The 144,179-nt window shown below is 40.3% G+C and overlaps 1 protein-coding gene across 3 annotated transcripts; it reads right to left on the bottom strand.

Moving 5' to 3' along the window:
- Nucleotides 1-42,285: 42,285 nt before the first annotated feature.
- VRK1 (VRK serine/threonine kinase 1) lies at nt 42,286-120,439 on the bottom strand. Of its 3 annotated transcripts, none has more exons than XM_036839720.1 (14): nt 120,320-120,425; nt 95,025-95,112; nt 88,163-88,327; nt 83,332-83,387; nt 75,355-75,424; nt 74,319-74,406; nt 68,386-68,494; nt 68,174-68,266; nt 66,148-66,280; nt 65,236-65,356; nt 64,882-64,940; nt 60,602-60,780; nt 47,868-47,955; nt 42,286-42,959 (listed from the first exon to the last, which is right to left on the bottom strand). In XM_036839720.1, coding segments are annotated over exons 2-14 (1,194 nt in total). In that variant the 5' UTR covers nt 95,026-95,112; nt 120,320-120,425; the 3' UTR covers nt 42,286-42,927. The 3 variants fall into 3 exon arrangements, with proteins under 3 accessions (XP_036695615.1, XP_036695606.1, XP_036695597.1); XM_036839702.1 differs by having other exon boundaries at nt 42,786-42,959; nt 47,868-47,958; XM_036839711.1 differs by lacking the exon at nt 95,025-95,112 and having other exon boundaries at nt 42,764-42,959; nt 47,868-47,958; nt 120,320-120,439.
- Nucleotides 120,440-144,179: the final 23,740 nt, after the last annotated feature.

The raw sequence follows: 144,179 nt of genomic DNA, 5'->3' as shown, positions 1-144,179 counted from the left end.
TGTTGATCTAGCTCCTTCTCACATCTAACCAACTAGAGGGTGCGGACCCTTCCAGAGCTCAGTCCACCATTTACCATGGCGGGTGGGACCGGAGTAAAGAGGAATCAAGGGTGGTATTTGTCGGATCATCATGATAAGCAGTCAAGTGCACGGCCACACTGCCTGGGTTTGAATTCCAAGCTTCGTCCTTAAATAGCTCGGCGAACACAGGCAACTTTCCTAAACTCTGTGAGCCTCGGTTCCTTCTTCTGCCACGTGAGAATTAGAGCTGTGGTCTCCGTCCTATAGGGTGACTATGAGAATCTAGAGGACGCTCTAAGCGCTCAGTGCAGCGCCAGCACATGGGGCCCCCGGATGAACCGGAACTGTTATTACTGTTTGTGTCCCCAGTTTCTGGCATACTGGGGGGTTCCATTCGTGTGCGGGGAGTGCAAGAATCAGAGAATATATAAGTGTAAACCAATATGTTGGCATAATTGTTTAAATTAATTTTTATTGGCGTATAGTTGCTTTACAATGTTGTGTTAGTTTCTGCTGTACAGCAAAGTGAATCGAATCAGCTATACGTATACATATATCCCCTCTTGCAGAGACACGGATGGACCTAGAGACTGTCATACAGAGTGAAGTAAGTCAGAAAGAGAAAAACAAATATCGTATAATATTGCTTATATGTGGAATCTAGAAAAATGATACAGATGAACTTATTTCCAAAGCAGAAATAGAGACATTGGCATAATTTTTACAGGCTTAGAAATGACCACTTACCTTGCTGATGGAAATAACAAATGTGCCTGGTGAGCTGGAAAGATCGCCAGTTGCCAGTGTGGGTTTCCACCAGGGGCGTCTTCCGAGGGAGACGCAGCTCCACGTTTCTCCCACTGTAGAGACTGGTAAATGTTTTATACTTATTTACAAGGCAGAGCAATTATGTATAATTATTCCATAATGCAAACACATTATGAATACTTACAGCGCCCCTTTTCCCCCTCCTCCTAAGGAATCTGGCTGAACTATGTGTGAAAGATATTTTGTGTAATTGAAATTTGGAACAGGTGTAGGAAGGAAAAAAAGAGCCTTCCTGATGGAGGTGAAGGGAACTGAAATAAGATCTCTCGTTAAAATCAGAAAGCTATAGTAGGAAGGACTGGGGAGGGGCTCTGTCATGGAGGAATCCCACATATGAGAGCATCAAACACGATGGGCAGAGAAGTCTCGAGAGCTCCAAGGAAGATGTCCTCACAGCCCCGGGCACAGCATGGTCACTCCTGAAAGTATCTTCATTTGCTCCCTTGTCCGTGGCCTACCTGCCCCACTGGAAGGGGAGAATTAGGGGTCTTGTTCACCAGTGTGTCCCTATAGCCACAACACCCCAAAGAGGGCCGGGTACATAGTAGGCACTCAACAAATGCCTGTTAAATAAGCAAGGAAGCAATGAATACGTCACTCGCTGGAGGGAAGCGGAAGGGGGAAGGAATTAGCATTAAATGAGCACTTACTGTGTGGGGCAGTCGCATGATCGGGTTTGTTCCTCACACACAATCTTGGGTTTGGGGTTTGACTCCCAGTGCACAGGGGAGGATCCTGGGGCTGGGAAACACTAAGATCACACAGGTACAAAGCTTTGGAGATGAGAGTCTCCCTCAGGCCTGGGCTCCGTCCGCTGCACCCCGGACCTGTCTCCTACAGCTAATACCAACACCCTGAATAAAGGGGGCGTGATGTCTGGGAGCCCAGAACATCATAAATCCCCCAAAAGAACAGCACCGCCATGATCAAAGGAGCAGTCAGAAACAAAAGCTGTTTTCAAAAAAGAAAAGGGGACCCGAGTAGCCAGGGGAGGCCGTTCATCAGGGGAGCTCATTTTCCCGACAGCTGCATGGAAACTTGAACTTTGGCCTCTCAACCTGAACTTCGACTTGGCCTAATTCTATATCAAGCAACAACAGTTTGCCATCTGTCCTGGGTCTGGCCGGCAGAGGACCTCAAAGGGCAGATTTCATCTCCCCTCGCTTGGCCTTGACATTCAAATCCTGTCTGTTCTTACTTAAGAAACAATAACGGCATTTATGTCCCAGCCCCTCACAGATGGCTGGACAACCACCTGCTCCCTCGTCTGCCCTTCATCTGAGAGAGTCAGGAAGGGACGGGCACTTTCAACTGAGGATGAAGCCAACAAAAGCCCTCGTAGACAGAGAGCGTTTTAATTAGGATGTGACAGATGAAACTCATGCACCTTTGCCCTAAGCGTCAACTGGAGAAGCCCCATGGAGAGAACATGGACTTGGGAATCAGACTATTGTTGGACCCTGGCTCCCTCCGTACTAGCTGTGTGACCCTGGACAAGATAATTTACTTCTCTGTTCAGCTGTCTTAGCTACAAAAATAACCCCTTCCCTGGAGTTACTGAAGATTTAATTTAATAGGATAATGTATGTAAATCATCTCGGATCTGACACAGAAGGAGCTTCTTAAACAGTAGGTATTATTGTTAGTAGATTACTTAGGCTCTCAGCAAATGTGTCTTAAGCCAAGGAAGTCTCCAGGAACGCAGCTGCAAATCATTTTCTTTGTTGAACTAAGCTCTTCCCAGAACTTGTCCAGAAAGTCAGTTCATCACAGGGTTGTGAGAGACCTTAGAAGCCAGTTGATCTGCCCACTTTACAGACAGGGAAACCAAGGACCAGAGAAAAGTGTTGGCCAGGGCCACCCAGTGAGACAATGGCAGAGCCAGGAGTGGAACCCCAGATCCCTGAGTTTTCCATCTTCACTTCCCCAGCTCTTTACATTCTGTATCAGTTACTGTTGCTGCATAACAAATATCCCCCAAATTTAGTGACTTAAAACAACAACAACTGTGTTCTTATCTGTATTCATTTGCTGGGCTGCCAAAGCAAAATGCCACAGACTGGGTGGCTTAAATGACAGAGATTTATTTTCTCATAGTTCTGGAAGATGGAAGTCCGAGATCAAGGTGTCAACAAGTTTGTTTTCTCCTGAGGCCTCTCTCCTTGTCTTGCAGACGGCCACCTTCTCGCTGTGTCCCCTTGTGTTCTTTCCTCTGTGCACACACAGCCCTGGTGTCTCTTCCTCTTCTTATTAGGACACCAGTCATATTGGAATTAGGGCCCCACCCTTATGACCTCATTTAACCTGAATCACCTCTTTAAAGGCCTGATCTCCAAATACAATCGCATTCTAAGGTACTGGGGGTTAGGACTGTAGCATATAATTTGGAGGAGGTGGACACGATTTAGCCCATGGCAGTATCTCTCACTGTTTCTGCGGGTCAGGAGTTTGGGAGGGCCCAGAGGGCAGTTCTGCTAAGGGTTTCTCATGCTATAGCCGTCAGTTGGTGGCTGAGATAGAATGTTGGGGACTGGAGCATGTGGGGACTGGCGGGCATTCCTTTCTCTTCACGTAGTCTCAGGGATTCTCCAGGGGGTCTCTCCAGGGGGACTAGTTTGGGTTTCCCCAGGTGGCAGGATGGTTTACATGGCAGCACAGGGCTCTGACCCAAGTGACCAGCCAACAAGCTGGCAGGTGTGCAGTCAGGCAGGGCATCACTTCTGCCCCCTTCTGTGGGTCACACGTCATGAGCTGTACCGGGCTGGAGAGTGTCGTCTCAAATCCATGTATGCCCAGAGCCTCAGCATGTCACTTTATTTGGACATAGGGTCTTTGCAGATGGTTAAAATGAGGTCCTACTGGAGTAGGGTGGGCTGTCAGTCCAGTATGATGGGTATCTTTATAAGGAGAGGGGAATTCATATCCAGAAACATGGAGGAGACTCAAGGGGAAAAGACCACGTGAAGACAGAGGCAGAGACTGGAAGGATACAGCCCCAAGGAACGCCAAGGATGGCCGGCCGCCACCAGAAACTAGGAAGAGGCAAAGAAGGAGTCTCCCCTAGAGCCTTCAGAGGGAGCGTGGCCCTGCCAACATCTTGAGCATTGATGTTCCTGAATAAACAACAGGAGAATAAATTCTTGTTGTTTTAAGTCACCCAGTTTGGGTAATTTGTTACGGCAGCCCCAGGAAACCAAAGACACAAGCCCACCCAGATTCAAAGGGAAAGGAATCAGACTCCACCTCTGGAGGGAAAGTAGTGAAGTTCTAGAAGATCACAGAACTTGCAGTGATCACCTTTCAACAGTACCATCTGCCCCAGACTCTGAGTCGATTAGATGACTGTGACTTAAGTCACAGGCCTCCAGACCCACCTGAGCCAATCCAAGCTCTCTGGGGTGGACCACCCCCAGCCTAGGGAGCTCCTGAACCATTAACATGGTGGCAAGAATAGAGGCTGGCTCAGGTGGGCAGAGAAGCTGGGGAGGAATGGCCTCTGGACCAGCACGAAACAAGCCAACTCCCCTTGAAGCCTGAAAAGGGACTTTCACCAGGCGACGCCAGGAGTCTGTCTGAGCTTAAGGAAGATCTCATCTGTCCAGGGCTGGCTGGGGCTAAAGAGGAGGGTTCTTCTGATTCTAGAGGTGCTCTGCCCACCTGGAGCTGTTCCAGGCTGCCAGCCCAAGCTGCTGTCCTGCCCTCTTACCACCACGCCCTTCACCGGGTCCAGCAGGACCTGCATTTTGATCTCAAATGTCAACCTGTAGGTTTCGGTCGGGGAGGGAGACCTCCAGCTTCCTAGGGCTATGTGCTGAGACCGGTGCCCAGAGGTCTCAGCAGTAAATCCCAACCATTCAATCAGTTGGGATGCTGAGGGCTGCAATAAACCAAAGCTCTCCCTTGAGCTGCCTGGATCTCAAAGGAAATGTTTCACTTCCTAAAAGTGTAAGACCAGAAGTGGGGCAAACTTCAGGCATACTGTATTCGTTAAGGAAACCCTAGTGCAAGCAAAAGCAAACTCACAAGTGATTAATGGCTCCAGGTACCATAGAGGTTTATTTCTTATTCATGTAAAGCCCAAAGCAGGATTCTGACTGGCAGGTGTCTCTTCTTCAAGGTGTGATTCAGGGATCCAGGGTCCTTCCACCCCCTGGCTTCTGTATCTTCAACATGTGGCCTCCATTATCACCACGCTCGACTGCATCACTCTTGCAGAAAGGGGAAAAGCATAAATGATAAATGATGAGCTCAAGGGTAGGGAGTTGCTTACTTCCTGTCTCCCCAACAAGAATGCAGGCTCCATGAGGGCAGAAAGTTGAGTCTGTTTTATGCTCTAATGTATCACCAGTGCCATGCAGTGCTTGGAACATTGCAGACCATCGATAAGTCTGTGTTGGACAAATGAATAAAAGGGCTACTAGGGCAATCAGGACTGCACGTCTCCTGACTCACACCCAGCAGGACAAGGAGAAGGGATTTAAAAAATAATGTTCCTCCAGCCATGAAATATAGGTTTTCCTTTTCTGGCTCTTGAATCTGGCCAGGCCCGTTTAGAAGGCATGCTAGCCCAAGACTAGGATCCACCACCCTCAGTGAGTTGGCTCTTGTTTTCAAGCTGGTCCCTCATGGTTGCAAGATGGCTGCCATAGCCCCAAGCATTACAACTTCACACTATAGCATCCAAAGAAAGAAATAAAAAGGAGGACTCTAGCAAAAGGAGCTCCCCATATACACCTCTCTTTTCTTGTCAGAGAAGAAAATCTTTCCCAGAAGCTTTCCTGTGCACCTCATAATCTAGAATAGGAAGACATGACCTTCCCTAGCTGCAAGGGAGCTGGGCAAAGGGAATATCAGGATTTTTGAGCCTCCAGCATGGAATGTGGGCAAGGGTGAGGGGTAGACAGCCAGTAGGGTTTGCCACACAGCCTTACGCAAGACCAGCTCAAAGTGGGGCCCTGTAGAAGCTGCATGGAGGAGGTATCCAGGCTATCCTGGGAGAGGTGTCAGGCAAGGTCAGAACCAGCACAAGCCACACAACATTCCTAGTTAATTAACTGGGGCAGAGATGGGTTCTGTGCCCGAGTCTCCACCGCCCAGCCCAGCATCCTCCCCCTAGCTTCAGTAAGCCCCACTCCATGGGAAGCGAGCAGGAAGGTCCTGGGAACAGCCCACGAGCAGGCTCAGAGGTACACCCCTCCCATAAGAAGAAGCACAAGGATGGAGATAAAGCACTTTGCTGCTTTTGATCAAACCCTGCGCACTGTAATGGCTCCAAGGCAGAAACGCCAGACATCACTGTTCACACACCTCACGGAATCCCTATGTCCTCCTGAAGCTGTTTTCCTCCTATTTAATTTCTCCCTCTTGGGGCCCCTATAATATACAGTACAATATATTTTTTCCTGGAAAGGACAGCTATTCTGTCAGCATTACAAAGGCACCTTCAATTCGAATTCAACTTGTAACCACAGCTGAGGACGATCTCACTTTTAGTCACTATTATGTGGAATGTTATTCATTACTTCTTCTTACTTCCAGCAATATATTTTCTATTAATGTATATCTTTTGTGACTCTTTTTCTTTTAATACGATTGAATTCTTCTCTACCACACTATTATGTGAGGAGAACACACGTGCTGAACTCCAGAGTGTCTTTGACTTCTTGGGAAAGAAAAAGCAAAACGGAATTGAATTGAGGCTCTTTTCCCTGGGCCCGTCCTCAGGACTTGCCGAGACCCCGCTTCCTCCACCCCCCGACCTGCCTAATGAGTACGGGGCTCTGAGAGGCCACAGGGCAGGGTCGGTCTTCCTGATCGTCCCGAGCTTTGTGGCTCAGTGGGCCATGCAAGTACAAGTCTAAGACAGAGAGGAGTTTGGTGACCCCGGACACAACCCCATCGGAGGGATAGCCTGCTCTGGCCAAGGGAGCAGTTACAAGTCATGACAAGTGGAAGCTGCCTTGGCATGTGGGAGAGTCAGGCTGGGAGCAGAGCAGGAAAGCCACTGAGCCCAGGGAGCCCCCATGAGCCTCAGTGCTGGTCTCCTCAACGTGGGCTCATCCCCCAGGGCAGTGGCAGGGTCGCAGTCTCCCCTGGTCACCGTGTGTGGTCACCTCTGAAGGGCAGGGCTCTCTACCTGGGAGTCTTGGCTGGTGTTCAGAAGAAGAAGAACCTGCCAACAGGGGACGCTGCTCTCAGGAACTGACAGTTTGGGAAGGAAGAAAGGCAAGAAATGCCTCCTAACCTCAAGGCCTGTCCAATGCCACCTCCTCCAGGAAGGCTTCCTGATCCCTCCACCCCATCTCTGTTGCTCCTCTCACATTATGCACTGGGGGTCTGTGCGTCTCTGCCACACCCAAGCTTTCCTCATTCATCAATGAAAGCCCAGAGCCTAATTTCTACTCAATGCTCAGAAAATACTAGCTGACTTGATTGAGACAGCCAGGGATGCAGACACAGGTAAACATAAAGTTCAACAGCGTTGGCCTTGGCAGCAGCAAGTGGATCTGGTGAGGGCTCCCTCAATACACAGCTCCTTGAAGAACTGATCTAGTGATTTAGAGGAAGGCAAGGCACATCAAGGGACAGGTCATGGCCAAGGGGTCATTTGGAAAGCTGAATCCCATCATTTCCTCATCACGTGGAGAGCCTGTAATTAACCAGCTCCTGGAAGGCACCTTGCCATTTACAAAGGGCTCTGGGGGACAGGAAGGAAAAATACATTTGAAATGCCTATGCTAGCATTGGGTTAGTATCTAGAATGGGCATGAAACTCCTGCAAATCAGTAAGAAAAGGAGAGCAGACCTAATAGAAAAATGGACAAAAGAAAAGAACCTGCAACATACAGAGGAAGAAAACGAAAGAACCAACAAGTAGGTGAAGAGGTGCTCAGGCACGTGAGTTTCAGGGAGATGCTGCTTAAAACAAATCTCGCACGGCACACACAGTAGACTGGAAACAGCCAGAAAGCCGAGTTATGCCAAGTGTTGGTGATGATGTGGGCAATGGCAACAATTATTCAATTTAGATTTCTGAGACTCAAACAATCCCACTTCTGGGTTTACAGCCCCAAGGAATTCTTACCCTGACCCAGAAGGGACCTTGAGGGCATTCACTGCAGCGTTACAATGTTATTACAATGTTTCACTGAAACAAAGGCTCACTGCACTTTGAGAAGCACCAGTGTTTTATGTACATCCAAGAAAGGGAAAAAAATCTGCCAGTTAAACAATGACAAAATGCTTTCTTATCACTTGGAATTTTTATACTCATGAAAAGGGCTCTTTTTAGACTTGTTTAGACATAACTCTTCTTAAAAATTATTTCTCACTCTTAGGCACACATAAAAAGGAAAATATACATGAAACTAATTGAATGAAGTCTTCCTAGCCTCCTTCGTGTCCAGAGCTCACTTATGACTCAGAGTTCTCGGTACCCGTCTTTTTCCAAACTGCGTTGCTTTCAGAGAACTGATTGTGAAGCGTTTCTTAAATGAGTGCTCTGCTATTTTCTCCTGACTCTCTTCAGGCTTCAGTCGCCCTTGCACAAGCTCCAGCTCTGGTCCTGAGGATGTCTGTGAGGGGTGGGCAGTGGCAACTACATCACACCGGCCGATAGCGAGCGCAAGAGACCGCCCGATTTCAGAGACTTTAAACTAACTGAAAACGTGCATCTGAGAATCCCTGAAACTTGGTATCTGTGGACTTGGCGGTCATCTGGGAATGATGGGAGAGATGAGGTGGAGACCAGGCAGTGGCTAGAAGCACCGGGCAGGACGCACACACACGACTGTTTGTGTAAATCAAAACAATAATTCTCACTAAACCTACTGGGATGGTTGTCTACTGGAGGGAAAGATAAAGAAAGAGGGGCGTGGGGAGAAAGTGGAGGAAGTAACTAAGTAATTAACAACAGGAACAACAGTGACAAAAACAAGAGAGGGGTCTTGAAAATATCAAAGGAGGTCACGTGTTCTGTTCATTTAATCCTCACAACTCTGACCACCTCCAGCTGGTGAAACTGAGGTTCTCAGAGAGTGGGATGGAGAACCAGGTCCAGGAAGAGGGAAACTCCCATTTATTGAGCACCTATTGTATGCCAGGTGCTCATTTAGTCTCCTAACCATCTGCCCAGGTAGGCATGAATGTCCACACTCTATAGATGCAGAAACTGAGGTTCAGAGAGGGAAGCTTTCTTGCTTGGGGACATACAGCTCATAAGGACCAGGCTGAGATTTGAGCCTGGAGATGAGACTCCAAAACTTATGTCTCTCCGCAAGTTGCCTATTTCACTGCATGCCCATTAAAGGCTCAGGGCAGGAGAGGGAGGCAGAAGAAATTCCGAGGAATTGGAGCCCAAGGCCACATCTGCAGAGAGTAGAAGAGCTCTGTACATTGGAAGAGGATGGGGATGGGGAGCCCCAGCCAGCGGAGGAGACCAATCCCACGTCACACCGTGAAACTACGAGGTCAGATGGCTTCACTCACAGGGAGTTAACATGCAGACAAATACGTGTGGCCGTAGCCACAGAGCAGGCTTGGTGGACAGACCACCGTGGGCGTCTCTGCCACATCCACACTCTGCCCGGAACTCCAGGCAAGTCTCAGAGTATCTGAGCCCCGTGCATCCTTGCTTCCAGCCACCTTACACACACTTTTGCGCCCAGTCTTGGAGGCAGGTGGGGAGACTGGCGCCGAAGGGATGGTTCCGATACAACGGGGCTAGTATTAAATTATGTGCAAGTTGAAAGTCAGGGGGGTTTCTTGGAAGAAGCGATCTTTGAGCTGGTGGGAAAGAAGAGTGACAGCAGCTCGCCAAGGGATGTTGACGGAGAGTGAACACCAAACCCAAAGGGCTGTGCCAGCAGTGTCCTTGCACAGCCTCCCTGTGCCACAGGGAAGGCATTGCCTGCATTGCACTGATGAGAGATTTGCGTCTCAGAGACACACAAGTACTCACTCTGTGTACCTCTAAACCCTGCCCCCTTCCTGCTGTATCCCAACGCCCTGCAGATATTCGAGGTAAAATAACCACTGGGGCACAGGTGCCCGTCAAAAGGGAAGCAAGCTGGGGGGACCTCAAACAGCTGTCTGTAACTGGAGCTGAAGGCTCCAGTGGAGACACCGGTCATGAGACGGGGGTGGGGGGTGGGCAGGAGGCTTTGTTCAAAGCTCTGACAAGTCCACCCCGACCCCCGCACATAAAATGCAGCCCCCACCCCCATCCTAGCATCCTCATTCCATTTCCAGCCAGGGAGGTAGACAAATCCCAGCTCACACCATGCAATCACATGCCAGTCAGGCAGCTTCACTGGCCCTTGGCCTTTCTTTCCTTCCAACGTACTAGCTATTTTACTTATTTACTTGTACTGTTTCTCTCGCAGGAGAAGGGATTTGGGTCTGCTCTCTTCTTTGCCACATCTCCTGGATCTAGAACAACGTTTGCATATAGGCAGCCTCAGTAAAAGCTTTATTGAATGAATGAAATCATGCCCGTCTTACACACATGCTAAGGTATTACGTAGTAGCTCTTTTCCCGAGGCCCCAGAGTGGCCAGTGGAGGGTCTGAGCAGGGCTGGGACAGGCTCAGATCTGCAGGAGTGGGCAATGGTTAGCAGCCAGGCTGCCAGGGTGTGACTCTTACCCCTGCAACAGGCCAGCCTTGTAATTTTGTGCAGGTCACTGAATCTTAGCTTCCTCGTGTGCAAAACGGGGATGAAAATAATATGTCCTTCAGGGTGTTTTGTGAGCAAGAAATGAGTTAATACACGTGATGTTCACAACAGTGCCTGGCACTTAGTAAATGTTATAGAACTGTTAGCTGTGTATCAGTTAGTGTTTGCTGTGTAACAAACTACCCAAAGTAGTGACTTAAAACGGCAGTCATTTATTTAACGCACGATTCTGTCCTTTGGCAATTTGGATGTTCCTCAACTGCATGGTCCTTCTGCTGGCCTGACTGGGCTCACTGGTGTGTGTGCTGGCAATCAGTGACCTCACTCACATGTTGTTTAAAGGGGGACCTTGGTGTGTGTCTCATCTTCTGGCAGGCTTTTCCACATGGTGTCTCAGGCTTTTTCATGTGGTGGCAGCCATGGTGTTTCCAAGCTCCTGTTTGCATCATTTTGCTAATATCCTATTGGCCAAAATATAGTCACCCCAGCTTCAAGGAGTAGAGGAAGAGACTGTACCTCTTGATGGGAAGGCAGGAATTTGTGGCTATTGTTGAAACCCACCGCTGCCCTTACTTGTTCAGAAAGGCCAAAGGCATCTAAAGGGAACTCAGAAAACCTTTGCCAACGGCCAGATTTGATAGAAGACTGGGGGCCCTCTGGGGTGTGAGAAATGGGAAAGCAGCCTGTCCTACTCCTTAATCTTACTTCCCAGTCCTCCGTCATCAAAACCAGTTATTTTTAGTGGTAAGTGAGCTAATGCCAGAAATTGATTTCTGCTCTGTCTCAAATGCTCCTTAAACTTTGGGGGATGGAGATGGGGATGGGGATGTGGATGGAGTGCAGGCTTAGAGCAGACCCTCTTGCGGGGGGTGGTCCGCCTCTGCCTGAGCCATCCTTCTGAGGGCAGCGCTCTCATCCTCAGTCTACACGATCCAAGCTGTAAAAGCCCAACCTCAGTGCCTTCTCAAACAATAATTTGAAATCAATGAATTCTGCTCTAACGTACTCCCCCATGATTACTGAGCTCTAGACATGGGGAAACAGACATTTCTCCACTGAGCCCTCGGTCCGTGATTACCATTATTGCATAATTGGGGACATCAGAGGCAACAGAGGGCTGCAAGCTGTCAGGCCCAAGCTCCCGCTCAAATGACACCCTGAGTTCAGCTGCTGGGAGACGGGGAAATGTTGGTAATTGAGACTAAAGACTGTTCTGTGTCGCTTTCTAATTTTCTGCAGTTAGTTCTTTTTCATTCTGCAGTGGGATCCTTTCGGTAATTGACTTTCATATACTACTGGTTATGTATCGCACTTAAACGGGAGTGTTTCTGGCAGGGCTGAGCTGCATGATGGATCTAGAAGTGAATTTCATTAGGAGAGCCAGCTCTGCAGATCTGGCCGCCCCCAACAGTGCCCGCCCCACGCCAGTGCTCAAAAAACACGAGCCACCAGATACGTTCGCACAATTATCAGTGGACAGAAATCATGGCATGACCCACGTGTGCGCAAAGCAACGATGCACGTGATCACGGAATCCTCACGTCTTTTCCCTCACTTTACAAGATCTGGTGAGCTTAGAAGGACAAGAGATAAGTGAGGAAACTGAGGCTCAGTTTCAAAGTTGGATCAGTCCTTCCCAATGCACTTTCTTGCACACCTACTGTATGTCAAGCAGGAAATACAGACACGAATAAGGAAAGGTGTTCACAGCATGGGGGTGGGGGTGGGGAGAGAGAACAAGCAAACAAATTGTAGTAACGCATCGGGAAAGTCTACATGACAGAGATTCATAGAAATGCAAGATGGGGCAGAGAGGAGAGTAACTCTCCATGGGCACTGGGGAGGTAAAAGTCAAGTTAAGACTTGAAGGATATCTAGGAATCAAGCTGGTGGAGAGGGGGTTAAGGCACCCCAGTTAGAGCAGCAAACAAATGTGCTGCCTATTTCAGGGAAGGGAAGAAATTCCCCAGGATGCATGTGCCACGAGCATGGCAGAGTGGACTGATCTCAAGCCCCTGGCCTTGCTTGACAACATCCACAGTTTTTGTGGGCGTGTGCTATCCAACTGTTTTGCAAATATGTCGCCCACTTCCGTGTTTACATGGAACCTTTCATGACACCCTCTTGGGAAGCCACCTACTCATTTCATTGGGGCTGTCATCACTCCAACCTCATTTGGAGTCTTATTTTAGAATTGCCACTGGAGTCCATTTGTAAGCCATATAACGATTTTGTTTATAGAGCAATACAATGTTTTTGATCCCAAGTGCTATATTCCTCAGCTCAACTATCCACTTTTTGCTAGATTTGGCTCCAAAGAATTCGGAACTATCTCCAAACATGAAATCCAGCCTCAAAAGTCGTGCGTGGCCTCTGAACTGTGCACGCTCAAAGAAACGGGCAGAGGACCTGGTGCCCAAAGGCTGATGACTCTGAGTGTCCGTAAGTGTCTACATCATTCTGTGGGATTATTAAGCTGGCCCTGTCCCCACTCCCAACTTATTCACCCTTATCTAAACACACCCACTTTCACTTCCGATTCTTGTAGCTCAAGGTCAGCCAGAGGAGCCAAAGACCCCAAGATTTGGATTGGGGGTTAAAGAGCTATAAGAGGCTATGCTTACTTTAGGAGACAACATACCTATTAAGATACAAACAATACAGAATGTTTGTTTCCAAAAGTCTGATGAGTAGTTAAAAGCTACACCTCGTATGCAGACAATGCTGGGGAGGGTAGCAAAGCATTTTCCATTAAAAACGTTAGCAAAATCTTTTTCAAGGGCACACAATCCTGAACCCAGATGCATGAACCCAGAGCCGTTTCTAGACCAACGTGAGAGTCGCAAGATTCCCCTCCTGTTGTCATGCACGGGGGCGCCTCCCCACACCAGGCTGGTGTGTGAGCCCAGAACCACCACCCCAGGAGCATACAGCAGTTCTAGGATGCCCACCTTGGCTCTCGGAATTACATGCTGTGAACTATTGAAAATAAAACCCTGGGACCACACAGAGCATCGGAGAGAAGGACTGGCATTTCCAGGCTGGGAATTCCAGATCGAGGCGCCTGGGTGGGGCCTGTGGTCCCCGCTCCCGAGGGCAACCGGGGCAGCTGGCTGCCCTGCTTTCCACGGGTGCTGACGAGCAGGATGACACCGTCATTCAGCAGGAAAAGTTCACTTCCCAAAATACCACACGCTGCAGGTAAACGGAAGAAAGGTCAGGGTGATGTAGGTGTGCGTGTTATAAACCATCTCGTACACAAAAATTGCCTAATTACTGGGAAGATATGGAAGAGCACATACTACTCTGAGCAGCGAACCCTCGGGGCTGTGCAGGAGGGGAGAGCATCTCGGGATGCTGAGAACTTTAGACTTCCTCCAGCTGCAGAGAAGATGCCAAAATTCTTTAGGCCCCCACCCCACTCCCACATTATTACATAGAAAGCAACCTCTGCACAAATAGCAGGGAAACGTCATATATATATTTGAATCTTTTGTATTCATTTCACACTTAAGTAATGTGACTAATCATTGCTTCTTACTCTTTGCTCTTGGATTTTCATTATGAAGATTCAAAAGGTATACATTTCATATATTAGGTTTGGAAGCATGCATTGCATGATACTTGAATGAATTACATTTTGTTGACTTCTGTCTATTTCAATCAGATTTTGAAATAAAATGGGTGAACATAGTGTTCCCCATCTCCTTTTATTTTGCTGGGTACCCGATCTCTCTGTGACCCAACTCAGCAAATATGGGTTCTTTACCATTCAAAGATCAAATCCCTTCTGAAGCAATACAATTCTTCTTTTAAAAATAACTTCATAATTCATTTATCCCACCAAACAATCATTTATTAAGTGTCTCTTATGTTCTAGACATTGGGCATCGTTCCAGTATTTCTGTGAGCTTTTTGGAAAAAGACAACATATAGATATGTAATTATAAAAATAGTTGTTTATAAATGTAAAGCAGGGAGCAAATAGGAGGGACATCTAAGCCAGGTTGATGGGATCAGGGAAGGCTTCCTGGAGGAAGTGAAGCCAGACTCTTAAAGAATTAATAGGAATCAGTTAATTGCAAAAGAGGAGAAAGGGCTTTGGGGGCAGCAGGAGTGTCCCATGCAATGACATGGAGGTTAATGGCAGAGTAGAAGGACGTGCTCGCACTGCCTCTTGTGAGAACAGCAGAATCACAACTAGCTGCTGGACAATCATCGACAGGAAGACACTGGAACTCACCAAAAAAGATACCCCACATCCAAAGACAAAGGAGAAGCCACAATGAGATGGCAGGAGGGGTGCAATCACAGTAAAATCAAATCCCATAACTGCTGGGTGGGTGACTCACAGACTGGAGAACACTTATACCACAGAAGTCCACCCACTGGAGTGAAGGTTCTCAGTCCCACGTCAGGCTTCCCAACCTGGGGGTCCGTCAATGGGAGGAGGAATTCCTAGAGAATGAGACTTTGAAGGTTAGTGGGATTTGATTGCAGGACTTCGACAGGACTGGGGGAAACAGAGACTCCACTCTTGGAGGGCACACACAAAGTAGTGTGCGCATTGGGACCCAGGGGAAGGAGCAGTGACCCCAGGGGAGACTGAATCAGACCTACCTGCTAGTGTTGGAGTGTCTCCTACAGAGGCAGGGGGTAGCTGTGGCTCACCGTGGGGACAAGGACACTGGCAGCAGAAGTTCTGGGAAGTACTCCTTGGCATGAGCCCTCCCAGAGTCCACCATTAGCCCCATCAAAGAGCCCAGGCAGGCTCCAGTGTTGGGTCGCCTCAGGCCAAACAACCAACAGGGAGGGAACCCAGCCCCACCCATCAGCAGTCAAGCAGATTAAAGTTTTACTGAGCTCTGCCCACCAGAGCAACAGTCAGCTCTACCCACCACCAGTCCCTCCCATCAGGAAACTCCCACAAGCCTCTTAGATAGCCTCATCCACCAGAGGGAAGACAGAAGAAGCAAGAAGAACTACAGTCCTGCAGCCTGTGGAACAAAAACCACATTCACAGAAAGATAGACAAGATGAAAAGGCAGAGGGCTATGTACCAGATGAAGGAACAAGATAAAACCCCAGAAAAACAACTAAATGAAGTGGAGATAGGCAACCTTCCAGAAAAAGAATTCAGAATAATGATAGTGAAGATGATCCAGGAGCTCGGAAAAAGAATGGAGGCAAAGATCGAGAAGATGCAAGAAATGTTTAACAAAGACCTAGAAGAATTAAAGAACAAACAAACAGAGATAAACAATACAATAACTGAAATGAAAACTACACTAGAAGGAATCAATAGCAGAATAACTGAGGCAGAAGAATGGATAAGTGACCTGGAAGACAGAATGGTAGAATTCACCGCTGCGGAACAGAATAAAGAAAAAAGAATGAAAAGAAATGAAGACAGCCTAAGAGACCTCTGGGACAACATTAAACACAACAACATTCACATTATAGGGGTCCCAGAAGGAGAAGAGAGAGAGAAAGGACCCGAGAAAATATTTGAAGAGATTATAGTCGAAAACTTCCCTAACATGGGAAAGGAAATAGCCACCCAAGTCCAGGAAGTGCGGCGAGTCCCATACAGGATAAACCCAAGGAGAAACACACCGAGACACATAGTAATCAAATTGGCAAAAATTAAAGACAAAGAAAAATTATTGAAGGCAGCAAGGGAAAAACGACAAATGACATAAAAGGGAACTCCCATAAGGTTAACAGCTGATTTCTCAGCAGAAACTCTACAAGCCAGAAGGGAGTGGCATGATATACTTAAAATGATGAAAGGGAAGAACATACAACCAAGATGACTCTACCCGGCAAGGATCTCATTCAGATTCGATGGAGAAATCAAAAGCTTTACAGACAAGCAAAAGCTAAGAGAATTCAGCACCACCAAACCAGCTCTATAACAAATGTTAAAGGAACTTCTCTAAGTGGGAAACACAAGAGAAGAAAAGGACCTACAAAAACAAACCCAAAACAATTAAGAAAATGGTCATAGGAACATACATATCCATAATTACCTTAAACGTGAATGGATTAAATGCTCCAACCAAAAGACACAGGCTTGCTGAATGGATACAAAAACAAGACCCATATATATGCTGTCTATAAGAGACCCACTTCAGACCTAGGGACACATACAGACTGAAAGTGAGGGGATGGAAAAAGATATTCCATGCAAATGGAAATCAAAAGAAAGCTGGAGTAGCAATACTCATATCAGATAAAATAGACTTTAAAATAAAGAATGTTACAAGAGACAAAGAAGGACACTACATAATGATCAAGGGATCGATCCAAGAAGAAGATATAACAATTATAAATATATATGCACCCAACATAGGAGCACCTTGATACATAAGGCAACTGCTAACAGCTATAAAAGAGGAAATCGACAGTAACACAATAATAGTGGGGGACTTTAACACCTCACTTACACCAATGGACAGATCATCCAAAATGAAAATAAATAAGGAAACAGAAGCTTTAAATGACACAATAGACCAGATAGATTTAACTGATATGTATAGGACATTCCACCCAAAAACAGCAGATTACATTTTCTTCTCAAGTGCGCATGGAACATTCTCCAGGATAGATCACATCTTGGGTCACAGATCAAGCCTCAGTAAATTCAAGAAAATTGAAATCATATCAAGCATCTTTTCTGACCACAATGCTATGAGATTAGAAATGAATTACTGGGAAAAAAACGTAAAAAACACAAACACATGGAGGCTAAACAATACACTACTTAATAACCAAGAGATCACTGAAGAAATCAAAGAGGAAATCAAAAAATACCTAGAGACAAATGACAATGAAAACACGATGATCCAAAACCTATGGGATGTGGCAAAAGCAGTTCTAAGAGGGAAGTTTATAGCTATACAAGCCTACATCCAGAAACAAGAAAAATCTCAAATAAACAATCTAACCTTACACCTAAAGGAACTAGAGAAAGAAGAACAAACAAAACCCAAAGTTAGCAGAAGGAAAGAAATCATAAAGAGCAAAGCAGAAATAAATGAAATAGAAACAAAGAAAACAATAGCAAAGATCAATAAAACTAAAAGCTGGTTCTTTGAGAAGATAAACAAAATTGATAAACCATTAGCCAGACTCATCAAGAAAAAGAGGGAGAGGACTCAAATCAATAAAATCAGAAATGAAAAAGGAGAAGTTACAACAGACATGGAAGAAATACAAAGCATCCTAAGAGACTACTCCAAGCAACTCTATGCCAATAAAATGGACAACCTGGAAGAAATGGACAAATTCTTAGAAAGGTATAACCTTCCAAGGCTGAACCAGGCAGAAATAGAAAATATGAACAGACCAATCACAAGTAATGAAATTGAAACTGTGATTAAAAATCTTCCAACAAACAAAAGTCCAGGACCAGATGGCTTCACAGGTGAATTCTATCAAACATGTAGAGAAGAGCTAACACCCATCCTTCTCAAACTCTTCCAAAAAATTGCAGAGGAAGGAACACTCCCAAACTCATTCTATGAGGCCACCATCACCCTGATACCAAAACCAGACAAAGATACTACAAAAAAAGAAAATTACAGACCAATATCACTGATGAATATAGATGCAAAATCCTCAACAAAATATTAGTAAACAGAATCCAACAACACATTAAAAGGATCATACACCATGATCAAGTGGGATTTATCCCAGGGATGCAAGGATTCTTCAATATATGCAAATCAATCAATGTGATAGACCATATTAACAAATTGAAGAATAAAAGCCATATGATCATCTCAATAGATGCAGAAAAAGCTTTTGACAAAATTCAACACCCATTTATGATAAAAACTATCCATAATGTGGGCATAGAGGGAACCTACCTCAACATAATAAAGCCCATATATGACAAACCCACAGCAAACATCATTATCAATGATGAAAAACTGAAACCATTTCCTCTAACATCAGGAACAAGACAAGGATGTCCACTCTCAACACTATTATTCAACATAGTTTTGGAAGTCCTAGCCACGGCAATCAGAGAAGAAAAAGAAATAAAAGGAATAAAAATTGGAAAAGAAGAAGTAAAACTGTAACTGTTTGCAGATGACATGATACTATACATAGAGAATCCTAAAAATGCCACCAGAAAACTACTAGAGCTAATCAATGAATTTGGTAAAGTTGCAGGATACAAAATTAATGCACAGAAATCTCTTGTATTCCTATACACTAATGATGAAAAATCTGAGAGAGAAATTAAGGAAACACTCCCATTTACCACTGCAACAAAAAGAATAAAATACCTAGGAATAAACCTACGTAGGGAGACAAAAGACCTGTATTCAGAAAACTATAAGACACTGATGAAAGAAATTAAAGATGATACCAACAGATGGAGAGATATACCATGTTCTTGGATTGGAAGAATCAATATTGTGAAAATGAGTATACTACCCAAAGCAATCTACAGATTCAATGCAATCCCTATCAAATTACCAATGGCATTTTTTACGGAACTAGAACAAAAAATCTTAAAATTTGTATGGAGACACAAAAGACCCGGAATAGCCAAAGCAGTCTTGAGGGGAAAAAAAGGAGCTGGAGGAATCAGACTCCCTGACTTCAGACTATACTACAAAGCTACAGTAATCAAGACAATATGGTACTGGCACAAAAACAGAAACATAGATCAATGGAACAAGATAGAAAGCCCAGAGACAAACCCATGCACCTATGGTCAACTAATCTATGACAAAGGAGGCAAGGATATATACAACAGAGAAAAGACAGTCTCTTCAATAAGTGGTGCTGGGAAAACTGGACAGCTACATGTAAAAGAATGAAATTAGAACACTCCCTAACACCATACACAAAAATAAACTCAAAATGGATTCAAGACCCAAATTTAAGACCGGACACTATAAAACTCTTAGAGGAAAACATAGGAAGAACACTCTTTGACATAAATCACAGCAAGATCTTTTTTGATCCACCTCCTAGAGTAATGGAAATAAAAACAAAAATAAACAAATGGGACCTAATTAAACTTCAAAGCTTTTGCACAGCAAAGGAAACCATAAACAAGACAAAAAGACAACCCTCAGAGTGGGAGAAAATACTTGCAAATGAATCAACAGACAAAGGATTAATCTCCAAAATATATAAACAGCTCATGCAGCTCAGTATTAAAGAAACAAACAACCCAATCCAAAAATGGGCAGAAGACCTAAATAGACATTTCCCCAAAGAAGACATACAGATGGCCAAGAAGCACATGAAAAGCTGCTCAACATCACTAATTATTAGAGAAAGGCAAATCAAAACTACAATGAGGTATCACCTCACACCAGTTAGAATGGGCATCATCAGAAAATCTACAAACAACAAATGCTGGAGAGGGTGTGGAGAAAAGGGAACCCTCTTGCACTGTTGGTGGGAATGTAAATTGATACAGCCACTATGGAGAGCAGTATGGAGGTTCCTTAAAAAACCAAAAATAGAATTACCATATGACCCAGCAATCCCACTACTGGGCATATACCCAGAGAAAACCATAATTCAAAAAGATACATGCACCCCAATGTTCACTGCAACACTATTTACAATAGCCAGGTCATGGAAGCAACCTAAATGTCCATTGACAGACGAATGGATAAAGAAGATGTGGTACATATATACAGTGAAATATTACTCAGCCATAAAAGGGAACAAAACTGGGTCATTTGTAGAGACGTGGATGGACCTAGAGACTGTCATACAGAGGGAAGTAAGTCAGAAAGAGAAAAACAAATATCATATATTAACGCATGTATGTGGAACCTAGAAAAATGGTACAGATGAACCAGTTTGCAGGGCAGAAGTTGAGTCAAAGATGTAGAGAACAAACCTATGGACACCAAGGGGGAAAAGCTGCGGGGGGGGTGGGGTGGGGATGGTGGTGTGATGAATTAGGAGATTGGGATTGACATGTATACACTGATGTGTATAAAACTCATGACTAATAAGAACCTGTTGTATAAAAAAAAATAAAACAAAATTCGAAAAAAAAAAAAAGACACAGAAGTTAGATGGAGCAGCTCATTTGAAGAACTGCCAGCCGTTTAAGATGCATGACATCACAGTGAACTATGAGTGGCAAGCCCTTTCTTTCCGGTTAGTTTTTCCTGTGCAATAAATAAAGCTCCTTCTTGAGTCTTTTTTCTTCTTCCCCTCAGGGTGTGATGATGAATCAGTGTCAAAAGTCTATACCTTTTTTTAGGAAATAGCCACTATTAGAGAGAATACATAAGCTAGGGTAACAGAGATTTCTAGGGAGATGGATGGGAGTTAGAGGACAGAGGGAACAGGGAAGCTCTTGGAAGAAGGGCTGGTGAAACGAGAATCCAGAGGCCACAGGAAGTGACCCCCTGACCATCAGAGGAAAAATGGCAGATGCAAAATCAACCATGAAAAGGGGCTGGGTTCTGCAATCCCATCTCCCCAACATGTGTGAACACACACACACACACATCTAGGGGTCATCTGGGATGGCTCTTGGGTCATTTGTTCAGGTAGAGGGTTGATTAGACCACCAAAAGTGATTGCGTGCTTGGGAAAGGAACTCCAGAAATGAGGGCTACTCCGTCAGAAAGGAACACTTGCAGAGCAGAGACTGAGTTGTATACATGCCAGGACTCACCAGGATCCTAGTCACAGTATCAGGGGTATCCCCAAGATCCTATCTGTCCACTCAGGAATGAAAGTGTCGTGGCTATGGGTGAAGGGGACGACTTGACCTCTTGAGGACTTCCAGAAATGTTGACTCTATGTGATGCCCACCTACAGACCATGTTGTGCAAATATCATCCAAGGCTTTCCATTCACTAGAACTTCTTAACCTGGTGGTGACTTTGAGCTGTTTTCTTTTTTTTTAAATAAATTTATTTATTTTATTTTTATTTATTTTTGGCTGCATTGGGTCTTCGTTGCTGCGCACGGGCTTTCTCTAGTTGCGGCGAGCGGGGGCTACTCTTCGTTGCAGTGTGCAGGCTTCTCATTGCGGTGGCTTCTCTTGTTGCGGAGCACGGGCTCTAGAGCGCAGGCTCAGTAGTTGTGGCGTAGGGGCTTAGTTGCTCCGCGGCATGTGGGATCTTCCCTGACCAGGGCTCGAACCCGTGTCCCCTGCATTGGCAGACGGATTCTTAACCACTGCGCCACCAGGGAAGCCCTGAACTGTTTTCTTAATTTCTAATATTCCCATTTACCCAAAGCAAAGGGAAGTATCGCAACCAGAACTCTTCTGAAAGGTCAATCTAGCCAAGGGAAATTCCTTATCAAATGTTATCAATTATGCCTACACCCCACTCAACCCACCTCTCTCAGTGGTGAGTGCTGGCGACGCTGCCGGCTGTGTGGATCACAGGAGGAACCGAGGGCCTGGGTCTGGTGCAAAGGAACTCATCATCCCACGTGGGGAAATGGGCTTTCACATAGGAAACAGCAACACACAACACAGTGCGGACAAGAGCCTGAGACGTGTGCTGAACTGGAGCTGTGGTCATCAGACCTTTAAAGTTCACTTGATCACTGGTTCATTCAACGCTGCATTATCTGATGTTTGCCAAGCATCTTCCAGGTACCAAGAACCATGGGGGATGCAAGGGTGAGGCGGAGTGAACTGCTTCTTGCTGATGAGGAGCAACAAGTGAGAAGACTTGACCACCCCGCAGGATGGGGGCTTAGGAGGGCTGCACCCCCCATGCTGTGGAAACTTAGAGGAAGGAGAGCACCAGCCCGCCCTCACCCCAGGCAACCCACGTCTAATGACAGGGTGACACGGGGAAGGTCGTACAGGGGAGCACAAAGGTTCGGGCCTCACCCCCTGTTTGGGACTACCCTGCAGGGTAGGCCAGCTTCCCCGGGGTTGCTGGGGCCTTCGTGTGACCGCAGCATGGTCTAACCTTACCCTCTGCCTCGCCTGGTTCCTTCACTCCCCACGGACGCTGATGTGCTGGGGCCGATCCTGAGCACCTCTTCCCAAGTCTGCGTCCAGTCACGTCAGGGCAACAGCTGGAAATCGGCCATGGGGGGAAATTTACACCATGGAAATTAGCAAACTGCAGATCAGGATTCCTCCCCACCAGAAAGTTGTGGTTAAACTTGTACCTGCACATGTGCCCAACTGTCAGTCCCCACTCTGAACTTCCTGCAGCAAGACCCCAGTTCAGCTCAGGATCCCTTCCCCAGAGACCCAGCTTAAGTCACCAGGTGACCTTAGGTGGGGCAGCTGTGCACCCCAAACCTGACTCAACACAGGGACGTCAGGCATTTCACCTAATCACATTGAGCCTTCTTTCTGCTTCTCCAATGAGAGGCTCGGCCTCGATGGGTGCGTTTTAGGCTGTGTTACATGGAGCACAGGATGCCCAGGGTGTCTGCAAGGTGGTGGAAAGGACACCTAATCCCAGCGAGGCCTGCCCCTAAGCCCCAGGGTCCCCATCTAGTAAATGGGGACGAGTCCCTCGGGTTGTTACAACAAATGGAGAAGACCAGCGCCCAGCCCAGGAGCGTCTCTCTGCACAGGAATGAAAGGCTCCCGGACAGTGCTCCCATGAGGATGGAATTCGTTATTCTCCCAGAACCCAGTGGCTCAAAAACTTGCCAAGTGAGTAGATGAAATAGCCGAGGCCCCTTCTCTGCAATGCAGCCCACAGCATAGAGAGAAACGGTAACCAATCAATCCGAACGCAAGATTTTCACTCCCATCTTTTTCTTCTCTGTTGCTGTTGTATGAAGAAGACAGAATTCTAGGAGAGGCTTTTAATGGCCAAAGAGGTCAATAAAACCATCTCTTTAGAACCACTCTGTTTTGCTTCTCACTGTCAGGCTACTGGCTAGTGCAGTGGAAAGGCCTGCCTTGGGCTTTGGCCTCACACTCTTGCTTCAGAGAGGGGATTAGTTTTACCCCCATTTATCCACATCCAGCTACAGTTGAGGGTTCATTGTTACCTTGCAGCGTGTTTGCTGCTGTGGTTCTCTCCTTGTGGAGGGTAATCAAGAGGATTCCTAGTAACCCAAGACGCAGTATCAGGCCTTTCTTGGAAGCAGATGAAAGCCATTTGTCTTTGGCATTCTGTTGTGCACCTGATTCCCAAATGATGTGTTTGGGAAGATGGTCTGAGATGTTGCTTCCGTGCGGCTATTTGGCAGTGTGCCTTCCCAAGCTCTGTCTCACATAATTTGAAAATTAGCAGCAGTTGCATTTCAGGTGGGGTGTAGCAGAAACACAAGACCCCCAGTTTCACTGGAACTTCAGATAAATAATGAATCATGTTTTTAGGAGAAGCACATCCCAGGCAGTATTGGGGAGATATTTACACTAAGAAGTTATGTGTTATCTGAAATTCAAATATAACTGGGCATCTTGTATTTTATCTGGAAACCCTCATGTTAGGGAACTTTCAGAAGTCAAAAAGAGTTAAGAGAGATCTGTGAGGTTCAACTTGACACAGCTGCAGCCAGTTTTCTGACTCCAGGTAATGGAAGATGTGCTTCATGTCCATTGTCTCCCCTGGCCAACACTAACTCCTTGTATGCAGTAGCTAGAGGAGGGCCATCTATGAGAGAAGGTGGAGCATGGCAACATTCTCATGACCTGAAATGAGAACCTCCTAGCTTAGAAACATCATGAACTTTAGAGGTATTGCTGGAGTAGTAGGGAGAAAGCAGAGGAAAGAGTCCTCCAGACTCCACACACGTTGAACATGGCTTTGGCCATCTGGAATGTCTTCTAAGTGATTTTAATTACTGCCCTGTGAGCAATTCCCGCCACTTTGTCCACCATTGCCATGTTCTTCTGGAAACAGAGGGGAGCTATGAGTTAAGAACCTCTGCCCTTTTCTAAGTTGGTTTATTTCTGGATTTGGTGCTTGATTTCCAAACAAGGACAGTGTACCTACCATGTTATACCTGAGAAGTCAGCAGTGGGATAGGGGGTGGGGGGAAGGGGTAGAGGAGAGTGAGAGCCAGAGCTACAGAGATGGAGAGAAAGGGAAAGAGAGACAGAGGGGGGAGTGCAGAGAGAGATCTGAAACTGTGTGTAGCACAGGACTTGCCCTCAGCTATAGACAGAAGATGCTTGATGGATTCCCACCTGTATTCCTGGACCAACTACCAGAAGAGATGGCGGGGGGGCATCCAAAAGCTTCTACACTTCTGTTGACTATAGAAGGAGTGCTATCATGGCTCACTTCTGCCACCAAGCCTTGCACCCAAGGGAGCTAATGACTGAGGCCGTTCTTGCAGCTCATTGGTAATTATAAAATAACAAGATCACTTTCCATAAGCTACAAGGAAATTCAAGTCTCATTACTTAACATTGTTACCATTTAGGTCATGATCTGACACCAGTAATTTATTGTTATTTTCAACTTCTTCCTGCTTAGGTATGAAAGCCATTCATGTTCCTCACCAAGTATTCCCAGTTCTTCTTCCCATTGCAACCTGGATCATGGAACCTGGAAAAGAACAACAACAACAAAACTGTGGTTTTTAAACCACTGAGATTTTAGAATTGTTTAGAATTGTTTGTTACCTGGCCAACACTAACTGATACAATCAGGGTTGAAAATATTTTGGAGGTGTGAGGGCCAGGTTGCAATGGCTGAGCACAGCACCGAGTTACCCTCAGAGACTGTGGCCACAGGGGACAGTGGCAAAAAGGGTGGCTCGGGAGGCAGACAAGTTTGGGCTCATATCACGTTGTATAACTCATTAACTGTGTGACTTTAGGCAAGTCATTTGACCTCCTCTAAGCATCGGATTCCTGGAAAATCAGAGCAGCCTGATTTTCACTATGGTCACTTGTCACAAGGTCACTATGAAGATGAAATGAGATAATACATATAAAAGAGCACCATGCCTGGAACATAGTAAGCACTCAATAAATTAATATTAATAGTAAAATTTTATATTTATTATTACAAGATGGAGGCTCTAGGATAAGAACCCCACAACGATATTAACAATCTTTCCCTCTCTCTCTTTTTTTGGCTGCAACACACGGCTTGTGGGATCTTAGTTCCCTGACGAGGGATCTAACCCAGGCCCCCCGAAGTGAAAGCGCCAAGTCCTAACCACTGGACTGCCAGGGAAGTCCCGTATTTAGCAATCTCTGCTTGAAGCTTCCAGAGGTGAGGCGTTTACTGCCTCATTAGGGCTGCTGGTTCCCTTTGGATTTGAGAGCTATCAGTCACTTCTCTGTGTGGTGCCGTCTCCCTTTAACTTCCACCTCATCAGGCCTGGTTCTGCCTTCTCCAGGGACTGCAGTGACTCTTATTCTTCTTTCACACGACAGATTTTCAAATATTTTAAACACCAACCTTCTCCACCACACTCCCCATGACCACTTCTGTCCTCTTCTCCAAAATAAATCATCCCAGTTTTTTCAGTGTTTCCTGGTGTGACATCATTTCTTAACCATTCTCCATCCTTCCCACCCTCTTTGGAAGCACCTCACTTTGTCCAGGTCCATGCAAATGGGGCACCAAGATGTGGTCTGTCGTGTGCAGAGTGAATCAGCCAAGCAGCCTCGGTGTGAACATCACCTTCCTTTGACCTGGCCCAGAAGATGGTCATCAGCTCAAGCCTCCTTCCTTTCCCCATGACCTCCTGCTGGGCCATGTCTTCTTCATCCTATTCTTGGGTAACTGATTTTTTTTTCCTGAATATTAACACTTGGCAGATTAATTTCATTTCCCAGTTTTCCTCATCTTCCAGCCAGTCATTCATTCATTCAGCAAATATTTATCCCACATCAACCATGTGCCAGATGCTGCGTTTATTACTGAGGCTCAAAGACCAAGACAAGAGGTTCACAGGCTGCTAAGGGAGACTGACTGATCATCAGAAAGACGTCCAGACTCTTCTGACTCTTGATATCATCCAAAGTATAAGCTGCTATTGCTAGTAAATTATTTCATCTGTAGACATGATAAACAGGTTTCTATGTCTTTATATAAAAGACAATGGAAATGTGGACAGAAGGACTGAGCATGACAGCAGGACAGAAGGGACTCCTCTGGGGGACCTCTGCCAGCCAGCTATGACTCCACCTGAGGATACAATGACCACCTTTCTTTTTTTTTTTTAACAGGAACATAAACATTTAATCATATATATACTACAGAGCTTTTTAGAATACCCATATATACAAATATTTACTTCAAATGTACCCTTTTCTTTTGGGAGTATGAATAGGTAACACATTTCTTCTTCTTATATATGGCATGTATATATTTTTATGAATAACTAAACATATTCATAATCTTAGACCTAAATTGTATATATATTTTTTTAATTTTTAAATTTTATTTATTTTTTATACAGCAGGTTCTTCTTAGTCATCCATTTTATACACATCAGTGTATACATGTCAATCCCAATCGCCCAGTTCATCATACCACCATCCCCACCCCCCCGCGGCTTTCCCCTTGGTGTCCATACGTTTGTTCTCTACATCTGTGTCTTAACTTCTGCCCTGCCAACGGTTCATCTGTACCATTTTTCTAGGTTCCACATATATGCATTAATATACGATACTTGTTTTTCTCTTTCTGACTTACTTCACTCTGTATGACAGTCTCTAGATCCAACCATGTCTCAACAAATGACCCAATTTTGTGCCTTTTTATGGCTGAGTAATATTCCATTGTATATATGTACCACATCTTCTTTATCCATTCGTCTGTCGATGGACATTTAGGTTGCTTCCATGACCTGGCTATTGTAAATAGTGCTACAATGAACATTGGGGTGCATGTGTCTTTTTGAATTATGGTTTTCTCTGGGTATATGCCCAGTAGTGGGATTGCTGGATCATATGGTAATTCTATTTTTAGTTTTTTAAGGAACCTCCATACTGTTCTCCATAGTGGCTGTATCAATTTACATTCCCACCAACAGTGCAAGAGGGTTCCCTTTTCTCCACACCCTCTCCAGCATTTGTTGTTTGTAGATTTTCTGATGATGCCCATTCTAACTGGTGTGAGGTGATACCTCATTGTAGTTTTGATTTGCCTTTCTCTAATAATTAGTGATGTTGAGCAGCTTTTCATGTGCTTCTTGAATGCCCACATTTCTGCACCTTCTCCAGGACCCTTTGCCTTGCTAAAATAAAGTTTCACTCTTTTTATTCCTCCTAACTATTGTCAAAGTAAATATACCAGGGAGGGAGGGAGGGAGGGGAAAAGAAGAAAGGAAGGAAGGAAGGGGGGGGGAGGGAGGGAAGGGAGGAGGAAGGAGGAAGGAAGGAAAACTCAAAAATTAAAAGAAAAAAAGATTTAGGTTAGCATCATTTGTTTAAATAACTAAATCCAGAACATGGTGTGACAATGACATTTGAAGATTTGCCCATTCCCGGTCACTGGCATTTTTTACTTTTTCCATGATTACTCAAAAATCACCATGTTTCCACCACCACACGCCAGCACATTCTGGCTGTCCCCTAGGGTGCAGGAGGTCAGTGCTTGGACAGCTGGATTCATATGCCGTGTACAACTATTCCTCCCAACTCCACACTTCTCTTGAGATTTGAGCATCCCTTAGAGAAGTATTTTTCCTTTAATAGTTCTGCTTGTCCTTTCATCTGCCAACATTTACACAGTGCCTGGCAGACAGTGGGTACCCACTGACCAAGCAGAGCAGAGGAAGCCCCTGAAGGGCTTCCCTGAGCAGCACAGGACTCCAGGTTCCTCGGGGAACTGGAGAGAGAGCTGCAGGAGCTGAAAACGAGGTAGCCCACTTGGACCATAGCCTTCCTTCCCCACTCAGCATGGCCTAAAACATTTAAAATCATCTCTAAAAATGTTTAAGGATAAAATGAAGGAAACATCCCCAAAAGTGGAATGAAAGACATAGAGAAAAAACAGGAGAGGTCCAACAAGTAACTGCTAAGAGGTCCAAAAACATAAAACAGAGAAATTGGAGTGAAGGAAATAATCAAAGAATACTTCTCAGAATGGAGAAACAAAGTCTTCTGGTAGGAAAGGGGCACAGAGTCCAAGCCACATCATGTGAAAATCTGAAACAGCTTCCTCAGTGGTCACCGCTGGTTTCTACTCCTGTTCCTCTGCAGCCTGTTCTCCCAGAACAGCTCAGCTGGTCTTTTAAAAGGGGAAAGTGGAGCCTATCACTCCTCTGTGTGTAACTTTCCAAGCGTTTTTCATTTCAAGTAGAATAAAATCCAGACTCCTTTCCATAGTCCTATGTGATGTGATATGCCTTCTGCTGAACTGTCCAACTTCATTTTTGCCAGTCTTTTGTCCACCACTCCAACCACACTCTACCCCCTGCACCTCAAACGCACTGAGCTCAGGACATTTACTCTTCCATTTGCCTCTATCTAGAACCGTCTTCTCCAGGTGGCCCCCTCCTTCTTGCCCTCCATGTCTCAGTTCTGACATCATCTCGTCAGAGGGATCTTCCCTGGTCACCCTGACTAACATAGCACCCGCTGTCCAACAGACTTTCTCCAAATTCATTTTTCTCTTTTATATTCTTCACTGTACTGTCATAATCTGAAATTATTGTCATTATTTGTATATTTCTTATCTTTTTTTCCCTACGAGATTATAAACTCTGGAAAACCTCATCTGTCTTATTCATGCAGAGCCTTCAGAGTTTTGAACAGTGCCTGGAACAAAGTGAATGTTCAATATTTGACAAATAATTGAGCTCCCAGTACAGCAAATGACAAGAAGCCTTGCCAAGGTATGAAATATTATAACAGCAAGGGTAAAGAGAAGATCCTAAGAGTCTGAGAGAGAAAAGGGAATCAGAATTCATTGGAATTCCCCTAAGCAACACTAAATGCCAGGAGACAGCAGTGCAACATTTTAAAATACTGAAGGAAAAGACTTTTCAACCTAGGCTTCTATACCTAGCCAAACTATCAGATGGGAAGAGAGATTAAAGATATATTTTTTCAGACATGCAAGGATTAAAAAAATTAATAATAACCTCCAACACATGTTTATAAAGAAGCTTCTGGAGGATGTACTAGTGCAAAGTAAGAGAGAAAATCAAGAAAGAAGATATAGAAACCAGGAACAAGAGATTCAATACAACAAAGTGGTAAAGAAGTTCAGTATTACAATGAGGGGGAGCCCTAGGTGAAGAGCTCTGCAGGAACTCGGGGACTAACTGGTATTCAACAGAGCAAGAAGGAAGGCTCCAGGAGGGAGGCCTCTAATTAGAAAAAGAAAGAATTTGATAGATTTTATTGATATGATTGAAATAAACAATACCTACCTAATTGAAATAATATAAACACTGACTACCAATTTATCTAAAAATATATAATTTTATTGAGATGATAGGAAAGAGTAGAAGAGAGCAAAGATCTCTCATTTTTTTAAACCATAACAAGAACACAATACTTGAGTTTTAAAACTGATAACTAGTAAGTTCATTGATGTCACAAGATTCAAGATCAACACAAAAAACTTAATTACATTTCTTTATACTAATAATGAACCTGTGGAAACCAAAATTAAAAACACAACACCATTTACAATTGCTCTAGAGGAAATGAAATACTTAGGTATACACTGAACAAAATAAGTAAAGGATCTGCATACTGAAACTTAAATACTGATGAAAGAAATCAAAGACCTAAATAAATGGAGAGACATACTGTGTTCACAGGTAGGACGACTCAACATAGTAAACATGTTGATCCTCCCAAAATTAATCAAAGTTTTAATGTCACTTCTATTAAAATTCCAGCAAATTTTTTTCATAGACATGAGTTTATTCTAAAATTTATTATAGAAAGGCAAAGGTTCTAGAATAATTAAAACAATCTTAAAAATGCACAAAGTGGGAGGAATCATTCTACCTAACATTAAGGCTTACTATATCTTACAATAATCAAAACAGCACACTGTATTGACAGAAGTATGAACATAGAGATCAATGGAACAGAAAAGAAAATCCACAGATACACCCACTTACAAATATGTCCAACTAACTTTTGACAAAGGTGCAAAAGCAATTCAACAGAGGAGGGACAGTCTTTTCAAGAAATGGTTCTGGAACAACTGGATATCTATAGGCAAAATAACTGAATCTTGACTTAAAACTCAGACTTTAAACAAAAATTAACTCAGAATGGATGACAGACAAACGTGAAACACAAAACTAAAACTTTGGGGAAAAATAGAAAATCTAGGGCTAGGCTGAGTTCTTAGACTTGATACCAAAAGCACAATCCATACAAGGCAAAATCCACAGTGGATGGGTGTTATAGAATGTTTGTGTTCCCCCAAATTCATTATGTTCAATTCATACCCTCAATATGATGGCATTAGGAGGTGGGACCTTGGGAAGGTAGTTAGGATTAGATGAAGTCATGAGGATGGAGCCCTCATAAATGGGATTAGTGCCCTTATAAGAGTCCAAGAAAACTCACTTCCCCTCTCTGCTCTCCTCAGTGTGAGGATAGAAGCAGCTGGTAGTCTGCAACCCAGAAGAGGGCCTTCATCAGAACCAGACCATGCTGGCACTCTGATCTCAGACTTCTAATCTATTTCTCCGGAACTCTGAGAAATAAGCCACCCACTCTATGGTATCTTTGTTATAAGCAGCCCAAGCTAAGACAATGGAGATCTCTTAACTTTAGCATTCATAATTCAACTCTCTGGGCAAAAGAAACTTCTCTATGGAAATGGACTAGTCCAAGCAGAGAAAACCTTAGGATAATTACATGGTAGTGCATCACTTCAGATCCTCTCTCATTCCAGCCCAAGCTGCAGTGACAGACTCCACACAGGCTTCCACCAGCTCCCGAGTGTAACCTGATGGCCCCTCTTATATTTCCTTCTTTGGGATTTGTATGAGATGCCTGCCAGGAATAGTGGACCTTCCACATGTGCAACTCAGAAGTGTGGGAAACTTCACACCCAAAGGAAGAGAGATGGGTTGGAGATTGTGAGATGCATTTCATTGGGCTCTTTGGAAGGTCCTGCAGGATGTGAGTGTCAGTCACTCTCAGGCATAGCCAACTCGATGATGCATCCCTGTAACTGTGCTCCCTCCTTCCCTGTTTCTATTCCCTTGTCCCTCACCTCTGCTCCCTGGGACCACATTCACAAATAAATGACCTGCACATAAGCCTTCATCTCAAGTGCAGTTTTCTGAAGGTCTCAGTGTAAGGATGGGGTTCTTCTAAAAATGGCCGATTCAAGTCACTCTCCATGGAAGCCCCAAAATGCCAGCTCTAAGCCCCTCCCCCTCACACACAGACTCAGAACTCCCATTCACCTTTTAATGGCTTGCACTTATATATAAATAGACAGCCAAGGAAGTGCCAGACATTTGAGGAAACCATCTAAAATGAAGTACAGGGACTTCCCTGGTGGTGCAGTGGTTGAGAATCCGCCTGCAAATGCAGGGGATATGGGTTCAAGCCCTGGTCCAGGAAGATCCTACATGCTGCCGAGCAACTAAGCCCATGTGCCACAACTACTGAGCCTGCGCTCTAGAGCCCATGAGCCACAACTACTGAGCCTGAGTGCCACAACTACTGAAGCCCACAAGGAAGAGTAAGTTGCGCTCACCGCAACTAGAGAAAGTCCTTGCGCAGCAACAAAGACCCAACAACAAAGGCCCAATGTAGCCATAAATTAATTAATTAGATAAAATAAAATAAAATAAAGGACAAAGATCCAAACAAGATGGGGGAGTGGGAATGCAACTTGTAGAAACAGAGACTATGTAGGGACAAAAAAGCTTCCAAATACTACAATGAAAATCCTCAGAGATATAAGGAGATCCTGCACGCACGAGAAAGGACATTTGGAGAATAAAAAGCTCTTGGAAATTAAAAATATGACAGCAGAAATTTTAAAAAATCCTAAGAGTTAGAAGAAAACATTGAGGAAACCTCCCAGGAAGTAGAGGGAAAAAGACAAAAGAGACAGAAAGTAGGTGGGGGGAGAAGGAAAAAAGCTTAGATCAGCCTATGATTCCCAATATCTGAACAGAAGCCCCAGAAAGAGAGAACAGAGTAGCTTCAAGTGTGCTCAACAGCAACTCTGGAACTAGAAGGTATCAGAGTAATGCCTTCGAAACGTTGAAGAAGAATTATTTCCAATCCATAATTCTGTACAAGTCAAACGATCGGCCAAGAGGAAAGGTAGAACAAAGACATCCTCAGACATGCAAGAATTCAAAAAACTTACCTCCCACACACCTTTCTCTCAGGGAACTAATGGAGGATGTGCTCCTCCCGATAAGAGGGGTAAACCAAGGAGAAACACACTGGGCCAGGTACCAGGTGATCCAACACGGAAGAGATGCAAAGAGGAAACCCCAGGGTCCGGGGGAAGAAGCGACCCAGGAAGACTGCTGCGCAGGTGGGTGAGGCTTTGAAAACCTGTGCCCCAGGCCTGCACTGGGTTCTAGAGCCAGCCACTTGCCTCCAGCATAGACAGGCAAAGCCGCAGTCTCTTCTACCGATGGAATCACTACGAGATCTTCAAAGATGATAATATAAAACTGAATGATGAGATGATATACGCCCAAATTGTGAGCAGTTACATTAAAATAGGTGTTTGACCTCACAGCTTGGCTACAGCCTTTATCCCAATAAATTGCAATATAGAAAAAATAAGAGTTTGCATTCTTTCTTTCCCCTTCCTTCTCCCCCCCACCCCATAAATGGATATGCAGATTGTGGCTTTGGAAGGCTATCCAAACCTGTAACAGTTTTTATTTCTGGGGAGGGAACCTAGGGCTATGGAAAAGGAAAGTTTCTTAATTTTTTTGTCATGGATTCTTTCAGTTTTTCATGAAACAAAAACAGGATTATCTTCTATCCAGATTCCTTGGTGGTCCATAATCTTAAATTTAAGACTTCACCATTTACCTTTTTTTAATGAAAGTATTTTTATATATTCTTGATGCTGAAACAGTTAATTTTTAGCATATATATTTAATATATATAATAGGTTCCCAAATGTGATATGGTATGCTAGTTTAACATTTCTGCCAATTACTTTCTTTTTTTCCCCATCATCCTCTCTATATAGTTTTTTTTTTTTTTGCAGTTGATGTAAAATACTATATAAGTTACAGGTGTACAATATAATCACTATTTACTTTTGTTCCTACTGATTTTTATATAATGTACCATACATGTATTACCTATGAGTATCTCCTAAAAATTAGTTTAAAATAACGTATGGGTAGGTGAGGTCTAACATATATTGTAGACATTCACTTAAAGCCCACAAAGGCCATCATCAACAGCTAGAGGGTCCCCTGAAAAACCACGGTAGGGCTGTTCCTGCCTTAAGTCTTCATGGGAGAAACCACCAACCCTGACCTCTTAGAGAGTCTGTGACCCGATTTTCAAAGCCAGTTCTATCCTTATCAAAGGCCAATTCGTTACCTATACATTTTTAATAGTATATTAATTTCACTGCATATCATCTAACACTGGATAAAATGATCTTGACCTCTTCCATCAGCTTCTGACAGAGGACAAAAACCACCAGAGAGGCCCTCTGGTTATTTCTGGTCCTTTGTTAAGACAGGCGAAGCTCTTCACCTCTGTCAAGGAGGCCACACTCTCACTCATGGCAACCCAGCCATTTAGCCAAAGGCTAGAGAAGCAAATCCAGACAAAAGATCATATGTGAATGTGAGCTACTAAACATACTTAAAATGGAAATATAACGAACGCTTGGGTTTCACTAGAATTTGTCTGCCAGGTGGCCTTCGGTAGGGAGGACAGCACCACCAGAGCTACAGCTTGACAGCAGTTCTGAGTAAGAGAAAAGCTAACCAGAAGAATGGCCAGACACTGGGGAGTGCAAAGTATTCCAACCCGCTTACTGCTTTAAAAATTAAGATGAAACTACAATTCCTAATATCTTCTGAATGGGGAAATAGAAAAAGCCACCATTCGAAGCTTAAGGAAAAAAAAAAAAAGCCTGTATACTTTTGAGGTGGATAAACTATTCATTTCAAAACAGGACATTGGCAAATTCGACAGGCTGGGGGTGGAGACGTTCTTCAGAGGCACTCAGCTGAGTCAGGGTGACAGGACCTATTTGCCGAGTACTCTCTCTCCACGTCTTCACTCCCAGGGTCCTGATGATTCAGAGAAAAAACGTCAACCGAATGTGCCTGCACTAGTCTAATTTCTTTTGACAGCCTGCTTCACAAATTCTAAAAAATTTTGAAATTAAGGATCTTTGAAAATGGAAAACAGACCCACTGTCCCAATATGGAGGGAGCGGGCACTCAATGTAGAAAGTAAAACCTTGGCAAACCAATTTGCGAAGGGTTGGGGTGGGTGTGCGTGTCAGTGTTAGAAATGATCTGAATTAAAAAACCACGAACAATGGGGACGATCAGTTAGGCACGAGGGCTCTGAGCCTATGTGCTGGCTCGTCTACAATTTTTTTTTTAACGTCTGGCAGAATGTTTTACAGACTAAACCCAGCAAGACTACAATTCTACCAGAAGGTGCCTCAGATGGTTTTGCTAATAATTTTGATCAGCTGAAATGGAGAAAAACATCATTTCAATTATTCACTTTTCAAACCCGTCAACTTTAAGTTGGAATATTAAATGCCCCTCTTCCTCCCTGTACCGCCATCAACCAAATAAAACCAAACCCCAAAGAACCCTCACGGAGAGGAAAAGGAGGCTGGCAGTGACAGTTTTGGATATGTTCATGTACTAAAAATCTTGTTGATGTTAATTTCTTGCCCCTCAGGAAGTTGAGTTCAGCTTACGTGTAACTTTGGGGAGAGAAAGTTCCGTTACAGAACTAGGGGGGAGGCTGGCATTGCTCCTGCTGCAAAGATGCAAGTGCGAACACCATATATTGGCTTTTGTTTTAATAGCCTTTTAACCAACTTTGTTAATGGACTGAGTGCAATTTAGATATGGAACTTGGCTAAAACGTAGCTTCAACTGGCTATTAAAATTTAAGAGCCAACTAAGATAGCTAATTACAAAAAAGCTCCAGTGATAATGCTAAGCAGAATTAGTAATAGCAAATGACAGTCTGTCTGGTCTTATTCCCATAGGGAAAGAAACTCTTAACTGAAGTCAACCAGACACTGTGCAGCCAACCTAATTGCATTACTGGTATTATGGGATACAAATCCGGCAGCTCGCTGGGACAAAACAGGGAGGGAAGTCTGTCAGACTCGAGGCAGAAAGCAACTGACCCTCTTTTCCATACCAGTTACAGCAGGTTCCGGGAAATTTTATTTTTATTCACAGTTGATGGGGAAGTGTTCTTTCCTGAGGAATCTCCCTGTAAAACCCTAGGGAGGAGTGAGGACGACAGGAAACAGACTCCAAAAAGCAGTTCAAAAGGAAAAAAGATCCTTCCCCGACACAGGATGAGATTCTCCCGTTAGATATTTAGGTCTGAAAAAGACACCAATAAATATCTGAGTGCTAAAAAGTTGAGCTTGTTGGGGGGAAAATGTTTCACTTCTTTGCTTCATTACAGATACCCTCATTACGGCATCAGTGGAAGTGCAGACCAGCTCTCCTGTGAAGATTTATCATGTGTGGTGGCCACTTTGAATCGGAGGTGCCGGAGTCTTTAACATTCCCTAGTCAAGTGTCTCCCCGCTGTGCCTGTAAATGTCAGTCCAGTTCTTTCACGGCTGTGCGCACAGATTAGAAACAGCGGGGGAGCTGGAGAGGACGACTACAATACCAGTCAGGACACTTGTCTTCGCGGCACCGCTCAAGTGATTCTTGGAATGCAGGACCCTGCTGTTTTCTAATATTTACACACAACTGGAGTCATCAAGAGCAGTAAATGCAGTCTAAAGGCAGCTTGCTTCTTTTGTTAGGGACTTTACATTCAAATAGGGATATCAACAATAATACCAAAAGAAAAAAAAAAAAAAAAAACACCCGCGGTTTAAAAAAGTTTCATATTCCTCCCCCCACCCCCAATTTTGCTGCTAAAAGACCAACCAGGTATTATCATGACTGTTCGTTTAGCTCGACCCCTCCCTTCTGAACATCTTCTGTGCGCATCACACAGTTCATTGGGAACAGCAGGGGTTCCGGATTCTTGACCTCGAATTGTGATTCTGCAGGCTGTGGCTCCTCTGACCTCGACAGGAACAGACAGGGCCTTAGGAACCATTTTGATATAATTTCAGCCACCTTTGCTTTCTGAACACTTTGCATGACAAATCAAAGACTTATTTTGGGCCTGTAGCACCTGGAATACAGATGACTTCTTTTTCAAAAGCATAGTTAGGAAGTTTAACAAAAGGTGTGTCGGGGGGAAGCCCACTGTGACTGCATGTGTATCTTAAGAAATGTCTAAATGATCCTTCTTTAAATTATAAATTATAGGGTAAGTTACATATTCGTCTTAAGCTCTTAAACATCTGCCAAGGATTTTTACAGGAGAAATTTGAGGGGTGCTATTCACCTTATACAGTGATGTTTGTCAATTATTTCTCAATAAAACTGGAAAAAGCCATGTACAATGCTTGGTGTCAGTCTATTTATCTCTTGTAAAAATAAAATACAGTGTGTGTGTGTGAAAAAAAAAACAACAAAAAAAACAAAAGTGTCAAAACCAGAAATGCAGGACAGGCCATGGAGAAATGGGAGCCTTGCTACGCTGATGGGCGGGATGTAAATTGCCAACAGCCACTCTGGAGAGGTGTACGGTGTGTCCTGAAACATCGAAAAAACACAGCTTAGGGAGCATAGGGCACTTCCACTCATGGGGGTATAAATTGGGAAAATTAAAAATCAGCAAGACACAAGCACCCCAAAGTTTAGGGCTGCTCTGTTGCCAAGGATCTCCACTTCATTCCACCTTAAATATCCCAGGAAAGAGAAAAATGGATAAAGAAGTTGTGGTCCTTAAGTACAATGGAATATCACTCAGCCATGAAATCAATGTCATGAGGCTAGTAGCAGCATGATGAGTGGATTTAGGTACGACGATTCTAAGTGAAATAAGTAACACAGAAAAGGACATTTCTCATAAGGTATCACTTATAGAGGGAATGTAAAAACCGTTACACTGGAACTGAATAACAAAACAGAATACAGTCACACATGCAGAAAACACACTATGGCTGCTTAACGGGAAAGGTGAGGTGGGGTGATACATAAAACAAGGGTTTCAAATTAGCTCAGATACCGTTCCATAAACCCAATATGTAATACACAAGACCTACTCCTTGCTCAGAGAACTGGACTCAACATGCCCTATTCACCGCACAAGAATATATCTGACTAGTAAGAATCTTACAACCTATGTATTGATATCTCTCTGGAAGTGAGTCAAGTGGGTGTAAAGCGGCATAGACACAGCCGTGAAGGGCAGCTAAACCCCATTATAAAAATAAATTAATTTTAAAAACCCGTGAAAAAAAAAAAAGAACTTCAGGGGGCTGGTAGGAGGCGATGGGTGTTACACAGGGACCACATCACACACCTTTGCAACCAGTGTTAAGCAGGTCAGGATGTGCACAACACTTCTCCGGCTGGACTGACTCATGCGTCAGCACCAGAATGTTCTACAAGAGTTAATGAAATAAAGGAAGACAAAAAAAAAAAGCTCTTTTTTGGGGGGCTGGGGGGGAGAACTAAAATGCTTAGAACATGAAAGTCTTCTTAAGGATCTTAAAGGCACATTTCTCTATCTAGAAAAGTTCAAGACGGAAACCATGACTCTCTTGGCCAGGCAATCTAACAGAATCAACATGTACTTCCAATTGTAACCTGCCCTGGATACATACTGCCCTAGAACTTCCCAGTGTTCAGGCTTAGCAGACCCTTCAGTCGCTTTACTCTTTTAAGTTCATATCCAACCCCTTCTAAGGAAAGTTTGAGGTATCTCTCACATCTGAGAATTATACCGAGAAGGCGCAACATGAACTTCTGTACTGTGCTTTTTATGTCAAGGTCAGAAAAAATATTAAATACAGTAATTTTTTAGTTATTAAACAACCTGTAGTCCAGGTGTTATAAGGTCTTCATTTACATAACTGTGATCACTTTTCACTTGCTTGTAAAAGATACCAGAAGCAGAAAGACAACCTACAGAAAAATGGAAACAGATTTCAGACTACTGTCCCACTTCCTCCCCAGCCCCCCACCCAAGGCGGGATCCGTGCCTTTAATATTCCTTCCTGCCTCCGTACTCCAGGCACAAGGATTATCTTATAGACCAACTCCACTGATAACTCAGACCCCTAAAAAACGGTTGACTTAACCAAGCCAAAAAGAGGAAAGAGTTTTTTGAAGATCCTTTGCGGTGGTTCATAAATAAAACTGTACTTGCTTAATGGAGAAATTTTACAGGTAACTTCATGACGAGCCAAAATTACAAAAATTCAGGAACACTACTCATAAGTTGCAAAATACTACTGCTATAATAAAACTCACCAATATATGAATAACACATCCTTAGTACAGTGAAAATAGTAAGCATTTTATTTGTAAAGTAACACCCAAGTGATAAAGAGAGCTGCCTAAACCATCTGGTCAGCAGTATACTGCAGAGAATCACTTCTTCAGTGTGTCTTGTCTTCTTTATACCAGTAGAGCTTAATGAATCAGGGGTATATATAGAATAAACTGTGGAACTTTAAAAGACACACACACGCAAAACTTCACCAATGCAACTATTACAACTAGGAAAAATTATGTAAGCATGAAACAGAACTGAAAAAAAACACAGCCAAAGGACAAGCGTTTGATTTTTGTGGTGGTGGTGAGATCATAAATGAATTTTTTCTTTCATTTTGATTTCTGTTAATGTGGTTTGGGCAGTAAATAAGAATTAATAAGTAAAATGGCACTAATTAAATCAGTGTGGTGCTGGCATAAGAACAGACAGACAGATCAATGAAATTGAACTGACAGTCAGAAACAGACCCTGGTATAAGAACTTAATCTGTAATAAAACAGGCAACACAAACCAGGATGGAAACGGGGTGAGGAAGAGAATTTATTTAACAAATGGTAGTGGAGCTACTGGTTAGCTATTTGGAAAAAAATCCATTGTGGTCCTTACTTCATGGCATACATACACCACATTAAATTTCATATGGATTAAAAATTCAGAAGCATTAAAACACAAATCCTAGAAAAAGCCCTGGTAAATATTTCTGATATCAGGATGGGAAATATTTTAAAACAGTAGCAGAAATTACAGTGGAAAAGATCAACAGATTAAAGAGATAAAAATTAAATCGTCAACAAAAAATAAACTGGAAAAAGTCAGCAACAAACATGACAGAGGTTAAGATCATTACTATACAAACAGTACAAACACACACATCAAAAAGCAAATAGAATTAGTTTAAAAATAAAAAATTGCTCAGGTTCACTAGCAATTAAAAAAATTTACCTTATCAAATTATAAAAATTAGTAGCACTCAAGGTGACAAAAATGTAAGTTGAGCACTGATTTCTGGGCAAAGTGTTAACTGATGGAGTTTTGCAAAGCAAGTTGATAACGTGCACCAATAACCTTCCATTTTCATAGTCTTTCACCCAATGGTTCCCTTTTGCAAATCTAAGGAAATATTTGTACGTGTAGACAAAGACTTATGCCCAATTTTATTCAAGAATATTGTTTATAATATCCGAATACTGAAAACCACTTAAACCTCCAACATTAGGGAAATGGTCATGAAAGTATCACGAATCCATAAGAAAAAATATTATAGAAACATAAAAACTATATTTATGAAGTATTTGTAATAACATGGAAAGTATTTAAGGTTCACTTTAAAGAGCAGAAGATAAAGCTTTTATAAAGTATGATATTTAAAGATAAAAATGCATAGAGAAGGCTGGAAAAAAAGGTGTCAAAATATTAACAGTGGTTGTCTGTGGGTGGTAGTAATATGGCTAGTTTGTCTTTTGACACTTTTCTATATATGGTAAATTTTCTACAATGATCAAGTACTATTAATACACTTTGATGACCAGATGAATATAGTTTTAAAGGATAAACAAGCATACACACACACGCACACAAATACATATAATGTATTTATATTTCCACCACTAATTTATTGCTATGCAACTTAGCTCTTGATATGCACATTTAAGTTAGTAATTCAAAGAAATAATTGGGGTTTTGTTGCCCTGGCCTATTAGTGTTTGATTTGTCTTAAAAGATCACTATTGAAGAACACCCAGAAGATATTTTACATCAGGGCTTAGATGGTTATCAAAGATTTACCAGCTGCTGTCTAGAAAATATAGCGCACATGTAGCTCCCATTGTCTGAAGGACAAGAGCCTGCACAGGTGTGGGTCCTCAACAGACTAGAAACCCTCAGCTCACTAAGGACCTAAAAAAATGGCAGAGAAGGCAGGACACATGGGGCCAGGAACACGTCCATATGGACGCTGGATTGTGAAGGGAGGATAAAGAAAGGCAAACCCACTGGATGCAGGGATTGGAAAGACAACAAAAACAACACAAGATAAAAAACAGAGTGTATGGAACTGAAAAAGGCAAGGGAAAAAGCGTAACTCTGACTGACAAGGAGGTTATTAAACCACTTCTTTTAAATAAGGGGGGGGGGGTAAGGAAAACCAGAGTAAGGTAGGGAACAGAACAGCAGAACAAGGGGATGCAGCCGATGAATCAAACTGGCTACTACGGCTACTGGTTTTTCATTTCTGCAGCCCTGCCAATAGAGCAACATTTGAGAAAATGCCAGCACTTATTAAAAACAATATGTGAGGAAATGTTTGTTTTCTTAATATTTAACCAACAGGTTTTGCTATGTTTTTGTGTTCTGAAAAATAAAAAAGGCTAAGGCACATACACAAAAACACACCACACACATTTTATCCTATTTTAAGCGTCAATGTGTTTCAAACAGAACTTGAGAGTTGATTTAGATGTTACCAATAAACCTGGGACCATAACACTGATGAGGACTAAAATCCAACATTCTACAGGAACCAGGAGGAGGCTCTGCCCAAAATCTAGTTCTCTATTCTGTAAAGTCACAGGGCCCTAGAACTTCAGGAGGCATTTAAAAGATTAACCTTCAAAGGAAAGTCGGCAGATCTGCTTTGCGTTTTTCAGTATCCGACCACTGCAGTGATAAATGCTTCGTGTGACAACTGAATACCACATCAGAGAGCCAAAAGGGAAAGTCTTTGTGTTGGTTCAGAGTTGCTCAAAATTGGTACAACCCTGACAGTTTCTGACATGTCTACATCCACCTGTACTATTATTTACTTAATATTTTCTTCAAATCAACTTGCTTTTTTAAAAATTGACATACCTACTTTAGGCCTGTCCTAAGCAATAGAGAAATCACCAGTTTAATGTGCTATTTATATTCTAAATACATATTAAATAAATGCTTACATATTTAAATAAAAGTGTACCTATACACCATCTAAAAACATTGTACAGGCTACAAGTGGTAAGGTGTACCATCCCTAGAAAATCCAATCCAATCCCAATTTCTCTAACAAAGTAAATCTTGAAATTGTTCATGTTGAAATTCCAAGCTTTTGTTCCCAAGGCAACTATAAAGTCTATATTTTAAAATTTCTAATCACTAAAACTCTAAAGTGCTTGGTTTACTGTACAATATCATACCATACAAAAAAAAAAAACTTGGAAGAAAAATAATCTCCTGTGAATGAATGAACAATAAGCCAAACATATATATATATATATATATATATATATATATTTGACAGTATTTCCTTAAAGGAAGCCAGTCTAAAAAAATCTTTGATCCGTCCACCACTTGATAATTGCCTGTTTTCTTATCATACAGCTTGCATACTTACATAATTCTCATGTAATCTTTCAAATACATGTATTTCATCTCTCACAGATATACTTACTACTCCATTTTTTATTTCATAATCTTTTCTCTTCTTTGTACCTCTCATTTCCTAGAGCAGGTGCTTAATAAATGCTTGTGGAACTGAGCAAGATCAATACAAAACAAATCTTATGCCCACAACAAATTGTGTATTTGTATCAAGCAAAAAGAGACGTTTAATTTAAGTTGTGTATTTCCTTAAAAGTAAGGATTTTGTCAAACATTTTATACACTCTAGGAAATACACAACGATTAGAAAAGTGCATGTCATAGTAATATTTCTTATATGTACCCCAGAACCTCAAACACACAGCATGGGACAGCTTAAGGGGTATAACTTTAATACTGTGAAATTTTATAAATTAGGCTTTAGTAAATTCTACAAAGTATTTAAAAAAAAAGTCTGCTTTTCAAAGACATAGGTACTTCATTGTTTCCCCCACTCCACAAGACTCACATGAAAATAAAACACTTAATACAGAAAAAGAGGAAAGAGTCAAATGAAAGGAAAAGAAAAACTGGTTCACAGTATTTGATTTACTTCTGGACTCTCTTCCTGGTTTTCGAACCTTGAAGAGAAAACAAAGAGATTTAAATCACTAGCCATTAATTACAAAAGCAAAAGAACAGAAATATAAGTATTTCCATATATGGTTATTAATATTTAAAAATCTAATTGACTAGGATGATTTGTGGAGATGAAATTGATACACAAAGTTATAACTGTTAATACCCTAAAAATCTTAGGAAATTGTGTTAATTTTTTAGTGTGTCAAAAAATACGCTAACAAAGCCTACCTTCTAGTTTGAAGTTATACAGAATGCATCCACTGGTAAAAACATACCCCGTTTACACTGGTCCTGAACTATTTCTCCCCCAAATTTTTATTGTACAATTAAAAACATTAACTCCTAATGTAAACTATAGCAACAAGATAGGTATTCCATAAGCAACACGGACCTACTGTATAGCACAGGGAAGTGTGCTCAATATTATGGGAAAAATATTTGAAAAAGAATAGATATCTGTATACGTATATATACAGATCACTTTTCTGTACACCTGAAACTAACACAATGTTGTTAATCAATTACACTCCAATATAAAATAAAAAGTTAAAAAAAAAAAAAGATAGGTATTCCTTGGGGGGAAGCACTGAGGTTATGCCTATTATGAAAAGCAAGGCATCTTTTCTAAATGTGTTGCTTTCTAAAGCCTGATCCCTCTACTCTTCAGGCAGGAGAGCACTGGGCTAATCCAAAGTGCAAAGTCTTGTCCGCTAGGAGTTAAACAGATCCCAACTGAGTCGCCTTCTAGAAAAGTATCACATCTGATACTGGCCTAAGTGCCTTATGACAGTTCCTCTCCAACTATTCCCTGCGCTGGAAGAATGCAGTGCTTCTCTACCGGGGGCACGTGGATCCGCCTCCCCAAGGAGACTTGGTCTCCCACCCCACCCCAGGCCACCTCCACCGCGAGCACAGCAGAGTCAGAAGGACAAGCTTAGGCCCAGTCACAACTGCCTGTGCTGGCAAGAGGAGTGCGCCTTCCACAGCCTCGGGCTTCCCTCTGCCAGGAGAGAGCGACGGTACCAGGGTGAGGGCAGCGTGGGGCCCACAATCAATCAATGAACACACTGAACAGCAAAGAAATCAGTACTTCTCTTCTGAAACATACAAAACATTCTTTGCATCTAGGACAAAATATCTACCACACATGTCTAATCATAAACAGTTTCTAAAGGCTTTCTGACTACAGGTTTATTTAGGTACCTAACTGGAAGATCAGTTTGCTTGTTATTTTTCCAAGTTCTAGTTTTTATTCAATTGCCATACATTTCAATTCATGCAAACTGCAAAGTTATATGAGTATCTTTTTTTCTCTGCCACTCATAGTGCATGGCCTATACTATGGTGGGTTTAAACTTTTGAGTTTTTTCTTCAATTTTTGTGATATAGCCTTCTTTTAAAAATATCCCATGGTAAATTTTTAGGTTTTTACTTCAACAATTTTGAAATTAATTTTCCATAGAAAACTGAGAATGCTGTGATTGTCTGAAATTGGAATAACAGGATATCGCAAAATCAAGGTCCATAATCAATACTATAGTACATCTCCCTTTCAATAAAATTTGAATCTACAGTCACATTAAAAAGGACACTAAAGTCAACGATTATCGCTATATTCTCATTGATGTCCTAATTTGACATTTTACTCTTAGAGTAAATACCATTGCTGCTTATCCCCATTCAATCTAGATTTAAAGTTTTTTACTGCAACTAAGAATGCCATCACCACCTGCAACTTATGATATAATCATATTATGCAACTTAGTGACTTTATCAGTTCAGTATTTTTCCCAATAATCAATTCTGACTGTTGCAGAAAAAAATCTATTTCTCCTCCCGTCCCATATATACTCATTTTCATAATACTTCACTAGTGGTAAAATATATACTCATTTTCATAATAGTTTACTAGTGGTAAAAGGCCCAATCATAAGACTAATGTGTAAAACTTAATATTTGAAAAATAATATGAATATACAAGGTTGGGATACTCTTCTATGATTTTATAATGCAGAAGGAAAAAAACAAGTGGGAAATTTCTTTGTAGGGTGCCTTAAAAATACCTCTTTCTTGACTAGACCGTAACTGTTCAAGGAGTAAACATAAGTCATGCTTTCCTCAAAGAACCCTCAAGAATGGTCCAAAATCCAAGGTACTTCAAAAACAACACCAAGAGTAGGCTGTTGAGTTCTGTCTATTGTATGAACGGTAGGGACAAAGTATACTGGCCATAAATATCATGGCTGTATTAACTAATTTTTAGTACAATTCTGAAATATTGGCATGGTTTTGAAATGCCAGAATATGTGTGGTTTTTAAAGGTTTATCATTTTGTGGGGAAAAAATTACTTGCAGCAAATTACCAAATTTTCTCAATTGGTAAAAATTATGCCTTGCATAAAAATAAAAGGATTAGAGGCCTCTGTTGTTCTTCAAAACCACCCCGTCACCCCATCTCTTTCTTTGAGAAAACCTACACAATACACATTTTGAGAGCTTTCAGAATGTGTTCTTACACAATAGACCCCCAGCTAGTCAAAATGAGTTTAGGTGTATCAAGAAAATTATACCCGTTTTTCAAATGGTCTAAATAGATATTAAAGGAAAGTTGCTCCCATTTTGCTAGGCACAGCATTCTGAGAGATCACACAGTGAGAAAAATCTCTTACCATATGTAAACCATAAATCGTGTTTGAAAATAAAATTGTTAATGAAGAAACTGACATTTCTAAAGCAGCTGTTAGAGGTAACCATTCTTGAAACATGTTTCTGACACAAAATCTTAAAGCTCTAAAACACAGAATTCACTGAATTATATATTTCTTTAAAAAACTTCAAATGTAATAATGTGCCTTCTCATTCAAGTTACTTTAAATTGATGAATACAAATACATACATTTTCATGAACCCTTGGATTGCTTTAGTTTTCTTTGCTAGAAGCAATAACATTTTACTATCTCAGGTAATATTTCTCTCATTTATGAATATTTAGATAGTAAAATACCTTAACTAGCCTTATACTTGAGGGGGGAAAAAAGAATTACAATTGGAAAATAACAGTATTTAATTAAAGCAATTTAGAGTTTATATGAATAAAAGAGAATTTGATTATTTTTTAATCTTCATTTTTTAATATCAAAAAGAAATCTGGATTATTCTCCTTAAATTAGTGATGGGGTCTACTCTCTTCTTTTGTCATTAATAAATAAAACAAAAATACTAATATATTTTCTCACAGTAAAAACCATCAGTATAAGGACCTTAAATTAAAATTTTAGGTATAAGAAACATTTTTCGTAATTACAGTCAAATTTAAAATCACGTATGTATCAAAACAAATACCTCTGATGCTCATTAAGCAAAGTTCAGATAACAAATGACCTCCCCGCATGAAGGGACGCATGAGTCTTCCCTATGCACAGCTGGGAACTGGCTTTGGTCTAAATGGGCATCAACCTTACTATAACAATGTAGGCCCTTTCCTAAACTAAAATCTCCCGTTTTAAAATGTAAGGGATTTTCTTAAGTAAGAATATTACTCTATCTTTATAAATGCTCCTTAATTTCACTCCCACTCACTGTCATAGCTGCTGCTGCTAGCCTCTGGCTGAGACATGCTTTGATGTACTGCTCCCGGGGACTCCTCACCTCCTAATAACGGAATGAACAAGACAGGGGAGGAAGGGGAAAAACAACAAAAACAGGAAGGAATGGAAGACGGCAGCAGAAAAGTAAGAGGGACTATTTCAAAACCTTTAGCTTCCAGAGTGACGTTATACACTCGCTCTTCAGCTATCCCAAGGATTCTCTTGGGTAAATTCAGATAAACCTAAGGACGTACTATCCATAATATATAATGAAGAAAATGTTAATAAAATCAGGGTGAAGATGATTCTCTTTCAAAGTCAATTTTTGCCTTCCGCAAACATGCATGGCTACCACTGTCAAAGGGAAGGTAAAAATACATCACTGGCCTAACTCTACTGGGCACTTACACTTTGATGAAATTTTTACCAAAAATAAGCCTTTTCTATTAGAAATCAGAAACATTTCAGGACCAATAAACTAATAAATAAACAAAAGGCAGACAGACAGAAGAGCTATCTGGCCGGGGGCGGAAATGGTACCGCAGCCAGCTCTGCATCCCTCCTCACTGAGGCAAGTAAACCATCTCTCATGAAACCTGGAACACATTTTCCCATCTTCTGAGCCCCACAGGTGTGCCTACACACCACAGACTGGCCATTTATTAACCAGACCAAAGTCCAACCTAGTCTTGCCCTTTGCAGATGCGGCCTTTGCTAATGTCTCTCCTGGAACTACTCCATACTAGAAGTGCCTTCAGCACCAGTACATGAGCCATTGAAGAAATGACTTTATACCTTGCTTTTTGCTTCAAGACCTTTGGGAAGTGATGATTCGAGGTTTTAATTCCTTGCATCCCAACTTGCTGAGAGAAAAGAAGAGTTGGCGGACTCTGCAGTAAGCCATGTACTAACCACCTGACTCGTGACATTCCCTCTCACGCCCAGAGTTCGGTGGTAAGTGCGGGGAACCGGAGAGATAGTAGCCTGAGAGGTAAGAGTTCTGGTCTCTACGTCTAACCCTTTCACAACAGTTCTGTCACTTAAATGCTCTGTGTCTTGGGCTCCATATCTGCAAAATGAGAGTAACTCCTGGTCTCAACTTCATGATTATTGCGAACATGATTATAGTAAATAACACAATGTGAACAAAGGACATTGTGATACATACTGTATAAATATAAGATCTTCTCCTACATTTTTTTAATTATAAAATGAGAATGTTATAACCCAAATAGTTAACCCCTTATTCAGTGGGAGGAAATGAAATTTGTGTTTATTATATATAAGAATAGAGCTAATAGGCAAGACTGTTCAACTTACGGGTTTGTGGGGCCTCGAATGTCTGTGTATCTGAGCATTCCATATCTTCAACACCAGGTTCTGTGCTCCGCTCTATTTCTTTCTTTCTCTTCTTACATATAAAAATTAAAAAAAAAAAAAAAAAGAAAGAAAGAAAGAAAGAAAGATGTGGCATGATGGTCAATTAAGAAAATACACAAACTTATCAGATATTAGCATATATATATGAATCCATACACGTGTGGGTGTGTCAAAACATACAGGAAGAATACACACAACTTCATGGTGGGGGTCACTAAGGAAAGGGGTGGGGGATGAAAGAAAAGGGGATTAAGGGAAACTTCAACTATACAGTTAGTCTGGAAGTGGGTATATTTCTTATATCCACCTCTAACTTTTTATGCCTCATATAATTTATTATTGAAAGCCATGTTTTAACCATCAGGACTGATCATACAGAAACTCTCTTTGAAAGCTGATACTTGCTCAGGCCAATGATACTTATTTTCCCCATTTTACGCTGCATGTGTGGGGTGGGGTAAATGTACTTGATAAACAGGAAAGTATGTGCCTGGCCCATGTACTGCATCAGTGGTTATGCCCTCTAAACTGATGGGGAAATTCTGTGGATCAATAATGGCAAACTTCCAATAAATGTTTTATAATTTAAAGTTTAAGAGGGCCATAAACCTTACTGTAAAAGAAGAGTCTTAAAAGTAAAAAGCTCTCCTAAAATCTCAAAAACAGGTTGGATTTTCCACCACTCTCTCAGGCCTTTCCCATTTTCTACATATTTTTCTAGTTGAGTGTTACTTAGGAGTTAACGCCTACGTTCTGTCACCATCCATTCTTCCCAAATGTTCATACAATTTCTTTTTCTTACTTTCTATCACTACAACATTTCCTAACTAGCTCAGTCCTGTGTAAAGTTTTAAAATACTTAACATCTCTATATGTAGGTATAACTATAGAAGGACATTAGTAAGGAATTGAAAACTTTGCACTTTTCATACAACTTTATCCCATGTAATCTCAAATCTAAATGTGTTAAAATCTACATCAGAATTCATTACTTCTCTAGGTTGCCTAAAATAAGTCTGTAGCATTTAGGAAATCATCTGATACTTCCCAAATTTCACAGATTCACGACACATCAGAATGTCCTCATTTATATCTTCCTAACAATATTAAGTTAAACTTTGCCTAAGAATTTTCCTCACTTCGGGCCATTTTGTGTACAGCTATAAAAGGGTATAATGTCTGCTGACAGGACATTGTTCTTTTGCCTAATGCCAACCATGGGTTCTGTTCCAAAGAGAACTGCATGGGAAAGCACAAGTCTACTCAAGCCCCGTTATGTTAAAACCTCTGAATGGTCAGAACTGTTATTATCTATGTATTACAGTTAATCCCACTGTTTCAAAATATTCTTACGGTGGCTGTGGAAAGATTAAACCTCAGAGATTCCCATCATGGTCCTGAAGAAAATGCTTCACATATATAAACATAACATCTTGACTAAACCTTAAGAAACTTTCAAAGGCATTCATTTAGCAGATTTGTACATGGAGGTATTACTTCTCAAAAATAGCTGGAAAAGTGGCTGTAACTTCATACAACTGATAAGAGAAGGGGAGAGTGCCTTACATCTTTCTTTTCCAAAGTGTTGCTTCATGATTACTATCTAAACCCTGCTGGGCTGAACAGATTGGTTCGATAATTACATACAATAACTGCAGTGGGCAGGTAACCCTCAGCTGGCACAGGGCAGCTCCCCTGTGAGAACTTCCATATGCAAACTGCACTGATGGAGTGCATTAGGTACATCTTTCCTGCCGGTGCACAGGCCTGATTAACGCCAGCCAAGACTCCAAGGTTAGCATGTCAGCAGATTTGTGATGCATTAGGCAGGAATAAACACAGACACTTTTGTTCGTTCGGACCAAAATTAAGGAGGAATATTTCAGTACTATATTGCTTTCCATACAGGAGAGAATGCATTTTCCAGTTTTAGGAGGGCAGATTTTTAAATGCTCATTATAAAGGGAGCTATCCAATATGTTCTACCTAAGAACCTAGTGCATTCATCTTGTTTTCAAGCTTATTTAATAAAAAGGAGCTTTCTTAATCTCCGTGCAGGTAAATTACATAGGAATGAAAATCAGACAGTATTCAACCAACAAAAGAAACACCTGTATTTCAGCAGTACGTACTGGGGAAAGCAATGAATTTCATTAATCCACACTTCAGTTGGGTATCTCTTGCCCAACTTTTCTGACAATGTATATATCAATAGTTTGGATAGAAAGGACCAACAGTCTACAGACTAAGACCAATTAACAACAACCTTCAAGTTAAAGAATATCTAAGTCTGTTATTCATTGCATAAGGTGATGAGTAAAATTCCAAACAATTTGCTGCCAGCTTCTTTCTACTGATATCACCAAATGCTTCATTTTGTTATTTGACAACATTTTAGGCTTCAAATAGTGCATAGTTTGGTTCTCTTTAAACAGAAAATGGCTTCACAAAGTGCACTAATCTCTGATTTTGTCATATGCCATACCAGGTCTCACAGGTGCCTTTATTTACATTTATAAATGAAATCAAAATATTGCATGACACACAAGAATAATTCATAAAGTTAGGATAGAGTTTTCTTTTAATTCAGCATGGCTAAAATATCTTTAAAAACTAGGTTTATTTTAAAGGGCATTAGTGTATATATTACACATTGTATTTTTGCAGTGCTCAGATATGCTAGGCTAAAACTTAGTTAATTAGCAGCTTCTCACTTCCAATTTAGAAACAGGAAGACAAATCAGCTAGATGCATCGGACTGATAATTTACTAACAATCTAAACACTGACTGGAGACTAGTTATAGACGTAAAGCTGTTTTAATGGAAAAGAGAATAAAAGTCTTCAGAGACAAAAACCAAAGACAATTCTTCGCATCCCAACTCAAACATCCAAAGATAACCTCTAAATGCTTTCAACAGCATCTAAGAGAAGCCAATCAGATTCATGCTTGTATCAAAGGAGATGAGTACTGAAGAACTGTTGTTGGGTTTTTTCCCCCTTATTACAAAAGTCATGAATGTTCATTATAGAAACTTAGAAGGTACAGCCTAAAATGTTTAAATGGTACTGCACATGTGTGTGTCGAAGAACAAAGAACAAAGAACTCTAAACACAAACATGAGACTGCAATACACAGTTAATCTTACTGGACTTATTTGATTAAGGCCACTGAAGTCATCATGCAAATGTATACCCTTTACAAATTACTATTACGTTCCTTAATAGTAACCAAAAATAGAATATTTGTTACTCAGTGGCAACTAAAAAGGACATATCTTCTATGAAGGTAAAGAAACGCATGTGCTACACCACAATATTTACAAAACCAGTGGATTTTAGTTAAACTTCCCTATCTAGACAGAAAAAACTGAGGCTGGGGACAAAAGAAAGCTGGGAGAAGCTGCTCCGTGTTTCCAGCTGCTGGTGGTGAGAAGACAAGAGCTAAGGGCTCTTGGTTCTTATTAGAACTTCTTTCCACAGAACCACGCTGGCCCCCACGGGACTTTTCGGTGTGAAGTGGCAGTTGCCAGCCGTGGTGCTTTCGTTGTAACGGATCCCCTCCTAGAGAGCTAGCGCGCACACACATACTTGTGTACTTGGCAAGCCCAGGGCCACACTCTACTTTCCTTCTCTCCTACCCTGGACACTCCTGGAGGGCAAGGACCGGGGTTTCCCCACGTGCTATCATGCACCTCAGACACACACAGATATCTAGGGCTCTGCACCTGCTGAGGAACTAGTCCACTACTACTGTAGTAATAAAGAGCTGACTACGTGTTCTACCAAAAGCCCCTCAAAAACTGTGTAATGTTTAAATGGACATTAAGTAATTACAGAAATGTTTTGAGAAAAAGCAGGAAAAGGTCAGACACGACTGAAAAGGGAACAGATGAAAAGACGGGAAGTGGGTCAGGAAATGAGTAAGTGACTTAAATGAGGGATGAATTTGAAGAATGGTCTAAAAAACTGTTACGATACACTGAAGTGATTTATTATTTTAAACAAGTTTCCATGGTAAAGGTTGTGATAAGAATAACGCACACTACAATTTCCTTCCACAGTAACCCTGATTCTATCGGAACAGAGGTAGGAATCCCATCATGTATTTTCTAAGCACCTAGTGTGTGCTGGGCACTGTTTCAGGCTTCATTCTCATGGAGAAAAACAGACACTAACAAATCATTAAAGCAAAAGAGTAATTTTAGCTTTTATAAAAACATTAAGCACACACAAGTTAAATTTCTAAAACTGTTTGCATTTATGTAAGCCCTATAAGAAGTCATTTGAGAGTTCCGTAAATGAGTCTTTTTGAGTAAGTGACCAATGTAATCCCACACACATGGGATTTCACTCTGTGAAATATCAATCCATCTGTAAATGTAACACAGGCATGAGTGCATGGCCAAACCCTGATTTTGTTTTTTGTTTAAACTTAGATATCTCTCCTGTCCACACTTTTTAATTATCTATTTTGAAGGTAGTTAATAATTAACATATTACTCAAGTAATTTTATCATTTATTAGCAGGTCTGGGGGTTTAGCAAAAAAAAAAAAAAAGCGTGACTAACAAAATGTGGAATATCTACGTCCTTCACTAGTTCAAACTATCCCACTCTTATGCCACGAAGAATGAAGAATTTGCTGTAATTATCTGAAAATGGTGCACCAAAGATTATTGCTAACTCATGAGTTAGCAAATGATACCGATGCATTTGTAGACTCTGTCAGAATAAATAAACAAATGAAAAAACTGCATCTAGGTGGCAAGCAGAATTGACTGCTTGCTCCATGGGCAGCACACTTTTTAGCAAAAGCACTGCTTTCACAAAGTAGGCATATTTGTCTACTTATCTGGAGCGAATGTGTGTCCCTTCTGAAGTTGGGCCTACTGAGGATCTAGAAACAAGCTGCTTAACAGCCTTACTGTCACCCATCCTCCTAGAAAAAACATAGCCACTGAGGAGATAATGAGCTGAAAAAAAAGTTGAACCTGATCACATGATCTTCAGGAGTACTACAAGACTGAGAACTTACTCTCATCGAATTTTCATATAATAATGGCAATCACAGACTGGAAAGGTCTCCCAACAGCACTTCTGAAAACAGTAAATCCATCTTCCAAAGTTGGCAACAATGGCCTTTCGTGACTCTAATATCATTCATCTCACAAGGACCACGAAACTTCCAATACGATCAAACCTGTAGTCACTTAACAACTGAGAGATGTTTTCAGAGATTCAATAAACAAAGGTCTAAAGGCTAATGTGTCACTGTATTCTCTTCTGTGTTGGAATTAATATGACACTTCTTCATGCTTATTTTCCTCTGAGGGTTCCATGACCTGCACCGTTAATGTCAAACTTTTTAGCAAAGTTAAGGTATTTCAAGGGCCAACTTCTGGGGAGAGGCAAATGGGTAGCTAGTTATGGTTTAATTGTCTTTAATATTTATACCTAAAATCACTAGGAGATTTTTAAGGGCCTTGAGCTCCTCTGAGGAAAAAAAGCTATGTAAATGCATAATAATAATTAATGGTTGCATGGCCCTGGACAAGTCATCTAACCTCTTCTGAATTTCACTTTCATCATTTGTAAGCAGATGTAACTCATATCAGTGCTGTAAAGTATATGTAAAATAATTTAATATTGACAGACTACAGAATACTATCAATACATAAATGTTCAATGATAACCTAAAGTTTAAAGGGTTGATATCCTATTACCAGCACCGAGCGCCATCAAGTCCCCTGGAGAATTTTCAAACTTAAGAATTAAAAGCACAAGACTCTGAAGCTATAACACTGCAAACTAAAGAGGTCAATATTTATAAAGATACATATTTCAATGAAAACCAAACCCTATGTATGTACTAGTGGGGAATTAAATGCTCTCAAGCCACACTTGAGCAAGTTTCTTACAAAATAAACCAGGCTACATTAGAGTTCCTATTAAAAACAGTCTGCCTGACCTCCCCCCAATAAGGCTATGTCCACAAAATACATAATTCCTAAACACGTAGGTAGAAAACAGCGAACATAGAATTCTCTGGCACTCAGAAGTCCTCTGCTTTATGTCCACTACCTATGGTCCTTTAGTATCAATCAACAGCTTCAAGGAAAAAAGTTAACTTCAAACTCATTAATGTGATTTATCCATTTTTAATATGAGTAACTTATGGAGCTGCATTTTGGAACCTTTATTTCACAGTAATTACCATCTTGTCTTTGTTGCAAAATCAACTTTTACCAATTCCCCATCATTTACTATTCAAAACAATCAATTTGAACACACATACTCACCAAGTGAATGTAAGCCAGTCTTCATTCACATCTGCCCAATATACTCTATTTCATAAACTGAATTTTTAAGGATGTATGACCTTAGTTCAAAAGATTCAAATGAAAATGTTCTGCTATTTTCTTGACATCAAGAAACCAGAAAGACGTGAGAAAATGTAAAGTCAGTGAAACAACAGCATTAACAATAATATTGCAGTTGACATTTACTGATTACTTATTATGTGTTCAGCACCGTTCTAAGCACTTTCTGAATCTCATTTAACCCACACAACAATCTTATGAGCAAGACAGATAACATTATTTCCACAGAAAGACAGCTTTAAAAAAATGTATCCCTTATTAAAAAGAAACTCACACAAATGTTTAACATAATTCCTAAAAACTAGTCATGATATCAAAGAAAAAGGGAATCCTGCTCTAATACTGTCCTTTGTGATCTAAGTTTTGAACATATCTTATAAGCATATCTTTTTGTTATGTCAAAAAATAAATCCCCCTGGGTACCATTCAAGGCATTTATATGATGCCAAATTTCCTTCTATATCTCTTACAATAAAGATCACAACATGGCATGTGTGAATAATTGCCTACATACATACATTGGTCATGTGGCTGATAAGTACTATTATTTAAAGTCTTTTAGACTTAAATGCCCAATATCTGCTTTCCCTATTTGCAAAAGGGTTGTTTTCTACATAGAAGCTAGAATTCCAAGGTAACTCAAATTTTGGTTTGCAGTGGTTCTCAACTATGCCTGCACAATGTAATCACCTAAAAATCCTGAGGCTCAGGTCCACCCCCAAAGCTTTTGATTTAATTGGTCTGGGGTGCAATCCAGACAATGGGATTTATAAAAGCTTCCAGGTGATTTTAATATGCAGCCAAGGATGCCACCCCTGCCTTTCACCTACATTAGAATCACCTGAGGCACTTGTGGTCCGGTGCCCTCCCAGGTCACAACATGCAAAAAACAGCTGAAGACTCCACTCTGAAAGAAAACACAGTCCTCCCCTCAAAAAGAAAATTTTATAAAATGCATTGGAGGCTTAAAAAAAAGATTTAAAAAATTGAGGAAATGAGAAATGATAATTTTTAAAAACCCAGAGATAAACAAGGAAACTGCATAGGCTAATAAATAGAAAAATAATCATTATAGAACTTATAAGTATATTAGAAACATTGAAAAACAGCAGACTGAGCTGACAACTAAATGACATGAAGGAAAGGTTTGGGATGATTACAGATGATAAAAAGAAATAGACTAAGAATTAAGCAGTTAGACATGGAAGATGTATATGATCTCTATATAGTCAGAGACAACTACAAACATCACTGAGATAAATGAAAGAACCTAAATAAATATAGGGGTATACCATATTCATGGAACAGAAAAGAATACTGTGAAGATGTCAGTTTTTCCCAAAACGACAGTCAGTGCAATCTCAATCAAAATCCCAGAAGAATTTCTGTGGAAATTAATAAGCTGATTCTAAAATGTATATGTCAAGTCAAAGGGCCAAAAACAGCAAAGACAATCTTAAAGAAGAATAAAGTTGGAGAACTTATACTATCAAATATCATTATGAAGCCAGTAGTTCAAACAGTGTGGCACTGACCCAAATACAGATGAGCAGGCCAATGGCACAGAACAGAGTGTCCAGAAACAGACCCAAACACATATGGTTACCTGAAAACCAGCTACGTGCTGTGGGGACATTATAATCTTTTCAATAAATAGTTCAGATCAACTAGATATCCACAGGGGGTAAATAAACACCGACTCACACCATGCGCAAAATCAATTTCTGTTAAACTGTAGACCTAAATGAAAAAGATAAAATTTCTTGACAAAAGATTGTCTTCATGATCTTGAGGTAGACAAAATTTTCCTAAAATAGAATACACAAAGCACTAGCCATAAACAAACAAAAACCTGATAAATTACGCTTAATTAAAGTGAAGAACTTCTGTTCATCAAAAGATGCCATATTAAGAGAGTGAAAAGATAAACCACAGACTGTAAAAAAAATATGTGCAATACATATATTGTATATATATACAAAGTGCTTAACTCTGCAAATCAAAGGAAAGCAGACAACCCCAATTTTTTTTAATGGACAAGACTTGAAATGCACCTCACAAAAAAAGGATAATCAAGACTGACAGGCTATGAAAAGGTGTTCAAAATCAATATTCTCAAGTAGATCAAATTAAAACCATAGAGAAATATTAGTAAACATCTACCAAAATAGATAAAATTAAACATAATGCAATAGCTAGTGTCAGTGAGCAACTGGAACTCTCATAAGCTGCTGTGGGAGAGTAAACTGGGCAAATTGCTTGGCGGTATCTACTAAAGCTACTAAGCATATGTAAACCCTATGCCCCAGGAATTCTACTATGTATACACCAAACTTGAAATAATTATATATGTTTCCCAAAAGAATTTATAAGAGTGTTCTTAACAGTATTATTGCAATCACCAAAAACTGGAAACAATGCAAACATCCACCAAGAGCAGAAGGGATAAATGAACCATGATATAGTCATATAATGGAGTACTACACAGGAATAAAAAAACAAAAGACTTTTGTTACTTGTGACAGCATGGAAATTCAGAAATGCAAGGCAGAAATAGAGACACAGGGCTTCCCTGGTGGCGCAGTGGTTGAGAATCTGCCTGCTAATGCAGGGGACACGAGTTCAAGCCCTGGTCTGGGAAGATCCCACATGCCGCAGAGCAGCTGGGCCCCTGAGACACAATTACTGAGCCTGCGCATCTGGAGCCTGTGCTCCGCAACAAGAGAGGCCGCGAGAGTGAGAGGCCCGCGCACCGCGATGAAGAGTGGCCCCCGCTTGCCACAACTAGAGAAAGCCCTCGCACAGAAACGAAGACCCAACACAGCCATAAATAAATAAATAAATAAATTTAAAAAAAAAAAAAAAAAAAAAAAGAAATAGAGACACAGATGTAGAGAAGAAACGTATGGACACCAAGGGGGGAAAGCGGTGGGGGAGGGGGTGGTGGAGTGATGAATTGGGAGATTGGGATTGACATGTATACATCAATATTTATAAAATAGATAACTAATAAGAACCTCCTGTATAAAAAAATAAATAAAATAAAATTCAAAAAGAAAAATAAAGAAATACAAATGAATGAAAGACAGACACAAAAGTGTACAAAACGTATGGTGCTACTACTATGTTTTTCTTTAATAGCAAAACTAATTTATGGTGTTAGAAGTCATAAAATTGGTTACTCTTACTGAAGGGGTAATGGCTGGGAGTAGGGCATGAGAAAGGTTTCTTGGGTTCTTGCAATGATCCATATTTTGATTTGGGTGACATCTAAATGCATACGTTCACTTTGTGAAGTTCAAATTCCACAATTATTTGTGCACGTTTCTGTACATATGTCATAATCTCACTCAAAAATTTAGGGAAAAAAATACTTGACAAAATTCAACCAAATAAGACAAGATTCAAAATAAAGAACTCAATAATGGGGTATCTAAGGAAAGGAATTCTTAGTAAACACTGAATCCACTTAGATACAGAACTAAGGCTAAACTACCATTAAAAAACAGAAAGAAATGTATCAACTGCAACAATCTAAATTTACATAATTAAAATACAGTTTCTATCATTCTATCACACAAAAACAGCTAGATAGATCTTCACCAAATTTAGATGGTATATTTGGGGCAATCTGACCTTAACTATAGGCTACATGGTATAAATTTAATACTACATTAGGTGTGATCATCTCAAAGAGATAGGAAGTTGTCCACCAGAGGAGCTGCAGGCCACTGATGTGCATTGGAAGACCTTTCTCTGCTCTTGTTCAACTCTTTGTACCATGTTCCAGGCTGAATGCCAGCAGGAATTTATTTATTATTTACTTAACAATGATTTTTAAGGGCACGGTGATACTTAGTGTCTTTCTACTTCAGATTTATGTCATCCCCAAATTCTGTGCTTTAAATAATACTCTTAGGTTATTGAGACTAAAAACAGTTCAAAGTGGATACATTCATATTTCACTATAGTTTCCGAATTTACTATACCATAATCAAGCATGGCTGTAAAAAAATGGATAGAAGGCTTGCTTCATTCCACTATCGATCAATTCTTATAGGTTTTTTACCTTATCTCTTAGGAATATAAAGAGAAATATACATTGAATTGATTAAACTTATCCCTTCCAGAGATATGAGTGTCCTAAATACAAAGAACACATACTTTTTTTTTAAAGTTTTAAAAAATTATGACAGAGGAAAAGAAGGAGCAAGTATGCAATTATAAGGATTAGTACAGTTTCTAGGATGAAGCATTATATTCAGCTCTGAACTTCCTAGTAACCAGAGCAAAAAAAAGAATCTCAACTATATACTCCTTCCTAAAAAAGAGAAGGAATACTAATGTCTCAAGGAAGAGAGCTTTCTCTTGTTGGGAGCCTCCAGACTGAAAAGTTGGATGGAGCTCTGCTCTTATCTGTTTTAGACGTGGCGTATTTACAATTTATTTGAAGAAAATGTTCTGATGCTTTAAAAAGAAAAAGAAAGAAAGCTTAAAAAAAAAAAACTGCTCTGGTCCAACTCTTTCACTTTACAAACAAAAAACAAAAGGCCAACAAAATTAACAACTCACCTACAGTTACATGGTTATCAAGGAGCTTCATGATCTTACCTAATCTTAACTTTTATTAATTTCTTTTTAATACAAAAACAGTCCTATATCAGCTCTGAGGGGAAAAAAAGCAGCAAACTAATGAAGGAAATCTAACAGTTCAGCTTTTTATTCATTTTCTCCCCCTAAATGAAGCTTTATACATGTAGGGGATGATCTAACAAGAAATTTCCAGCTTTCTGAACTACCCAAGGACACAAGAGAATTATAAGGTCACAGATGTTAGCTCTGCAGCAGACTGACCTATTCAGCTGTAAAGTCAGCCAACCCGCAGAAACCAAATTTTCTCTAGCATGTAGGTACAAACAACAGCGACTTGCAAAGGAAAGGGTAATGGTACTGGACAAGTTCTTACCTCAACAGAGATCTTTACTTTTCAATCAGCAAAATTTTAGAGAAAAACACTACAGAAGCCAGCTATAAATATTAACGTACAAAAATCTGTCCTGAGCAAGAAGATGCATGCTGTATGTTTATATGTGTACGCAAACTGTAAGTTTACCACCTTACTGAAAAATTCCACTCAGCTTTCCACTTGTCCTCTTCACTTAAAAGCTGGATATGGCTTTCCACACGGTTGTTGACCACAAAAATGGAGCAGGTGCAATTAAGACAAAACTTATGAAAGCAAAAACGATGTATATATAGATGCATATGTATAATTTCAGATTCTGTGATGAAATTACAAAGAGACGTACTATTAGCCAAAAAAGTCAAATTCATGATCCAATGTCAAAATTCCTATCTTCTTTGTAAGTTCTTTTAATATGCTGCTTCTTATTTTAAAGGGAGAAAATCTGTTTTTAACTCTTTATCTCATAGTTTGGAATCTAAGATTTCCAAAGGAATCTACTGGAGTTTACAGAGTTAACGACAATTAAAACAGTCAATAACGTAAAAAAATTTTTTTCTTCTAAAAGCAGTTTTCCTTTCCCATGTAAAAGCAACTAGCACATTTTAGTAAACAATTCCAGATTAAAAAGGAAACTAAGTTGATCAATAATTATTAAAAATAACCAATAAGTTGATGTATACCTGCAAAATCGAAATTTTAAAGTAATACCAGGAGTTATTTACATGCCTGTGCAATATTTCTACCATAAAGTTTATTATTTAACATTTCTTTCCAAAAAAATTAATCCCCTTATATACAGACACACAGCTTCACATAATGAGATTTCTGTAAAGAGCAAAATAATGTTCAAATGGGAAACACAACATGACAACAAACAAGGAAACTTTCCAATGTAATTTTCAAATGGTAATTTTTCAAAACCAATTTTCAAATAGTAAATACTTGGACCACACCAATGAACAAGGAAAAAGTGAAAGACAAGATCAACCCTAAGGGGTGACACGGGAGAAAAGAACACACAGACTATGAATTGAGTGCCCCACCCAAATCCCTCTGCCAGACGTTAGTATCCCGAGTTAGAATCTCTTTAGGAATTTCCTAACTTGCTACTGGACATAAGAAACACATAAATATTCATTTTTCTACCACCCTCTACATATTTTTCTATATCATAAAGAGTTTGCTTTTACATCATGATGATAAATATTTAATTGCGTAGCAATCTGTTATTAGTTCCTTTACTGAGCTACTGGTTCTCTTACCTAAAATTAATATTTGTTGCAATTATAGTCACATGACGCCCAAAGGAAAATTCAGTAAAACTCACCTTTGTTATTGCTTTTGCTTTCAAACTTCCGTTCTCCACAACACTGAGGTCCAGCCTGCTGTCATCCTCACTTCCTACAGCTTTCAGTCCTTGCAAAAGAATATCTCGTAACTGTTGATAAAGAGGTTTTTCGGCATAATCCAGTAATTTCACTGTTTCCATGTACTTAGCAATTTCATCTAAAAGAATAACACAATTATTTTGTAATTTTTTGTCATAAATACAATGTACTTTTCTAAGAAAATGATACATGGTTATACTAAAATTAGAATGCAAATGTATAGCTTGTTAAAGATGTTTTTTTCAATCACTTCTTCAATGGAAAGTATGCTTTTGAATTCAAGAATTGTCAGATAAGTCAAATAAAAAACGTATTTTGAGAAACAATGTAAAAAACATTTTTTAATTGAGAGATAGTAAGACAGAAGACATGCTTAACATTTAAATATATACAAAAAATAATTGCTGTAGTTTTAAAGCTATTTTTTTAAAAGGACCTAGAATAAAGATTATAAAGTAAAATGTGCTTACGTATACAATAAATATCATAGCCAGTATTTTTTTTTTTTTGCCACAGAAGCCATTAGTTCTACAGAAGACAGCTGCATTCTTTGCATAAATAAGAAATAAAACATATGAAAAACAGGTTGAAAAAAAGAAAAAGAAGCAAGGCCTGGTTTTCCCATAAAAGAGAAAAATCGACTTCTGAATGATGAAAGGTTTACTGTACACTGAGGCAGAACCAAACCCATAAAAAGAAATCTTACTAGTCAAGATCAACACTTTTCAACATCCATCTAAAAATCCATCTTTAGGCTAATGACTCATACATGTTACATCCCCAGCCCAGCCTTTCCACTGCTCTCCAGACTTTTATATCCACTGATTTCCACTGACTCATATCAAATCCCAACAAATGCAAATCCAAACTCCTGACCAACCCCTAAAACCTGTTCTCCCTGTGGTTTTCCCTGTCTTGGTTACTGAAAATTCCATCCTTCCAGCACCTCAAGCCAAGAATCCTCTTCCCACACCCCACATCCAATAAATCAAGAGATCATGTCAGTGCTACACACACACATGCATATACACATTCATTCATTCAGGTATTCATTAAGCACCCACCACATGCCAGGCATGATTCTAAATACCTGGGTACATGAGAAAAAAGAAACAAAAATCCCTCCCTTCAACTTTCTTAATCTGAAAAAGGGAATCTATAGAAAACCTAAAGCAAACATCACCAAGTATGGTAAAATACTGAACACTTCCCTAATGAGAGAAGGAAATGGCAAGGAAGTCCACTTGCACCGCTTCCATTCTGCCTGAAAGTCCTGTAGCTTTTAGCCAGTACAGTTAAGGCAAGAAAAGAAACAGAAGGCATCACGAGTGGAATGGAAGATGTAAAACAGTTTATTCACAAACATGACAGTGTGTGCAGAAAATCCTAAGGAATCTATAAAAAAACTTCTAGAACCAATATGTAAATTTAACAAGGTCACAGGATATAAGGTAAATATTTAAAAATCTATTTTACTTCTATATACTACCAACAAGCAATTAGAAAAATAAATTTTAATAAAAATATATCACTTAACAAGAGCATCAAATACCTAGTAACAATTATAATGAAAGATGGGCAAGATTTTTTCCAGATTAATACTATAAAACACAGGTAACACAGAAACTGAGACCAAATTAAACAGAAGACAAAGTATCAATAGTATAAAGATGCCAATGCTCCCCAATTAGTCCACGGAGTCCATGCAATCCCACTCAGAATTCCAGCAAATTGCAGAGGGAGAGGGTGTGTGCAGAACTGACAAGGTGATTCTAAAAGGTACACAGATATACAAATGATCAAGCAAAACAGCAAAGTCAAGTATAAAGAAGAAACAGTGCTAGAGGACTTAAACTACCATGTATCAAGACTTTAGATAAAGCTACAGTAATTAAGACAGTGGGGCCCAAGAAGAGAAAAAAAGAACAATGAAAGAGCCCAGAAACAGACTCACAAATCCACACCTGATTTAACACAAAGGCGGCATCACAGGGAAAGGCTGGTCTTTTCAAGAAAGGCTGCTGTTAACTCTGTTAACTATGCAAGGTGATAGATGTGTTAAATTATGTCCATCTTGGTCATCATTCGCCCATGTGTACGTACAGGCAGGCACACCTCAGAGACACTGCGGGTTCAGTTCCAGACCACCACAATAAAGTATCACAATAAAGCAAGTCACTTTAATTTTTTTGGTTCCCCAGTGTATATAAAAGTTATGTTTACACTGTACTGTAGCCTATTAAGTGTGGAATAACATGATGTCTAAAAAAATGTAGGTACCTTAATTAAAAAACACTTTATTGCTAAAAAAATGCCAACCATCGTCTGAGCTTCAGTCAGTCATAATTTTTTTGCAATAGTAACATCAAAGATCACTGATCACAAATCACCATAACAAATAGAATAATAATGAAAAAGTTTGAAATATTGTGAGAATTACCAAAATGTGACACAGATAGGAAGTGAACAAATGCTGTTGGAAAAATGGCACCAACAGACTTGCTCGACTCAGGGTTGCCACAAACCTTCAATGTGTAAAAAACACAATATCTACAAAGTGCCATAAAGTGAACGGCGATAAAACGAGGTATGCCTGTATATCAAATCATGTTATACAATTATATTTTTCAGTTATTCCTCAATGAAGTTAAAAAGTAAATAAAAACATCCAAAAAATGCAACAGTGGGAATTAATTTCACAAATGCAATACTGAGTGAAAGACAAAGAACTCCAATAGACACTAGAACATTAAAAATCCCTGCCCTCATGAAACTATCTATTTTGTTCACTCTATGATTCCATTTCTATATAGTTCAAAAACAAATCCTTAGTGTTGGAAGTTACGCTAGTGATTCATTAGGCCAGTGGGAGAGGCTCGTGATTGGCAGGAGGCACCAGGGGGTGTTTCTGAAAAAGCCTATAACATTCTATTTCTAGATGTGGTTGGTAGGTTGCAAGTTTAAACGGCATAAGGTCAGGGTAGACCTCCCTGAAAAGGGGATAACTGAGCAGTGGCTTGAAAAAGACTTCTAAATATATCCAAACTGACCACTCCTCACTACCTGCACTGCTACTTCCCTTGCTTGGATTATTGCAGTAGCCTCCTACCAGCTCCTGTTTATACCCGGCCTTGCTTCCCTAGCAGTCGATCTTCAAAACAGGAGTTGGAGAGAGTTCCCTTAAAGATAGACAATTCACGTCCCTCTTCTCCTCCAAACCTCACGTGCTCCTGCTCAAAGTAAAAGCCAAAGCCCTATGATGGCTTAAAAGCAGGCAACCCTCAAATACACCTGGCACTCACGTTCCTTCTGCCTGGAAACGCTCTTCCCCAGACTTCCCCAGAGCTCACTCCCTATCTCCTTCCTACAGCTACTCAATTGTCATCTCCTCAGTGAGGCCATTCCTGGCCACCCTATTTACAATTCCAATCCACCTCCTCGCTTCACTCCCCAACCCATCCCCACACCCCCTAACTCTACTCACTGCTTTCTTCTTTCTGCCACAGTACTAACCATGCAATATACTGTGAAATTCACCCATTTGTTTACTGTCTACCTTTCCCAACTAGAGCTTCATGAGGATAGGAATTTTTATTTATTTTGTTCACTGGTGTATCCCTAGTGCCTAGAATGGTCCTTCGCACACAATAAAGCCTCAATAAAAAAAATAGTTGAATTACTGAATGAAATTTGGTTCCATTACTGAAAGCACTGAATAATAACTGAATCAGGCCCACCTGTGGAAAGGGAAGTGCCTGTTTCACGAGAGCAGGCTGCAGTGCAATGATTACACTTAACAATGCCCAAGCTCCTACATTACGGGATATTCCACAGACCTCAAGACTTTTTTTCTTGCAAAAAACAAGATCCCTATGAACACTCATGAAGTCTTTTCTTGGGCTTCCCTGGTGGCGCAGTGGTTGAGAGTCTGCCTGCCAATGCAGGGGAAACAGGTTCGAGCCCTGGTCTGGGAGATCCCACATGCCGCGGAGCAGCTGGGCCCGTGAGCCACAACTACTGAGCCTGCGCGTCTGGAGCCAGTGCTCCGCAACAAGGGAGGCCGCGATAGTGAGAGGCCTGCGCACCGCGATGAAGAGTGGCCCCCGCTTGCCGCAACTAGAGAAAGCCCTCGCACAGAAATGAAGACCCAACACAGCCAAAAATAAATAAATAATTAAATGATTTAAAAAAAAAAAAAAAAAAAGAAGTCTTTTCTTACCTGGCTTGCTCTTCTCAGGAAAACATTTGTCCATCAAACCTGCAATATTTTCTCTGTATCTGTTAAAAATTAAAGGCTGAGTCACTGTTTGAAGCTTGATGCCACAGAAAGTTATTAATATTTAATAACAGTAAAAAGCACATTAAGCAGCATTGTGCTACATCCTAAATACGCTTACGGACATTCTTCTAAAATAAATTCAACAAAAGACCAAGGAATCTTACTGTTTAACAAGTACTTTCTTATTTCTACACTAGTATCAGTTAAAACTAGAGTCCCCATCAAGAAGTTCTGACTAAACATCTGCCTTATCATGATTTTGCCCAAAATAATTTATTATCAGTTTTCCTTTACCTAATTTTGGAATCTCTAACATAGTTGGGATCTTTCAAATTATCCTCCCAAGGAAGATGGCCGCTAAGCCACTGGATCATGCAATAACCAAGGATTTCCAAGTCACCGCGTCTTGATGGGGCTGTGAAACAAAGAAGCAGATTCAGCACACTGAAACAATGTTTAAGGTAGAATTTCAGGTACATCTAAAGGAATAAGGTAAAAGGGTCAACTCTACAGTCTTGTTTTTCATCATCAAATCTTGACTCCATTTTGAAAAAAGCACCGAACACTGGGCAGTATAAAAGAAATAATTTACCTCCAACTAATAATTTACTTTAAAACCCAAATTGGCAAACTCTACAGTTTCACACTGAGACCATTAGCCTAGGAAATAAATTATAAAACAATGACACATTAAATAGTGCCCTTGGAAAATGTGAAGATATTAAAAATGCTATAAGCTATTAAGAAGCCCAGAGAACTGGGGATTTTAGCTCCTCCACAGTGTTGGGTACAGAAAAAAAAGAAACGACTGCTGAAGAAACAGGCCAACTTAACAGGTGACAAAATAAAAGTCTACCTGTTACAAATTTGTAGCTGCGTAAGAAACTTACAGACTTTTAGGGGGAAAAAACCCCAACATTCCAATTAAGCTAAATAAAAACAAAAGAAAGCCTTATTGCAGCTGACTGAACTACCTCCACCACTGAAACCCTGGTGATCTTTGAAGGGTGGGAGGAAGACAGGGAGGGAACACAGGTGCCCTCACATTGCACAAATGTAGGAGCCTAAGCTCTCCCTTCTTCCCCCATCCTATCCTGCCTCTTCAATTCTGATTTACTTGTCTGAGTATTTATTGCAGAAGAACCGTGTAGGAATTCAGTTGAAAGCACTGGCAATGTGTCTCTTGTTCAGGTGCCGCTGACGTACCCGCACCATTGTGCGCATCGATGCTGGTGAATTCAATCGTGCCATCGTGACATCTTTTGGGGTCTTCTTTGTATTCTTTATGAATTCCTTCTGGGCAGTACCGATAAGCAAGGCCATAATCTACCAAGTACACCTATAAACGTCCAAACACCAAGACAAATTAAAGGCAAAATGACTACACATATACTCCTTTAAAGCCCAGAAACAGAATACTGTCACCTGAGGGTAGATTCATCCACAAGGTCATACTACAGCACCCCAAACAAGTTAGATCCAACACGCAAACAACAGCAAGCACTTAATTCTGAAAGACTTACTATTTAAAGAAAAACGTTAAATGACCATGTAGCTACAGTGCAGATAATATCACCTGACTTCTTTAGACAAGTATGTGTTACACCTGTAAATAATCTTGTCTCCTCAATTTGAGCAAGGATTATAAATCTTACACTTTTTCTTACAGCATCTAAACCAAAACTGAGCACAGAGTAAACCATCAATACTTGTTGCAATACAACTGCCACACACTGTAAGACTCCTAACTTAGTTGACACATGATATGTTAGTTATTCCCCTCTGTCTTCACTTATAAAATAATCAAATATCAATTCACTTCATAAAAATATTTCACAGATTATAATAATGATCTGAAGAACTTTTAGATGAGGCTCTTAGCTACATTTAAATATTATAATATTAAGGTCAAGTCTTCATAATTAGAACTAAATTTTAGTATTATATATACACATATCTATGGGATGTATGTGTATATCTGATTAGCATACAAAGCTAATAAATTTGGCTTTCCTCTATTCCAGAGCCACATATTACATCTCTAATTCTGGGTAACTGTCTCACAGATGTATGTATCTGGTCACAGGAGGGAACTGAAGTAAAAATTTGGGGCTGGATCTAACACATACATCTAATACTAGAAAAATCACCCTATCCAAAACATATGCCCAAAGGATAACCAAGCTGCAAAAATACTTCCATCTAAACAAAAGGCAGCATGTTTTAACCTAAACGCATCTAAAACAAGTTGCCTGGAAATTTTGTGATTGCCTTTAGGATTTCTCCATTAGCCTGCCCTAGACCAGAAACTTGCTTCTGTTCTGCGTATACAGATCCCTTACAGCCACTGTAACAGAGATGGGGAAGGGGAGGCAAATATATGAGATGACAGGAAAACAAAGGGGAGCCAAAGGAAAAGGGAAAACTAAGCAAGAGGAAGTCAAAGTTAGGTCTGAGACAAAAAAGAATAAAGTATGGCATATCGACATACACAGTTAAAACGTTTAAATATTCCTTTCTTATACAAGATCAAGTAAGAAGTGAGAACACACATGAAATGGATTAAATACAGTGGCCCAACTATGAGTGTCAACGAAACCTTACTTTTACCAAAATCATGGAATCAGCTTCAAGAAAATTATGAATCCCTCTACTCTAACTAAACTGACCCAAATAAAGGTATAATAACATTAGCTTTTCTCCTTTCCTTAAAAAGTGAAAACTACAAAGTGAATGTAATAAGCTTAAAAAATGCACATTTGAATTCCAAACCCTAGAAAATTTAGACAGCTAAGATATTTCTGTAAACCAATTGATTCCAATAATCAACATGTTAAAGACCAAATTCTCCAAGTAACAGAACACTTACATTTGATGGATTTCTTGAACAAAGGAAATTTTAAAAATGACAAAGCAGAAAGGCAAACATAATTCATTGGTGCACTATATAATTTTAAGCTTCCACCCCCAAATAGCTATTTGAAATTCATTTTGTATCACAAGTACCTCTTCTGAATATTATTTAGGGCAAAATAGCCAACTTGATAAAGTGCCAACAAATCGCATCAAAAATGTAGAATGTTAACTAGATAAAAGTGTCAGGAAGAAATATTATTATTACCATATCTAGTTGAAAAAGTAAAACTTCTGCAGGGGTTCAAAAGTTCATAGCAACCATACTTGTTTTCAAACAACAGGTTTTAAACAGTAAAAATTAAAGTTACAAAACTACCTGGTCAGGATTCTTGTAGCTGAGAAGAAGATTTGAGGCCTTGATATCTCCGTGTACGTACTCATGCTCGTGAATGTATTCCAGAATATCCAGCTATAAAAGCATCATATAGAATAAGTTAATGCAGTACCTAACACCAACCAGCAGAGGACCGAGCTTCAACACAACTAGGCTTTACTGGATTAAAAACGAGAAGAATGTAGCTCACATACAATTCTTAAGCTTAGCTGCAAGACAGTTTTCCGAGAAAACCTTTTGGCATTTGCTTCATATATTTTCTGAAGGTCACTCCCAAAGCGATCCATTATCATAAACCTGTAACTAAAGACAAACAAGAAAAGTCAATGAACAAAATGTAACTCAGGAAAACCTATTTTGCAATGAGTACTCTCCTTTCAAAGTAATTTTTTTCAAGGCAATGTTTACTAAGAAAGTAGATAGACAAGGCAAGGAAAGAAAGAAGGAAGGAAAGACAAACATTTGAAACAAGTTCTTCCAACTAGAAATCTCAAGAGCTGTGAGAGCTTTCCTGTCTTGACTTTTACCTTACGGGCCTCCTAGTCTCAGCAAGTTACATGAGACAATATTCAATGTAAGAAAACACCCACAGAGAGAAGACAACAGATACTTCACAGTAAAGATAAAATAATCTGAGTAAGATTGATGTCACTAATTTTTGTCATAGTTAATGTTAATTTATGTTTCTGTATATTAGCTTCCTGCCTGTGACTGTTCTCTTTTTTTAAGGCACATTTTAGCAGTATTAACATTCTGTTAAAATCAGGACTGTCAAGAGATGCTGTAACAATAGCTAAATGCAGTAAAACTGCTTAAATGGTGTAAAAGAACTGTATACTAAGTACTCAACAAATAAGATTTGGGGAACAGTAAATGTCCTGGAAAAACATGAAGATTTTTGGTTTTGCCACAAACCAACTCTGTCACCTTGGCCAAGTCACGTTTCTTCTTTGGGCCCCAATTTCCATAGGTGTCAAATGAGAGAGTAGGGCCTCATGCTTTCTAAGGTCTTTTCCAGCACCCAAATTCTAAGATTCAATAACCATTCAATAACCAGATTCAATACACACATATTTCAGTGTGTACTGAAAAACATCACCTAGTTGCAGTAACATGGTTCACCTTTTGCTCTGTGGACCACTTTTATCTTTATAGAGTTTTCCAGATTCTGAGTTGTCTAGTTAAACCATTCAATAAAATCAATAAAAACCAAGAACACACTCAAAATGTATCAAAATATCTTCAAATGGGGATAAGATTAATAACCATCCTAACAACTACAGCTGGCATTTGTTGAAGCCTTGGTACGAGAACAGCACTATTCTAAGCACTTTAGATGTATCAGTGCATTTAAACCTCACATCACCCTTATGAGGTAGGAGGTCCCATGAGCCCCATTTTACAGCAGAAGAAAACTGATCATTAGTAACTTGTCCTCTAGGAAGTGGTGGATCCATGCTCCTGACCACCACACCAAACATATCGGTATAAATGAACATAAGTAGGACCCAAAAACCCCACTTATATATTTTAGGTTTCTAAGATAAAAATACAATATGAAAAGTTCAGTAAGGAAGGAAGAGCTAACATTTAAAAGACAACACGCGAAATAAAAAATTCAAGATTCTACCTATTTTTGAAGTGGAAGAGAATTAGAGATCTTTCGAAACATCTTTTAATAAATTAATTAATGTCTATAGCGGTAAATTGATTTGTCCAAAGTCATAGAATTAGTCAGTGGCAAAATGTCTTCATTCTTGCAAGATTTTCAGTACCCTGACCTCTAAAATATTAGAGGGAACAGTAATTTTGACTCCCTGATTTCCTCTGTACAACAGGTTTTGAGAGGTTGAGGGATGAGACCAAGGACAAATGTACACATTTGTTTTTACAAATAAGTGATGTGATTGTGTAATTATTATGAAATAATATGTAGGTAACAAGAATACAATCTCTGCTGTTACTCTGAAAGGGAGCTAAAGCACACTTGGTTAATTCAACCAGAGATCTATTAATATATCACATGAAGTAGACCTTTGTTTTTATTCACAGATCACTCCACCACTGCTCTCAACAATCCCTTAATCGCCTCACCACGTCTAAATTATACACATCAAGTGAAGCATGATTCTGAATACTGCATATAAATTTTTACCACATTCTTCTGCAAGGATATGTCTACCACTGAGTACTAAAAGGAAAAGCTACTTTAAATAACTCTTCTAAAGTAAAACCATCGATGTATACTTTCCTGGGGACTTGGATAAAACAATGCAAACAATGGGAATATATAAATCAGTATAAATGATTTAATAATGATAGCAGCTAACATTTTTATGAGCCTAACACTGTTCTAAACACTTATATTCATATCACTTCAGATGAGTTACAGGGGAAAGTAAGGATTTCTGGCAGGGGAGGAGGGCTGGAAGGACAATCTTACTTTCTATTTTTTTACTTTTGTAAGAACTTAAATGAGGGAATTCCCTGGCGGTCCAGTGGTCAGGTCTTGGCACTTTCACTCATGGGGCCCCAGGTTCAATCCCTGGTCGGGGAACTAAGATCCCGCAAGACGTGCAGCACAGCCAAAAAAAAAAAAAGAACTAAGAGAACTAAAATGATTATTTTTAAGAGCTTCAACCTAAGAATTAAATCAATATCTTATAGGTGATCAACGTTCCCGTTTAGGAAATACTTCTAGGCACTCTGTGTTACAGAAGACACAGGCCGAGTTGTAAGGTCACCACAAGTCAATGGTGAGTCAGCTGTACCTCGAGGGTGTCTGTCCCTCTGTTCAAACACGTGCAGTAGCTTCCAACTACCTACTGCACACAGGCCCCAAACAGGCCTTTCCTCCCCATCTTCATTACCTGCCTCAGCCTCTTTCTCCAAGTTATTTCCTTCTCTTTCTCATGTGTGTGCAAGTCCTCCCTTTCTTTGTTAAAGAAAGATGGCCAATTATGCATAAAATAATGTCATGTCTGGAAAAAAAATTCATTAAAAAAAAAAGAATGGAGAACAGTATGGAGGTTCCTTAAAAAACTAAAAATAGAATTACCATATGACCCAGCAATCCCACTACTGGGCATATACCCAAAGAAAACCGTAATTCAAAAAGACACATGCACCCGAATGTTCATTGCAGCACTATTTACAATAGCCAGGTCATGGAAGCAACCTAAATGCCCATCAACAGACGAATGGATAAAGAAGTTGTGGTACATATATACAATGGAATATTACTCAGCCATAAAAAGGAACGAAATTGAGTCATTTGTTGAGACATGGATGGATCTAGAGACTGTCATACAGAGTGAAGTAAGTCAGAAAGAGAAAAACAAATATCGTATATTAATGCATGTATGCGGAACCTAGAAAAATGGTACAGATGAGCCAGTTTGCAGGGCAGAAGTTGAGACACAAATGTAGAGAATGGTCATATGGACACCAAGGGGGGAAAACTGCGGTGAGGTGGGGATGGTGGTGTGCTGGATTGGGCAATTGGGATTGTCATGTATACACTGATGTGTATGAAACTGATGCCTAATAAGAACCTGCAGTATAAAAAAACAAACAAAACAACTAATACTAAACTTTCATTGGGTTATTTGTATGGAAATATGTTAATATAAATGTTTCAGACATTACATGAAATTTCTAAAAATCTTATATTTGTATTTGTATGGAAATATGTATGGAAATATGTTAATATAAATGTTTCAGACATTACATGAAATTTCTAAAAATCTTATATTTGTATTTGTATGGAAATATGTATGGAAATATGTTAATATAAATGTTTCAGACATTACATGAAATTTCTAAAAATCTTATATGTTCTGGTATAATGTTATAAGTAATAATCCTAGTTATTACTTTAAAATGTATATCTCAGAAATAACTAATTTTCTTGTCAACTGCATTATTATGAACTTTCATCAAATCTTTAACCGTGGTCATTTTTAAGTCTTTTGTCATTTACAGACAGTTCTGGGTGTACTCTGATGATTTTGCAAATATGTTCCTATAAAAGGGTTTCATCTTCTAGAAATTCATGGAAAAGACTCTGACAAGTACAGGTTTCTGGTAACTGACTGTACTGCTGAACTGAATGAATAAGCATTTTCAGAACTCTAATGAAAAACTGATGAACTCATAAAAGTGCTAACAAAAGATCAAGATGAAAAAAAAAATTAATTACATGGGACTGAGTGAACTGATGAGGATGAGTATAATTTTTGTGACTTTCTGTCTGAATTTAAAAAAAAAAAAAAAATCCCACAAGGACTCAGAGGCAAAGAATATACAAATCAATTTTCACTGCAAAGTAAAGGAGCTGTTACAGTGGAGGATTACTGGACTGAATGTCAATATTATGACATAGTATGAGTGTGTTTCATGTTTGGTAATTGCAATCATTGTTGCTTTTTTTGTGGTCATCCATGTACAATGCTTGGTGTCAGTCTATTTATGTCTTGTAAAAATAAAATACAGTGTGTGTGTGTGTGAATAAAAAAAAAAAAAAAAAAAAAATCCTTTAAGGTCGAAAAAAAAAAAAAAAAAAGAAAGATGGCCAAGAGGCCAGCCAGCAGGCCAGAAGCCTATTCTGACTCTGTGTTCATGTTACTCCCCACTTGAGATGCTATTTCTTCTCTACAGTGATTTTTTAAACCAGCAGTTCTTAATATTTAAGGGATTAAAGACCCCTTTGAGAGTAAAAGCTAACACACATATTCTAAGAGCTTTACATTTAATACCCCTTATTATGTGGATAGGTGTTACTCTATTTCACAGATGAGGAAATTGAGGCAAAAAGAAGTAACTTACCCAGTCACACACATTTTAAGGGGCAAAACACAGATTTGAAACCAAGTGTCTGCCTCTAGAATCCTTAACTCTTAACTTAATCCTTGCTCTATACTATTTCTCCAGAAAATTTCTGAAAAATAAAGAAACTTGTCCCAGCAAAACCACATATAACGAAATGTTCTCTCGTCATTCCAGGGAGTTCCCACGCTCCCTCAGGTGCCTGGGTTCCAGGATAAGAACTTCCTGGTGAACAACGCTGGCGGCCCCCCCAGCAGCTCCTCTGCTCTCCCTCTTCTCCGACAGCGCACCACTCTGGTTCAGGCTTCCCCCCACCTCATCACTGTGATCACTCTGCCCTTGCCAGTGGCTGGTTTAAGAATGAGCAGCGATAAAACTCTGACCAAGAAAACATGGGGGGAAGTCTGCCACGAGACCCCTGGGAAAGGTTTCCCTGCCAGGAAAGTGAAACTCGCAAGAAGCAATCCCATTTTCTGCTGCTGGGCACTGTGTCTGCAGGCGAGGCCTAGAAATGGGCAGCCACCTGGAGACCATACAATGGGGAATTAATAGAGAACAAAGCCAATAGGGCAAAAGGGCATGACAAAGGAAGCTGGGCACTTGACAATTACTTAAGAGAGCTGAGTCAGTTTTATCTTTACCTGCAGCTGAAAGCATCCTAACCAATATACCCCAGTTCCAACTAAATCTACTCTTCAAATCTCAGCTACCAGCATTGCTGAATGATGCTCCATTCATTCATTTAAATATTTTTAAAGTGTCAATTATGCATCAAAAGCATTGGAGGTTTTCTCCAACTCCACTCTGCCAGCAATATTCTCTCCGTTCTGAACTCGTAAGACATATAAGAGTCAGCACCACACAATTTGGCACTTAACTGGCGTCTGGTTGTTTCATACAGCCTTGTTTTTTCTCTTCAGCTAGACTGAAACCTCACAAAGGTGGGCAGATTATGTATCTAACAGGAAATGCCAAATTGAAGCCTGTGGGCTCCCTTTTACATAAATAACATGGAATTTTCTGTGTGTTTGCTTATTCATTTTTAAGGGAAAAAAATAATGCAGGCAAGTTGGCTTTGTTCCTACTTGTCAGCTGGGTTCCAGGCAGCTGCTTCCACTCGGTACAAGTCCCCCAGACGAGACAGAACACCTTGTTCATCTCTGTTGAATACATTCCACACAGCCCAGGTGAAGGCCAAGCAGTACTGTAGGTAGGTGCTCAGTACATAATTGTTGACTAAACAAACTGAACTGCGAATGCTCAAAAAGGGAGGAGAAAAACAAAACATGCATATTTTTACCTTTTTCCATTTTTGTCATGTAGACCAGACCCCCAATACTTAGGGACACCCAGGTACTTCAGTTGATGGGTACGAATCCATTTCTGAACTACAAATTAAAACACATGCTGGTGATTTCAATTTTTTTATCAGCAATTTTTCTCAGAAAAATCAATAACAGAATGCCTAACATATACATGCAATAAGATTTCACCTTTATTCATAAAAAAAGAAAGTGAACAATACATTGTACCCAACAAATGAACAGTATTTTACAATCAAATCATTTTTATTAACCCACAAAATTGTGTTATCCTGTCCTAAACATTGTCTTTAAAATGAAAAATCTGCAAAAAACATTTTTTAAAAAGTCAAACCACATGCAATTACAATTAATATCTCCAATTATGTAAATGTTTACTTGTTTCCACAGAAAGACTTACTTTTTACACCTATCTAAAAGTTTTTTTACCTCATTCTAAAAGTTCTCAACCAGGAAATCAAGCTCCAGGAGAGACAGAAGCCCCTCAAGAGATTCCCAAGCCTGATACCATCCTACAAGGAGATTCCGCGGATTTTTAGAGGGGACGAAAGGTGAGAAGGGGATTGGAGGACAGGAGGACAAGGGTAGCTAGAAGAGGTCCTGCTCTCTCCCTTGATAGTCTTCTAGTTCATATGTGATGGAATCTCTGCCAGTTATGGTCTCCAGAATTTAGAAAAACACTCAAAAAAAGACTTGGAGATCCTTGAGCCATACTCACGGATTAGGGTTAATTCTCAACTTTTAACAATATTTCCTAAATCATATATTATTTATTAACTCTATATTATCAATATAAGTGAAATCTTATCATAACAAACCTGTTAAGGGATCAAATTAAGGGATCAAAATTCTTTCATACAAATCTCATTTAAATAGAATTTATCTATGAAGTAAAAAATAACAAAACATCATAATATAAGATCCAATGTTCTAGTCTTGGCTTAAACAAAACAAAACAAAACAAAACCAGTGGTCATTTTAAAAGCGCAAACATATGTGTACTGTATTTCTTACTTTGCTCTGGTTTGGCAGCTCGCTGGTAGAACTTTAATTCAGTAAAAAGAGGTCCATTGTCACTGGGTTCCTTAAAACAGAAGAGTTCATTAGCACAAGCACAGTAGTTAAAATTACTGAGTAATTTTCAATGAACCTTCAAAACAGATTAATAAATCAATTTTCTTTCCAAACAATACGATTTTGATACTTCAGTTTATAAGATATGTTTAAGATTAAGTAAAACTCTTCAAAAATGTTTCAGATAGTCTCAGAAGAGTCCGTAAGTCTTGTATTTCTCTCAAGTTCCATTTCTACATGTGATAAACTATACAAAATCAGATATACAGCTCAGTCTTTGCAGAAGTTTAAGAAAAATTGTTAACCTTATCTTCATCATTATTAAGCTTTCTCTTAAGTAAAGATCAGCAACCATGTTAACTGTTTCACCAAAGGGCTACAAGATATTTCTGAGATTTAATGAATAATAAAATTTCAATACCTGATTTATTCAATTAGTGGCAAAATACCATTCCTTTCCTGTTTCTCGTTACAATTTTATCTATTATCAAAACTGGCAGAAAACCAACCTTATCACAAAGAAGAGTGTTCTGGAACTCCCAGAGCAAACAAGCACTGTCCATGTAACTGTATCCTTTCCTGACACTGATTCTCATGATTTTCAAACTAAGGAGCCCTACCATTTACTTCCCACATGATAATTTAAAGTCAAGAGGAAAATAAGGCTCGATAAGAACTGTTTTCCATCAACTTTACTAAACTACACTTGTTTCATATCCTTAAAGGATATTAACAGTTAAAATTATTTGCAAAGAGTCTTATATTCACAAAAAGCTATGTGACAAATGAGAAACATCAGCCTGCTGGGAGTTCCGCCTTGTGAAATAAATCTGGAGTGGCGAGAAAGATCTTCTAATTTTGTGGACTTTTTATACAGTAAACTTTGTCTAAAATTGATTAATATTTGTTTGATATTTTATGTTGATATTATCTTGTTTATTGAGGATCTGAGAAAAATTTTGAAAAGTAGCAAAAACTTCAAGTAAGGAAGCTAACATTTCTAAACTAATTTTGGGGCTGCTTTCCTTTTAGGAAGTACGGGAAGAAAGTTATTTTGGACAGAATATCTGTGTAACTGGAGTTCCAGGGTCAGTGGAGCATTAGAAGTGATAAAAGAGGTCTACTACCTTAACTGAGAGACAATTTGTGAAAATATGTAGGTTTCTGCTACTGGAGATGCCTTTTGCAAATACATAAAATATGTTCACCTTTTTTTATTAAAGATACTCTCACTCTCATAGAAGTTAATTTTGCTCCTTAAGGTTTAAACAGAACTACTCTAAACGCACAGTTCCAATATCTCAGATTTCTTATAGTTCAGAAAAATAGGAATCCCTAGTTAAAGTACTTATAGGAAGATTGATTAGGCGATATGCAAAGAGTCAGGCCGCAGCCAGTTAAGAATATTGGACAGCAAGAGAGCAACATATGTAACACTGCGATCAGAACCTGAAAATAAGTCAGCCTTGATTGTTACAAGTAAGTATACTTTATAGCCCAGCCTTGGAAGAGAATGGTATACAAGGATTTGGCATGTCATTACCCCTTAAGAAGTAAAAAACTAACCAATGTACTAAGGTATGCCAAATCTCTAATTTGTGGACTCATTACCTTGAGTTTCACCATAACCTGTGGTTCCTTTCCTTGCAGCAGTGGGAGCTAGACAGACACTTGTGAATGTTTAGAGCCCATGGCTGAGAACAGGCCTTCAGCAGGAGTAACAAACTCAGTGTAAGAATGAAAAAAGAAACGGAAATTCAGGAAAGGAATTTTGGTAAAGTTACTCTCCAAAGGCTAACTTTTAGAGTAGCTCATTAACACAATTCAGGTTTGAAAGGGGTTTTCCTAAGACTAATCCTGGCTTATTACCATCAGTATAAAAGTCTGATTTATTCAGTTTCAATCTATGTCATATCAACTTTAATTCTCAAGCTTTCCTTCTGGCAATAATTTATTAAACGTATAGTAATGAGAATCAACCTATATAAATCAGGCTATTATATTGAAAGCCCCATTACAATGAAGGCTCTTTGAGCTCATTTCATACTTTCTCTAATCCAATAAGATTCCATTATAACAAAATAAAGGAGCTACTTCCTTGGCATTGCACTCGAGCCAAAGCTAGTTATTTCTGTTAAAGAAAATACCTTAACTCATAACTAAAATTTTATTAACATATTTCAAATCTAAAATACTTTGCCAACTCTGTAATAGCCAAGATTTAGAAAAGAAATTGGGACTGACATTTTAACTAGAATATCACTAAACGTTTCTTTAAGACTTCTAAGTGTCAAAATGAAGATGACAACAGAAAAAAGATTAAAATGTGATATATTTCAATGGCACCATCTAAAAGCAACTGGCTGCCATTTAAAAATGAAGCTGTATAAAGTTTCTCCTTCCTACCAAAGAATTATGAGATATGAATTGAAAATTCAGGTCACTTCTCATAACATCAACAAGGGAAATTAAACATCAGTCTGCAAACTTTTTTCCAGAGAACTTCGGAACGCTGATTTCTATCAGTACATGCTGGGAAAGGACTATGATATACAGAACTGTCAGAACATAAGATCCAGAAGCCTGGCCTCCACCTCCAGTTCTGCTACTAGCTCACTGGCGTGACCGCAGAGGGGGACTGAGAGAACTAATTCATTATACAATCCATTAACCAGAAATCACAAAAGGAAATTTTTCTCCTTGCATTATCCAGTATTTTAATGATCAATTTACCATTTCTCTCTGCACATTTACTTTCCTGAACTAAAATACAGATAGTGTCTCCCAGTTATCCAGAGGCAGAGAATACAAGTTTGCCATCTCTTGTGACCCAGCACCACGACTCCAAGGCTGCTCCCATAAATCAGTAAGGATTAAGGCCCTAAACAAAACCAGACACAGTCATTCGGGAGGAGAGAAAATGTACTTAGTATGTACCGAAACACCTATCTTAAATATGTTAGTCTTAACTTCATTTCAAGACCAAATGTAAGAAATGTGTGGGTTAATATTTGCAGCTCTTTCACAGAGCAGATATCCGTATTAGAAGCAACCAAATGTTCTAACAAGTCTTCCACATTAACATGGAAGCCCTACCAGAAGCACAGGGTACCTGGTGCCACTACTGAGTAAAAGGATCCCCACACAAAGGTAAACAGGAGCGTGCGCACAGGAGTCCACTGGAAATAATTAAGGTGCTCTGTGCGACAGACTCTACCAGTGGGTCTCAACCTTGATGCTCAAAAGAATCCCTTGAGGAGACTTTACTAAAAATACCAATAACCAGGCCCTGTACCCAGAGATTCTAATTATCCTGTAGAACCAGAGCTGAGAACCACTGTTTGATTTGATGTGCTATTACACTATTAAGTCTAATTTCACATTAAAAATCAATTTGCCTTTGATTATTTCTTAAATAACATTTGCTGAGTTTTTTTCTTTCTCTAAAGATAAAATATGTGCTCACTTTAGAAAATCTGAAAATATTTTGATATATTTTCTCCATATATAGCTATTTTATAAAATTACCTCTATACCATAAATAATTTTGTATCTTGCTTTTTTTGGTAATTAATTATGAAATTTCCCCAAAGAGTAGTACATGTTCTTTGAAAACATGATATTTAATAGCTTCTGAGGTTAAAATGGCAAGTGTTTGTAAATAGTTCTGATTTTAATACTGGAAAGAAGTGATAATCACTTTATATATTTGGTGAACCATTTTGACTTTTAATACTACAAAGCTCTGAGAATATAAGAACTGCAGAATAGTAATGGACAGAGCTATGGCAACACCTATCAGAAGTGAAGGTAAATCATGCATACAGGCCTGCACTAAAAGGCATAGACAAGAGGCAGAAGCAGGTGGCATCAGTAAGTTTCAAGGCGGTAAGCAATTATGCCTAAAAAGTTTTCAAGGCATTTAAGGGTGGCATAAAGAAAACAAAATTTAAAACAAGGTCCTTATCATCAAAAACTTAAAATCCAGTTAGGGAGATAAAATAAACACATAAACTAAAACAAGTAGTGGCCTGAAAGGATATTAGCAAGTGAAATTGTAAAATAAATGGAAATAGAATGAGTGCTACAGAGGTTTAAAGGAGTTCAGAAAAGACAGGTATTAGGGAAGAAACAAGCAAACAGCAGTCACTAAACGGTCCCTTAGAGAGGAAAGAAAAAGTCAACATTGTTTTGTTTATGGCATTCTTCCAGGATCACAGAGAAACCACAACTTTGAAAATGTTACTGAAATATTAAATGCAAAAGAGAAATCAACTGAATATTTATCATTGTCCTAATTACAAAGAGAAGGAGTAATATAGGCTAATGGAAACAGAACTAAATTAGGAGACGGGAGACACAGAGTACTGAACTAGGGTTGGTAACAAATGGCTTTAAACTTAGAAATGTAAAGTAATTTGCTACCTTAAGCAGTTAGGAAATACTTGTTTCTACCCATTCTCTTTCATAACTCTGTAAGTGAAAAAGATTGTAGAAGTAAAGCTACATACATTGAATAACAAATAAAACACTTAGGATTACTCATAATGAAGAAGAATATTGTCATTCTAAAATAGAACACAATTTAGGGACTTCCCTGGTGGTGCAGTGGTTAAGAATCCGCCTGCCAATGCAGGGGACACGGGTTCGAGCCCTGGGCCGGGACGATCCCACATGCCACAGAGCAACTAAGCCCATGCGCCACAACTACTGAGCCTGCGCTCTGGAGCCCACGAGCCACAACTACTGAGCCCATGTGCCACAACTACTGAAGCCCGTGCGCCTAGAGCCCACGCTCTGCAACAAGAGAAGCCACTGCAATGAGAAGCCCCGTGCACCGCAATGAAGAGTAGCCCCTGCTCGCCGCAATTAGAGAAAGCCCACGCGCAGCAACGAAGACCCAACGCAGCCAAAAATAAAAAATAAATAAAATAAAAATAAATTTATAAAAAAAAAAATAAATAAATAAATAAATAAATAAAAATAAAATAGAACACAATTTAAAGAAGCTCAGGTTATACAGAAGAAAAAAGACATGGTGACACAGCAGCCCCACCTATGAGACACGGCTTGGGCACACTTTCCTTCCGCGACACAGAAACGACTGTGCAGGGGAAGCAGCTGCCACGTGGTCAGAGGGAACTGCGTTTTCTGAACCTCATGAGGGTGAGAAGTCATAAGGGGACTAGCTTTCTCCTCACAATGGACACTATTTAAAGATCCTAAAAAAGAAACTAATCTTACCCATAGATTTTAATATTTTAATCTGTCATATCAAAGACAAATGCAGATAATATTCCATGCAAATGACCCAATTTAATAGTAAGAATTTTTGTTCCTCTGATATAGCAGCAAACTAAGTATTTCAAAAGGAATGTTAGTCACTACTTCATGAAAAGGCATGAAGAAAAGTGAAATAGCAGGGGAAAAAAACCAATAAACCCCCCTACTAAAGTTACCAGCATTACTTCTACCTACAGGCATGTGGAATAGCCGGCATCCAATTAGCCCTCCTACTGTAAACAAATACAAAAATTGGACAAAATATAGGAAATTACTATTCTCATACATTAGACAAAATAGGCAGTATAGGACTGTGACTTCTAAAGACAGGAAACAAGCAAAGTGAGCCCCATGACAGGACACTTAGGATGCTGTGTGGCCAGAAGGGGAGACCAAACCCAGTGCACCAACAACCCTGACACCAACACCAAACAATGAGATAAGAAATGTTTTAATCTTCAGAATATTAGAAAAAAACTAAAGACAAATATCCCTCGTGAACAAAAAATAAAAATCCTTAACAAAATATTAGCAAATCAATTCCAGCATTATGTAAAAAGCATAATACATCATAACTAAGTGGAGTGTATGTTAAGAATACAAAGTTAGTTCACCGCTCAGATATCAATCAGTATAACTGCCACATTAACAGAATAAAGGAAGGACATCCTATGATCCACCTCAGTAGATGCAGAAAAAGTATTCAGAAAGTAAACAGGCAAACTACAAACTGGGAGAAAAGATGTACAACACATATATCTAAGAAAGAACTTGTATCCAGAACAACTCTCTTACTACCAAATTATAAAAAGCAAAGCAAAACAACCTAGTTATTAAAAAAAAAAATGGGGGGGGGGGGGTTGACCACAAAAGACTGAAGAGGCACTCCACAAAGGAAAATATACGAATGGCCAATAAGCACGATGAAAAAGTGCTCAAAATCAGTCATTAAGTAAATATACACTAAAACTATGAGACACTACTGTACTCCTGATATCACGGCTAAAACAAACACACCCGACAGCTCCAAGTGCTGAAGGGGGACACGGAGTGGCCAGAACTCTCGTACGTTACTGGTGGCTACGTAAAATGGTAAAAACCACTTTGGAAATCTGTCTGGTACTTCTTATAAATTTATAAGGTATTGATCCAAGAAAAACAAAAATACTTGTACAAGAATGTTTATAGAAGCTCTATTCATAACAGCCAAAAACTGGAAACAATCCACATGTCTATCAACAGGAGACGGAAAACAAACCCTAGTATGGATATGATATAGTATTCCTGAGCAGTAGGACAGACCAAGCAACTGAAGCGCCAACAATATAAATGAGCCTTCAAAACACTATGTTGCATGTAGTAATCAGAGACAAAACAGTAATGTACTGTATAAATACCATTTATATGACATTCTAGAACAGGAGTAACTAATCCACAGCAAAAAAAAAACAAAAATAAAAACAAAAAAACCATAAAAAAACCTCAGACAAACGGTTTCCTCCAAGGGTGTGGGAAATTAGGGGTTTGACCAGAAAAAGACAAAAGTAATATTTTGGGGATGATGGAAATGCTCTATATTTTAATAGGGGTTGGGGTACATAGGTATATGCATTTGTCAAAAGTATTCAAATTGTGTTTATTTATTTCCTTGTAAAAACTATGCCTGAATAAAAAGTTGGTGAAAACAATCACTAAAACAATTCAGGCCCAAAAGAGTTATTAACTCATAAGAGATCAAATATATTCTTTTTTAAAAAGAGAGTAAAATGAAACAAATCAAACCAAAAGACCTTGGGGTGATTCTAATTCGAAAATCTGTAGCCTTTAGGAAAATAAAGCAGGGTGAGGGGACTTACATGGTAATTTGCCCAAATAACAGACCCTGTTACCTCTTCTATTTAACAAAAACATGTTCGTCACATGTATTAAAGAACTTTGAAAGAGGGGACTTACAAATGTTGGCAAGCAAAAAGATGCATACTACCTTGCATACTAACAAAAAAATAGTAGTTAAAATGCTGTTTAGTGCACCAATATATAAATTGACCTGGCTATTCAGAGTATGGCTACGTTAGACAGGATACTGTCTACCTTCACTCGTTACAAACGAATTTCAACGTCAGTATAGCAAAAAGAAGTTTCAAAGTGACCACAAATAAATAATTTCATTTACTAAAATGAAAGGGGAGGAAAGATAATTGGAAATAAAAAGAAAAAACTGACCAAAGGTAAGTTCAGAAGCAAATGCAAGATGAAATACAATAAAATTTCATTAAAGTAGTACAGTCTTGCAAGATATAAATATAAAAAGCATCTCATCTGTTGTAAATATAGCTGAAATAAAAAGAATGAGCTGAATATTTTTATTCCACATCTGCAAACCTCCAGGCTTTCATTCATTTTTTCCACAGATACTAGTGCCACTCTAACTCGAGAGGGGAGAGAATTTTTGAACTCAAATTATTTAAAACTATAAAGCTACTTTTGTGTCTCATTTAATATTTATGAAACATTACTAAAAATGTAGCACCTTATGGTTTAATTAATTCTAGTTATCAAAAAGAATGTTTTACAAAATAAATACTACAACGAAATCAACAGAAAAGAAAACAATCAGCTGAAATATTTCCTTACCACTTTTACAACACAGGGTGCATCGCTGCCCACCGATTTTGAAGACTTCGTATCAGCTGTTTGAAAAAGTGACATATGTAATATCAGAACACGAAGTAGCATTATTATAAATAGCCTGTTACTAACCCTTTATTCATATTTAGATCTGTGTATCTGTAACCTCTTAATAGAATAAATTTCAGTTCCCAAATATGTGTCTCAGGATATCATTACTGTATATTTCATCAATTTTAAAACTTTTTTTCACGATTTAACATGTCTGAAATTGGACGGCATCTTACAATTGCTATCTTCAACATGATCATCAATTAAGTATGAAAAACTGAGTTAAAGATTTATTTAATTCAAAAGTACTCATGGCCTTTGATATGCTAATGTATGCTGTGAATTCCCAAAAGGATGATAACTGATACAATTTCTTAAATTTAACAAACTAGGGAATCCTTTTAAGAAGGAGCATTAGGAAGGTAAGAAAAGAGGGAGCTAAAGCTCTAAAAAACATTCGTTTGGGAGAAAAGAATTCATCAAGATCAACAGTTCAGGATACTGGCACGAGAACTTTGAACTGCCATCCAGAATAATTTTAATGTGGTATCATTTTACTTCATGCAAATAAAGATGCACAGTTGCCCTGAAATGCTGAGTTAGGAATATAAGGTTCCCATATTCATTAAACACATATTTTTTACCAGATACCTACTACATGCCAGTTTCTAGGGAATGGATTTAGCAGTGAACAGGAAAAAACAATCTCTACTCTTATGAAACTAACATTTCAGTGGTAGGACACAGACAACAATTAAAATATAAAGTATGTTTGATGCGAGTAAGTGCTAGAGAGGAAAAATTAAGCAGGAAAGGAAGGTAGAGAGTGTTGCAAGTTAGTAAGAGAAACCTCACTGACAGTGTCATTGAAGCAGTGGTCTGAAGACTGTGAGGGAATAAGCCACGTAAATACCTGGGAGAACACCCCAGGCAGACCAGCACAAAGGCCCTGATGTAGCTGGAGAAGAGTCAGTGAGGTGGAAAGTAACAGGGGTCAGATCAGAAAAGCAGCAGAGAACAAATACAATGAACTTGATAGGTGACCTAAAGCTGTTGCTATGCATGAGATGGCGAGCCACTGGAAGGTTTTGAGAGAGGAATGGTAAGCTCAGACTTTGATTTTCTAAAGAATTCTCCGGGTGGCTTTGTGGAGAATGGAGGGTGGAGGGCAAGGGCAGAAGCTGGGAGATCAGTTAGGCTACTACAATACTCCGGGTGAGAAATGGTGGTGGCTTGAACCAGAGTGGTAGCAGACAAGGCAGTGATAAGTGGTCAGATTGTGGATGTATTTTTAAAGAAGAGCCGACAAGATTTGCTCATGAATTAGTTATAGAGGATAAGAGGGGAAAAAAGAAATAAGTAAGACTCCAAGTTTTTGGCCTGAGCAACTGGAAAGAAAAAGTTGCTACTCACTAAGACAGAGAAAATTGCAGGAGGAGCTGGTGCTTTGGGGTGTCTTAAGTTTGAGATGCTTATTAAACATCCAAGTTCAGGTGTTAAATAGGCAGCTGACATACAAGTCTTGAGTTCAGAAAAGTGGTCCAAGTTGGAGAAAGAAATTTGAGAGTCATCAAGATAGAAATGCTATTCATTTAAAGCCATGAAAATGGAAGAGCCCCTAGGGAATGAGTGCAGACAGAGAAAAGAAGAAATCCTAGGACTGAGCCCTAAGGCATTCTCACATTAGAAGCTGAAGAGATGAAGAGGGACAGGCAAAGGAAACCAAGAAACCACCAATCAGCTGGGAAGCAGCAGTACTGTGAAAAGGCTGAAGCTAAAATACTTTAGACTACAGAAGGAACACCGAGTCATAAAAATGGCTAAATGGGCAAATGAGTAAGTCTGAGCTCCTTAAGAAACAGCCCCAAGGAACACATCACTTAGATACTGAATTAATAATAAAGTAAGGTTAAATTTTTTAAAATCAGCATTTAGTGCACAAAATATTAAAATAAGGATAGCATCCCAATAATACTGCAAAATTCGAATGAGGAAAGGGGGAAAAGGGAAGTTCAATAATTCATTCAAACAACACATACTGCAAAATACGCCAGGCACTAGGAAAACAATAAGAAGAACTGTCTCACTGCCAAGGAGGACATGTTTATTCTGGAAGAAAGAAAAGTAATTTCAGGGCAGCATGGAAAGTACTATGAAAGGGTTAACAGAGGGGCATTATACACAGATAGCACCTGCCCTAAGCTCAGCTTTGGAAAAATGAAGCAAAAGAAGAATCACACACAAAGATCAAGAGGCAAAGGGCAGCATGATAGTCAAAGAACAGATTTTGAGGAAATAAAAGGGATGAAGAGAAAAGTTACATAGGGACCAAACTACGTGAAGGGTCTGGTATGCCATTCTCAAAGTTTGATACTTTATCCTAAGGGCACTGGGGAGCCATTAAAGAAGTTTAAATAGACTAGATCACTCAAGCCACAGCGTGAATAATAGGATGCAAGGGGGCAAAGCTGAGCAGAGAAAATTCACAGCCATAGTGAGATTCCAGACAAGACATGAAAATGACCTGCACTAAGGCAGTATCAGCAAAGAGAGAGAGAAATCAATGGATCTGAGAAGTCAGACAGGTAAAGCAACAGGACCAGATGAAGTACTGGGAACATGAGTGAAGCAACACTTGAGAATGCCTTCCCAGTCTGGCTTGAGGGGTGTCATTCATTCAGATACTCCTCTCCTGATCATAAGAGGATCACGAGATGAAAGAGGATGATATAAATTTTAGACATGCCTGTGGGTCATCCAAATAGAGATTCCTTATAGGCCACTCACTGGCTATGGGCTTGGACTCAGGGGATCACGTCCTTGGCTACAGATAAAAGATCTGGAAATCAGCAGTAAAGAGACAGTAACAGAAGCCAAGAGACTCCATGAGATCACTCAGAGAGACTAAACAGAAGGAAAAGTGAGCGAAGGAAGGAAAGCTGGAGAACACAGAAGTACTTACAAAGATGACTTAGCATATCCAGAGAGGTAGGAGAAAAACAGAGGTGAAGGTATGTTATCATGAAAGACAATGGAAGCAATTTTTATGTGAAAGAAAGATAAACAGTATCAAATGCTGCAGAAAATATCTAAACAAAATTCAGAAGCAACCTTTTAGCAGAAAATTATCATTAGAAATTGCTGATGATCTTGAATATGGCTGTTTTGGTGTCAGTGGGCACAGAGAGATAAAGTGGAGGCAGCAGTATTAAAGCAAATCCCTTCTCCAGGTTGATCGATCCAGTTTTTAAAAAGCAAAGTTTTGTCACAGAAATTTGTCAAACCATTAGATTTAAAAAATATTATTAGGTGGCACTTTCTGATGATAAATACAAACACAAATAAAACAGCTAGCACACATGCAAAGCAAGCTGCAAATTTGCCAAAGGTTACAAAAGCAAACTAACTAATACAAAATGAAGAATTTACTTGCTTTAAGACAAGTTCCCATCCCTAATATAGGATGTCCTAAGTCCACACATTCTGTGGTAGGGAGAGCTTATATAATCTGCCATCTCTAAATCACAAGGTCAAAAATATATACCTGGCTAATATAGCCCTAACCTTTCATGATTTATGAGGGCTTTCAGCTTAAGTCAGATAGCCTAGTTCACTGGAACGGGTTTGGTTCCAAACAAAACTAAAGAATCAACAACTATTTCCCCAAAGACAGGTGCCACTAACCTAGAGAGATTATAAAATACAGTAAAGCGCTGGTTTTTAAACTATGTTTCATGAACATACCTCTAGAGACTGCGGCTAGCCAACTATAGCCCATCAGTCCCAGTTGAGTCAGACCCCTCTTGAGTAAGAGCTGCTGCTCTTTCATCTATGTCAGCGGTTCTCAAACTTTCCCAGGCATTTGAATCCCCTGGAGGGCTTGTTCAATCACATTTCCTACAGGTGGGGATTTGTAGGTCTGGGGTGGGACCCGAAAATGTACAGTTCTAATAAGTTTTCACATGACGCTAATCTAGTATTAATATTAGTATTCTGAGTTAAGATGTTGCTTGAAAATAAAAAAGCGTTCACTGCTAAAAATAAAATTTTATAAACCGCATGGCAGAAATCAAATAATTAAATCAAGATTAGAGGTGGAGTAAGAATATATAATGGAAAAGTTAGAAAGAAATATCAAAAGCAATCATGAAATGCACTGTATCACTACTAATATTCCTGGTGAAGCAGACAGCTTTAGAAGTAATCACGTAAAGTATTTTTTAAATCAACCAATTAGTTAACTTACAGAATCCCAGGGTTCCACGATGGGTCCCCTCAGATTTCAGGGTAAGTATGCTAATTAAATAGCACATTTCAGGCCTAATATGCAACTTCTAGGTCATTCTCCTAAATTCCACTATGATGACTATTAGGGTTGTATAAAAAGAAAAGGTAAATCCATACCTATTAAAGATCTGAAAATCTCCGAATTAAACCAAAACAAAGGGAATACATCCTAATTGGGTGGAGGTGGGGAAAGAAAGGTATGGCTTTCTTTGGGTCTCAAAGGAGATTAATATTATATAGAATATCTTAAAAATCTAAAGTCATATGCTCACTAATGACAATATTACAGATATTTTATCCTCTGTTTCTACTGTGATTAAATCAACTGTCTTATCCACTCCCAGGTCACAGATGCATTTTTGCCTAATTATACAATATTATGTTGACTGTAGATTATGAGAAGCATTCTGTAAAAGTATGCAATTAAGAAACTATCAATATTTTGATAACAAAGCATATACATCTTCAGACTGACAATTAGAAGTAGTCATACACTTACCAAGATATATACAACCAAAGCCACCTTGGCCAATGGGTGATCCTAGTTTCCATTCCTTTTTGTTCATGTCAGTGATTATCTCCCCGGCTGCAAAATGTTCTGCAAGATGTCTCTTTGCAGGGCCCTGTCTTCCAGCTTGAGCTGCTTTTACACGAGGCATTTTCACTATAATACAAAACAAAGCAACATTCAAGATTATAATCCTAGAAGTGCTGAAAACCTTTTCACTAAGGAAAGCTTCTGTGCAACAAAGATGCTATTCAAATTCCTACTTACTCCAAAACTTAAATAAAGGACATCTGTTAATTCTAATTTATAAGTGCTCAATCCTTTTGATTATCTCTTAACTTAGGAGAGGAAGCAATAAATAAAATGATCCATGCAATTACTTTCAAGAAAATATTTAAAGTTCCAGTGGTCTAATATCATCTATGACTAAAAACGCTATTTAGCAACAACAACAAAAGAATTGCTCTATGAAGCTGAGGGGGAAAGGTACATCCAATTAGAATGCACACTCTATACAAATGCAATGAAGAGTTTACGAAGGTCAATGTTGATGGGATAAGAACACAGTAGATACTGAAAACACAAGACAGTTAACATGAGAGGAAAGGGAAAGAGTATTTATGGCAAGATAGTAGATGCTTTACACATAGGCTTCCATCCATCCTCACAACTCCATGAAGATTACATTATCATCCCCATTTTACAGATGACGAAATTAAGGCTCAGCAAAGTTAAGAAACCTGTCCAAGGTCATATACCTACTAAGTGGCCGAACAATAGAAATCTGCACTGAGGATTCCCTGGCTCCAAAGCCTCACCAACATGACCCACAATTACAAAAGTCACCATAATGAAGGAGTGACCAGGAGAAATTACGGCTGTTTATAGTCATTTGGGTTCACAGAAAAGGCAAAGCTGGTGATATCCAGCATTTGTATGTTTCCCTTCTCACCAACTATCCTTTTGGAGATGAATTCCTATTTACTTTACTTACTAACAGACAAGCTTAGCATAGCATTCACGGAGAGCAGTGTTTTACCGCGAAAAGAGCACAGGACTATAATGAAAAGACCTAGATTCGAGTGTAGGTGTGAGGCCAGTTTTGGGTTATCTCGATCAAGCCACTTCTCTCTGGGCTTTAAGTGCCCTTCGACGTAACTTACTTCACTGAGTGAAGGAAGGGTGGGTGAGGAATGGTGACCAGCAAGGCTAGCAAGCTGTAGCGTAAGGGCCAAGTTCTTGGGCAAGGGTATGAACTCAGCGGCCCAGAAAAAAAGGAAGTAACCACTTAAGACTGAAGAAAAGAAAGCATGAACCAGACTGTGTGTGTGTGTGGTGTGTGTGATTTCAAACTCTCAGATTAATCTATTAATTGAAAAAGATTTAAAACAAATAGTTTTTAGGATCCTATAGTTCCCTAAAACTGTATTAGAGATACAGTAAAGAGGGTGATAAGAGTTGTAAGGTAGCCAGCAACATTTGAAATGGCTATTCAGCTGAAAGATGTCTGTTAAGATCCGACAATTTACATAAGTAGTTTGGTTTTGAGCCTAGATATTCTAAATACATACATACTACATTAGATTGGAAATTTTTTAAGCAAATATCCACCCGTATCACTCCACATACACAAACTCCATTTATGCAAATGCTCTTTATTAATTTATTGGGGATTTTTAAATTTAACTTTTTCCTACAGAATACTGATGCATCTTCATTGTCTAAATCTTCTCTAAGTTAACAAAAGAATCTTCAAAATGAATGTGTCCGTTATTTCTTCATATCAACTAATTCTCTTAATGTTTGTAATCATCATAAAACTTTCCTGAATGGAATTTCAGTTGTAACCATGACAGCCCAGACTCAAAACACCAAAAAAGGTGACTTTTAAAGCTGCAGTAGATTGAGTAAAAGAAATAACTAAGACACACAGTACTTCCAAATACTAAAATGAATGCCTTCTAAATTTTATCTAGCTTTATCAAATCATCAGAGTAATCTCCTATTTGATGATTTCCTTATTGTAAGAAGGAACTGTCTTCCTTATTAAGACAGTTTAAATGCTTTAATTCAAGAAGACTTTCCTGAACTTAAAAAAAAAAAAAGTGAAACCCCAAAGTGAAAGATCACACCACATACTAATCAACCCAGAATGACCAACACTGAGACACAGCCTAGTCTAGTAAAATCACTGAACTTAATAGTAAAAGAAAATATTCTTTGTGCATGCAGGTCAAAAAAAGATAGTTTGTAAGGAAAGTAAAATCATATTGTCATCACTTTGACAGCAATATTTTATGCCAGAAAAAAAAAGGAAGTAACATATTTAAGACTCAAGGAAAGAAAACCTGAACCAAAGAGTCTACACTCAGTTAAATTTCAAATCTAAAGACTTCAAAGTGTTATCAACATGGAAAAGGGAAAAGGGAATAAGAATCTACTAGAGAACAAGCCTCAGATATCTAAAATGACTAAAGAAAAGCCACTATAAGAACTGACAGTGAGCAGTAAATAGATACTTATTTGTAGAACTGAGTTTCAACAAGGGTTATAAAGGAGAGGCTAGAATAGATAATGGGTATATGTTCTGACAATGTGGACACAGTACAATCGCAAAAAATGGGAAAACATGCAAAAAAAAAAATCAACTTTCCAGTAATCATATTGTGGTGATACTTAGTTTTGTTAACTACAGCTATTGTGGTCACAGATGTGGAATAATGCAAATGAATAATTATGTGATGTTTTAATTCTATCATCACTGTGTCCTTAAAAATCAGGATTCAGATATGGAAGAAAAAGGATGCAGCTGAAAGAAGAGGTAGGATTATATTTGGAAGTATTTCTTTAATTCAGAAGGTACTTTATCTTTTACAGAAAGAATATATATACATACACACACACCCCTTTGTATTTCCTAGCCCCATTCACAAAAAAAAGCTTAGAAACAATAAACAACCCAGTAGCAATGAGCATCCCTAGTACCCAAACGGTATTCCTGAAATACCATTTCCTGTTAAAAGAAACCAGGTTCCTTGAAGAAAGGACTGATTCCAGGTCTGGAGCTGGAAATGTACAAGATAAACCTGGAACACCTCGTCATTTCTAGACGTCAAGGAAGCTATCAAAAACTACTAGAGTTATGTCAAATATGTCTAAGGAATCAACTTGAAAGATGTTCCCACTACCAAAGATGAGCCAATTTGAGTCAATAAATATAACCATAATGGACTGAAACACACAAAATGGGTAAATCCAAGAGTTCATAATAGTAAGAAAACTTAAGTGGTCACCTCTAGAGGATAACAGGAAACCGCTCAATTTTGAAAACCGGTAAATAAAGGGAAAGAATCCAGCATCTGTCCTTTCTTTCTTACATGAATTGTACCACTGGGTAACCAAATAGAAGATGAAGAGAAATTTCTCCTTATAGAAAAATTTCAGCTAATAAGTGAGTAAGAATGGTTTTAGCTTAATGCTAATTCCACCTCCTAATGCATTAATGGATCCAGACATTGAGCAACGATAGCTACTAACATCACAATATGAGATATCCAGACATTATATGCCTCCTGATAAAAAAACACGCCACTACCCATAAAGTTATCCTGCGAAATAAGAAATAAAAAATAAACGGATCCTGAATCTGATTTAGCCTATCAATTCACAGGATATGAAGGGAACAGAAGAACATGATAAACTGTGACACAGGAATGTAATCAGCAAACTCCTAACTGTGGGAAGCACTACAGTGCATATAACACCATTTCTTCAACAAATAAAGGGGGAAGAAGAAGAGATGAGGGAGAAGAAAACTAGATTTAAAAACACTTAAAACAACATATCTAACAAAATCTGGCAAATCTAAACCACAGTGTTTAGGGATGCACATTTGAGTGCTAAAACTATAAAGAAAAGAAAACGATTACCATAAAAGCTAGAACTTACTTTGGGGGAGCATAAGAAAGTTGTGATTAGGATGGGGCACATGGTGGGTTCAGTAATATCTCTTGACATAGGTGGTGGTTATAAAAGTACCTTCTAATTCATTCAGTCTATATTTGCTTAATAAGATTTTCTGTACTGTGAAATACTTTATGGTTTTTAAACATTAAAAAATTACTGCTCCTATAATTAACAATCCCCAAAGGATCAAAATTGGAAATCTTTTCATACTCCATGAGCTTGTGCAATCACACACATCCAAAAAAAAAAGAAAGTCTCCAAAGTAAAATCTGTACTTCATTTCCTGTGAACTATTAGTAGCCTTTTGCTTTTTTATTTATAGGCACTTCTTATATATTCTATATATATTAAACAAATTAGCTCTTTACATTGCAAATACTTTTTCCAATTTATTTATCTTTTAATACTGTTTATTTTTAGCTTTTGGGTTTTATGTCATCCTTAGAAAGACCTCTCCCAGTCAAATTTCTTTTTTCAAACGTCTCCATGTTTTCCTTTAGTTATTTTACAGTTTCATAAAATTTCTTGGTAAATTTTTTATCTGTCTACACTTATATTGGTATAAGATATGAGGTCGGAATCCAGTTTTTTTTTTTTTCCTTTTAGTCAGCCTTCCATACACATTAGGGAGATCCACAAGTGTTTGAGGAACTGAAATGTATCAAACCAACCCAAGTAAACTAAGTACAGAAAAAGTTCATATAAACTGTTACAATGTAGGTCCTCGATTACCTTTCTTTGGAATGGAATGGAATGTTGGTTTACTAATTACTATTTGAAACTAACTTTATGCTTGGGTTAAAACTTCCCTCACACTTCTATCTACTCCACATGAATGTGAAGAAGTCACTGAAATATACTCTGCTGCTCTGGTAGAAAGGGGCCGCTACAACACAAAATTTTCTTTAAAATGCCCCTAAATGAAACTCCCTTCCTCCCTTTCCACAAGTGGCTTCTTGCGGAAAAAAGATGCGGAGGCCTCCCTTCTGCCAGCCCTACAATCTTAGGCTGGCCACGGACAATCGACAGCCGTGTCAGTGCTCAGAGGCTGGCTTCTGCTGGATGCAAGGGGGTGGCAATGGCAGTGGATTAATAAATAAGCATTTCGTCAATAACTCATCTTTTAAAATGTAGAGAGACACAAAAGACTTAAACAAATGCAGCTGGAACACCACATAGTTATGCAGGTTAATTTAACATGATAACCACCCTTTAAAAAAACATACTACCTGATTAAGGTTATGATTCTTAGAGTGTGCTGCTGGATTCTATTTACTAATATTTTATTTAGGAATAAAATTGATATTCATAAGTAAGACTGGTCTGTAGTTTTCTTTTTTCTAACATATTTATTTGTTTTGATATCAATATTATGCTCACTTCATAAAAACACTTTTGAAGTTTTTCTTCTCTTACCACAATATAAAGAGTTTAAACAGCATTTGAATTACCTATTCCTTAAAAGTTGTGAATATCTCAACTCTGAAAGCCTGACAATACTGAGTGTTGGTAAGGATGTGGAGCAAATGGAGTTCTCATACATGGGCCAATGTTTCAGCCATTCTGAAAATCTGTTTTGCAGTAGCTGCTACCTGACCCAACAATTCCTCTTCTATGTACATACCTGAGAGAAATGAAAACATGTCCACCAAAAGGATTAACAGCAGCTTTACTCAAAATAGCGAAACACTGGAAACCCCCATGTCCATCAACAGGAAAATGGACATAATAAAATAGATGAACCTCCCAATGCTATGTTGAAAAAAGAAGCCAGACACAAGACGAGACATTCGTGATTCCATTGCACTAATCTGTGACAACAGCAGTCAAATAGCAGAAACCACTGCGGGGAGGAAATGACTATGAGTTGGAAGAAGAAGGTTTCTGGGGATCTGGTCATGTTCCATACCCCAGTCTGGGGGATATCTAAACTGTATGTTCACGTCACTTATGATTTATTTCATTCTATTTCTTCATTTATGTAAAATTAACACAGTAAATTACGCAAACCTTAAGTGTTGTAACAGGGTCCAATCAGGAGAAAAAAAAAAATGCACAAGTAACTTAAACAAGAACACTTAATATAAAAAACTATTAATTTCTAAAAGGTGGTTGACTATTAAAAGGGGTAAAAGAGAACTCTAAGGAATAGAAAAGGCAGGGAGCAGATACTATCTACAAGGTTAAGGGAGAGAACACAGAAATGAACTCTTCACTGGAAAGGCTGTGGCTACAGCCCACCGGGGGGCAGAGTTCTCTGGGGTGCCAGCTGGTCCACAGGAATCCACCCGCTGGGGTCCTGGGGGAAGCAAGATACTGCCTACCAGGGTACTAAAGAAAAGTCACAGAGAGTAAGCACGCTGGCATCCATACCTTAAGAGAGAGAGAAAAAAAAAAGCACGCTACAACAGCAAGAGAAGCCCCTTCCCCACTCTGCCTGGCAGTGTCTGTCCCTCACCCTCTACTGACTAACCTAACCTTGTGCCGGAGAGGAAAACATGTTTACAGGGTCTAGTTCAAGTATCACCAACAGATCAAAAAAAAGTGTATTTGGAGTTGAGAAGCAATAAATTGATAACCTGCACAAATGTATACACAGGTTGACAAATGTTTGCACATGCATACACACTTGAGCGCCAACCACCCTGATCAAGATACAGAACATTTCATCATGCCATCAAGTGTCCTAGGGCCCTTTTCTGCCAACACCCACTCCTGTTCTTCCCAACAAAGGCCACTGGTTGTGCCCCTCGGGGTGGGCCACTTCCTTTGGAGAACCCTACTCTGCCAGTTTTGTCTGAGATGGGTCTCAGACCTGAGAGGGCCACCTTTCAGCATCCTCCCACAACCCTATCTGACCTTCACTGCACTTGGCAGCCCCTCTTACTTTCTGGTTCAGAGTAAAAGAAGTCTCCGAGTTTCAGAGAATATGAAATCGATGTGTCTCAATCTCCTTGTTCCTTTTCAGAGGATTTCTGAAAAGAAGAAAGGAGAATTATTTAAAACCAGAAGTCCTTGCTCAAAAACTGTAATAAATAACATGACCATAAACATTTACCTCAGTAAAGAACTTAAAATACTCATTGGAATTAAACGATTGCTTTAGTACATTATAGGTTTCTCCTAATAATGAAACCAATACCTACATTAAGGTTTCTATTAAAGAATAAAATGGAGGGCACAAACCTCTACCAAATTAAATCTTTCTGCATAATTTCTGCCCAGCTGGAGCAAAGCAGGTTATGACGGCCAATCCAACAGAGAGATTTCAAGCAAAAGAAAGTTTACCATCACTGACCATTACATAAACTGACCACTTCTTTTCCCACTGATATTAAATGAAATTCAGATGCAAGTGAAAAGCACATGAAAATGCAAATCAACACTGCCCTTTACTGAAACCACTCGCTGGTATATCCCATATTAGCATATTCACCAAAATTTAATTGTAAACAGAGTAATTATGGTACTGAAGTTATTAAATACACAAAGCAAGCTTGGAACTATACATATTCAAATAGAATTTCAGTGGCAGATCAACTTTTATATCTGAAACAATACCCTAATTAATAGTCAGCTCTGGTAATAAAATGGTCCTCTGTTTTTCAGATAACATTCCAAAAAAAGTTCTGCTCTGAATATTAAAAGTTTTGTGAAAAGAGTCTTAAAATTCCAATAGCTATATTTATCACAATATGGTACTGTATTTAGACAACTGGCATTTTCCAAGTCCTGGATTCAAGTTTGGAATATTTTTTTTTAATCTTCTGCTGAGGAGAGAAAAAAGCTTGAATGAATCAAATAATGCCACTTACACTTAATGAGCTCTATGAATTCATCATACCCAAACTGGGAAATTACAATGCTGTATAATCCTGTCACATACTGGATGACTAGTCATAAATTTTCCCTAAAACAGGTATGCACGTAAGTTCCTTTGAGGGGGTCATATATTTTTATGAAATTTTCTTTAAAGTCATAAGCTTCTCTGATGTTTTAAAACTGTATAGAGACACAGTGATTCAAGGATAATTTTCACCATGCCATTAACATGGTACCAGCATATTCTCAGCTGCACTCTTTGTAGTAGAAAGCACTTTCTCACCCTCCCCTATCTACACTTGGTGAAATCTTTTCCATATGCAAAGATCTAGCTCTTCTCTCTTTTTTTTTTTAACATCTTTATTGGAGTATAATTGCTTTACAATGGTGTTAGTTTCTGCTTTATAACAAAGTGAATCAGTTATACATATACATATATCCCCATATCTCTTCCCTCTTGCATCTCCCTCCCTCCCACCCTCCCTATCCCACCCCTCTAGGTGGTCACAAAGCACCGAGCTGATCTCCCTGTGCTATGCGGCTGCTTCCCAAAAAAAATGCTCATGAAGAACCTAGGGGCAAGACGGGAATAAAGGTGCAGACCTACTAGAGAATGGACTTGAGGATACGGGGAGAGGGAAGGGTAAGCTGGGACAAAGTGAGAGAGTGGCACGGACATATATACACTACCAAACGTAAGATCTAGCTCTTCTGCAGTCAGATAGGACCTCTGAAGCTTCAGCACTGTTCTTACCTCTTACTGCATTTGATAAATGTTCCCTGTAAGTTTATGAGCTCACTAGGTAAGAGAGCTGTCTTACAATACACTGCACTTGGTAGGATTTCAATAAATGCGTAAAATTATACAGCAGAAAGGTTAAGTTTCTTTTCCTCAAGTACCTGACATCTAACTTTATCCTTAATATATAATGCCATTCCTTTTAAAAGCCCAGCAATTGAAATCCATGTTGAACCCTATTTATTCTCCTCAAAACTGTAATTCCCCCTCCTAACTCATAACTCTCAACAGATGACCTCATCTGCTGTTTTAGAGAAAAAAGCCACAAACTTCAAGTGGGAATTCCTTTTATCTTTCCGAGACTCAAACCTACAAACCACCTGCACCCACTTCAGGCCTAACTTTACATCCATTCTATCCTCCTTCTGTGATCACAGTTTAGGGAAGCCCCCCTCCTCCATCAAACATCAGCTCCTTCTTCACCTGCATCCCATCCCCCGCAACGTCCTGACATAAACTATTAATTAACCCCTCTGTCAAATATTCAACATCTCCCTCAACTAGATCCTTCCCATCAGCTTTTAAATATGCTCATGGCTTGCCCATTGGAAAAAAAAAAAAATGTTTTTTAATCCCCCTCCACTATCATCCTAACTTTCTCCTCCCTTTCAGTACCAAAGCTGTACTTATGAACGCGTCCTTTCTCCTCACTCTCCCCACAACTCACTCCATCTGGACTCTCCTTTCACAGGTCCACTCAAACTACTCTTGCTCAGGGCACTAAACCCGACAACCTGACGAATCATCTCATTGGCTCCGCTCATTTCCCAGCAGTGCTCAACACTGTTGTTAATTCTTTCTTTCTTGAAACATTCTCTTCCTTTTGCTTTCACAATACAACACTCCACTGGTTTTCACTCTACTGTTTCCGGCCACTCACAGTCTAGGTATTTTGGGAGACACAACAGTGAGTAACAGCTCGTTCTTTCAAGGATTTTGTCCCACTTTTTGATGTATAGTTTTCCAGGATTGTATCATGCTAAAAATGCAGACCATCGTACATGGTCTTACACCAAATACATCAAAATACACATTCTATAAGAATAAATTACATAAAAGAAAAACATGCCATTAAATAAAATTAAGACCTCTGGAAATAAAATTAATAGCTTTAAAATTAAGATGGAGGCATATACAGAAAATATAATTGATTGATAGGAATATTCCTTTAAGCTAACAGATCTGAAAAGAGTTGAGTGTCGAAGAGATATGTGCACACCCATGTTTAGAGCAGCACTATTCACAACCACCAAAATGTGGAAGCAACCTAGGTGTCTGCCCACGGGTAAATGGATAAACAAAATGTGGTACAGATGTACAACACAGTATTATGCACCTTAAAAAGGAAGGAAATTCTGACTCATGTTATAACATGGAGGTACAAATACAAGTGGTATTATTTCAAAGATTGTTCTTATACATGCTAATTACATAAATCTACTTGTTTTCACAGCAGTAAATAAAGGTTAACTGTGAATTATGTGAACTTATGAAGAAGAGTAATGATTTTTTCATTCATTCACTCAGCAAACATTTATTGATAATCTGCCACAGGCCAAGCACTTGTTCTAGGCACTAGCTATACTTCAAGGAACAAAACAAAGGTCCTACCTTTTGACACTTATATTCTAGAAGAGACAGATAATAAAAGCTAACATAATGGGTAAGTTTCAGAGAATGGGTAATATTTTAGAGAATGCAGATGCTATGTTTCAAAAAAGAAGAAAGTAGAGCAGGTTAGGGGGAGGGGATAGAGGATGGGGAGTGCAAGGTGACCGGGGGCAGGATGCAGTATTAACGGAGAGGTCATGGTCAGCCCCACTGAGGAGGTGAGATCTGAGCAAAGATGGGAAGGAGGCCACGTGAGTATCTGGGGCAGATATCCTAGGCAGAGGGATGAGTGGTGCAAAGACCCTAAGTTAGGAGCGTGCCCCGCAACCAGAGAAGAGTAAGGATGCCAGTGTCCTGGTGTGGACTGAGCAAGGGGAAAGAAGGAGGAGAAGTCAGAGAGGGAACACGGGAGCAACAGATCAAGTGGAGCCCCGGGAGCCTCCATAAGGACTCTGACTTTAGCAAAAGGGTAAACATAATATTTGGAACGGGTTTATACTTGCATTTTAATTCACAGTCCTTCAAATGAATCAAAATGAAGTCAAAATGAATCAAAATGAAAATCATACTCTGAACACTCAAGAAGAATTCTCCCACTGACCAATTTCTCACCAAAATTTTTACTTTTTTTTATATTTCTGGCTAACGTGTATTATTCCATCCTCAAAATCCATTTCATCTATAGGTTAAACTTGATATCATGATTACCAAAATCTTAACTGCCACTGTCACTAAAGTCACCTCAAGGTAGGAATGGTTTTATAATGGATCAACTTCCATTTCTCAAAAGTACAGGATAGGACTAGGCCCTGTTCTCCCTTTAACTTTAAGTTATTTGGTAGTGCTACTAGATTAGATGGTTGCAACTTTTTGACAAGAAATATAAAACTTTTACCATTCTATGCCTCCTTTTAAATTTAAAATAAAAAATATACTCAATCCCACAGAATTCTATATTATTACAATTCACAGTGTCCGTTTCATTAATTCATTTACTCAACAAATATTTATTGAGCACATACTCTGTGCCAGGAACTGTCTAGAAGATGGGAATAAAGCAGTGAACAAATCAGACAAAAATCTCTGCCCTCGTTGAGCTAATACTTTGTTTAGGAGAGACAGATAATTTTTTTCAAAATTAAAACATGAGCTACGCCCAATGGTAATAAGTGCTAAAGGAAAAAAATAATAAAGCAGGGACAAGGGTGGGGGGGGCAGAGATGAAACCGAAAAGATGATCTGGTAAAGCCTCACAAGAAAGTGACATTTAAGCAAAGATGTGTAAATAAAGTGAGTGAAGTCAGCCATGCAGTGATCTAGAGGAAGAGCACCCCACACTGAGGCAGCAGCAAGTGCAAAGGCCTAAGGCCAGGACATGCCCAGCCTGTCCTAGCAGCAGCAAGGTGGCTGGTGCATCTGGCAGAGAATGAGCCCGGGGAGAACACTAGCTGGTGTCAGAGACATAAAAGGGCAAGGCGTGGCCAACACGTCCAACATGCAGGCCCCTGTAAGGACACTGACTTTGAATCTAAGTGAGATGGGAAATCGTGGGAAGGTTTGGAGCAGAGAAGTGGCATGCTCTGACTTAGGTTTTCAAAGGATCACTCTGGTTGATGCGTCAAACAGACTGGAAGGGGGCAAGGCAGAAACAGCTACCAGTTATTACAATGGTGTTGCTACTGGAATAACCGCTGACTGCATTCATCCTTACTGACTAGTAAGGATGTCAATTTTTTACAAACTGAACTGATTTTAAGCCGCTAAAGAGAGGAGTACAGAAGAACATAAGAGGTTTTTTAAACGTTTTTTAACTTTACACAAGCTACTCACCCCCAGAAAAACAAGTCTACAGTGCCAAGTAGAAACAATCAATATTAGTGACAGATGGTCTAGGAAACATGCTGATCATCTCATATTCTAGATTTTCTAAGTTCTATCTTTATGGCAATTTAGTTCACCAGGAAATTAAACATTTGAACTCATTTATTCCAAAGGCATTTATAAAACACCTCCAGAATATGTGCTGGAAACTGTGCTAGGGACTGGAAATACAAACACAAACAAAACGCAACCTTTGGCTTCAAGAAGCTGCACTTAGCTTCATGCAAAAACACCATCACACAGTTATGATTTAATATTATACCATCAGCTTCAAACAAGGGTCAATAAAAAGCCCTCCAGGTAAAGAATGTTTCTGAATCCTCTGATAAAACTATTTATTAAAGACAATGAGCAGTTGTACACATCAACTCTATTTGTTTCAGGGTGGGAAAAAAGTGCCTCTTCCTGTGATGCAAGTTTTTAAGATATTAAGAGCTATGAAACTCCTGTTTCCCCTTTTTCAGTGAGTGCCTGGAAGTTCAGGGCAAAAGTATAAACTCGATTACGTAACTACGCATTGTCAGAGGCAGTAACTCTCGATCCTGGCTATACATCACAGGTACCAGCGGAACGCTGAAACAGTCAAGGCCCTACTCCACAAGAGCCCCAGCATCTTCTATTTTAATCCTGCACAGGGGGTTGTGATACACAGCCTGGACCACTGGTCTAGATACAGTCATCCCTCAGTATTCTCAGGGGACTGGTTCCTAGACCCCCTTGGGTACCAAAATCCACTCAAGTCCCTTATATAAAATGGCAGAGTATTTGCACATATTCTACGCATATCCTTCCACATACTTTAAATCCTAACTAGATTACTTATAATACCTAACACAATGTAAATGCTATGTAAATAACTGTCCATGTGGCAAATACAAGTTTTGCTTTTTGGAATTTTCTGGAAATTTTTTCTCAAGTATTTTTGATCTGCAGTTAGCTGAATTCACAGTTGATTGAACCTGTGGATGCAGAACCCACAGATATAGAGGCCAACTGTATTCTGGTACATCTTCCTTTCTTCATTAAGTCATTCATTTTCAATGTAAGGGCTCTATTACATACAACTCTATTGTATTAGAGGATTTTAGAAGTTGGGTAAAAAATATAAAATAGTGAATGAACAATTCAGAAGGATCCCCCCAAAAAAACACCCTTTTCCCATCCCATCATATCCCAGGCCAAAAACATTTATTCATATTTCAAACTTATTTGAAAATAAGAAGTAATTACAGGGCTTCCCTGGTGGCACAGTGGTTAAGAATCCACCTGCCAATGCAGGGGACATGGGTTCGAGCCCTGGTCCGGGAAGATCCCACTCGCCACGAAGCAACTAAGTCCGTGTGCCACAACTACCGAGCCTGCACTCTAGAGCCCGCGAGCCACAACTACTGAAGCCCGCGTGCCTAGAGCCCGTGCTCTGCAACAAGAGAAGCCACTGCAACGAGAAGCCTGCACACCGCAACGTACAGTAGCCCCCGCTCGCCGCAACTAGAGAAAAGCCTGCGTGCGGCAACGGAGACCCAACGCAGCCAAAAATAAATAAATTAAATAAATAAATTTTTTTAAAAAAGAAGTAATTACATATTTTGGTGTAAATGGCTTCCTGCCAATCTACAGTAAGTCAAAGAATAAAATCAAATAGGAGATAATCAGTCAATAAAGAACTTCATCGCCTCTTTTGCTAAATTACATTGTGAACAATTTGAAAGCAATACATCTAAGGACGGTCCTCTTACAAATGAGCCAGCTAATCAGAAGTTGATTAATGCATTGGATTAGTGCTAAGAAATCATATGAAAAATAAAATACAGAATCTTGAGTTTATATAGCCACTTCGCAACAATACACAGGGCCTTCTTCACATATTTACTTCATTTTGTCCCCACAAATCCTACAGTTGAGACAGAACTATAAAGATGACCACAGGAATAAAAGTAGAGTTACTACCAATACCATTTAACACAAACAACTGAGACACAGGAAGGTTAACTCTGAGTTCTGTTAGGGACACCCAATCAGTCCCCTGGTTTCACTCAGAGAACCAGGCATATCAATAAAAGTATGAAAAATATTCACAGCTGTATGGTACCCTTAGTAACACTAACAAAATAAGAGTCAAATGTAATACAACAAACCATGAGAATTTAGAAGTGAACCTCCAGAGATAATGATCCCATCAATTCATAGATTTATTTCTGAAAAACATTAAGCTAAACTCAAACTGTGATACAATCTTTAGAAGCAATTGTCACGCTAGTCATGTTTTCACACCTAAGCTGGAAAAAACTAGGTGAAGACTCAAACTTCTAACTTGGAAAAATACAGTAGATATCTTCACAGGAGAAAAATTTCTTCCTAGTCAGATTTTTTAAACTTGTATTAAAAAAATGATTAACATTAGATTATAAAAAGTTTTGGTATAGTGAATAAAATGTTTAAAATACAGTATCAAATGTACTTCTTCAACTTTTATTTCCTTTAAATGATTTCCAAAAGTTCTAAACGAGGAAGACTAACTGCAGAATTAATTTTTAACTGAGAACACGTAGTATGGTACAATTTCAAACACAGTCTCAAGATACCTCACTGCCACCACTTCCCCCCAAAAAGGAACGATTTCATGAAGTTTTTGCTGTGCGCTTCTTCTGACTTTTGATGCAGTGATTAAAAGATCCATCCACGGAGTCCTAACAGGTCTCCACGAACCAACCATGAAGAAGACACTACAGTAATATTTAGAAAACTTCCTGCTCTGCCCAGGCAAAGGCATCAAATCTAAGAGAAGAACAAGCTTGAAGATGCCGACCTCAAAGGGAGGTGGGTGCCTGGCTCCTTGACCCATAAGCCCTACAAAAAGAGATAAAAGGAACGCTTTTTTTTTTTTTAATTAAATTTATTTATTATTTATTTTTGGCTGCGCTGGGTCTTTGTTGCTGCGTGCGGGCTTTCTCTAGTTGTGGTGAGCGGGGGCTACTCTTTGTTGCAGTGCATGGGCCTCTCATTGCAGTGGCTTCTCTTGTTGCAGAGCACGGGCTCTAGGCGCACGGGCTTCAGTAGTTGTGGCACGCGGGCTCAGTAGTTGTGGCCTGCAGGCTCTAGAGCGCAGGCTCAGTAGTTGTGGTGCACAGGCTTAGTTGCTCCGCGGCATGTGGGATCTTCCCGGACCAGGGCTCAAACCCGTGTCCCCTGCACTGGCAGGCGGATTCTTAACCACTGCGCCACCAGGGAAGTCCCGGAACACTTCTTTATGTAAAGCAATTACAGGAACTTTTCTAAAATTAGAAATTTTGAACTATATTGCTAATATTTTTTATAACATTTAGCGCACTTTGACAATCTTGTAAATGACAGATTTCCCATTAGTTCTCCTATTTGGGTGGGGGGGGGGTGTTGCAAAATTAACTACCAAACGTTGCTCGTGGTTAATTCTCCGGGTGTTCAGTATTAAATCTCCGCAAGATAGCTACTGAACAACATCTTTCCTTATATATTCTTGCAGCAAGGCTCAAAGGAAGACTATTTCTAAATATTCTAAAGGAAATTAGGATGACCAAATAATCAAAGTAAATCAGAAGAGTACTACAGACATTAAAAAATTCTGCATGAAAACATAAAAGAACTTCGCAGAATCTCAGAAACAAGAAGGGTTTTCTAAGCAACACACAAAATAAAACACATAAGGCCTAAAGAAAACTGATAAATTCGACAAAAATTCTCCACAGGTTAAAAAATACCATAAACAAATTCAAAAGACAAATAAAAAATACCTACAGGACATATGACAAAAGGCTAATTTTCTCAGTACATATTAAAGAATCCTTTAAATTATAAGAAAAAAAAGACAGAAGCCCAACAGAAAAATGGGAAAGTGACACAGAGAGGCAAATTCATGGAAAAAGAAATACAAATGACCTAAAAATAAAACCTTATTAGAGAAATTTTCAAATGCATACAAAGTAGAGAAGTGATATAATGAACTCCCATGTACACATCACCCAGTTTCAACAATTATCCACACATCGCCCGTTTGTTTCCTCTGTATAAACAATCCACTAGCCCCTTCCAAGATTAGTTCAAAGCTCACCTCAAACATATCATTTCATATGTAAATTTTTCTAACAGGGACTTTTTAAAAATACACTCACCATATATCATTGTCACACCTAATAATATTAACAATTCCTTAATATCACCTAATAAAGTGTTCAAATCTCCCCAACTTTTTTTTAAAAAAGTCTTAAGAGTTGATTTTTTAGTCACTGTAACTAGCTGATGTGTCTTTGAATCTCTTTAATGGACAAGTGCCACCTCTCTCTTTTATTTTTTTTCCTTCCCCTTGTCATTTGTCCTGTAAAATTTCCCACACTTTGAATTTTGCTGATTATCTTAAAATTGTCACGTAACCTTTTCTCCTGTATTTTTTGTTACTGCAGTTGCTCAAAGTGTCCTATCTCTGGTGTCTGCCCTTCAGCAATAGACCACCAGGAACAAACCTTCAGTTAAGTAAGTTGGGAGAACACACACCACAGGAACAGTGGGGCATCTCTTAAGAGAATGTTGTAAAGAATCTATGATAGGATTTGGGCTTTGGTTGGGTAATTTGGGGGAGGGCTAGGGAAGCAGGAATTTCTCTAGTTTCTCTTGGATGCGGTTAGAAAGTGGGGTAACTCTATGTTGGGTATCTCAATAAATCTTATCTGAGGGGAGACTAGAACCAAGATAAAGCGGTAACTGGTAAAGAAGCTGCGGTCACTCATTCTGGCCAAGTATTTTGTGGGTGGCAGCAACCTTGCTTTTGTTTGTGCTCTGTCTCATTTTTCCGTGCTCTCAGAGAAACTTTAAGGCATTCTGTGAGATTGTCTATGTTTAAATGGAGAACAGCGTGGCCTAGCGGTGACACCAGGCCAGCTTCTGAGTGCCAGGGCCGCCCTTCTCCTTTTTCTTTTGCACTAGACAATGAAGCCCTTCAAGTTGACCACCATGTCCCTCTTACTCGACCCCAATAGTGCTGGATATTTTCCTTGCCTCACAACCGTGGACAGGTAAGTTAACAGGGCCAAGATTCAAAAAATATGTATGGCAAGTGTAATTTTTGCAAAAATGCCGTTTTTGCTAATTAACTTCCAAGTATTGAGAGTGTGCATACTGCAGAATCATTTGCAAAATGAAACGTCTTAAGGTGGTAAAATATTTGCTTTAATGACTAATAATGTAAATGTCATAAAAAGAGTATAAAAGACAAAACAGAGACATATTCAATGTTACTATAAATACACAGCCTAACTATTAAATAAAAAGAAGGATGACTTCCAATGATCAAGAGGACAAAATAATTAAATAAATAACTGATGTAAAGCTCTTCAGAAAAAAGTTTTTAGTTGTTGTTTTACTAATACAAAATGTTGACAAAAATTCAGATGAAAAACCTTGATGTGATAAACCACTGCAGAATATATGAAAAAAGTTAAGAAAATAATGTATAAAAATAGTACCATTATGAGACTACAAAAGGATCTATTCCAATAACTAGCAGATGTACATTTTCCCGTCTAAGGTATTCCACAGTTATGTGTTTTGCCAATGGAGGCTGCTGCCAAGAGAATGCAAAAGGGCTTGAGAATACTCTCAACCCTCCTGCTCATTATAGAAAGAATGAATGGGCCCTGAACAAAACGGAAGAAAAACAAAGGAAGGAAAACCAAGGAAAAACATGTTTCTAGTTGAAAATAAATCAAAGTGAACATTAAAAGGTTACTGAACTCAATAATAAAAAGGCAACCCAATTTAAAAATGGACAAAGGATCTGAATAGACACTTCTCAAAACAGATAAACAACTGGCCGATAAGCACACAAAAATATGCTCGACCTCACTGGTCATTAAGAGACATAAAGATCAAAACCGCAAAGAGATACCACTTCACACACGCTACCATGGGTATAAACAAAAAGACAGAAAACCACAAGTACTGGGGAAGATTTGGAGAGATCTTCATTGCTACTGAAAATGTAAAATGGTGCAGTCACTTTGGAAAACAGTTTGGCAGTTCCTAAAAAAAAGTTAAACACAGAGTTACCACATGACCCAGCAATTCCACTGGTACGTATATTCTCAAGAGAAATGAAAACGTATGTCCACACAAAAACTTGTGCATAAATGTTCACAGACAGCAGCATTACTCATAATAGTCCAAAAGTGGAAACAACTCAAATGTCCTTCGACGGATGAGTGGATAAATAAAATGTGACATACCCACACGCTGGGATTTTATTCAGCAATAAAAAGAAACGAAGCACTGATTCATGCTACAACATGGATGAACCTTAAAAACATACTAAGTGAAAGAAGCTAGTCACAAAAGACCGCATATTGTATGACTCCAATTATGTAAAATTTCGAGAATAGGTAAATTTATAGAGACAAAAGCGGATAAGTCGTTTCTTAGGGCTCTGGGGGCCGGGGGGCAGTGGGTGATGGCAGAAAATGGAGAGTGACTGCTACTTGGTAGGGGAGTTCTCTCAGGGTTGATGAAAATATTCTAAAATTAGATTATGGCTACAGTCCTGTGAATATACTAACACTGAACAATACCTTTTAAATGAGTGAACTGTATGATAAACGAACTGTATCTCAATAAAGCTTATTTTTTAAAAAAAGATTAATGAGAGGGGAAAATGTGATATCAATGACAAAGGAAGGAACAATAGCTATCCTGAAGTTATGACATTCTGTGTAAAGAAACTATACCTTCTGAAAGAAGGGTAGAAATCACCCCAACGCAGGCTACTAAGAACACAGAGGAACCAGCAAAGGGTGCACTTTGTCATGTTGCCAGTGTGGTTCACGGACTACTCCACTGAAGAGCACAAGTACAGCATGCAGCCACGTGGAGGATATGCCACTTTGCAGAGCACACATGCAACGTGAGAGAGAACTCACTGAGACTAGAACTCATTTGATCATGAATGACTTCTGCTGATTCCTGAAACTCTGCATTGTTATCTGTGATTCTCAGAAGTTCAAGCAGGAAACTGAAGGAAAGGATAAGCGAAATGAATAGTACATGTATATGACATTCAAAAATGGAATTGGTGTCCTGAGCCATGGCTTACTAAAACAGAACGATGAGCTCCTGGCAAGGGACAGAGAAGATCAGAAGAACATGTGCGGGGGCGAGGACTTGCCACCGTGATCAAGAAAGCTCTTTCATCAGTAGCTTAGATGACAATCTAGATGGCATACTCATCATCACTGGTGATAACATACAGCTGGGAGAGATCAAGAACACATCAGATAACAGAAACGAGTTCCAAGAAGATTCTGCTAGGCCTAAATAAAACTGTAAACTAGGGAGAATAATCTAACAAACTAGAGCCAGGATGAAAATCAGAAAACATTTCATTCAAATCCTTCATTTTGCAGGTGAAGCTGAGGCCACAAGGGTTTAATAACATGCCCAAGTTCAGAAGGTGCATTAAAGGTAGATTAAGGCTGAGAATACAGGGACCCTAACTCCCAGTCTGGTGTTCACCTGACCCAGTGCTACCTGCTACTACTCGTATAGGTAAGCATATGGGGAAAAAGGGAACCTTGACCCTTACCTCACAACACACAAAAATCAACTCCTGAAAACTGAGACCTAAATGTGAAAGGTAAGATGATAAAACGTCTTGAAGATAACATAAGAAAATATCTTCATGACCACAGAGCAGCAAAAACTTTTTAAACAAGACACAGAAAACACTAGCCATAAAGGAAAAGATGGGTAAACTGAAATTGATTAAAATTTAGAATTTCAGTTCATCAACAAGACACAAGAGTGAAATGGCAAGTCATAGATGGAAAGAGATTTTTACAATTCATATTTTCAACAAAGGATTCATATCCAGAATATACAAAACTCCAACATTTCAATAAGAAAAAAGACAACCCAGTTTGTTAAAAATGGGCAAAAGCCTTGGAACAGGCACTTTACAACACAGGATACCTAAAAGGCTAATAGCATATGAAAACGTGCTCAAGTCACTAGTTATCAGGGAAATGCCAATTAAACCACAATGAAATCAACACAACCACAGAATGGTTAAAAAAATTTTTTTTAATGTTTAAATGACAGTACCAAGTGGAAGTGAAGTTGCAGAGCAATGGGAACTCTCAGTTTGCTGGTAGGAATATGAACTGGGACAATCATTTTGGACAATTGTTTGGGAGTAACTACCTATTAAAGCTAAAGATACATATGCACTATGACTCGCAACTCTGCTCTTAGATCTACACTCGACTAAAATGAATATATATATGAAGCAAGAGATATGAACAAGAATGTTTACAGCAGCATTATTCATTAACTGCTCCAAAGTAGAAACTATTCAAATATCCATCTACAACAGAATGGATCAATTGTGGTCCATAATTTGTGGTGGTTTTTAAAAATGGTCACAAATTTTTTGACACACCTTCCATAAAGATGTGAGGTCTAAGTTCCTTCCCCTTGAATCCAGGCAGGCTTGTGTCTATTTCAACCAATAGAGTATAGTGGAAGTGATGTTATGTGACTTCCGAGGATGAGTCACTCTCGGGAAGCTTCCTCTGGGAACCCAGCCAACGTGCTTGAAGAGCCAAAGCCTCGTGGAGAATCTGCAACCAGGGCACAGCCACCTTTATAGCAACCACTATACTAGTGATAAGGTGATAAAACTTAGTCCCAAAACAGAAGAGGAAGAATATGCACTGAAGAAGATAAATATAACACCAACCTAGGGCCCTACACATGCAATGTCCAATTTAAGCTTGGTTTCTTATTACAAGGGCCCAGAATGAGGATGCAGGAGCTCATCTCCAAATTGTTGCGATTTTATCCAATACCAGAGAGACTGTGCTCACTGGACATTTCCTAAACCTCCTCTCCTTCTCAAAGGAATCTCTGCTTCTGGAAACAAACATTGACCTTCCTCTGGTTATATATGATCATCAACCCCATTACAGCCTTTTCAGCAGCAAAATCTGAACACTATCCAAACAGTCCACCATGGACTCAAAAGTGGCAAAGAAGCAAAGCAAGTTTCAAGTAGAAGTTTCTGATTCCATTCAAACTGTTTTAGATATACCACTGGAAAAATAAAATAGCCACTTTCAAAAAAAAAAAACAAAAAAACAAATTAGGTGCTCTGATCAACAATCCTAGATGAGGACTTCCCTGGTGGCGCAGTGGTTAAGAGTCCACCTGCCAATGCAGGGGACACGGGTTCAAGCCCTGGTCCGGGAAGATCCCACATGCCGCGGAGCAACTAAGCCCATGCGCCACAACTACTGAGCTTGTGCTCTAGAGCCCACGAGCCACAACTACTGAGCCCACGTGCCTCAACTACTGAAGCCTGCGCGCCTAGAGGCCGTGCTCCACAACAAGAGAAGCCACCGCAATGAGAAGTCCGTGCAGCAACGAAGAGCCAACGCAGCCAAAAATAAATAAATAAATGTATAAAAAATAAAAAATTAATATGGTTGTTGTTTAACCCCAACTAAGTTTGGAGTGCTATGTTATGTAGTAATCAATAACCAAAACTAATGTATTATGCAATAATAGAAACCAGAACTACAGAGCTGTTAAAAAAAAAACACATACACACACAACATACTATATGCAACAACATGGATGAATCTCAGATACGATGTTGAATAAAAGAAGCCTGGTTAAAAGGAGTACATAATATAATTCCATGTACATATAAGTTCAAAACCAGGCAAAACTAAGCTATAGTTATAGAAGTCAGACGAGTGGTTTCCAGGGTGGGAATAATTACTAGAAAGGGACACAATAGAGACTTCTGGAGTGCTAGAATAGCAAATGTCTTGATCTTGGTGGTAATTATAGTGTGTTCACTATGTTAAAAAAAAAGAAAAAAAAATCATTGAGCTAGCTAAGATTTATGCACTCTTTCCACTATGTATTTTTTTGAATCAGTAGAACTTGGTAACCTAACAGTTAAGGGTATGAAGGCAAAATAAAGAATGACTCTAAGTTTTCAGGCATAATTGACTAGGTAATGCCATTAACTGAACAGTTAAACCATGGGGCAAATAAAAACAGAAGCAGAAAGCAGAGACAATGTCCTATTCATTTTGTATTCAAGTACCTACCCCAGTACTCAACACACAGTCACTCTGGCTTCCAAGATACTCTTCTCATTTCCATCCTACCTTTCTGCCCACCCCTTCCTGGTCTCCTTTGTTGCCTCCTTTGTGTCCAGCTGCCTCTTAATATTGGGATTCCTCAGGCTTCCGTCCCCAGTTCCCCTTTCATAGACGTGCACACGCACAAACACACACACCTTTCTCCTGTATTTTCAATTTCATTTGACAGCATCTCATCACCTACTTGTTCTTTTGAACTAGAAACTTCACAGTTGACCAAGAATTGGGATTGCAATTAGCTAAATTAAAAAAGAAAAATTTAACAGGATAAACATAAGTTCTCATGCTTGAGCACCAAAACTAATGCATAAAAACAGAATGAAGAAGATATGGCTTAAACAGATCTAGGGGTTTAATTCAACTCTAGGTTCAACTATGATGTGGTTATCAAAAGGATATAGCTGATAATAAAAATGTAGTATGTAGAAGAAAGGCAATATTTTTTCCTAGCCTAATAGAAGAAAAGTGTTGTATCTAAAACAAGAGATGCAACTCAATTTTTTACTAATCAAGCCCTGCCTGGAGTACTGCATTCAATTTTAAGCAGTACAGTTTAAACAGGGGATTAAATCAAAGGAAAGTCACCAATGTGGTGAAGTGACATGAAATCATGCCTTGTAAGGAACAGTTAATGAACTAGATGGAGGTGTTTCAACTCAAAAAGACTAAGGAGACTAGATGACGGTCTTTGAGTATTTGAAAAACCATTACGTGGAACAGGAATTCAGCTTGTCCTACGTGTCTCCAAAAGACAGGATTGGGTGGGAGAAATAAGAAAGTAGACTTCCACTCAATCTAAGAAAGAACTTACTAACAGTCAAAACTTTATTAAGAACAGGGACAATTTTGCCTCCCTGGCCAGGGATGCTAAACACCCAACAATTCAGAGAACAGTCCCCTACAACAAAGAACAACCCATCTAAAATGTCACCAGTCACATGGTTGAAAAACCCTGTTATAGAAGTAGTGAGCTCCCTGTCCTCGGAGGCATTCCATTATAGACCAGACAATGTGATGATATCCAATACATGACTTTCAAGAATGGAGGGAAATGAGTGGAATAAAGATTTTCTGTTTTGATAACTTTCCAGAGAAAAATACCCTCAGGCATGTTACAGTGATGATGATAAACACTTACTGAACACGTACAGTGGACCAGACATGATACCACGTGATTCACTGTACATATTTCACAGGTCATTCTCAAAACCACCTATGAAATAGCTACTATTTCACCTTGATGTGACGGTAAAATTAGGTTGCCCTGATATCATACAGCTGTCAATCTTTGAACTCAGATCTACCTGATTCCAATTACGTACATCACTGTCCCAACCATAAATACTAATGACTTCAAAGCTTTCGTACTCTAGAAAACAAATGAAACAGCACATATTCTAGAAGTATCAGGACAATGTCTGAACAGGTTTGTACTCACTGCAAACCTAGTTGGCTGGGAGAAAGAGGAAAGGATTATTTGAAGTAGTCCAGTGATGAAGGAGAGATCAATTATACTGATTGTCCCCAACTGCCTACTTTTGTAAGAGCCAAGAAGCTCTTATATACCCATGGACTCTCAGTCAGAAGCTGAGATTAATGATGACATCCCTTTATCCATAGGCGTGAAAGCGCAGGATGGACAGACGTTTGAACATCCCCGGCTGGGAATCCTGCCCTTAACAAATACACTAGATGCAGATACATGGTTTCTTGGCTGCCTCTACGCAAGCCCATCTGTCAGGATGGCAGTGTGCCTGCTCACATGTTGGTCAAACTGTCACTAGGGCATAGGTGCCAAGCAATGATAGTTTTAAATGGGCAGCTTGCATAGCACTGTAAGAGCTTGCTCTTCTGCAGGGAAAAAAAAACCAAAAACAAAAAACTCCGCTTTAATACTGAAGGGTTGCAATCACGAGTAAAACAGTCTTGGTCAATCTGAACATTTCAGTGGAAAAAAGATCTAGACTTGTGGAAAAGAATCAGACTAAGGAAATTAAATCAAACAGAAAAAGTGCTTTGAAGGCAAATAAGTGATTGCACTAAAGCTTTTCACACTGCCGATCTTTCATTAATACACGTCACGGTAATCTCTTATGCAGTAAAATCCTTTGCTCAACAAGTCATCATTGATGTTTTATAAAAATGGAATGATATGGCTTTCCATGTTCTAAATTAAAAAGTAGAAATGCATGGATATTTAGTAGTTTGACATTAAATAAGTTCTATTTGTTAAGTGGCTATTTTTTAAATGACAGAAGTCTAATCTACATCCAAGATAATCTTTTAAATGCACAAAAGAAGGCAGAAACCAAATGAGATTCCCAAAGGTGAACAGAAAAAGAAATATAATTTCTTCAGGGAAAGAAATCAAGAACGGGAAGTGGATGTTAAGAAAACAGAAACTGAGTGTTTTGGGTCACAAATTAATAAATTAGGACTCGGGGGCTGTCACGTATCACATCCCCCTGACTATAAGCAAAATGTTCCTAAACTACATCTAGGTTCTTATTCTATCTCTAAAGATCCTTTGGATCACTGCCATGAAGTATCTAACATTCTTATTGCTTGGAAATTCTTCCCTCAGACTAAAACTCTAATGCTGCAATTTGAGCTGTTTGTCCTTGTTCAGTCCTCGGTGATTTTGAAGAACAGCTGGTCATCATCATTCTCCATGTGGTTCTTCATATACAAGTATCAGGACATACTGATTAAATAACCCCTGAGTCTCCTCTTAGCCATGATAAATAAAAGTGATTCCATTAACTTTTCCTCATTGGACCAATTTATCAACTCTTTATGTTTTTATCATTTCAGTTGCTCACCCCTTGGACCCTTTTTAGGCCTGATAAGAAATGTCACCCACATCAACAATGAGCCACATGTACAATTTACTAAAAGAAGCATTAAAATGAAGGAGTTTGAAAGTCCAGCAGAGTTCCCAGTATCCATCACTGAGGACAGTGGCAAAAGTCTGAAATCTACCATTATTCTTCTAGGAAATACAAAGGACTTATTGTTATAAAGTGACACCACTGTTTTGGCTTTGTGGTAGACGTCTGTAACACCAAGTACTAAGTCAAGTTCAGGGTCATGGCTATAACCTGTTCTTCCTACCAACCTATTTGTGTACTGCTATACGTGCCCCTAAAACAACTTCTCTTGAAGACCATCTCTCCCATATCATTTTTCCTGCTCAAGAACCCACAGTACATTCTATTGGCCAATGAAACTGATTATAAACTGGCCAGCAGTTTTCTAGACTCATGAACCAACTATCCTCCCCTTCACTCCCATGACTCCCCAGAACAGCCAGTTCTTACTTATTTTCTCTAGGACCTAACTTTGCTCGTGCTATTCTCTAAAATGTTTTCCCACTTCCTCTCAAATCTATACATAAATTTTTTTCAAGACTTAAGGCATGAGTCTTCATACCTTCATACACCTTCATAAATCTGTATTAATTTTCATCCTTACTTGCTTACTCATTTCCTCCTATCTTCATTTTGTATGCAGTTTACAGTGTACAGCCAGCTGATTTTTGATAAAGGTTAAAAAAAATGATTCAATGAAGAAAGGGTAGTCTTTTCAACAAATGGTTTGGAACAGTTGGACATCCATAGACAAAAGAAAAGAAAAAAAAAAAGAGAACCAAGACCTAAACGTCAAACCCTCTGCAAAAATTAACCCCAAATGGATTCACTGATCTAAATGTAAGACATAAAATTGTAAAACAGAAGAAAACTTGGAACATCTACTTGACCTAGGGTTTGGTAAAGAGTTCTGAGACATGCATGACACCAAAAGCGATCCATACGTCGGTAAGTTGAACTTCATCAACATTAAAACCTTTTGTGCTGCAGAAGACACTGTAAGAGAATGAAAAGACAAGCCACAGACTGAGAGAATATATATACAAATCACGTATCTGGCAAAGGACTTGTATTCAGAATATATAAAGGATACTCTAAACTCAACAATAAGAAAACAAATTAGAAAATGTGCAAAAGATTTGAACAGACAAATCACCAAATGAGATATGAATGTGTGGGAGTGAAAAAAAGTTTTCCACTACTATTGTAGGTTCTTTTGGCTGGTATATTAACTAAATTGACATATGACAGATTAGCAGGAGAAAAACAAATTTAATTACACCTCCATAAAAATATGGGACCCAAGGGTAAGTTGGGCAGTTGAGGCTAATATACCATCCTGAGCTAAGGAAGGGGACAGGGGCCTGGGACTTCAAAGGGGAGGAAGGTAATTCAGACAATAAGATCAGATGTTTTGTTATTAGATGCCAAACAGATAGGTCTTTCAGATAAAAGTTATCTCTGGTAATAGCTCTCTCTGAGCCAGGCTCCCTATCTAAATTCATTTGGCAGTTGAGGTGGAGGTAAAAAGCTCTTGAGTCTTTTGGGTCTCCACTGTCTTTGGCTTAAGATAATCTGCATGCCATAACGGCACATTTGGGAGAGGCTTTTTCTGAAACCCTTCAAATGGCAAATAAGCACGTGTAAAGATGTTCAACATCATTAGCCATTAGGAAAATGCAAATTAAAGCCATTATGAAATACCAATACACCCCTATTAAAATGGCTAACATAAAAAATACTGCTAACACCAAATGCTGGTAAAGATGTGGAGAAATTGATCTCTCATATAGTGATGATAAGACTGTAAAATGGTACAGCTCTGGGAAAGTTTGTAGTTTCTTAACAGTTTAAACACACACTTACCCCTACAACCCAACAGTTGCACTGGAGTATTTATCCTAGAAAAATGAAAACTTATCTTCATACTAAAACCGGTACATGAGTGCTCATAGCAGCTTTATTTGTAATAGCCAAAAACTAGACAAACCACGTCCTTCAATGGATGAATATTATGTGGCAAAGCATACAAAGGACGAGCATAATACAATGATCAAAACTAGGAAACTGACATTGATAGTGTTAGTAATAAAAGTACTTACTCAAATTTCAGTTTTTACACTGTGTGTGTGTGTGTGTGTGTGTGTGTGTGTGTGTGCACATACACACACGTGTATGGTCCTGTGACATTTCATCACCTATAAAGATTCTTATAACCGTCACAATAACCAGGACATACAACTGTTCAATCATCCCAAAGAAACTCCCTCATGCTCCTCCTCTATAGTCACACCATACCCCCCAGCCCTCACCTTAGCAAAACTGATCTCTTCTCCATTTCTATAATTTTATCATTTTGAGAATGCTATATAATGGAATTCTAATCACACAACCTTTTGAGGTTGGCTTTTTTCACTCAGTACTATGCCCTAAAGCTCTATCCAAATTGTTGCTGGTGTCAGTAGTTTGTTCCTTTTTGTTATGAGTGGTGTTCCACTATATGGCTATACCACATTTTATTTGACCATTTACCCACCGAAGGACACGTTGGGTTGTCTCTGAGTTTTGGCTATTATAAACAAAGCCGCTAGGAACATTCACATACAGGTCTTTGTGTGAACGTAAGTTTCTATTTTCCGAGGATAAATGCCCAGGGGTGCAATTGCTGGGTCATGTGTTTGGAGTATGTTTAACTTTTTAAGAAACTGCCAAACGAATTCCCAGAGTGGCTGTACCATTTTACATGTGCAGCAACACATGAGGTAATGAAAATTTGGAAGTCACAATTTCTACAATGCTTTCTAAAAGCCTGTAAAACAAGTAAGATTAAGTCTCTTAAATGTTATAACCTGACCTTAGTATTTTTTAAATGAATTTTTAAAACTTTTTTTCCTGATTCCCAAAAAAAGACTTCTTCTTTATTACCTCTAATGAAGAATGTATAATTAGATATAATCTGTATGTTGATAGTTGCCATATTACATAATAAGCTGCAATAAGAAGTGGAACAAAAGCAACACGGCCAATACAAACAGCAAAGTTTGTTTCTCTATGTTCCTGACGCAGTCTATGAAGACTAAAGGCTTAACAGCACTTTCTAACACACAATGTGATCACAATGCATTTATACACAGTATCAACAATGGCGGTTTGTTCAGCTGTTACTTGGTAAGACAATCTGAGGAAAGCAATTAATCTGAAATAAAGCCGTAGTTATCTTAGCCATAAGATTCCTGACTTCATGACTTTTTTTAAAATTTTGGATATAATTGACAATTAGATAGATAATGGAGTCTCTTTGGGATTCTTGAAACAAGGAGCTAGATCTGAAGCAGACATATCTATCCCAAATGTAAACAGCAATAAGTCTGCCAGTCTGCAGAGAAAACAAAATAAATGCACAGAAAGAAACTATAAAGCCGTGAAAAGAGTGGGATGGTGCTGCCCTCGTGCCCACTGACTTTCCGGTTCTCTTCCAGTCCCTTTCAGGACCAACTATGTAGTTCTGGATATTGAGCTCCATTAAGACAAATGTGTCCTTACAATATGATAGAACATTGTCAAATCTCAAATTAATAACCTTGCAACTTAATTACATGACTTCCATCTAGTGTATCTTCCCACTTAATATATGTGGCTTACTGATAAACATTTTAGTATGTGTATATATTTAATATTTATCCTAAATATTGGCCAGTGTGGACAGCATCTATATAATTTTCAAATCTGAGAGTACTGGTTTCTATCCCTTGGAGAGATAGGCGTTATTGCAAAGAATCATCAAAATCCATGTACCTACACTAAGACTAAATAAATAATACAATTCAAACCAAGCTGACAAAAATGTTGTGGCTAATAAAATTCCCTTTTTTTTTTTTTTTTTTTGGCCTCACCGCACAGCATGCAGAACTTCCCTGACCAGGGATCGAACCTGTGCCCCCTGCATTGGACGCATAGAGTCTTAACCACTGGACCACGAGGGAAGTCCCTAAAATTCTTCATAAATTTACTCACCAATGTTACTAGAAGTAGTTTCTTGTCATTAGTATTTACTGGTGAATATTAAAAATCAAATTGTAATTATGGGGGGAAGGGCAGACTTAATACCTCTCCAGACTCTCTAGAGAGCTTTTCTTTCATCAAGTGTTGTCCATATGTCATCCAGAAAAAGAGCAGAATGTGCTCGAGTTTGAGTGTAAAGATTTAAGACGCCATTGGGAGAGATGGAGCAGGAACAATTGGGCAAGTGCATGATATTATTTCAAAACCACCACCTCAGAATGTTAGGTACTTAAATATCATTCAGAAGTTAAGGGGACAAGATATTAAAGGGCACAGCCCTCTTTACATCTTTCTAATGGCAAGTACGAACATATTCACAGGAATTCGGGTCAAAAGGGCCAAACATGCCCTAGAGTATAAACACATCTTGGTTACACCACCTAGCTAAATGCTTTGTCAGGATTCTATCCCCTTTCTAAATACTACACCCTTATTAAAAGTTCCGTATTTCCTACATTTTATCACTAAGAGTGTAGTTTTCCAAGTGTGCCACACACATTTGACTCCTTGTGTGGTGGTGGCCGGACAAGCGAAGTCAAAAAGAATGACCTCTATTAATTTCAAAGAAAACCCGCTTCGACGAAACGCTACAATAGCAAGAACAGACTCTGCACCCAGCACAGTTCCTGACGTACAGCAGCCACGTGACATCTGGTGAATAAATGAGTCCACCTCTGCTCACTCTGAAAAATAACCTCGGCAAACAGGTAAAATGTCCTACCAGTCTGAAAAATATTCTCCAGGCCTATTCAGTTACCCATCATTCTTAAAACCCATCAAGACCAATTTCCAGGAAAGCCTCACTCACACACAGAGGTAGCATTTACTTTCCGTTAGGTTCAGTGCCTGATACATGGAGATATCAACATTTGCACACTTGCATAAATTCAGGAGTCATCCTTCTTCGTTTGATATAAGGTAAATTTTTAAGCTTTGCCTCATTTCCAGTAAGTTTTGTTTATCAGATCAAAAATACTTTCAAAGTTTCATTTTTTAAATCAAAATTCTATTCATAGCACATTATATCTTCTTAGGGATGGCTTTAAGGAAAAAAAAAACATATAGCTGTCAAAATAAAAATCTTGTTTTTCTTTCCTAGACATCTGGGACATTCACTTATGTATTTATTATTATTTCACATTAGTTCTCAAATTAAAAAAAAAAAAGCTGGCCTATTTAAGAAATTTAATTTTAGGGTCTGTCAACATTTTGAATGCACTACTGTTATTTTTAAAATATACACTTGCATCCTGGAATAAAACTTAGCATAAGCTTTCCATAAAACCATTTCCTGGGCACTAACTAACTTACTATATGCCAGGTTCTGTGCTTGACACATTCCTCCATTTTCTCATTTGTTTAACAAATATCCTCTCGCGTTTTTTGCAGCGCTGAACATTAAGAAGCCATTACACTCTAAACCTGATATTTGCACTAGATACTAGTACTAAACGGACAGTAATGCTTAACACAAGTTTACTGTCATTGGGTTCAAGTTGTGTTACCATATTAACTCAGAATCTGATCAGCAATGTTGAGATGCACAGAGAATAGCACCTGTGGCAGCTTCGGCAGAAGCTAGTGTTAACTGACAACTTAAGTTGCATTCCCTTCCACAGGTAGCTGATGAACATCACCTTATCTACCCAGAAATTTAATTCCAATTGCTACAGGCCACTTTGAACAGCACAAACATAATTTGAATAAGATGCTTATATAAAGAACCCCTGCCCCTCCTCTGAAACTACTTTAAAATTGTAGATTAAATTCTCCCCAAAAGTATCACACTCAGCATGTCATGGAAAATAAGGTGCCTTTATTCTGAACTCTTAAAAACAAATGCTGCCCTACATTTTTTTTTAACTCTTGCAAATTTCAGACTCCACAGACGGGCAACTGCAGTTTAAAAAAAAGAAAAGAAAAGAAAAAATAATAATTAATGAGACTCTTTGACAGTTCCCTGAAACCACCACCCTCCCAAGAGCAAATCTGGTATTTCCAAGTTGTTCCAAGAAGGCGAGACGGGGAAGGGAAAGGAAGAATCAATACAAAGCAAAGGGGGGGAAAAAATGGGTGACTTGATAGAAAACAAGTTAGAAAAATGGGTGGCCTCAGTAGGAACCTAGTGTCTGCTTTCCCTTCCTCTCTCTCTCAACCCAGCGACTCTGGTGCTGTTCGTCGAATTTAAATAAATCACCTATGAGTTTTAAGACCGGAGCCAAAAATTATTTCGACAGAAGGAAAAACTATTTGCTGCCCTTGAATACAGCTGCATCAGCAAAGGGTGCCACCCTGCAGCTACGGAGAGACAACAAACGACAACTGTCAGAAGGATGCGAAAATAACTCCCCTCGGAGCTCCACCGCCTTGAACCCTGCGCTTAAGTGCAAGCCCTCACCCGGCCTCAGCCGGACACTGACAGGTTAGAAAGGCCTGGAACGCTATCCTCCGGGGAGCAGGCTCCTTCCCCCATCTCGGATCTCAAGACCAACGTCACCTCCCCTGAGATGCCCTCCCTCACCCCCACCACTCTGGCCCACAGTCGCCTGTCCTCATTTTAAGGGAGCTTTTCAGCATCTGCAAAATGTCATATTTGCTTCCATTCCGTTTCCTCTGAAGAGGGTGAGCTCCAAGACGGCGGAGGGAGCCCGGCGGTCCAGGCTGGCCTACAGAGGTCATCTCCCAGACCCAGCCCGAGCAACCAGGATGCGGTGCAAGTAGGACCAGCCTACATGCCGTCCAGAACCGGGAACTGAGCCTGGGGAACCGGCCTGGCCGGTGCAGGCAGCCCAGGGCCGCAGCGGGGCCTGAGGGAGCCACGGCGGGAGAGGACGCCAGCGGCGCGCCGTCCGCAGCCCACTGCGCCGCCCAAGGTCACGGCCGCCCGGCCGCCCCGCGCCAGCCCAGTTCCCGGCCGCCCCCTCCGCTCGGCGCGTGGCCGGCCTACCCCGAGCCGCAGACCCGTCGCCAGCTGCTCAATACGAACTTCCCGCCGCTTTTGCCGACTCGCAACTCTTCAGCGGCTCCGGCCCCATCACACCCCGCAGTATGCGGCCTTCCCATTGGCTCAGGCGAGCGGAAGAGGCGGGGCGAGCGGGACAGCGAGGAGCAGGGCGGAGCCCACGCCGGCCCCCTCCACCTCCCCAGAAACGCCTGGAGCCGCGGGCCGGCGCTCCCACTGCATGCTGGGAAATGGAGTCTTTTACTGGCAAAGCGAGATCCCGGTCTCTCTGCCCCCGTGGGCTTCTGGGAAATGTGGTCTATAGCCTCGGAGTCCGTCCTTCTGGTCAGATGCTGTACCCGGCAATGCTGTAGGAACTGAAATAAACATTGCCAGTGTTCGCAGTAGCTTTATTTATTAAATAAGTGTGTTGACAAAGAGTTGGATGTAAAAGAAGTCCTACGTTCTCTTTTGGTCGAGTGTCCCCTCTGCCTACAGGCGCTTGCGTTTTCTCACCTTCTGGTCCACACCCTGATGCTCATTCCACAACAGCTTGGTTCAGTATGCTGTGGCCTGGCTCTGGAAGCAAACAGCTCGCGATCAGATCCTAGCTCTTCCACTCTGTAGCTTTGTGACCTAAATGACATAACCTCTGTGAGTCTCGGTTTCCTGTTTCTACCGTGATTAAATGAGTGCTTTGTACGTAGAGACCGTGCGTTGTACGTAGTAGATGCCCAATAAATCGTAGAAAGTATTAATATTATTCTGTCCATTCACAGCCATGAGTCTAAATCCTACCTGTCTGTCAAAGCCTATGCCAATGCCTACCTAACCTTCTGTAGTATTCCATCTGTAACTCTCTTATGTCACAGTTTGCTTTGTAATTCTAATCAGTTGTCTACTCCTCCATTACCCATAAGACTGTAAGCTTATTGAGGGCTGGGATGCTGTTCTAGGTCAAAATCACCAAAGCCATAGGCAGAGGGAGATTTACAATGAAACTACAGTAATGAAGCTTAAGCACAGGTCTCTTCCAAAGCCTTCTGTTAATAGCTTTGGGGGGTTTTTTATTTGCCAAGGTAAGATATTTTTGTATGCTTTTCTTTGAGTGGACCCCAAAATTGTGTGAACTCTGTCCATTGGACAGTGCAGTATTGTGCCTGATGACCCACATTTGCCCCTCCAGATACCCCCACGTGCTCCAGATGCTCCTTCAGCCTGCCCTCAACCCCAGGAGGCTGAACTGTACAAACCACTTCCAGGTTCCTGTGCCCCTGGCTTCTGGTGGATTTGGCCAGTAGAGAACCCCACAGAGAAGTGGAAGGGAAAAGAGTTGTTGCTGAAGGTAAGGATTTCCCTGGATCCTTGTTGGCAAGGTCACCTCCAGTTGGCTGGGGCCCTCAGCTGAAGGCCACTGCTGCCTGGCCCTCCCCTCCAGCTTGCAGTGACAGCTCCCTCCCTTTGTGCCTCAGACCTGCAACTGATAACACCACAACTGCTGCTGAGACAAGGTTACTGCCCCATCCCCGGGGTTCCCACCCTCACCCTTTGGCAATACTCTCATTACAAATAAACTCTCTTCAAATAAACCCTGTTTCAAACATGTCATCTGCTTCTTGTTGAGACCCTGATGGAAACACATGCACAAGGTGAGCCCTCGATGATTAATTGTCAGCAAAGAGGTCTCAAGATTCACACATCTCACAGGTGTGGAATTCCCCAGCAAGAATCTGTGGCCAGAATCCATTGAGAGAAAGATATTCTTCACACACACACACACACACACACACAGACACACACTAAGAAGACTTGGAACAAGACTTATCTGTCACATCGTGACCATGTTCCCCTAACCTCACCATACACGTGCAGAAGAAATGTCCCTGATTCCACACTGGGTTGACAATTGGCTGGCCTTGAAAGACACTTAAATCAGCAACAGTGTCTGGAGTTTTCCAAGGTGAGAATGGAATGTATTTATCCTGGAACTCATGGCTCCCTCATCCTAACTCAGATGACTTACTGTTAAACGATGCTTAAATGCAACCATGTTCCAAGGCAATTGCCAACTTCTCTGGCACCACGCACACGTGCTGAGATGCCCTACCAGTGCAGAGCATGGCAGGACACCATTCCAAGCTGCTGTCACAGAGACTGTGTATCTGAGGTGCTGTAGGTGGGGATACAGCCCTGGGACACAGGAGGCCCTCGATGAATGTTTATGAGTTGATAGCTTGGTATCAACATCAGGATTCTGCAGAAGATTGACCCGTGAGGACTTGCTGGGGCTGGGCTTTAGAATTTAAGAATTGAACTTGGGAGGAAATATTCACGAGTATAGTCCTGCCATATATTCAAAAATATCTATACAGTCCAAACAAATGTTTACTGAGCACTTACTGTGAGCCAGGGATTGGGCTAACCTCTGGGAAATCTGGGGGTTCTGGTTTAACGAATGTTTAAGGAGGCCTTACTATGTATTACACACTGTGCTTTTTCACATACGCTATCTCAATTCTTAAACAGGAAAAAAAATTCAAAAAGTTTAAATGATTCCAGGCCCTCAAATCTACTTCCAAATGTTGTTTTTACTGCCTCTTTATGCACAGCCTCAGTACATGAGGATACTTATAGCGTAATAATGTCAATACTGTGATAGAGATTTGTACAAGATGCTGGCATAGTCAGGTAAAGGGATTCTTTGACAAAGGATTATCATGGATAAAGCAGGGTGGCCCATGAGTGGGTTCAGCCCAATTAATAAATATTGTTCCTGCTGCCTAGCAAGGGCAGACCAGCTGAGAATCTATGCATGGGATCTGTATTGATCTGCCACATAGGCCCCGGAGTGTCCTCTTTTACTTCCAGGAACTCTCCAACCCGAGTATAAAGGCACAGAATGGGAACAGTAATACAGGGCACTTTGGAAAAGGGAGAGGAGGTTGGTAGTAGCTAGACCATGGCAGAAACTCAGTCTGTGAAATTCAAACAAGCATGATAGTCACTAGCAAGCAACACTGCCCAGGCAGTCTTCAGCAGACACTGGATCTACCAGTGAGTCAGTTCATGAGTCCGTGTCCTTGTTGTTTTCATCTGTAGAATGGGCGCAGTCATCCTGGACCAAAAAGTTCGCGCCTCCCAAGGCTGATGGGAGGTAATGAGGTCGTGTCTGAGAAGGGCTTTGATCCTCCTGGAACAAAGCTGCTAGGGTGTCGTTGCTCAGTGTAGGCATCCTAACAGCAACCCAAGGAATTATTACCTCCTGGGAGGAGGGGAAAGAGAGAGGAATGAGGAGCAGAATATGTTCAGAAGTCTTCTGAGTACCCTGGCCCTGGTTCCTACTCATCCATTCCCTTTTGATGTCTCATCTCATTCCAGGGGCCCAGAGCCCCTATTTCCATTTTAGCAAGGAATTTTGAGCACTTATTATGTGCCAGTCACAGTGTCCTTACAGATTCATAATCCAGTGGGAGAGCCAGACATGTTCACAAATTCTAGTAACTATGATTTTTATGAGCATTTATTTATTATGTGTTGGGAAAACCATTTCATGTAACCCTGAGAGGTGGGTAATATAATCCCCAGTGTCCAGATGAGGATACAAAATCCCAGAGAAATGAAATGATTTGCTCAAGGTCATACTGCTAGTGGCGGCCGATAGAGCTGGCTGACTCCAAGTCCATCCTGATATCAATCACAGCTGCTGACTTTTGGAAAATATAATGAGATAATATGGTGGCACTTAGACTCCGTGCAGTGAGAATGCAGGAAGCAGAACAAATTGTTCTGCCAGGCCTCATAGGCAAGGTAACACTGACCTAGTTACTCTGCTGAACTTATCTAGTGACTTCCACAATAGTAGAGATAGGTTCTTTTGAATTTAATGATACAATAATTAATGCTTATAGATTGTTCTGAGGTCAGAAGTGGATGAATGAGGTTTTAAAGTCCTAGGCAAATGTTTCCTGCTTGTCCTTTTCTTCGTCCTGATAAAGATGACATTAATGATGATGATGATGGTGATGATGGCAGCTTCCATTTATTAAGTTTTAAGCACTTTTCAGGAATTTACTAATAATTTACAAACAGCATTTCAAGAAATCTTCACAATAACCCTTGGCATTTGATATTATCCCTCTCCTGACTACAGAGATAAGGAAATTGAAGCTCAGAGAAGGTTAGTAACTGATCCAAGGTCACATAGCTAGTAAGTGATACATTTGGGCTTTAAGTCAAGGCTTAGGCTAATTCAGAAGACCAAACAACCACTCTACATGCAGTGCACCAACCGTTCATTTCATGTGTTTATATCTCCTGAGCATGTTTTCAGGATGCCATAGTTATTTGTCTTCCCCAAGATTTGAGAGATTAATGGTACAGAAAAATTTAATGTGCGAGCCTCCAAGAATGACTGAAATGTTTCACAGTGTACTGGTGAAACTCCCTGAGCTGAGAATGATGTGAGCTGCCAGCAGATGGGTTGCTTTCTGCCCACTTGTCGGGAGGAGTGGCAGATACGGTCTACTGACACTCACACACATTTCTACTGCCTTCTATTGTCATTTCCTGCTGCAGAGGCTGCAAAGCTAAAACCTGCATTTCCCAGGCACCCTAATGCTTAGGACTCTGGATGCAAATTAGGTTCCACCAGTGAGATTCCTCAAGGAAGATTTGGGGGCAAAGTGAGGTGTCAACACAGTCATGAAGTCTTGGGATTTTTCTGCAGCAGTGTTCCAGTGCCATGTGTCTAATGCCATCAGTGTCAGAAGGCAGTTGTGTTGGTGGCAGTAGGAGCTTCCTGATCCCTGGGTGGCGGGTACAGTTGTGAGTTTGTGTAGTAAAGAATTTAACCTTGCCCAAAAAGGGCTCTCGTCTTTGTCCTCAGCAAGGTGATCTCCAAGACCTTGGAATGTCAGATAGGAGTGTCTTTGTTTCCAACAATATGACACAGGGTGGAGGCTGGCCATGCTAGAAGGACCAACAATGCAATTTACGATGGGTGCTTTGGGTCACACAGTATAAGTCAAACTCCAGAGGGACTGGAGACTGAGATCAGCCTGTGGGCGATGAATCATACTTTTGCGATGGAGTCCCAGTAAAAACTCTAGACACTGAGGCTTAAGTGACTGGTTGGCAATTACTCCACATGTATTGTCACACACCAATGCTGGGAAAGTAGCACTGTCCTAACTCCATGGGCAGAGGAGCTCCACATTCCAAACCCTCCTGGCCTCTGCTTCTGCCCTTGCAATTTTAATCTGCATCCTTTCCCCATAATAAAACGTATCCATGGGTATAACAGCTTTCATTGAGTTCTGTGAGTTCTTCTAGCAAATTGTCAAAACTGAGGGTGGTTTGGGGAACCCTCTACTAAATTTGCAATTGGTGTCAGAAGTGAGAGTGGTGGTCTGTGTTCCCTCTAACTGTGCAAGTGATGAGAATTCCTAAACTCTCTAGTCCCAACGGCAGTCTCCTCATTCTTCCCCTTTTTGATTGTGGCAGAGCTAGTGGCTTCCTAGGTAAGGCAGTTCTGTGTTGCTCTCACTAGTGTCTGCTAGTGTAGCCCTTCAGTGATTTTACAAGTACCTAACTCCCTATATTAAATCCCTTTGTACTTAAAATAGCTAGAACAGTCACTGTGTCCTGCATTAAACTTCAGCTAATACAGGAGAGGACCTGGCCTTGCTAAATGACATAGCAATTCTAACATGCAAGCTTTTCACATTTTAATGTCTCTGAAATCAGTGTATGTCTTACAACCAATGCCAGTTGTAATTGGTGGTGATTTTATTTTTTCTCTATTAGTAGCACATAAAATAATGGGGCATCTTAGAACTGATGGAGTCTTAGTATTTATTAAATTCTAGGATACCTGGTGCTTGCTTCCTCAGAACTTCTCTCTGGATCACCTCTCCCCTTCATTCCACTCCCCACGTTGCATACTGGATCTGACACTCTCAAACACCCAAGGATATGGAGCTTTCCTCTTTTTTCCCACTCCACACTTTTTGAAAGTGAAGACAAACATCCTTAGAGAAAGAGGGAAGCAGTGTGGTAATGTGATAGGAGGAGACAGACCTGAGTCTGGAACCTCCCTCTGCCATTTAATTGCTGTGTGACCTTGGATAAATTATTAACCTCACTGAGCTTCCTCCCTCATCAGTAAACGCTAGCAGTTGTTGGGATTAAATGAGATAGCATGTGTAAAATTCCTGGCCCCTGGTAGGCACTCAGTAAAGGTTTTGCCTCCCCTTCTGCTCATCCCTCTCTTATTTTCCTCCTTCCAAACACCGGAGGTCCACTTCTCATGTCACTCTGTCTCCAGGAGCCAAGCTACAAGCAGCTGTCATTATGTATTGTCAGTGGTTTGCCATAGACCCAGGTCAAATACATATACATGTTCACATCCAGCTGCCAAGTTGTAAACTACGAAAAGGAGAGCTTTTCCAAAAACAAAAGCAAATTGTTGCTTTTATCTTTGCAACCATCCAACTCGTGTTATGTTTTGATTTCAGGGCTGCTCCAAGATTCTGGGACAAAAGGCACTATATATAAGCATTATTATGAGACTCAAAGGGGCTCTGAGCAAAACAGAATCCTTTTATCACAAGAGAATTGGAGAGAATCGTTGCCAAATATAGTCACTGTGTGGAAGATGCATTTTTCCTTTATTCCACACATCCTCACCATCACTAACTCCTTGCTTTAACTAAACCCATAGCCTATCAATTAGTCTATAGGCAAATATTTTTAAATAATAGCAACCAACATATTTTGGCAGTTACCATGGGCCAGACATGATCCCCAATACTTTACATCTAGAATCTCCTTTGGTTTTCCCGGCAGCTCTATGAGGTAGGTACCATTATTAGCTCATTTTACAGGTGAGGAAATTAAGTCTTAGGGAACTTAGGCAACTTGCCCGAAGTCATATAGCCAATAAGTGGTGGAGGCAGGATTTGAACTCAGCTGTATGATGTCAATGATTATGGTCTTCCTTGATGTCAAAAGGAATGTGGGATTACACAATGAAGAATACACATGGCCCCAGATCTTCAGAAATCTGGGATCTGATCATGAGATAAGTGTCAAGCTCAAGTTTAGATTAACAGAATTCCTAGAAAATAGCAAAAGGGGACAGGAATGAAAAAGCAAATCTATTATGGGAAGCCTTGAGAGGACGCTGCCTTATTTAATCCTCATTATCAACCCTGAAAGGCAGGTCTGATTATCATTACCTAACAGGTGAGAACAGGAGATTTAACTGTGGTTGTGACTCGTTAGTGACAGAATGGGGTTTTATACCCAGGACTGTCTGACTCCAAAGCCATGATAACTCCACACTGCCTACTAAAACTAGATGAGTGGACTTTTTTACCCTCTTTTTCTGCCTATTTGCCTCTGGCGAATACCTTGAGAGAGAATGAATAATCAGGCTGTTGATAAATTATACTGCACGTCAAGCAAATAAGTCAATTGTTTTGCCTCTAACAGGTGTGTCTTGATTGCAAACCATTAGTGACCATTAATAAAAGAAACCCAGGTTGTAATTTCCCAGGATTTGTATTTCACACCAGGGAGCTGAGCTCAGCCAATATTTTCATAAGCTAACACCTGCAGCAGAGGCAGAAAGCATGACCTGAGGTAACATTTATCTTTGAGAATTAAAATATAAGCCACAGGACAATTTGTGAACTTGATCATTCTTTCCCCTGTCATTGGTCTTAGCTTAGCATAGAGATAAGGCCTCAGGTGTTTTAAAAATCTGTTAAGCAGCTTTAAGAGGATTCAGGACATAGTGCAGAGCCCTTCGAGGCATCCGCTAGTTTAAACTGTTTATTCATTTACTGTTTAACAAAGGTTTACTGAACACCTACTAAGGCCTGGGCGCTGTGCTAGGTTCTCAGGATAGGGATAAACAAGACAAGATTTCTGTTCCACCGTTGCCCATTCTCTCTCCTTAAAGCACTTTCTCCTTCTGGCCTCTATAACACTATTCTGCCCAAGGTTCTCTTTCCTTTTATGAAAGCTCCTTTGCGGTGCTTCCTGCTAGCACTTCTTCTTTGGCTCCAACTTCTAGGTCTTCAAGGCCCTTTTCTCTACCTTTATGTTCACATCTACACAGATTTCAGAGGGTGGAGAGAAAAGCTCGGGAATCATCAGCATATAGTCAGCTTGTTGTTAGAAATGAGAATGGGTTATCCATGAGAACAGATGAACTAACCCAAGGAGCAAGTGTGGACTAAAAAAAGAAATCAGAGCATTCTGGTGGTAATGGTGGAATTGCTTATTCATACTCACCTCCCACAGGACAGTAGCCAACAGCAGGCAGAAACTGAAGGGGATTTGACCCTTGAAAAAAGGGAGCCACCCTGCAGGAGATCCATGTTTATCTGACTTTTCCACTGAGGACACTCCCCAGTCCGCAGGCCACAGGGTGGCTAGAACTCAAAAAGAAAGCCACAGTCCTTTTAGCCTGGGGAGTCAGAGGGTGGAGTCTGAACAAACTGGAAATTGGGGAGGGGCCGAGGATCTCAGAATGGAGGGAGACACAGGGCAGCCCTAAAGCCTCCATATAAACACCCCTAAAATCTCTGGCTGATCAATGGATTGCACCTGCATGAGCAAAACTCCAAGGCTGCCCAAAAGGGAAACAATCATTGGAAGGTTAGAAGAGCAGGCAGAGATTTCAGCTGCTAAGCGCTGCAAGGGAGTTTGGAGTCTGAGCCCTACCAAGTCAGAGGAGCTTGGTTAATTTCTAGTTAATTTCAGGCTGTCCAATGAAACGCACAAAGTACCAGGCCTGAAGAAGTAGGGCTATGTCTAAGGATTAGGGAACTAAGAAAGGGAGGCCCAACAATGTCAGTAGCTTATTTTAGGCATACAGGTAATGAGTGGCAGTGCTGGCATTCAAATCCAAGGGCTCTGCCTCCAGAGCCCATGCCCTCAACCCCTGCATTCAAATTCCCCCCTCTCAGCACCCTGCATCCTTCCTTTAAAGCACTCACCACCAAAGTCAACAACCAACGTCATTGCACATTCAGCTGTTTGTCTCCTGCACTAGAAAGATTCCTAAGAGCAGAGGGCTTGCACAGTGCCTGGTACACAGTCCAGTAAAAATTTGTTGAATGAACAAATGAATCGTTTGGGATGGCTGACTCACCAAAGCCTATGCGTGTATAATTTATTAATATATTTTCTATTAGTAAACACGTATCATTAAAAATGCATTCCTGCCATATAATTTCACCCCCTCTTATGATCCTGGAGGGAATTAAATCACCAATAATCACTCCAGTTTGTAGTTGGGTTTATTTGTACATATCTGTTACTGACAGTTTTTAAGCACGATCAGGAATTTCTAAGTGTGATATGAATGACTCAGTATTTTGATTAATCAGCTCAGTAGGGGAAATTTCCATGGTTAATCAGACTGAACATAAAGATAGGGCACATGCTGAGAATGAATAGAGGGGAGGGGAAAGAAAGAGAGAGAAAGAGATGAGAATTTTCTTGTAGTCAGAAAGGCAGTTTGAGTCAATACCACAGAACTTACGAAGTTTCTGTTTTCTCATAAACTTTGGTTGGTAGCTATATTAGTTTCCTGTGGCTGCCACAACAAATTGCCACAAATTGTGACTTAAAAGAATAGAAATGTATTCGCTCATAGGTCTGAAGACCAGAAGTCCAAAATCGAAGTGTCAGCAGGGCCAGAAACTAGGGGCGAATCTTTCCTTCCCTCTTCCAGCTTCTGGTGGCTCCAGGCATTTCTTGGTGCTCCTTGGCTTGTGGCAGCATCACTCTAATCTCTGCCTCTGTCTTCACATGGACTTCTTCTCTGTGTGCATCAAGTTTCCCTCTCCTTTCTCTTTTAAGGACACCGGTCATTGGATTTAGGGCCCACCCTAAATGATCTCATCTCAAAATCTTCAACTTGATTACAGCTGCAAAGACCCTATTTCCAAATAATGTTACATTCGCAAGTATGGGGGTTAGGACTTGGACATATCTTGTTGGGGACAGGATTCAGCCCACAACACCAGAGATGGCAATGTCACTGCTGTAATTTCCTCTACTGGAATACAGAGAGGGGGCTGTGCCGACAATTTCCCATTGACCCCAGGTGTTGCTGGGCATGTCCCCTGCTGTCACATGCCCTCCCAAATTGGAGCCTGCTCTGGCCCAAGCACAACCACTCTGAAAGATCCCCACTCTCCAGAGATGGAAACAGAGGCTGAAAACGTTAGACCAGCTGCTCAAGGTCACACACATGGAGGAGTCAAGATCTGAACCCAGGTGTGTCTTCTCCAGAGCCGGACATGTGGCCATCCCACACTGCCTGAAACACTCCCATTATTAGAGAGCCACTGTACTCTTTCAACTCCTTTGTTAAAATACAAACTCTTCCTGAGAGGGGTTAGCCAAGCCTTCACAGAAACCCCGATGGTGGAGGAATGTATTAGATGACCTTCTAGAACACAAGAGATCCCAGGGTTATCTATGGGGAGAGAAGCAATAAGGAGGAACTTGATATCAGGGTAAATTTACACATTGAGAAATCGGTGCCCAGAGAGGTTAAGTGACCTGACCAAGAGTACACAGCAAATCAGTAGCATAATCAGAAATCACACCTGAGATTCCTGACACTGCATAAGGAAACTTGGAAGGCATCAGTCACCCTGAAATACCCTAAATTGGCTGGGCCAAAGGGTTGCTGTCAGCGGAAGCAGGTATAAACAGCAAAGCCCTAACCAGACATTGAGAAGAGGCTCCCTTGGGTCAACCCTTCCCAGGAGGCCTCCCTAGCTGCATAGTTCAAAGAGGAGAGTTCAAGAGCATGGAGCTGAGGGTAAGAGACCTGGATTTTCGCGGTAGGCCTGCTACTGAAGACTCAAGAGACCTTGAGTAAGTCACTTCTCCCCTCTGAGCCTCAGTCGCTTTAACTTGAAGGAAAAACATTGGATTTAATAATCTCAAAAGTGCCTCTGGCACTAAGCATTTATTATTCATAAGCTTCTAGAGCTTGGGCAAGCCTCAGGGCCAGCTAGAACTAGTTCTAACCCCAAATGGATATCTGTTGCTTCCTCCGCCCGACATCCTCTCCCCCTTCCTCTATCAGCAGCTTCCCACAGTTCCAAAGGGAACCATCCTCTATAACTTTTACTTCACAGTTGGAACGTGCTGACACCACTCCCTGCTTCTGCTCTAGGTTGTCATGTGACCCAGGCCTGGCCAATTAGTGTAGCTGTACCTGAAAATTGTGATTGGCTCAGGAATAGACACGTGATCCAATCCTGGCCAATGAGATTCAACCCAGGGGCTTTGGTTGGAAATTTTGGGAGAAAGAAGCTCTCTTTCTACTGACTTGGCCAAGCCGCCAGAATGTGAACCTGGGGCAAAGGGAGGGAGCATGACTGTCCCCAATGTCAAGAGACAGAGGGGAACCAAGTCCTGGTAACATTGCTGGATACACCCATGCCTGAACCTAGAACACTCCTGAGATTTGTAGTGACATGAGCCAAAAGAGTCACTTTTTTTTTTTTTTTTTTTTTTGCTTAAGCCACTTTGAGTTATCACTTGCAGATAAAAGTGTCCTGATTGATTCAAAAGCCCTCATTTTAAGGATGAGGGAATGGAAACCAAGAGTGGGAAAATGGCTTTTCCATGTAATCTGACAGCAGGAAGCACCTTGGAGCCCATCAAATCCAATTCTTACTATTTACGGGTAAAGAAACTGGTGTCCAAATTGAGATGGAACTTCTTATGTGTATACAACACATACACACACACACACAGAGCGGTGTGAGTTGTCTTATTACAGTGCTGAGAAACTCTGTTTATCATCAAACATTTCATACATCCTATTACACGTGAGAGAATAATTATCTAGCCTGGTGCCGTGAAATGCTTTTTCCCATAATGGAATTTTACTCTGGAAGTGTATTTTGGTATTAAAAGGTTCCACTTTATAATGTCGATGGTTCAATCTGTGATCTAAAAGGCACTTAAATGCTTTGAACAAGAGGCATAAAAAGCTTTTATTGCAAAAGTCTTGCTGGATCTACCAATTTTCCCATTGATCCTTTTCCCCAGAAGGCTTCTCTGGAAGCAGCCCAGGCAACAGCTAATCCCATGGTGGGGCTGGACCTCCAGCTAGTGAGTAAGACATGTTTCAGAGGGCTGCACTTTCCATACACCCATTTGCGGCTATTGAAACCATTTCTGGTTGGACTGCAACAAGCCTTTTCAGGCATGTGACTCAAGCAAAGACATCCAAGCCATCCAGAATTTAGAATTAAGCCCAAGGAGCTTAATTCTAACTCCCTTTGTTACTCCCAGTGTGTGTCCTTGGTTGTACTTCAACAAAGTACAGCCTTGGTTGTACTTCATCTGTGACATAAGTTCCATAATATCAGCTCCCAGTGTTCTTGGGAGGGGCTGATTTATTACAGTTGCTAAGAAGCCTGATACATAGAGGTGCTCGCTGAACATAGGTTCCCTGTCCCTGGTTGACCAGATTCTTCAATAACTGAGGGATTTGGGTCCCACTGAGAGCAGTGGAGCAATGGAAGAAGCCCACACTTAGAGCACAGAGACCACTGATCTCTCAGCTTCACCCTGGGCCAGCCATTCACTTCTTGAAGCCTCCACTTCCTCATTGTAAAGGGACATTTGAATATGTCACAGAACCGTCATGGTAAGATGCTCAACATCACTACGCCTCAGGGAAATGCAGATCAAAACCACAATGAGATATCACCTCACACTTGTCAGAATGGCTATCATCAAAAAGAACACAAATAACGAATATTGGTGAGGATGTGGAGAAAGAGGAACCCTCCTACACTGTTGGTGGGAATGTAAGTTGGTGCAACCACTATGGAAAACAGTATGGAGGTTGCTCAAAAAACTAAAAATAGAATTACCAAATGATCCAGCAATCCCACTCCTGGGTATATATCTGAAAAAACTAATTTGAAAAGATACCTGCACCCCAATATTCATAGCAACATTATTTACAATTGCCAAGATATGGAAGCAACCTAAGTGTCCATCAACAGATGAATGGACAAAGAAGAAGTGGTCTATATACATAACGGAATACTACTCATCCATAAAAAGAAGAAAATTTTGCCATTTACAGCAACATGAATGGACTTGGAGAGTATTATGCTAAGAGAAATAAGTCAGACAAGAGCAAGGCAAATACTGTATGATATCACTTATATGTGGAATCTAGAAAATACAACAAACTAGTGAACATAACAAAAAAAGAAGACTTACAGATATAGAGAACAAACCAGTGGTTACCAGTGGGGAGGGGGGAGGGACAATATAGAGGTAGGGGATTAAGAGGTACAAACTATTGTGTATAAAATAAGCTACAAGGATATATTGAACAGCATGGGGACTATAGCCAATATTTTATAATAACTATAAATGAAGTATAACCTTTAAAAATTATGAACCACTATATTGTACACCTGTAACTTATGTAATATAGTTCATCAACTATACTTCAATTTTTTAAAACAGGGGAAAAAAAGAACTGTCATGGTCACTTATGTTGTGCTTGGACCCATATGATTGCCTCCATCCCCAATTCCATGTGACCTTTCAGCTCAGTCACCTGCCATGGAAAAGAGCATATCATGGGCACCTCTTGGTAACTGACAATTGCCAATAGCTGGGTCCTGGGACATTTGGTCCCCTGCCGGGTGATCAGAAGCTAAATGCAGGAGTATCCCCTGAAAAGGGCTGTGGGCAGAGCATCAGTGGGAAGCTGGGATGATAAAACAAACTTCCCAGAGTGTGGACCATGGACCAGTGGTCCTAGTAGGGTTCCAGAGTAAAGTAAGTTTGGGAAACATGGCATCCTGTACTTTCTGTTAGGAGGTTTTCAATGCCCATCAGTGCATTTTATTCGATCTTGGGCTTCCCAAACTTATTCCACCACAGAACATCTTTCCCACAAGCAGCATCTATCCTCATTCCATGCCACTAATGGGAGGCAGAACACACTTGGAAAGCAGGGCTCCAAGATCCCAGAAGCTGAAACAGACTTTTCAGCTATTTCTTAGTTCTGACGCTCCTGTTGATGCTTCATATGCTATCACTCAGAAATTCTAACATGAAGCCGTCCCTCAGGCCACACCAGCTGCCTGTTCTCAAAGCGTTAATTCCTACACCCATTCCACATTCACAAAATGCACACTGCTTCCGTGTCCTCTCCCAGGCAAAGACAGCCCCCTCAGAAATACAGCTCCTGACTGCCAGGAGCTCATTGTCTAAAAGGGAGGAAGGACGCCTGAACAGATATTTACCATGCAGAGTGACGAGGTGCATAAGATAAAGGTGCACCTTGTAGGGCGGGTCGGGGCGGGGCGGATGTCAGAGAAGCTTCATCTGAAAGATGAGTTGCTGCCAGAGGAAATCGACCGAGGAGCAGGCATGGTACGGAGGCAGCACATGCAAAGGCCCTGAAGGAAGACAAGGGGATTTCTGGAATTACAAGTACAGTTGGCCCTTTGTATCTGTGGGTTCCAAGATGATTGAATTCGTGGATCTAGAACCCATGGATATGGAGGGCCGACTGTACTAGGCCATTATATAAAAGGGCCTTGAGCATGTGAGGATTTGGTATTCACAGTGAGGGTGGGGAACAAGGACCAATTCACCCTGTGGATATGGAGGGACCAGTGTAATTAAATTAGGGTGGAGAACAGGGGTTGAGGGAGAGGAGTAGAAAGGTAAGTAGAAACCAGGTCATGAAGAACTTACTGAGCCATGAATGCCAAGAGCTTAGGTATCCTTCAGAGGCGATTGAGGAGCTCCATATTTGTGAGTGTGTGTGTGCACGTGTGTGCGTGCACATGAGTGGGTGTGTGCAAGGGGCAGGAGAATGACATGGTTAGATCTGTGGTTAAGAACAGTAGTTCTGAGACCCCGAGGAGAAGGGCTTGGAGAGACCACCTGGAGCATTGGTCAACGGCTGATAGTCAGGATGAGCTTTAAAGCTTAAATGTGGCTGCAAATTCTGTCAATCTTCTGGTGGAGAGGTGGCGTTTGTTCCCTTCCTCTTGAATCAGGACTGGCCTGAGTGACTTGTTCGGCCAATACAATGTGGGAGAAGGGACACCGTGAATTCTAAGTCTAGGTAATAAGAACCCTTGGAGTTTCCGCCTAGCCCTGGAATATTCACTCTGGAAAGGGGCCAGCTGTTCAATTCACCTAGGACCACCATGCTGTAAGGAAGCCCAAGCTAGCCACTTGGAGGTATGTACTGAGAGCAAGATGCCCAGCCAGCCCCAGCTGTCCTAGTCATCCCAGCCCAGTCATCAGACATGTGAGTGCAAACACCCCCTTGGATAATACAGTCCTAGCAAACACAAGGTGGAGAAGCATCAAGGAACACAGCCAGGAGCCAGGACCAAGTCCCCAGAGACGCAGACTTGGTGGAGAGGCTCGGCCATCTCTGACTGTTCAAGTCATCTGAGCTGAGGCCAGCCCATCGTGGAGCAGAGATGTCTCACATTCCTGCCCCCATTCCTAACTCACAAAATTGCGCATATAATGAAATGGCTGTTGTCTTATGCCAATAAATTTTGGGGTGGTTTAGTGCCCAGCAAGAGATACACAGACCACTGGACAAGCTCAGAGCGTCAGATCGAGTCAAAAAATAACCTGTGAAAAGATAGGAAGCAGTGTGTGTGCACACACGTGTATACACACACACACACACTTTTCAGGCTCGTCTCCTAGTTCCTAGTTCATTCTCACCCTGTCTCCTGCCCCAGCAGGTGTCACTTCATTTAGCCACAATTCTGAAGTCACAGGAACAGTGGCCCATTTGAGAAAGAACACAGCATAAATACGAAGAACATCATTGGTAGGTGGGTTTCGTTAATTAATGAGAACTTCATGCAACTCCAGGAGCCAAGCAATAACGCCATGTCAGTCGGTGTTTCGTTCCCACGCAAGATCATCTCTGTGGCGAGTTTTTATGTTCCTGAGTTAAATCCAAGACCTCACGGCAAAGCCAGCAAAAATCTCCCTTTGAGGAAGGCATTCGGGGAATTTCAAGCCATTCATCTCCTCCCAGGGCTCAGAGTCTGCCTGGTATCGCTAAAGGTGAAGCTTGGCCTCCCCTTCACTTTCTGACTGGATGTGCCGTGGCTGAGAGCCCTTGGGGAGGGGAGCCCATTCCCCAGAAGGAGAAAGAGAGTCCTGGAGGCCTAGAGTGAACATCTTCACCAGGCCACTCCTGGAGAGGCCCGGGCTCTGCTCAGGGAGGGGAGACCGGCGCTCAGATCCTGGTTCTGAACCTAAGAGTCTCTGCAACGTGTGGTTATCTGTCTCAGGGGGTCTGTGGGGTCATAGTGACTTTGCAAACTGCCTGTTAGGTCTGGGAGAAGGAACCTTGAGACCAGCTTTCTAAACAGTTGCTATGGGTTGAATTGGGTCTCCCCAAAATTCATGTTTAAGTCCTAACTCCCCGTACCTGGAAAGATGGCCTTATTTGGAAATGGGCTCATTGTAGATGGAATTTAAGTTCAGATGAGGTCCTACTGGAGTAGGGTGGGCCTCTGCGCCAGTGTGACTGGTGTCCTTATAAAAAGGGGAAATTTGCACACAAACATGCACACAGGGAGAACATCATGTGAAGAGTGGAGTTCTGTGACCACAAGCCAAGGAACTACCAGCAGCCGGGAGAGAAGCTTGGAACCTATACTTCCCTAGAGGCTTCAGAGAGAGCACGGCCCTTCTGACACCTTGACTCCAGACTTCTGGCCTCCAGAACCATGAGACAACAACTTTCTGTTGTAAACCACCCAGTTTGTGGTACTTTGTTACAGCAGCCGTAGGAAGGTAATACAAGAGGTCATTTGTTTAACAAACATGCATCCATCAAGCTCCTTCTATGTCCTGGGCCTTATGCACAGAGGTGAGTGAGACACAGTCTTTCCTTGCACTCAAGAGCCTTCTTGAGAGAAAAACTCATTACAGAGAAATGTGCTAAGTTCAAAACAATGGCAGTGCAACAGTGCAGAGAAGAGGCTCCTAACCCAGTCCAGGGAATCAGGGAAGGCTTCTGAGAAGAAGTGACATCTAAGATTTGGGTGATCCCCAGGGCTGTGAGGGACCAGGTTCCCGTTTGATAAGTGCCACGGTTGTGTCTCACCCGGAGGATGTGGGCACTTGACTCCTGCTCTCCACTTAAGATAAAACCCCAAATGGCTGGATGTGGCCAAGATAAGAATCCTTTTTCCACACAGGGGTTCTTGTTAGCATAAGAACAGCTGAAACTATCGGAGAAAGTCAGTGAGGGTTTCCTGTGTCTTCACAATTCTGTATGAATTCCATGGGGCAGGGAAGGGTTGTAATTTCATGGACTCCAAACCCAGCAGGGTCCAGATAAGAGCCTGGCACCTGGTAGGTTCCCTGAAAGTGCTCATTGAATGGAAAGGAGACAGGACTATACTCCAGCCCAGCCCATGCCTGGGGTCACATTGACAGCTGTGACCACCTGCTCCTTCACATCTGGCAGTGGACCTACTCATCAAGTCCACCCATCTGTGGCCAATGCCATGGGTAGGAGGTGAAAGGGAGGAAGTCGCATCATACAAAACGGCAGCCAATTGGGCATCTGACTGGACGTCTGACCCAAGGTGAGCTAATAAATTCCTTCCTCCAAGGGTTTTGAATTGAAAGATGGGGAAAAGAGATGATGAAAGAGAGACAGGTGGACACCAAGAGAGCCTGAGACAGAGAGTGAGACAGAGAGATGGAGAGAGAATTTAAATGGTCTCTGTCCTTGGTACTAGCCCCTGAGGCTGGCAAAGTTCACCTGTAAGAGACAGGAGATGGGGATTCCTTTTATCCCTACCTCCAATCCCATTGGCTCCTCTAAGGAAGACTATGAAGGATGCCGACCACCAGGTGCCTTGGAGGGTTATTTCATAATAACACAATGAAAACCAACAGAAATCTCGGCAAACTTTAAAGAAAATACAGTTAATTGCCACTGACATTCTCCCTTTAGTTACACAAGCAGGCCCTGGGTTTAATCACATGCATTATTTTAATCAGCCTGCCAATCACATTTTGAAATCTTTCATTTTTAACATAATTACAGTAGAATACCCACAACCCATCAATAATATGGATAAGGCAAGATTGATATTGTGTTTCCAAATGGGGCCTGACAAAGCCATCACTGCTTTTGTTCAGAGGAAGAAAGGTAGGCTGGCTAGCATCTCCCTCGCACGTCAGGACTGGGTTGAGTGGGCCTGTCTAGCCCGTCACTCACAAGAGGCTGGAAAACCTCACTCGTCGGAACTGTAATTGGGAATTTTCAGTTATTCAAGCCTCACACGTGTGATTCTCATTGAGTAACAAATTCACACGAGTGCTCCAACCAGGGGCCTTTTTGCATCGGTACAGTCTGGTATTGTGAAATGGAGGCCTATTGTGAATCTCTGTTTTATGTTAATTTGCCTCATTTTACTTATTAGTTCCTTGCTGTAGATCAGTTTATCCGCATCTACTACTCTCAAAAAATAAAACCTGAGCGCTAGAAACTGTAAACTTTGAACCTGCGACTTTTCCAGGTAATTCGGTCATGACCACCTCCTCCCTCGCCCACCTTTTGGGTCTTATCTTTTCAAGGTACAGCTTTGCCTTTATTCCCAACAATGAGTGTTAGAAGCTCTAGACAAATTGGCAGACAAATTGTTAAAAGAAGGACTTTTTTTTTTTTTTTTTTGCATACAGACTTCTGTTCCTTCAGGAGAGGGAACCTGATGCACTTGGCTAAAGCGCTGAAGATGGGAGAAAAGAAGGACATTCAGGTCTTGGGAGAGCGCGTTCTCACTCAGACCTTTTTTTAGAAGCATCCTTCCTTAAGAACATACATTGGGTGTGTTTGACCAACCGAAGCGGGCGTGAAATAGCTTAAAAGCAAATCCTGGGGGCTTCCCTGGTGGCGCAGTGGTTGGGAATCCGCCTGCCAATGCAGGGGACACGGGTTCGAGCCCTGGTCTGGGAAGATCCCACATGCCGCGGAGCAACTGGGCCCGTGAGCCACAGCTACTGAGCCTGCGCGTCTGGAGCCTGTGCTCCGCAACAAGAGAAGCCGCGATAGTGAGAGGCCCGCGCACCGCGATGAAGAGTGGCCCCCGCTTGCCGCAACTAGAGAAAGCCCTCGCACGAAACGAAGACCCAACACAGCCAAAAATAAATATAAATAAATAAATTTAAAAAAAAAAAGTTTGTGTAAAAAAAAAGAAGAAAAAAAAAAGCAAATCCTGGGGGTCTAGGACAGAGGTTCAGGGGGTCAGCATGGCTCTGAAGCGAGCAGACCTCAAATATTTTCGCACAGCACTGACCGCCCACCCTGGGACTTGAACCCTTTTCAGCAAGGCCAGGGCACCGGCAAACCTCCCCTCGGGCCCACACCCTGACCTCAGACTTCTAGCCTCTAGAACTGTGGAAGAATACATGTCATTTAGGTCTCTCCATCTGTGATGCTGTGTTACCACAGCAGTCCTAGGGAACCAGTACAATCTTTATGCGATGTGACCTCTCCCTTTCCTGCCTGGGCTCCAGCCACTTGGTTCTCCCAGCTGCGTCCACCTCAGGGGCTTAGCACTGGCTGTTCCTTCTGTCTGGGATGTTCTTCCTCCAGGTCTCAGTTTAAGTGTTATCTTAGTGATGAGGGCTTTCCTGACTACTCTTTTTAAAAAATAGCAACACCTGCCCCCCACACTGCCCCCCCTTCTCTTCCCTTCCTGCTTTATTTTTCTCTAGGATAACATTTACCACTCTGACACACTGTATCATTTGCTTATTTATCTGCTCCTTGCCTGTCTAGCCCCTCCTCCCATAAAATGTAATCTCCTTGAGGGCAAGGACTTTGCGTCTTCTGTTTACGAGTCTAGCAGTCCTTGACCCGCAGTAGCTACTCAAGTAATATTTGGCAAATAAATGAATATATAAAATACTTGCTATAAAAGAAAGAAGAAACCCTGACAGAAAATAGACAAGGTGTGTGAATTGTCAAAGGCAATTCACCAAAGAAATAGAAATGATCAATAAATATATGAAAGATGCACATTACTGTTATATAACTAATAAGAAGTAAAACAACAATGAAACATCATTTTTCACCTAAAAGCTTAAAAACTTTTTTTTAAGATTAATTTTTTTGTGTGTATTTTGTGTCGATGGGGGAGCAAGAAAAGGCACTCTTGTCTCCTGTTGGCTGGAGCATCAGTGGTAAGACCAGTAGAGGACCCCTGTGGACGTATCTACCAAAACTCTCATGTACATAGCCTTTAACTAAGCAGTTCCACTTCTAGCACTCCATCCTAGAGAAATATGTGCGCATGTGCACAGAAACATGCTTCATAAGCATGTCCACAGTAACACTGGAAACAACCTGCCTGTCTGCCAACACGGGAGGGTAAATGATTGTAACTCTGTACTATTGGAATAGTATGTAGAGGTTGAAAAGAATGAGATAAACTGGAGTTGCTCACAGAGCAGATTTTCAAGAAAGATGCAAAAACTGGGTCACAGAATCATACACGAATATGGTCCCATCTATGTTTTTAGAAATTTTAAATATTTTCACGTGTATTGTATATGTTTATAAATAATTGTAAAAAGGGCCAGAGAGATAAGTGGGAAATTGAACAGATGGTTAGCTGGGGAGGGTAGTGGTAGTGAGAGGGCATGGATGGAGATTTAAAAATTGTACTTGCTAGTTTAGCAGCCCTGGACAAATACTTCACTTGCGCGTGATTACACAGCTAATCCATGTGGGATCTGGGACAAAACTCCAGGTCCCTGGATTCTTAGTCCAAGGAGTTTTCCCTGTTCCACAATGCCTCCCCAGAATATCAACTTGAACAGCAGTGTTAATGAAAAACCTAAGTGAGATGCCACACCCTTCCTGCAAAACCTATAATAGGATAGGTAAGAAGCATCAGATGCCAAATACAACCAGTTATATTCTCTGTACACCAAATGAATTCCTTGAAATAACTATTGGGTATCTTCAAGGCTGTCCATGCAACATTCCTGAAGCTGACATTTTTTTTTTTTAAACATCTTTATTGAAGTATAATTGCTTTACAATGGTGTGTTAGTTTCTGCTTTATAACAAAGTGAATCAGTTATACATATACATATGTTCCTATATCTCTTCCCTCTTGCATCTTGCTCCCTCCCACCCTCCCTATCCCACCCCTCTAGGTGGTCACAAAGCACTGAGCTGATCTCCCTGTGCTATGCGGCTGCCTCCCACTAGCTAGCTATTTTACATTTGGTAGTGTATATATGTCCATGCCACTCTCTCACCCTATCACATCTCACCCCTCCCCCTCCCCATATCCTCAAGTCCATTCTCTAGTAGGTCTGTGTCCTTATTCCCGTCTTACCACTAGGTTCCTGAAGCTGACATTTTAAACACATGCCCCTTTATCGGCAGTTACTTCTTTCACTGGAGGCCATGTTTCAGTGGACAGGATTTGGACATCTGAGCCAGAAAGACATCAGTTTAAGTCTCTGTTCCACCACTTATTAAGGCTTTCTGAGCTTCAAATCCTTGTTTACAAAATGGGGATAATAGTTCCTCATAGGATTATCATGAAGATAAAACAAGAAAATGATTGGAAATGCATAGCACCGTGCCTGGCATATAGCTGTCTTTCAGTAAATACCTTTCTTCCCTTCTGCTTCATTCAGCTATAATTGGGAGCTTCATGCATCTCTCTATTACAAGAGAAGGAAAGATTTCTTTTATAAGGCACATTGCATTTCTGTGCTGAGGCAAAGCTTTACAGGAAAAATAATGGAATAGGGGCTTTCTAACTGGAAGAAACCTAACAGATTAGTTTGTCCAACAGCCTATCTAGGTCCTGAAGTCTCTCCTGACTGCTTCGAATGCCCGAGAAAGCATTATCCTCTAGGAGGATCTGCTCCTCCATCCACCAACCCATCTATCTATCCATCCATCCATCCACCTCATCCATGTGTCCATTCATCCATCCACCGACCTCATCCATCCATCCATCCATCCACAGTACATTCCACAAACACTTATTGAGCAAGTATTATGGACCAAGCATGGTGGTAGACACTGGAGCTTTTGAATTGAACATACCACAGCTGGGCTGTCAAGGAACTCAAGAGTCTAGTGTGTGTAAACATAACAATAACACACTGTGACAAGTGCTATCATAGACTCCTCCTTATTTATTTATTTATTTATTTATTTATTTATTTATTTTAAAGAATCAATTTTATTTATTTATTTATTTTTGGCTGCGTTGGGTCTTCAACGCTGTGCGCGGGCTTTCTCTAGTTGCAGCGAGCAGGGGGCTACTCTTCATTGCGGTGCGTGGGCTTCTCATTGCGGTGGCTTCTCTTGTTGTGGAGCACAGGCTCTAGGTGCACGGGCTTCAGTAGTTGTGGCACGTGGGCTCAGTAGTTGTGGCTCGTGGGCTCTAGAGCGCAGGCTCAGTAGTTGTGGCACATGGGCTTAGTTGCTCCACGGCATGTGGTATCTTCCTGGACCAGGGGTCGAACCTGTGTCCCCTGCATTGGCAGGCGGATTCTTAACCGCTGCGCCACCAGGGACGTCCCTAGACTCCTCTTTAAATTGCTGTGGGAGAATGGAAATAATAACTTCTGGGGGGTATCAGAGAAAGTTCCCAGCAGGGATGGCATTTTAGTCAGAAGCTGAAGAATGTCTAAGAGATATTTCCTAAGCAAAGAAGAGAGAAAAGACATTACAGACAGAGGGAACAGAAAACTGATTACAGAAAGGTGCATACACGATATGCTCCGAAAATTGCAGATAGTAGGGCGTGGGTAGGGTGCATGGGAGGGAGGAGAGTGGAGCTGGAGGAGGAGCATCAGACAGTGGGCCCAGAAAGGTGACAGGAGGCGAAACTCTGCAAAGCTTTGCAATCCCCGCTGAAGTTAAAGTTTCGATGAGTACTATAGTTATTCTCTAGAATTCTCCTTAAGAAAATATGCAGAGAATCCCCATGATGTTCTTACATTAATCTGTGCTGCCGGCTTGGCTTTAGATGCAGCTCTGCAGAATATATTTTTTAAAGTTTCATTATGCCACTGTACATCAAAATAGACCAATATAAATTATAATATGGTCATGCCAATAGGACTTGCAAACACAATATTTTAAGTTTATATTGCATTGCAAGACCCATAAAAATTATTCCGAATGGCTGTTTGCTTTTTGAAGCCAAATGAAAAGGTATTTGCAATTTGATTATTAACAGATCAAATCACTGATACCATATTGGATTCGGTACATCTCAAACTGACTGAGAGCGAAAAATCCTCAGTGGTCAATTATGTAGCATGGCTGGTTTATAGTTTCCTGTGAGTCATTGAGAATAAGCACCACAGCCAGCTCCGATTTTATTTTGATTTATTTTAACCATTTCCCTGCTCTGAGGATTTCTCTCTAGGCCTCTACCATGCATTGGAGCTTTTCCCTGACTGAGGCTGGTATGGGTATGACCAGATGGATAGTTGACTGAGTAAATAGAGCAATGTGTAGATAGGTAGGTGAATGAATGAATGAATGAAAGAATGCATCATCGTGTGGATTAATAAATGCATACCTCTTTAATGCACACCAGTCTTTTAAAAATATTTTATATATATATATATTTTATTGAAGTATAGTTGATTTACAATGTTGTGTTAATTTCTGCTGTAGAGCAAAGTGATTCAGTTATACATATATTTACATTCTTTTTCATATTCTTTTCCATTATGGCTTATCACTGGATATTGAATCTAGTTCCCTGTGCTATACAGTAAGACC

Source organism: Balaenoptera musculus, chromosome 2 (assembly GCF_009873245.2).
Source record: "Balaenoptera musculus isolate JJ_BM4_2016_0621 chromosome 2, mBalMus1.pri.v3, whole genome shotgun sequence".
NCBI classification, from domain to species: domain Eukaryota; kingdom Metazoa; phylum Chordata; class Mammalia; order Artiodactyla; family Balaenopteridae; genus Balaenoptera; species Balaenoptera musculus.
This window is presented reverse-complemented; position numbering and strand designations above follow the sequence as displayed.

Excerpts from the sequence above, each read along its gene's own strand:
- VRK1 (XM_036839702.1), bottom strand. Across the intron at positions 74,407-75,354 it reads AGCTGCCAAACCAGAGCAAA|TTCAGAAATGGATTCGTACC; the intron begins GTAAGAAATACA and ends TTTAATTTGTAG. Across the intron at positions 42,960-47,867 it reads ATTCGAGGCCCCACAAACCC|GTTCGAAAACCAGGAAGAGA; the intron begins GTAAGTTGAACA and ends TTTCTCTTCAAG.